This window comes from Meles meles, chromosome 1, assembly GCF_922984935.1.
Source record: "Meles meles chromosome 1, mMelMel3.1 paternal haplotype, whole genome shotgun sequence".
Classification (NCBI taxonomy): Eukaryota; Metazoa; Chordata; class Mammalia; order Carnivora; family Mustelidae; genus Meles; species Meles meles.
In genome coordinates, this window is record NC_060066.1 from 186,141,264 (window position 1) to 186,259,360 (window position 118,097).

Here is a 118,097-nt window from a genome sequence, read left to right on the forward strand (position 1 = left end):
CATCAAGTCTAAGGAGACAAACTGCTTTTCCTGTTTGCATTAGGCGTTAAGATTTCCCCCCAACTCCTAGTCCTCTGGGGAAACACTGAGGGGAAATTTTCCTATGTGATGCGCACATGAGAAAATGGACTTACTTAGACGTGGAGCCGGGGCTCAGGACTCCCTCTCTTGCATTATGCATGAAGACTCTCTTCTTCCAGAAGTGACCTTTCCAGGGGCACCTGGGTGGCTCAGTGGGTTAAACCTCTGCCTTCGGCTCAGGTCATGATCGAGCCCCGCCCGCATCAAGCTCTCTGCTCGCTGGGGAGCCTGCTTTCCCCTCTCCCTCTGCCTGCCTCTCTGCCTACTTGTGATCTTTCTCTCTGTCAAATAAATAAAATCTTAAAAAAAAAAAAAAAAAGAAGAAGAAGTGACCTTTTCCGAGGCATAGATATATCTGTCAAGCTTCCACTCACGAACCTCCTATAATTCTTCATTGCTCATTATCCTCAGCCCACGCTCCTTAGACAGGCACTCAAGGCCTTGGTTGAGACTCCATCCATACTGTTTACCTTAAATTGCCAAAGACGGAAACAGAAAAAAACTGACATTTAAAAAAATTCTCCGCTGGGCCACGCACTTTGCTAAACACTGCAAATACAGGTTTCTTCCACTATCTCAATGTAGAGAGTTCCTAGGAAATCTTTCACAAGCCCAACCAGTATAAAGCGAAAGTAATCTCTGCATTCTGAGAGTTCACATTATGCTCTTTGCTTCTATGAAAGAATTATACGATTAGAGGCTTTTTTTTTTTTAAGCATACTCCTCTGGGCGCCTTGGTGGCTCAGTCAGTTAAGCGTTTGCCTTCAGCTCAAGCCATGATCCCAGGGTCCTGGGATTGAGCCCAGGGAGCCTGCTTCTTCCTCTCCCTCTTCCTCTCCTTGCCTCCCACTCATGTGCTCCCCTCGCTTAAATAAATAAAAATAAAATAAAATTGTTTTTTAAAGATTTTATTTTTATTTATTTGAGAGAAAGACAGAGAGAGAGCACATGAACAGGAGGAGGGGCAGAGGGAGAAGCAGACTCCCCGCTGAGCAGGGAGCCCAATGCAGGGCTGATCCCAGGACCCTGAGATCATGACCTGAGCCCAAGACATCTGCTTAACTGACTGAGTCACCCAGGTGTCCCATAAATAACATCTTTTAAAACAAGAAAAAAGAAAAGCGAAATCCTCCTCAAATTTCTTTCAGTTAGTAAAACCAAATACTAATGTACTTTCAGAAAGTGAGGGTTGCCTCGTAGTAACTTATTTCTCCAATAATGCTGCTAGGCAGGGCATTTTACAGATGAGAAAACTGAGAGGCAGTACCACCTGATTTGGAGTGACACAACTAGCAAACAGAAATTTTGTATTCAGCCTACTTCTCTTTACTCTTGAAAGCTGCTCTTGTCTCTTTAGGCCTGGCCCCCTCCTTCAGATGGATGCAGTGGAAAGTCTAAAATCTTTGGAACAGGGGTGCCTGGGTGGCTCAGTTAGTTTAAATGTCTGCCTTCGGCTCAGGTCATGATCTCAGGGTGCTGGGATGGAGCCCCACATCAGGCTCCCTGCTCACTGGGGAGCCTGCTTCTCCCTCTTCTCCCTGCTCCTGCTCTCTCAATATCTCTGTCTTTCTCTTTCCAGTAAATACATAAAATATCAAAACAACAACAACAACAAAACAAAATCTCCAGAACCTTTTTCTCACTGCACTCAAAACAAGGCCACATTCCTTAGGGTTCTAAGAAGAGGACAGCTTTTCAGTGAAACTCGAGCAGAGGTAATAGAGCCACAGACAAGGGATAAGAAATCAGATTTTTATCTGATTGAATTCTTCTGGTATTGATGCCAGAGTCCTTCCTCTCCCTTCCAGCCCCCTTCTTTCCCCTTCCTTCTCCCCAACTCTCCCTTCTCATCGTCCCTCACCTTTATCTTCTTAACTTCAGCTGGAATTCTAGACATCTGTAAGGCTCAGATCAAATTTCCTTTCTCCAGAAAACCCTCTCAGAGCATCTGACTCAGGAATCTGCCTAATGAAAGTGAGAGCTGTTGCAGTTTCAAACAAAGAGGAGATTTCTGGCTGAAACTTCACTAGACCCAGTCCTGAAAATCCACAAATGGCAGTAAGAGGATTGGGGGGAAAAAACTATAAACTCACAAGGGAAGGGAATGAATGACTGTTTAATGGTCATAGGGTTTACTTTGTGGGTGAAGAAAATGTTCTAGAATTAGTGGTGATGGTTGCACGTACAAAAAAAGAAAGAAATGAATGGGAGAACCTGGACCCTTGCCTCACACCATATACAAAAATTAACTTAAATGGATCAAAGACCTAAATGTAAGAGCTAAACCTACAAAACTCCTGGAAGAAAACAGGAGTAAATCTACATGACCTTGGACTTGGCAGTGGATTCTTAGATATGATGCAAAAAGGCACAGCAACAGAAGAGAAAATAGATTAATTTCATCAAAATAAAAACTTTTTTTTAAGAAACTCTTTTTTTAAAAGATTTTTTAAAATTTATTTGACAGAGAGATAGAGAATACAAGTAGGCAGAGAGGCAGGCAGAGGGAGAGGGGGAAGAAGGCTCCCCGCCGAGCAGAAAGCCCAATGCGGGGCTCAATCCCAGGACCCGAGATCATGACCTGAACTGAAGGCAGAGGCTTAATTCACTGAGCCACCCAGGTGCCCCTCAAATTAAAAACTTTTGTGCTTGGGGCGCCTGGGTGGCTCAGTGGGTTAAAGCCTCTCAGCAGGGAGACTGCTTCCTCCTCTCTCTCTGCTTGCCTCTCTGCCTACCTGTGATCTCTGTCTGTCAAATAAATAAATAAAATCTTTAAAAAAAATAAATAAATAGGGGTGCCTGGGTGGCTCAGTGGTTTAAGGCGCTGCCTTCAGCTCAGGTCATGATCTCAGGGTCCTGGGATCGAGTCCAGCATCGGGCTCTCTGCTCCGCGGGGAGCCTGCTTCCCTCTCACTCTCTCTCTGCCTGCCTCTGCCTACTTGTGATTTCTCTCTGTCAAATAAATAAATAAAATCTTTTAAAAAAATAAATAATAAATAAATTAAAATAAATAAATTAAAAAAAAACTTTTGTGCTTTAAAGAACATTGTGAAGAAAGTGAAAAGACAATTCACAGAATGGAAGCAAATATTTGCAAATCATATATCTGATATGGGTCTGGAATCCAACACTATATAAAGACCTCTTACAACTCAATGACAAAAAAGATCAACAACCTGATTAAAAGTGGGCAAGGGGGAGGGTTGCCTGGGTCGCTCGGTGGGTTAAAGCCTCTGCCTTCAGCTCAGGTCAAGATCTCAGGGTCCTGGGATCCAGCCCTGCATCCCGCTCTCTGCTCAGCAGGGATCCTGATTCCCCCACTCTCTCTCTGCCTGCCTCTCTGCCTACTTGTGATCTCTGTCTGTCAAATACATTAATAAAATCTTTTTTTAATAAAATGGGCAAAGCAGGGAGCCTGGGTGGCTCAGTTGGTTGTTAAGTATCCAGCTCTTGATTTCAGCTCAGGTCATGATCTCAAGGTCATGATCTCAGGGTCATGAGATCAAGCCCCGAGTTGGGGTCTGCACTGGGTGTAGAGCCTGCTAGAAATTCTGTCTCTCCCTCTGCACCCCCCATCCCCTTCTTTCTCTCTCTCTCTTAAAAAAATGGGGAAAGTATCTGAATAGACATTCTCAAAGAAGAGATACTAATGGTGAATAAACACATGAAAAGATATTCAATATTATTCGTTGTTAGAGGAATGCAAGTCAAAACCACAATGAATACCACTTCATACCATATTATTATAGCCATATAGATGGCTATAATAATAACTGAAAAGAATAAGTGTTGGCAAGAATGTGGAAAAATTGTCATCCTTATACATTACCACTGGGAAATGTAAAATGGTGCAGTCTTGGTGGAATAAATACAATCTCTTAAGAAACAGAAATTAGGGGCGCCTGGGTGGCTCAGTGGGTTAAGCCGCTGCCTTCGGCTCAGGTCATGATCTCAGGGTCCTGGGATCGAGTCCCGCATCGGGCTCTCTGCTCCGCAGGGAGCCTGCTTCCCCCTCTCTCTCTCTGCCTGCCTCTCTGTCTACTTGTGATCTCTCTCTGTCAAATAAATTAATAAAAAACAAACAAAAAAACAAAAAAAAACCTTTAAAAAAAAAAAAAAGAAACAGAAATTAAAGGGGTGCCTGGGTGGCTCAGTTGGTTAAGCATCTGCCTTTGGCTCAGATCATGATCCCAGGGTCCTGAAATCCAGTCCTGCACTGGGCTCCCTGCTATGTGGGGAACCTGCCCCTCCCTCTCACTCTGTCTGCCACTCCCCATACTTGTGCTCACTTTCTCTCTCTCTCTGTCAAATAGATAAATAAAATCTTTTTTAAAAAAGAAATTAGGGGCACCTGGGTGGCTCAGTGGGTTAAAGCCTCTGCCTTCGGCTCAGGTCATGATCCCGGGGTCCTGGGATCAAGCCCCGAATCAGGTTCCCTGCTCACCAGGAAGCCTGCTTCCTCCTCTCTTTCTGCCTGCCTCTCTGCCTACTTGTGATCTCTGTCTGTCAAATAAATAAATAAAATCTTAAAAAAAAAATTAAAAATATGTAATGGTCAAAAATTTTTTTAAATCAATAGCAGATTGGAAGTTGAGGAAACCTCCCAAAAAGTCAAATGAAACACACAGATGTAGAAATGAGAGAGAAGATAAGAAAAGGCTAGCAGGAGTTTCAGAAGGAGAGAAGAAAATAATGAAGGGGGAATTTTTCAAAAATATAATTACAGGGGGAAAAATATATATATATATAATTACAGAATGAATTGGTTTCCAGATTAAAAAGTTTGGGGCAAGAAATGCAAAAAGATCCTGCAACGCAATTCTAGATACTAACTGCAGAGTTAGGCCAAACTTCACAGCTTAAGGGCATAGTCCTCCATAAGACTGCCCTCACTTCAGACACCAGCTGCAAGCTCAGGGTTTCCCAGGCCACTAACACTTATAACCGAATGGCTACAAATTCATGAGTTCCCACTACCTCTTCAAGTTTGATAATTCACTAGGACAACTCACAGATCTTAGGGAAATGGGATACTAATGCTTATAGATTTATTATGGCAAAAAGGATACAAATCAGGATCAACAAAAAGAAGAGATACATAGGGCAGGTCTTGGAGGGTCCCAAACATGAAACTTCCAGTTCTTCTTCCTGTGGAGTCAGAATGTATCACCTTCCCAACACATGTATGTGTAAGAACATATGCAGAGCATTATTAACCAGGAAAGTTCACCAGAGCTTTAGTGTCTAGTTTTTACTGGGCTTTCATTAGGTAAACAGAACTAACTAATCATTGTTCATATCAATCTCCAGTCCCCTTTCCCCTTCCAGAGGTCAGACTGATATCACATGACCCAAACCCCAACCCTCTAATTACTTGATTGGCTTTTCTTCCTTCCTTTCTTTCTTTTTTAAGATTTTATTTATTTATTTTACACAGATCAAGAGACAGTAAGAGAGGGAAGCAGGGGGAGCAGGAGAGGGAGAAGTAGGCTCCTTGTTGAGCAGCAAGCCAATGTGGGCCTTGATCCCAGGACCCTGGGATCATGACACGAGCCAAAGGCAGATGCTTAATGACTGAGCCACCCAGGCACCCCGATGGTTGGCTTTTCCTGCTTGCTCAAACCCTATCTTGGGTCCCTTCACCATCTGGCTATCCAGCTTATCTAATTTAACATATCTTAAACAATCTAGAAGCCCACCATGAGTAATCCATTAGCATAAACTATCAAGGCCCTTTATGAATAATAAACAAAGTCCTATTGCTTGGCCAATTCCAGGGATATAGAGGCTACCTCCCAGGGACTGGAGACAAGGACCAATCAAATTCTTTATTATACAACAGACCCAACAATTTTTTCATTTATTAATGAAAAAATTCAGAATGTCAGGGACAAAGAATGTACCCTAAAAGCTTCCAGAAAGAGAAACAGGTCACCTACAAAGATTTCAAATGATATCAACCTTGAGCGCCTGGATGGCTCAGTCGGAAGTGCACCTGACTCTTGATCTTGGGTTTATGAGCTCGAGTCTCACACTGGGTGTGGAAATAACCTAAAAATAAATAAACTTCAAATGATAACGACCTCAAAGGCAACATTGGTTGCTAAGAAACAGGAAAGCAATACCTTTAAATTTTTTAGGGAAAATTATTTCTAATCTGGCATTCTATAACCAACCATACTATCAACCAAAGATGAAAGTATAATAAAGACAATTTCAGAAATGCAAAGTCTCAAAACTTTTACTTCCCAAGGACCTTTCCTCAGGCACTACAGAAAGGTGTGCTCCAACAATGTGAGGAAGTCAATCAAGAAAGTAAAAGCAATGAGTTCCAGAAAACGGGAGCCAATGCAGGAGAGAAACAAAGGGAATTTCCAGAACGATGGTGAAGGGAACTTACTGAATAACAGTTGTGACTAGGCCTAGACTCAATCAAGAAATTCAGATTAGAAGAGGAAGATAAAGATAAAGTGTTCCAAAGGGTCTGTTTCCAAGAAAAAAATGGAACTGATAGATTGATTACTTGCTTGATGGGTTTGACTACATGAAGTGATGTTTGTAGCTCAGGTGGGAATGTGTAGGGTTAAATTCATCATATATAAATAGAAATATACACAAAGGAAAAAAATGAAATAATCTGACTCTGAAAAAAAATTGTGCAAGAAGGAAAATGTAGTCAGAGTACTCCATAGTCATATAGTCAAAATATTTAATGCTTAAAATTAAATATAATTCTGCCTTTGGCTCAGGTCATGGTCTCAGGGTCCTGAGATTGAGCCCCACATCCAGCTCTCTGCTCGGCGGGGAGCCTATTTCCCTCTCTCTCTCTGCCTGCTTCCCTGCCTGCTTGTGATCTCTATCAAATAAATAAATAAATAAATAAATCTTTTTAAAAATTAAATATAATTATATTTATATGTAAATATAATTATATTTATAATAAATATAAATATTTGATATTTAAAAATCTAACTGGGAGAATAAGGGAAGGCCAAATATGTGGGCATGGGAAGGGAAATATAAGAGCTACATCTTCTATTGTAGAATGTCGATAGGAATTTAAAGATTTTATTTATTTATTTGGCAGACAGCGATCGCAAGTAGGCAGAGAGGCAGGCAGAGAGAGAGGAGGAAGCTCCTTGTTGAGCAGAGAGCCCAATGCTAGACTCAGTTCCAGGACCCTGAGATCACGACCTGAGCCGAAGGCAGAGGCTTAACCCACAGAGTCACCCAGGCGCCCTTGACAGGAATTTTAAAATCAGGAAAAATAGATTATATTGGTCAAGATATGGAAGTAAATATTACAGACAAAAAACAGGTAAAAGAGGGGCAGGCACCTGGGTGGCTCAGTGGGTTAAAGCCTCTGCCTTCAGCTCAGGTCCTGATCCCAGGGTCCTGGGATGGAGCCACACATCGGGCTCTCTGCTCAGCAGGGAGCCTGCTTCCCCCTCTCTCTCTGCCTGCCTCCTTGCCTACTTGTGATCTCTGTCTGTCAAATAAATAAATATATTTTAAAAAAAGAAAAAAAACAGCTAAAAGAACAGTTTTCTTTGGGGACTGAGTATCAGGGGTGATGAGGGCAGGGCAGAAGACACCCTTTCTTCTTCTTCTTCTTTTTTTTTTTAAGATTTTATTTATTTCTTTGATAGACAGAGACCACAGAGAGGCAAGCAGAGAGAGAGAGGAGGAGGCAGGCTCCCCGCCCAGCAGAGAGCCCGATGCGGGGCTCAATCTCAGGACCCTGAGACCGTGACCTGAGCTGAAGGCAGAGGCTTTCACCCACTGAGCCACGCAGGCGCCCCTTCTTTTTTTTTTTAACCTTGTCATATACTTGGTTGATGCTTTAAAACCATACACGTGTATTATTTCGATATAAAATTTTTTTTTTAAGAAAAATAAAGAAGGTGAAAAATTGAGTGTTGCTAAGGTAGCATTTGTTATCTTAGGGAATTCATATCACCATCCTGGGTCCAGATATCACCTCAGAAAACAAAGTTGTTAGCCCTAAAAGCGGCAGCATCTCCATGGAGCAGATACACATTAACCAGGCTCATGAGACTGATGTTTTAAATCAGATGCCAATTCATTAATTTCTAAGGGGAAGCAGGGCTTTGAAGCAGGCTAGATCTTCTTGTTCACTGATGAGTGCATTCTCTCCCGATGGGCGGATCTACATAGGAAACAGAGTGATTTTCAGCAGGTGGCTTGGTGATCCAAAGCACAGGTGAGGGGGGCAGTGAAACCACTGGGTGGTTTCAAAGAATGAGGCCTCCATCTCCCTTGTTCTTGGACCAGCATCTTTGTCCCCAGACAGCACTAGGATGGACAGTTTAGTAACTGCCTTGACAACCCTTAAGGCTCTCTGCTTCACTGGCTATCTAGACTCCTCCTAACTGGCCCTTCCTTCTTCTTCTTCTTTTTTTTTTTTTTTTACGATTTTATTTATTTATTTGACAGAGAGAGACACAGCGAGAGAGGGAATACAAAATACAAAGCAGGGGGAGTGGGAGAAGGAGAAGCAGGCTTCCCGCCGAGCAGGGACCCCGATGCAGGGCTCCATCCCAGGACGCTGGGATCATGACCTGAGCTGAAGGCAGAGGCTTAACCCACTGAGCACCCAGGCTCCCCCTGGCCCTTCCTTTTTTTTTTTTTTTCTTTTCTTTTCCTTTCCTTTCTTTTCTTTCTTCCTTTCCTTCTTTCTTTCTCTCTTAAGATTTTATTTATTTATCTGACAGAGAGTGAGACAGTGAGAGAGGGAACACAAGCAAGAGTAGTGGGAGAGGGAGAAGCAGGCTTCCTACCAAGCAGGAAGCCCGATGTGGGGCTCTATCCCAGGACCCTGGGATCATGACTTGAGCTGAAGGCAGCTGTTTAAAGACGGAGTCACCCACATGCCCCATGGTACCGTCTTTCCTTCTTTGTTTCTTTCTTTCTTAAAAGATCATTTATTTATTTATTTGACAGAGAGAGAGAGATCACATGTAGGCAGAGCAGCAGGCAGAAAGAGCAAGAGAAGCAGGCTCCCCACTGAGTACAGAGCAGGATGCGGGGCTTGATCCCAGGACCCTAAGAACATGACCTGAGCCAAAGGCAGAGGCTTAATCCACTGAGCCACCCAGGCACCCCAAGTCACCTTCCTTCTTTAATCGGCTTTAATGCCTTTATTCAGGAGGCACCGGGGTGGCTCAGCCAGTTAAGCATCTGCCTTCAGTTCAGGTCATGATCTTGGGGTCTTGGGATCGAGCCCATATCAGCTCCTTATTGGGCTCCCTGCTCAGTGAGGAGTCTGCTTCTCCCTATGCCTCTGCCCCTCCTCCCCACCCCTGCTTGCTCTCTCTCTCTATCCAATAAATAAATAAAATCTTTAAAAAAATACATTTTTTTCAGGTTACAGTCTAGACTCGGTCTGACAGTTATTTTGTCTGCATCAGCTAGGTTGGCACATCTCTACTTTACAACGTTAGAAACTTATGTCCAACCAAACAGGCAACACATTTACAAAGCACCCGTGATGTGCGAGGCTTTGCTCTAAGCCCTGGAGTTATGAGTGGCCAAGAAGACTGACATTTGTTTCTGCCCTCATTAAGCTTACAGTCTGGTAAGGAAGACAGACATTAAACAAACTGTACAGCTTTTGGTCACTGTGAAGCTGGAAAGGTACAATTCTAACCCAGCCAGGGATGTCAGATCTCATTGTCCTCTTCCTCTTCGACCTTTCCCCCAGAACCCCTCAATAAAATGCTTTGATCCCCTCCCCCCACCAAAAAAAAAAGTGTGCAAAGTGAAGGAGCAGCCCAACTCTCAGAGACAATTTACTTTATCCTAGTTCTTGATGTGGGGGTCCTCATGGATGTCCCCAGATTTCACCTACTACAATCTTACAGCACAATCCTAGTGCTGTCTGCTGAATCATGGGGAAGGGTTGTTGAGTAAGGATTTCATCTGGATAGAGAAAGAACACCCATTTTCCAAGCATAGAATCCCAATATCCTGTGGATTCTATATCCCAAATCCTTCCAATAAGGAAGGATTTTATGCTTAAATTTATCTGGCGGTGGCTTCTGTCATGTAGAACCAAGAATCCTGACTGGTACAGCAACCATCTCAGACATCCATGCACCAGAAAGCAAGTTGCCGAAAGGCAGTTCCAAACCCTCTGCCTTAGGACTGCAACCAAACCTGGAATCTTTCTGACCTGCACTTTCATTCAGTACAAAGCGCGGCACACAGACTGTCGCAATAAAAATCTGGTTGGCTGAGTCACTCACTAAGTCCAGAAGTGTCTGCCAGAAGCTGTTCTAGGTACTGAGGCTACAAAGCTAGTAAGAACTAGTTGCTGCCTTCAAAGATGTCCCACAAAGGGGCTCCTGGGTGGCTCAGTGGGTTAAGCCTCTGCCTTCGGCTCAGGTCATGATCCCACGGTCCTGGGATCGAGCCCCACATCGGGCTCTCTGCTTGGCAGGGAGCCTGCTTCCTCCTCTCTCTCTCTACCTGCCTCTCTGCCTACTTGTGATAACTGTCTGTCAAATAAATAAATAAACAAAATATTAAAAAAAAAAGATGTCCCACAAGCATTTTAGACCCAATATATTCAAAACTGAGGGTGTCATCTTCCCTGCCTTTTCTCCCAACCCATACATCAACTCACACTTTGTGTATGCTCCACCACAATGAACTGCTTGCACTTCTTACTTCCCTCTGCTGGGATGTCAACAGTGAGTACTTTGGTGTTCTTAGACCACAGGAGTGGGAGGAAAAGAGACAGCTGGCAATCTGGCTGCTGATTATAGACAGTGACCAGACCTTGCCTGCCACATAGAACATTCTAGATATATTGGCTGCTAACCCAAATTACTTTACTTGGCCTAAATAGAATGACCATATAGTTTAGCTTTTCTTTTTCCATGAAAGGCATAAAAGATGGATGACATTTCAAAGGGCTTATATGTCCATCATTTTGGCCATAGATGCAACTGCAGGCAATGGTCCCATTTTACAGATAAGCAAACAGAGGCTTCAAGTGACTTGGCCCCACAGCTAGCAAATAGCAAAGTAAAGGCCTGAATGAAGTTTCTCAACTCCAAATCCCCCATTTTCTTTCCTCTAGTACTTTAGCTCCTACAGAGCTGTTTTGTGTGTAGTATGAGGGAAGGGAGATTCAACCCAGACCTAAACCCCGGGAAAAAATTCTCCTTACCACCAGTGCACCAGGGCTAAGTCTGTTTACTTGCCTCTCTTCTTGGCCTGGTACCTTCCCTACTCTATCTTCTTAAAGAAATCCTCACAATACCCTTGTAAGGTAAGTATTACCATACTTTATTTTATAGATGAAACTGAAGCTCAGAAATGTTAAGTTTCACGCTCCAAAGTCTGGAACCTTCCTACCTCTCTTCTCTGAGGTCCAGATCCGGACCACCGCAGTAAAGAACAGGCCAACAGGTGATAAAGAGGTTACCCGGGACCAGCCCCACTTCAGGGCTGAGGGCCGCCAGGTGGCGCGGTGGAGGTGCGCCAGTCCCCCCAACCTACACCCGGCCGCAGAAGCACCTGAAATAAGCCAGCCAAGCGGGCTCGAGGGGCGGGGCAGGGAGTAGCCCTATTCCCTAGCCCAGAGTGGGCAAGGAGTGCGCCTTCAGTTTGCATGCCGGGGACCGCCCAAGCCTAGCTGAAGAGTCACGCCTCCACCAGACGACCCTCAAACTGTGTCAGCTCGCTGCCTGCCGTGCACGACCCAGCGTGCAATTCATTTTGGGGGTCCAGGGAACAGAATAGAGCGGGAGAGAGCAGCCAGGAGGGGTGGGGCGAAGACTCCACTGCCCCCACCTGTCGGGGGCGGGGCGGGGGCGGGGAAGAGGCGGGCCCTGCCCCGTAGGGTCCGCCCCCGGCCCCAGAGCCCCGGGCGCGCGACGAGATATAAGGCAGCCGGAAACAATGCGCCTGCATCTCGCGCTCCCGCGCCGATCCCGGGAGCGTCCGGGCCGTCGTGCGCGAGCGAGGACGGGGGCGCGCGCGAGGGGGGCGCGCTTTTGAGTGCGGGGCGCGCGCTCGGCGGCGCGCATGTGCCTGTGTGCGGGCTGCCGGGCTGCCCCGAGCCGGCGGGGAGCCGGTCCGCTCCAGGTGGCGGGCTGCGGGAGCGAGGTGAGGCTACCGGCGGCCGGGAAGCGGGCTGCAGGCTGCCTTCTGGGCACCACGCGCCCCCACCCGGCCCGGCCGGGCCCTGGGAGCTCCGCTCCGGGCGGCGCTGGCAAAGTTTGCTTTGAACTCGCTCCCCGCAGCCGAGTCCGCGCGTTGTGAGCCGCTTCCCTGGGCGCGCCGACTCAGGGCTGGGCTTCCCGGGACGCGAGGGAAGGGCGCGGGCTGCCAGCCGGGAGGTTGGGGAGGGACGAGAGCCTGGCAGCCGGCTGTGCAGGGGGACCTGGGGACGCCTTCTTCCCCGGCCCGCACCCCATCAGCCAGTCCCCTTCCCTCCCGCAGGGAGCGGACATGGACTTCGACTCGTACCAGCACTATTTCTACGACTATGACTGCGGGGAAGATTTCTACCGCTCCACGGCGCCCAGTGAGGACATCTGGAAGAAATTCGAGCTGGTGCCGTCGCCCCCCACGTCGCCGCCCTGGGGCTTGGGTCCAGGCGCCGGGGACTCAGCCCCTGGAATTGGTCCCCCGGAGCCTTGGCCCGGAGGGGGCGCCGGGGAAGAGGCGGAATCCCGGGGCCATTCGAAAGCTTGGGGCAGGAACTACGCCTCCATCATCCGTCGTGACTGCATGTGGAGCGGCTTCTCCGCCCGGGAACGACTAGAGAGAGCGGTGAGCGACCGGCTTACCGCCGGCGCACCCCGGGGGAACCCGCCCAAGGCGCCCGCCGCCCCAGACTGCGCTCCCAGCCTCGAAGCCGGCAACCCGGCTCCCGCTGCCCCCGGTCCGCTGGGCGAGCCCAAGACCCAGGCCTGCTCGGGGTCCGAGAGCCCAAGCGACTCGGGTAAGGACCGCCCCGGGCCATCCAAGAGGGGGGCACCCCAAGGGTGGCCAAAACTCTGCCGCTGTCTGAGGTCTGGCATTGGGTCTTCGCGAGCCCTTCGGCCACCTCCCCCTTTCTCTGGCTGAAGCTGCCAGTGTAGCCCCCAGCGGTGTCTGTCTGGCACGTGGGTGTGTTAGTAAACAGTTTGAAGAAGTGGCGTGGGAGCCAGCGTCCTTTTGATGATGATTGGAGCCCCAGGGGACAAGGGAGACTGGGTGAAGCTTAGCGTTTAGAGAGGACAATACTAGGATTGGACTGTAGGGGATATCTGCCCTCCGGAGGCTGGAAGGGGTCCCTTAAGGGTCACTTCAGGCTTGAAGTTTTTTGTTGCTGCCACTTTCCCTGGGGAAACTCACACTCCCCTAGAGAGAGAGAGGAAGCTGAGGAGCCTTTTGTGCAAAGCCAAAGCCTTCACTCTTTAAAAAATCTAGTTTCCTGTCTGCTTTACTTTAAAATGCCCATAATGCCCTCCCCTTGCACCATTCCCACCCTCTACCATTTGTGCCCCACACAATCACCCACCAGACAGGCAACAGAGCAATGAACGCTCCCTATTAACAGATGGAAAAACTGAGGCTTAGAAATAGGAAATCACTAGAACTAAGCCCCATCTTCTTTTGCCCAACCCTCCATTCAACCAGGCACTTCCTTGATGTTTCCAGGGTCTTCAGGGTAGCTTATCTGGGAAGGGCTACACCTTGCTTTGTTGATTTGGTTTGAGTTGGAAAGATGTTCCTCTAGCTCCCTCCTAATTTCGCCTGTGACTCTGTGTAGCTGCTTCCTTGCATTCAACAAATGTTCGCTGGCCCCTGCCTGGTACCGAGCTCTGAGCTAGGTGCCAGGATCACAGATACTGGGCTCCAGCCTCCTCCCCCACCCTTGGATGCAAATTTAAACCTCATGAAGGGCAGACTTTGAGCATCCTGTGCCACCAAACTATGCTGTTCTTAGCCTAGCCCCTTAGACCTCTACCCATGAGAGAGACTGGAGAGGGTGCTTCTCTAGGGTGCCAACTGACTAGCATCAGGTAAATCAGGACCGAGAAAACTCTCAGTAGCTTTTAAAGAATAACTTCTACAGAACCGTTTGAGAGGGAACTGGGGAGTGGGTATGGAAGTTGTCGTACACTTGAGGGGAAAAATAAGGATAACAAGAAATTAAAAGTCAATTTTTTTCGGTCCACTGTGTTAAGGTCATTTTTAACCTGCTTGCTTTCAACACCAAGAGCTCGTGTTTGTTTATGGCTGGAATGGGAGTTTTGAGTTCAAGAAACCAATAAAGATGTATCTCTACAAAAGCTGATGAGTGGTAGAGTGGAAAGAGCATTGTCTGGGGAGTTTCAAGATCTTAGTTTGAGATCCAGAATATTACAAAGGTGATATGCGGGCTTGGCTAATCTGGATCTCAGTTTCTCCTTCTGCACACGAGAGGGTTGGACTTGATTGTCCAACTGAGGCCATTTCCTTGTCTGGGTAGAGTTAGACCATCTCTGAAAAGAATGGTGTCTTACATTATTTCTTCCTTAGGCAAGAACCTTACCAGCTATGAGGTTAACACAAATACTAAAGGTTTGGGATGTGGGGAAGCCTCCTGAATCATTTTCTGACTTGCCCTTTAACCTGAACCTGTTTGCAAGCTCCTGGTTCACTCACAGGCCACATGGCCCAGAACAAAATGCAACAGATTGCAAACAATAAGGGGGGGGTGGGGAGAGTGACTGACGGCAAGGCTCAGCCAATAGGGTCTAGGGGCTGGCTAAAACAGCATTCCAAACACAGCTTAGCCAGCCAATCACAGGCCTTGTGGCCAGGAGGGCTGAATGGTCAGGTTTTATTAATGGAGAAATAATGCGATTGTCCACACAATGGAAGCCTTCCTGACAAAGGGGCTCAAGCATCCTGATATTCAAAAGAGGCCGAGAACTGAGCTCTTATGTTGTCAGACTGAAATGCATTAAGGTGGCCTTCTCTGCGGGGGCGGCAAAATGCGTGAAGCAGGAAGGCTTTCCCCTATTTGCACCTCTCGGTGGTTGGGAAGCCAGGGAGACCTTTGAGGCAGGGAATGACGGGGGCATTTCCAAGCGTCTCCAGGTCCCTGGTGTTTTGGCCCCTTGTATTGGGACATTCAGCTGCTGCTCAGTTCCCTGTCCCCCGCAGAGGTCGCTTGGAAATGGTCGCTTGTACCTTTGTGAAGTTCCAGCAGCTTTTGCGGACATGCGATTACAAATCCAACCTTCTTCTGGTCCAGGGAAGGGGGTGGGGCGGACGACCTATAAATGATGGATGACTAGAAACCCATTGAAACCAGGAGCAAAATGCTCCTGAGGGAAACCCGTTCCCTCCCCTCTGTGGGTGAGGAGGGATGGGTTGTAGCCCCCCGCACCCCCCCCCCCCCGCCCTTCTCTGAATCTTCAGCTGAAAAGGATGGCAGAATAGAGAGGTGGGGGAATAATAGGATTTATAACTTGTGAAAAGTAACAATTCCCCAAGTGCAGACTGTGCTGGGCAGGAACAAAGGGCAGCTCTGCCCACAGACCCCTCATTTACAATTCTGATGGGGCATGAAAGAGCCCGACTGGGGGAGATCTTTAGAGCTAAACTTTGTCCCAGGCCGATAGCTCTTTCTCTCCATCCCTTCGGTGGGGGAGGGGAGCGCCTGGGCAGACTGGGGGCTGTTGGCTTGGGTCTGCCTTTTGTTCTTATCTAAGCCTTGCTGTGCAAAAGGAAATTGGAGAATATTTTCCTCCTTGCTTATTTCCCCTTCTTTCCTTCATGCTGCCCTTACCCCCTTACAAAAGAACCAGTTATCTTTCTCCTCACTAAAATCTGTATATATCTAAATGGGGGAAAATGTCAGTCCTTTCCCAAGCCCCAGCCTAGGGGGTGTGTGTGTGTGTGTGTGTGCGCGCGTGTGTTTCTCATGGGGTGTGTTTCTTCTCTGGATCTCTCTTCTTGGACAGAGGGTGAAGAAATTGACGTTGTGACAGTGGAGAAGAGACAGTCCCTGGGTGTACGGAAGCCAGTCACCATCACGGTGCGGGCAGACCCTTTGGACCCCTGCATGAAACACTTCCACATCTCCATCCATCAGCAACAGCACAACTATGCCGCCCGTTTTCCTCCGGAAAGCTGTTCCCAAGTAGGGGCTCAAGAGAGAGGTCCCCAGGAAGAGGCTCTGGAGAGAGATGTCCCAGAGGAAAAGGAAGAAGAGGCAGATGAAGAGATCGTGAGTCCCCCACCTGTAGAAAGCGAGGCTCCCCAGTCCTGCCACCCCAAACCCGTCAGTTCCGACACCGAGGATGTGACCAAGAGGAAGAACCACAACTTTCTGGAGCGCAAACGGCGGAATGACCTCCGTTCTCGGTTCTTGGCCCTGAGGGACCAGGTACCCACCTTGGCCAGCTGCTCCAAGGCCCCCAAAGTGGTGATCCTGAGCAAGGCCTTGGAGTACTTGCAAGCCCTGGTGGGGGCCGAGAAGAGGATGGCCACGGAGAAAAGGCAGCTCCGATGCCGGCAGCAGCAGCTGCAGAAGAGAATTGCGTACCTCAGCGGCTACTAAGTAACCAAAAAGGCCGACTGCTCTGTCTTACAGAGACCTGAGTTTATTTTTTCACCTTCCTTCTCCCCCTTAGTAATTTGCACATTTTGGTGATGGTGGGACAGTCCGAACAGTACCTTCCAGAATGCAGTGCAGCTGGCGCACACACTCCTAAGGGCTCGCATTCTCGGAAACCTTGAAGCCCAGCGCTCCCTCTTCCCCGACTCACAGGAGCGCTGGGTCTTCTCTGGCACCTCGGGCTTCTCAGGCAGGCGGCTGACCGAGGAGACTTGGGGGCTGCCTAGCTCACTAGCTCGGGAGAAAAGCCTGACAGATGCTATGCAACAGGTGGTGGACGTTGTTGGGGGTGGGGGGGCTCCAGCCGGCATGAAATCTCACACTCCGGATGAGCTTTAGGCTGGGAAAGGATGCTCCCGCTGGTGTCTCTGGGGTGATGCTAGGACAGCTGGGCCCGGACGCTCTCCCTGAGGCTCTTCTTTCCAGGAGACACACGAGCTGTCTTGGGTGAAGACAGGCTCACAGACTTGATCAGCATGGACCATTACCTCACTGTCAGACACTTTACAGTAGCTGAGGAGTTGGAAAATTTATATATACTATATACGTATATATATGTGTGTATATACATATATATATATGTAATGATATTAGCCAACACCCCTCCTCCCAGTCTAAATGCTGCGACCTTGAGAACATTTAGAGTTTGGCCTCTAGATTCTTTGTCTCAAAGCCCTCGGGGCCCTTTCCTCTGAGGGAGAAACCATTCTGTCCCCACAAGGGACTTTTTTGTTTCCTTCTGCCTTTGTTATGCAATGGGCTCTACAGCACCCCTTTCCCACAGGTCAGAAATATTTCCCCAAGACGCTGGGAAATGGGTCCTAGCCTGCGGCCTGGGGAAGGCTTGGAGTCCTGGCTGGGAACTGTTACCCACCAAGGTGTTTTCCATCTTGGAATCTTGTCAAGGCAGATGTCAGGCACCTGCGGAGGGGGAACTCTACCACTTCCTCTTTCCCACTTCCCTCTCCTCTCCATGCCCGCCCTGTAAGTCTGAAGTTCTACTAGAACTGTGCAAACTGTCCTTCTAGTGTAACTCCAAGGAGCTTGCTTGCTGGCTCCAGAGCCACCCTCGGGCCCTGTGCCAGCCTGCCATGAGTCAGATCTCTTTCCCAGCGTCTGGGCCTTACTGAAGTTCTTGCTAGGAGAGCTGCTGGGACTCATCCAGTCCTCCAGAAGGTGGACTAGTCTCCTGGTGGGTTTTAAAGGAGCTTCCAGGAGCGCTGCTTAGCCGACCATGGATTTGGCCCCAGGTGAACTTGGTTCGTCCAAGTGGATTCCAGGTGCAGCATCCAGTCTGGAAAGGCATCCAGCCCAACAGGTGTCCTGTGGGCAAACTCAGGAGCCCCTAAGCCTGGCCTGGAAGAAAGATCAGCTCCTCCAGAACCCTGCCCAGGGCAGCAGGTGCCTACTGGCTGTGGTTTTGAAAGCGGGGAGGGGAGGACGGTAGAGCACTCTCTGCGGCTCTGCAAAGCCAGCTGCTACTTCCAAACTTATTATACACAGTGGTCTGTTTCTGAGGTTGCTTCCTGGCCTCAGAGAACCCCAGTGGAAGTTTGGGGGACCTCTCTACTTTCTGGAGTATGGTTTTCGGGAGCCAGCTGACTTCTGGAACTGTGTTTGGAGAACAGGTGGGATAAAGGTTACTGATGTATCACCTGAATAGCTTGTGTTTTATAAGCTGCTGTTGGGTATTAGGCTGGGAGCAGTGGTTTGTTTTGTTTTGTTTTGTTTTTTAATACTGTATTTTTGTATGCCTTTTGCAAAGTGGTGTTAATTGTTTTTGTACAAGAAAAAAAAAAGACAAAACTCTTGGGCAATTCTTCTGTTGCAAGAGTCTGATTTATTTTGAAAGGCAAGTTTACCTGAAATTTTGTATTTAGTTGTGATTCTCAATTGCCTGATTTTAAAATGTTGCCTTGTGGGACTTCCGCTAATAAAAGATTTCTCAAACATATCAGAGTGGGGGCACCTTACGCCAGCCAAGTCCCCCTGAGCCAAGGAAAGGATTTCAGGGTAACCACCAGTGATCCAGAGGTTTGCATTTCTCTAAACCATGTTGCTAACCAGGTCATTCCACTTTGGGTTCCTGAAATGCCATTTCAGACAAGTCTAAACAATGTCGGTTCAGTACTTGGTGTACTTGGTGAACGGGAAATCCTCTTGTGAATTGCAAGGAGTGCTGAATTTGTACTTTGGAAGGTTTGAAATCCCAGTTCCACTACCTGATTTGTTCTGTGCCTTTTAGCGTTACCTCTGTGACCCTTAGTTTCCTTATCTGTAAAATGGGGATAAATACAACAGTGCGGGGGGGTGGGCGGCAGATATTAATGAAGTAGTAGATTTTAAGCCTCTTTCTTTCTTTTTTAAAAAAAATTTAATTTTTTTTATTAACATATAATGTATTATTAGCCCCAGGGGTACAGGTCTGTGAATCGCCAGGTTACTCTTTCTTTCTTTCTTTTAGATTTATTTATTTATGGGGGTGCAGGGCAGAGGGAGAGGGAGAGAGAGACCGAAGGAGATTGCACTGAGCGCTGAGCCTGACTGGGAACTCGATCTCAAGACACAGAGATCATGGCTCTGAGATCACGCATGACCTGTGCCGAAACCAAGATTCGGATGTTTAACCCACGCACCACTCAGGCACCCCTTAACTCCTTTCTAGAGTATAAAGCCTTATATTCTTCAGGGTGGTACCATTCATACCTTTGATGACTTTGCAGGATGTCTTAAAGAGCCTCAAATATTTTGTGATATAATATTTTTTTTCCTTCTCCCTCAATTAATGAAAGAAAATGAAGGCTCCCCTTCCCTCCCATCATTCTCATAACTTGCCACTGATGCAAGAAGGGAGAATTGAATAATCGCCATTCCGGACAGAACACCGCGTATGCCGAAGGACTCTGCTCCCTCTTACATAGGACATCACAACCAGCTACTTGCCGGGGCCAGGGAGAAGGGAGACTGAGGTTCTAAGACTGAAAACAAAACTGCCCAAAGTGACAGGGCTAGTAAGTAATCGAGCTGAGACTGAAATCCTTTTTTTTTTTTTTTTTTAATTTTATTTATTTATTTGACAAAGAGAAAGTGGGAAAGAGAGAAGCAGGCTTCCCGCCGAGCAGGGAGCCTGAAGCAGGGGCTCGATCCTGGTACCCTGGGATCATGACCTGAGCCAAAGGCAGGTGCTCAATGACTGAGCCACCCAGGAGCCCCTGAAACCTGCTTTGCCTATCTCCACAGCCTGAGGTCTTAATCATGGCATTAATAACAACAGCTTGTTTTGTTAGCATGGGGTGTGTGAGGGAGGTAAATATGGAATTCCATCACTTAACTGCTTGTTGGAATTGTCTTTCCTTGGGGCCATTGTGCCTGCCACTTATTGAGAGGAAGTGGAGCAAATGTTCCATGACCAGTCACTGTGCCGCAGTTGTGGCCTGGGTGGGTTAGTCTTGCCCCAGAGAGGCCCCTCCTGGGACTGGGAAAGGCCAACAGTTGCTGTTTGGAAAGGCCATGAGCATCATGGTGGGGGGAGGCCACTTTGCCTCAGCTAATCCTTCCTTACAGCTGGGACCTGGTTGGTATTGACTGCCTGCTCGCCCTCTCTTGTAGGGAGCCTGAGTAGAGCCAAAAAGCTCCTATAAATTCCTCACATTTGCAAAGTGACAAGGTCACATAACAAAATCAGAATCCTGAACCCAGTCTCCCGTCAGATAAACTTTCCACTCCATCCCTGCTGCGTCCAGGTCACCAAACCTAGTTTGTAAGTAGCTGTTTGATTTAAAAAAAAAAAAAAAAAAGGCTTGCATTGCTGGGGTTCTCTCCTTAAAACTCCAGTTCCCTCTTTCAGTTCTAGTCACTCTGCTCCCAGTACACTTACCCTGCTTCTTTGACGCCGTTTATCAAGAGACTACTTTGTAGGACTTCTCTCCCTCTCCTAGCCTTGAAAGAATTCAGGGGCCCTCCGTAAAATCATAGGGACTCCTAGATAACACCAGGGTACTGGTGTTAATTGTTTTACATATCTTTCTTCTCACAATAAGCTAGGGAACAGGGTGGCATCAACCCCATTTCACAGATGAGCAAACTGAAGCTCAGACGCATTGAAATCATTTGCCCAAGCCCACACAGCTAGTGCCAGCCGCCTGTCTCCAAGCTTCAGCTCCTCTGAGTCCAGCTCTGCTGAAAAAGGAGTGGGAATAAAGCCATCTCCTGGGGGGAAGGGAGGGTGTTTCTGGAATGTGAAGTATTTTAAGCTCCTTCCTAGCTCATTTCTACAGACTCCTACCTCTATCTTTGTCTGAAAATAGCCAGGAGTTTATTCCTGGATTTCAGAGAACAATTTCTACAAATTAGGTTTGACTCTGAATAGTACACCTAAGGGACTGGGCACCCAACCCAAGGACACGCACGTGGACAATAAAGGGGCAGCTGAGAAGCCACACTTAGTGTAGAAAAGAAAGGTCACCCTCCCTGTTAGACAATAAAAGGCTAACTAACACATGTGCTAATTCCCGCCCCTGTGGGAAGCTATTTTGGGGGGGACTGAGACAGGTTGAACTATCTTAGATGTGCTGAATTTGCGTAAAGTGCTCCAGCGGGGTTGGGGGGGGTTGGGATATTCCAGAATATTCACTTGAGAAGGGGGAGGGGAGGATGGGGATGGCTTTGTTGCTCTGGAGGGTGATAGGAGGGAACAGAAAGAGGTTCTTTCTGAGGATAAGATAGCCAGTTGGAAGATGATTGATGAGTGGGTGTCTGACTGGGGAGGCCTGGAAGGGAGGTGTCTAAGTGTGTCAGCCGAAGTTCCGTTGGGGGGCGTGAGCATTTCTACTTTAAGCCCGGTGGGCTGCTCTTGTTAATGTCTTTATTTGGAACTGCTGCCAAAGGGATCAACTGTATTAACGTTACCATTCTTTAGGCCAGGAAATGTAAATATGTTCTTAAAGTCTCTAATCAGGTGAGTTATTAAATAATTAGACTCAGTGCCAGGGGCCCAGTAGGTGCCCAGGAAGTGTTGAATTGCCTTTAAGCCTGTAGGAAGCGGTACAGTTCAGTGGTCTCCCACACCCAACAGGTCTTAGTTCCAAATCTGGCTCTGCATTTTCCAGCTGCACTTTTGCCACCACCTTGGGCAAATTATGACCTTCTCAGTGAAACAGGTCTTAATAATAGCATCCACTTCATGGGGCTGCTGTGAGCGGTAGTAAGTGTTCAGGAAATGATTAGTGTTTTTCCAAGCCTTTAGCAAGCCACACCTAGAATGCAGATTAGTCATATTTGAAAAGCGATGGAAGAGACTAGTAAAATAAGGAATCTTCCCAGAAGGAGTACTTAAAGTAACGTGGAGTGCACAGAATGATGCCTCAAGAGTAGCCAGGGTCTAGGGAGCCTAAGCTAGGCACGGGGGGAAAGTGAGGCACAAGACCCAAGCTTCCAGCTAGTCCACGGCATCCCACGACCCACGACAGGCAGCAGCTGTGAGTCTGGGATGCTGTGGCACCTGCGGGCCCTCCCTGTGTCCTTACTGGGCACTGCGGTACCTTCACACTGAGCTGGAGTTAACTGACCCCATTTCTCCAGTTAAACCCTCAAATGTCTGTTTTGTTTGGGCAGTGACTCTCAAACTTGAGCGTACATTAAGGAACCTCCCCTCCCAACCCCCGCTCCCACCTGATGCAGTAGGTCAGAGCCAGGAATATCTATGCCACTGACAAGCAAGTAGGAAGGTGGAATCCTAAAGAACACTGGAATGAAGAGTTGGAGAAAGGTCCTGTGGAGAGTTTAAAAAAAAATTTATATATATATATATATATATATATCCATAGAAGGTGGTGTAGATGGTATAGTATGATGGTTGAGAATGGGGATTTGGAGTTACTACCTGTGTGATGTTGGGCAAATTCCTTAGCCTCTCTGAGCCCTAGAAGTTTCCTTCTTCCCTGAAATGGATATGATATTAATACCTGCCTCACAGGACTGTTGTAAAGATTCAACAGGTAATTCTACATAAAACACTTAGAATAGTGCCTGCCACACAGTAAGAACAGTGGGCTATGAAGCTAGACTCCTTGTGGAAGTTCATGAGCGTGTGAACACGATCATGAGATAAGGCAGTTTACGTCTCAGATGAGGGCTACAGGCCTCAGAAAGGGAAGAAAGCACTTTATTTGGAGTCATCAAGAAAGTTCTTGGTGGAGGTACTGTGACTATAACTAGAACTGGAAATCCCTGCAGCATGTAGCCGAATGAAGAGGAGGAAGGTGTTCTGGGCGGAGGGAATAGTTTGGGGGGAAGAGGGGATGGGGGAGGTAGTATGGAGTCTTGGGGAATGGGGAAGAATCTGGTCTGATGTGCTGGCTGGTGGTCATATTTTTACAAAACAAGAGCTGCACAGGATTTCTGAGAGGACCCTTTTGATTGTCAACTTCCTCAGGGGTTCTTTGAAATAGGGAAGTCAGGGAAAGAAACTGACTGTAGTTTGGGACACCATGAGGTTTGCGGTGATGGGGTCATACAAAATAGAGCACCCAACAGGAAGTTGAGGATGTGGTACGAAAGCTTTAGGAAGGGGTTTGCAAGGAAGGTACAGATTTGAGACTCCTCAGGATATAAAGATGATGAAGGCCCAACCTGCCGAGCCAGGAGAAAGAAAAGGGGCCAAAGGAGACACAGAGGAGAGGGCTTGAAAGAGCTGTGAGATCAGGACTGGACAGGAGCTTTTTATGGCTTTTTCCCGTTTGTACTCCCCCCACTCTGATCTTACAGCCTTTGGGGCTTCACTGTGGGTGTGCAGGCCCTGTTAGACAGCTGAGAAGACCAGAACTGAGTCCCCTCTGAGGACATTCTGGTGGGCTCTGGAGAAAACCCTGTAACTCTTTAGGTATAACAGAAACCCTACAACATGGTGAGCTCCACTCTCGTGAGCAGAACCTCGCTTGTTTTGAGCAATTCTGAGCTCCCAAATTTGAATCGACAATTCGCCAGTGGAAACAGCAACCAATGAAAAGTATTGTGATGACTCACAGGCACTCAGCTGGGTTGTATCTTGTCCCCCACCAAACTCGTGTCTATCCAGAACCCATGAATGTGACCTTGTTTGGAAACAGGGTGTCTGCAGATGTAATCAAGTTCAGATGATGTCATAGTGGATTAAGGTGGGCTCTAATTCAATGACTGGCATCCTAGGGAGGGAGAAATGTGGAAGAAAAACACACAGAGGAGAGGGCCATATGAAGACAGAGGCAAGATTGGAGTCATGCTGCCACAAACCAAGGAATGCCAGCAACCACTGGAAGCTAGAAGAGGCAAAGAAGGGTTCTTCCCTAGAGGGAGGCTCTGCCAACCCCTTGATTTTGGGCTTCTGGGGTCGAGAACTGTGAGAAAATAAATTTCTGTTGTTTTAAGCCACACAGTTTGTGGCAATGTGTGATAACAGCCCTAAGAGAACAATACAGGCACCAAGGTTCATCATAAAATAATCCCACAAGATATATATTTTATTTGGGGTACCTAATTAGTATGGGGATCAGGCTGAAAAGGCACCTAGGGTTGTATAAAAAGCTACTGTTTGTCTTCAACTCAACGAAAACAGATGCTTCAGACCTCCCAAGGCACATTTCTCCTTCTGTCCTACCACAGCATCCTCTCGATTTCCATGTTGAACATTTGAGCTTTCTGGATGCTTCACTTTGAATCGCCTTTCCACTCCAATGGCTTCACTTTTAGCCTCCTCTCTATGCTTCTTCTTTTTTCTAAAAAATTTTAAGTAAACTATTTAAAATATATAGAGGACAAGAATTAATATAATGAACACTAGCGAGTCAGATATCCCCTCTACCTCTATGCATTTCCCCCTCTTTTTTTGCCATGTTCCCATGCCATCCCACCCCATGTAGTGCTCTCAATTTTCTTTTTATTTTTTTTTAAAGATTTTATTTATTTATTTGACAGAGAGAGACACAGCAAGAGAAGGGAGCAGGGAGAGTAGGAGAGAGAGAGAAGGAGGCTTCCCACTGAGCAGGGAGCCCAAGGCGGGGTGGGGGGGGGGGTGGTGGATCCCAGGATCCTGGGATCAGAACCTGAGCCGAAGGCAGATGCTTAATGACTGAGCCACACAGGCAGCACTGCTCTCAATTTTCTTTCTTTCTTTTCTTTTCTTTTTTAGATTTTATCTATTTATTTGTCAGACAGAGATCCCAAGTAGGCAGAGAGGCAGTCAGAGAGAGAGAGGAGGAAGCAGGCTCCCTGCTGAGCAGAGTGCCCCGATGCAGGGCTGGATCCCAGGACCCTGAGATCATGACCTGAGCTGAAGGCAGAGGCGTTAACCCACTGAGCCACCTAGGTACCCCTGCTCTCAGTTTTCTAAAGACAGTAAGACGGGTGCAGAGGTTGTCCAACCTGACTTCTCTACAACACGCACACACTAGAGATAATAATTAGGTAGCTGGCTGTGGACTATCAGAAGGGGAGGCAAAGAATTATTACCCTCCAAGTAATTTGAATGTCCCTAGTTCCTTATTCTTAAATTTTAGATATGCTCTGGACTGAAGCCATCCTAGCATTTTTACCTTTTTTTTTTTTTTAAGATTTTTTTTTTTTAAATTTATTTGACAGAGAGAGAGAGATCACAAGTGGCAGAGAGAGAGAGGAGGAAGCAGGTTCCCTGCTGAGCAGAGAGCCCGATGTGGGGCTCCATCCCAGGACCTGAGATCATGACCTGAGCCGAAGGCAGAGACTTAACCCACTGAGCCACCCAGGTGCCCCGCATTTTTACCTTTCAACTAGAATCTCTTTACCCCAGATAATCTGTAAGCAGTAGAGTATGGGAGATGGGCTTCTCATCCTCCACCTCTAGATATACAATGTACCTTAAGTGAGAGACTCCCTTTCCTCTTCAGTTATCTTTCAGAATATATTGAGCTACTTCCCATCAGGCCTCAGAGAATGGGGAGAGGGATCAGGTCTAATACTTGGGCATAACTACAAATAGCTTTCTTTTCTCTTTCTCTCTCTCTCTCTGTTTTTTTTTTTTTTTTTGTAATGACTTATTCAATTTTTTTTTAAAGATTTTATTTATTTATTTGACATACAGAGATCACAAATAGGCAGAGAGGCAGACAGAGAGAGAAGGAAACAGTCCCCCAGGACCCTGGGATCATGACCTGAGCTGAAGGCAGAGGCTTTAGCCCACTGAGCCACCCAGGCACCCCATGTAATGACTTATTTTAGAGAGAAAGGGAGGGAGGGGTAGAGGGAAAGGGAGGGAGAGAATCTCCAACAGACTCCCTGCTGAGCAAGGAGCCTGACATGGGGCTTGATCCCACAACCCTGAGATCATGACCTGAGTGGAAATCAAGAGCCAGTCACTCAACTGACTGAGCCACCCAGGTGCCCCCAAATAACTTTCTTGGCTTCCTTTGTCACCTTTTGTTTCCTTATTACCATGCAAATCTTCCTATAAGAGGATGTTATGTTTTAAAATAAATTCTTATTAATTCTTGGTCATAGACTTCAATTCCCAATTTTCCCTTGAACTTAAACATACCAACGAGGGTTTCAAGTTACAGATTATCTTGAAGGAACTATTCTTAGTATAATTTAGAGTTCAGAACATCATAGGGAGACAAACAGAGGTACAAAGGAAATAGCCTAAAGGTATTTAAAAAATATGTTCCTATTCTCTTGGGGTAGGACTGGTAGAATTAAAGCAAATGGAAATGGTATGTTGTTTTTCTCACCTCTCCTGATTTGTTTTGGACCACAGGCTCCATTCCGATTTAGGAGTCTTTCCTGCTCAGCATTTCAGTGATAATTCTCCCCATGGTCTATAGGATCCCTGTTCTCTTTGTTTCTATAGCAACAGTCCCGTGTTGCTTGGCTAGAAGCAATTTGCTGCTGCTGTGGTGAAGCCCCATTTTTTCATTCCTTTTTCCCCAGTTGCCTTGGTAACCAGCTTCTCCCTCTTTGGGTCTCTCAGTGGTAAATTCCACTCCCCTCTTTTTTTCTCTCTCTAGTAACAGTCACCTGGTCATGACTTGGACGGTGCTTTACCATCTGTGAGTGAGCACACTCTGTCATGGTCAGATTGTCATCACGAAATTAGCCTCCCTTTTGCTTTATTTGCATCATTTCTCCTGCCTGCCATCTTTCTAGTGGTTGTCATGGTAACCGTACCCTCTGAAAGTCTCCAGGCAAAGTCTCTACAGTTAACAACCATCATGTGAGAGTGTCTGCCAATACACGGCCACACATCTCGATTTTAAAACCAGCCCCAGGCGGGTACCACAAATTGGAGAGAACAGGCTTTTGATCAAAGCAGACTGGATTGAGAAAAGGAGGGACAGGGTACCCTAGGTTCTGATGTTCTCCAAACAATACATGTGGCTACAGGGTTTAGGCTGGGTCTGCAAGAGTGACCATTATGCCAGCAGTGATCCAAGCAATGGAGAAATATATTGACACTTATTCCAGGCAGGCCTATCATATGTTCTAAACTTGCAGGGGGTAATTCCTCTGGCCCAAGGGATCCGGGTGATATGAACTGAGAGCTAGGCAGAGACAAGTGATCTCAGGCAGAAAAAAAATTAACCCTTAAATTGGCTAACAAGGGGCTAGTAGAATGTATATTTAGGTAATTTACATGGTCTGAAAATTTCTCTGGCCTTAGGTTGCTGCTCTTACCTCTTTAGTGAGGCAGATAGGGTGTTACCATTATAATAATACAAAGTGTTCAACAAATGGTGCATTCTGTGCTAGGGTATTGTAGCAGGTACTTTTCAGATATAACTTCAATTTATCCTTATGACAGTCCTGAGAGGTATTTCATGATAAAACTGAGGCTAAAAGGTAAAGTTAATTGTGTGAGGTCACACAGCTGCTGATAAGTAGCAAAACTGGGATTTGAACTGTGGTCTATGATTTCAAAGCTTGCTCTTTCTTTCTTAGATTTTATTTTATTTATTTGAGATAGAGAGAGAACATGAGTAGGGGAAGAGGGGCAGAGGGAGAGGAAGAGGGAGAAGCAGACTCCCCACTGAGCAGTGAGCCTATTGTGGGGTTCAATCCCAGGACCCTGGAATCATGACCTGAGCCGAAGGCAGATGTTTAATTGACTGAACCACCCAGGTGTCCCAGGTTGTAGGGTTTCCTGAATTTTGGTCCTCTGGTCTCCACTTTAATTTGAGGGTTACTACTCCTCTACCCTTTCTTCCTTCCTTATTTTTCCTCTTCATATTTTGTGGGTTGTTTACTTGCTGTTCTTAACCCATTTCTTGCATTCTTTACACCAAAAAGGAGAAAACTTTTGTCCCGCCTTCTGATTGTGTCTGGCTTTGCGTTTTGGGATAAAAATGTTAGAGCAGCCGCCCTTACCTGAGAACTGGGCAGATCTGATCCTGGAGAACACCACACATCTAGCTCACTGGCTCCAGCAGTAGAGAGGCAAACCATTCTCCTTTCTGTTTAACAATTATTGGGTATCTTTCTGTATCAGACACTGTGCTAGGCACTGGAGATACAGCAATGACCTAGGTAGAATCTGTTCCTTGCCTTTATGGAGCTAACAGCCTGGAATGGAAATCAGACAACACACAAGAAATCAGTATATGTTTTTATATTGTAATTAGTGGTATGAAGAAAAGAACTAGGCGCCGTGAAAGAAAAAATAACAGGGATAGACTTGAGATAGGACTGCCATTCCTCATTTAAGAGAGGAGATAGTTTTAAAAAAATCAATCTTTTTAATAAATTGATTATCAGTTATTAAAAAAAAAAAACAAAAAGGAGAGAGGGGATTGTCGAGCCTCTGATACCAGCAAGCTGATGGAAGGCATGTCGGAAGCTTCTTTAGCTTGGAAACTGTGGTCTCGCCCCACCCACCCCTCCTCCCATTCTCCTCGCGGAAGCCTAGGTATGCGCAGGCGCACTGACGGTTGCCATGGGGACAGCTGCTCCCGCGCAATCGCAGATATCTTCAAGATGGCGGCGGCGGCGGCTGCACGAGCAGTTTCTGTGGGCGCCGGGCTACGGGGTCTGCCACGGACACTGCCTCTTGTAGTGATTCTCGGGGCCACGGGCACCGGGAAATCCACCCTGGCGTTGCAGCTAGGCCAGCGGCTCAGTGGCGAAATCGTTAGCGCTGACTCCATGCAGGTAAGAGTGCGGTTGGCCCCGGGCCTGCGAAACCCAGAGGCCGCCTGCGGGCCTCTGGTCGAGTGGATGCCCTGTCGCATGGTGATAGTGGGTGAATCCCGAGGCTTGTAGGGCGGAGTGAAGGCAACCCATAATTACTAGATGCCTACCATGTACCAGTCATAGTGTCAGGTGATTGAGTCAGTTTCCTCATCTCATTTGCTTCTCACGACGTTGCTGTTGATAGATGCTATCTCCATTGACGCTTGGGGAATTCATCTAGGGAGATGAAACGGCTTTCTCCATGTCACATAGCGAATAAGGGAAGGAGATGGCATTTGAATCTACAGGGTTGACAGGCGTCCAATAAATACCTGTTGAATTAAAATGGTTACAGCGCTTTTGCTATTTAGAGTACTCAGCGACAGCGGTATAAATCGGTTACTGTCTATGAGTAACTCCTGAGGGAATGGAACAGGGTGGATATTCAGGAGACCTGCATTCTAGTTCCGAATCTGACATCGACCACGTGAGCTTAATGTATCTGTAAAGTGGAAAAAATGGCACCTACCTCCCAGGGCTGTAGTGCTTAATAAGTGAGAGCGTGAGTTTTAGAATTGAGAGCAGGGTCCTGAAAAGGCTGGGGCCAGGCACCTGGTAAATGTTTAAGTTGAGATTTTTAACTCCCTACTGGCTGATGGGAGCCAGACTTTACCCCAAATCCCAGCCCTGTCTTTTCTAAGATATGTGACTTCAGCCTGACCTCTTTGTGCCTTTGTTTCTTTTGTAAAATAGGAAGAATACCAATAACACAACATAATTGTGATGATTAATGTGATAAAGTGCATAAAGCATTTAATACAAGATACGGTGCATGGTACTAGAAATATAAGTGCTATTTTCTGCAAGGCCCTTTGGAAAGAAAATCCCCTTCCTCAGGGAGTTTTAGTCCAGCTAAACATGAAACAGAGCAATTAGAAAGTGTTTGAACTGTGATATTAATGACGCTTTGCAAGGTGGATGGGGTAGGGAGGAGAGAAACTACAAATGTTAGATTTTATACTAAACCATATAGTTTCTGAGAAGGGAGAAATCCATGAGGACTGATATAGTTAGTCATGTAAAGCTCTCTGAAAAGGTACTCGAAAGGTAAAGTTTAGATAGATAAGAAGAAAAGGCATGTCAAAGGAAGGAACATGAATGAAGATTTAGGTGAATATGTAGGACAGTGAATGTAGAACAGTGTGTATGTAGGACAGTGAAAGGAGGATGTTCATTAGGTATTGTAGATATTGTGGATGGAATGGAGAATGAGTAACATGGTGAAGGCAGTGTGTAAGAAGCATTCATTTGTGAACAGTATGCACAATTAATTGGATTTGGGGGTGGGTGTTAGGAATGCGGGGGAAGGGAGAGGTGTACCTTTTTTTTTTTTAATTTTTTATTTATTTGACAGACAGAGATCACAAGTAGGCAGAGAGAAAGGGGGAAGCAGGCTCCCCGCCGAGCAGAGAGCCTGACGCAGGGCTCGATTCCAGGACCCCGAGATCATGACCCAAGCCGAAGGCAGAGGCTTTAACCCACTGAGCCACCCAGGTGCCCTGTAACTTTTTTTTTTTAAAGATATATTTATTTGAGAGAGAGAGAGTGTGTACTTGAGCAAGCTGGGGGAGAGGGAGAAAATCTTAAAGCAGGTTCCTCTCTGAGTGTGGAGCCTACCATGGGACTCGATCCCAGGACCCTGAGATCATGTGACCTGAGATGAAATCAAGAGTTGGACACTTAACTTACTGAGCCACTCAGGTGCCCCAAGATGTAATGTTTTTTGAAGGTATTATCATGTTACAGTGAGCTGGTCACTAATTGCTGAAAGAAGAATGAAGGACATAATAGACTGAGGATTCAGGTTTGTATGCCTGGGAGAGTCTGGTGAGCCTTGGAATCAGGAAGATTTGGCAGGGCACAGTGGGAGTAGCAACAGGACCTCCAAGGGGAAAGTCTACTGGGTGGGTGGAGAGTGTGCAGCAGGTGTGACTCCACTTCAAGACTCTTGTACTTACTGCCTCTGCCTGGTGGCACTTATTCCTCTATTTAACCATGTGGCTTGCTTTCTCTCTTTATTCATGTCTTTACTAAGATGTCCTCTTATTGAGGGCTTCTCTGATCATCCCATTTAAAATAACACATAACCGGGGAGCCTGGGTGGCCCAGGCATTGGGCATTTGCCTTCGGCTCAGGTCATGATCCCAGCATTCTGGGATTGAGCCCCATGTTGGGCTCCCTGCTCCATGGGAAGCCTGCTTCTCACTCTCCCACTTCCCCTGCTTGTATTCCATCTCTCACTGTCTCTCTCTCTCTGTGTGTCAAATAAATAAATAAAATCTTTAAAAATAAAAAATAAAATAACACACCACCAATCCCTGTTCCCTATCTTTCTCATATAGCAAACAGTCCTTGTCAAGGGGAATGTTCCCAGTAAATCATCTTAATTTTACATCTTTTTTTTTTTTTTTTCTTTTTTTTAGATTTTACTTATTTATTTGAGAGAGAGCACACAAGCATGAACGTTGGGGAGGGGCAGAAGGAGAGGGCAAAGCAGACTCCCCGTGAAGCAGGAGGCCTGACATGGGGCTCCATCCCAGGACTCTGGGATCATGACCTGAGCCAAAGGCAGATGCTTAACTGACTGAGACACCCAGGTGCCCCAATTTTACATCTATTTTTAAGTAAGTTTGTGTTCTGGCCATGAGTGCCGTATATAGCGCCGTAATAGCTGTTACCCGTATCTCAGGAGTGTTTCTTTTCTCATAACTGTGTATATTAAGGTTGAGGTTGCCAGAGGTGTTGTTTGGTGTAAAATAGGTCATGTCAATGTCCCTTGGATAGTGCTGATGATATGGTAGACCTTTAATATTTGATGAAATATTTTAAAGAATATTTTATTTATTTATTTGACAGAGAGAAAGACAGCGAGTGAAGGAACACAAGCAGGGGGAGTGGGAGAGGGAGAAGCAGGCTTTCCGTTGAGCAGGGAGGCTGGTGGGGACTGGATCCCAAGACCCTGGGAGCATGACCCAAGCCGAAGGCAGATACCTAACGACTGAGCCACCCAGGTGCCCCAGATGAAATATTTGTTGGCTTGCCTTATGAAAATAGCACATCTTGATCCATTCAGATTTTTTTCCTGTGGTTATGTAAGTAACTGAAATATAAGACTTAAATTTCTTTCATCCTAGGGGTGCCATGAGGATTAATTAATGTATGAAAACACTTTGAAGATTATCCAGCTTTCTGAACTAGCTATAGGTTGTGTTTAGTTTTGATTATATCATGGATATTTGTAACATTTCCTCTTGGTCCGTATTGGAAAACTTTGAACTTTGATTTTACTTTTCAGTCTAAATAATGATAAAAAGTATCACAGCCCCATTTACGTGGCCATACGCAATTCTTCATTTCTACCTTTGCTTACATGCCCCTTTACCTGTTTCACTTGTTTTTTATCCAGAGAAGGGAGATGACACTTTTTAGTGACTTGAGGTTGACTCAGAATTTTTCGTAAGCATGTGAACAAAATGATGTTTAAAGAAAGAATTGAAGTATAGTGGACACACGTTACATTTTCAGTTTCAGGTGTACAAAGTGATATTCTTAAAAAAAAATATGACATTGTTAGTGTTGGATTACAAGCTCCTTGAAAGAATATTTTCAGTTGCGAATAAATACACAGGCAGAATGATAATAATAACTTAACTTTGTATAGCAGATTTGTTTATAAAATACTTACAGATGCTTTATATTCTCACAATAACCTTGTAAGGTAGGTACTATCATTTCACAGGTAAGGAAACAGGCTTTGCAATAAGGTCTTACAGTAAGTAGCAAACCTGGAGTTGAACATCGTTGTTTACTTTCCTTGCCCACTGCCTTGTCCACAGAAAACCATCCCCTGTAGATGAGGCAGGAGCAGTGGTGCTCAGTCATTAGAGAGTTCTTTCTTTTTTTTTTCCCCGTAAATATTTTATTTATTTGACACAGAGAGAGAGAGAGAGAGACAGTGAGAGAGGGAACACAAGCAGGGGGAGTGGGAGAGGGGGAAGCAGGCCCCCAGCCAGGCAAGGAGCCTGATGGGAGGCTCGATCCCAGGATGCTGGCATCATGACTTGAGCCGAAGGCAGATGCTTAACGACTGAGCCACCCAGGCGCCCTGAGAGTATTTCTTAACTTGTGTGCCACTCTTCTTTCCCAGGAGTGTGCTACATTTTGATCAGGATTGAAAAATGTATTTTAGGGTTCATATTGTGAGTTGTAGTGTGAATTCATGGTGATGTGTGTCTGGTGGAGTGTTTGGAGCTTACTGGTGGCCATGTAATGGGCGGCTTAAGGGGATAAAACTTGCTGCAACTAAGAGATATAATTTAATGTCAGTAATTTAATGATACCTGGAGAGAATGTTTACTGAAACCAAAGAGAAACTTGGCCTTGTGGAGAGCCTAGATGGAGCAGTAAACTTTGTTATATAGCCGCACAGACCAAAAAGTAACCAAATGGAAAGTGTGATAATTAAGAATGTTCTTTCAAGGTTCTAAGTTGATTTTTTAAAAAACAAATATTTGCATTTTAATCCTTTTGGAATGATGTCTAAAATTTTGTATTTATAAGTGTAATAGTAATTCAAAAAGAATTGCAAGACAGTGTCTTTTTTTTTTTTTTTTTTAGATTTTATTTATTTATTTGACAGAGAGGAGAGAGAGAGAGACACTGAGAGAGGGAACACAAGCAGGGGGAGTGGGAAAGGGAGAAGCCGGCTTTCTGCTGAGCAGGGAGCCCAACACAGGGCTCTATCCCAGGACCCTGGGATCAGGACCTGAGCCGAAGGCAGATGCTTAACGACTGAGCCACCCAGGCGCCCCAAAACACTGTCTTAAAATTTAAATTGTCTTGCACCTCATACTTACTTTGTTATCCCTTTGTTCTACCTTAACTGTAGGGAGATCCCTTTGTCCTACCTCAACTGTAGGGCCATCCCTGTTGGGACAGTTCTCTTCCAGGGAAAGCGATTATTTTTGTAAACATTGAATAAGTAAGTGCTTTAAGTATTGAGGTAGCTTCTTTGAGGGAAGATGACAGTGGAGTGTTAAGGGTAGTATATCTAGGATGATAATGTCGTTATGGAGCCTAATGGTGACTTGCCTCTGTAGCCATGTAGCATACGAAGGTCCTGCCTGGCTTTTTGCTTCCCATTCTTATGCACTTAATTTGTTGAGTGGGACATCAGAAACACTCTGAGGAATTACTTGCTTAGGGACTACTGCTGGACTCTGCTTTGGATTTCTGCATGGCAGGTGTGACAAAAGTGAGAAACAACATTTGTGCTTAATTTCCTGAGTTTTCCAAACCCCAATTTCACAAATTATAGAAACTAAATATTGTTAATCAGTGGTAAGAGTCTGCTTTTAAGGAGGGACAGACAGGTAATGCAATCCCTGTTTTCCAGGATGGAAAAACTGAGGCCCAGAAGATTAAAGAGCATGCTAGATATCTCGCTGCAAGACACTGGTACACCTGGGAATTGGATCTAGGTCTTCTGACTCCGGTGTAGTGTCTGATATATTGCAGGAAGATGATACTGAAGGTCTTCTTTTCAGTCTGAGTCTTTTTCTTGGCATGTAAATTCAAGGTACAATGCATTGCCTTCAGTCACTGGATGAAACATTGTACTGAGAAACATGAAGGCACTTGCCAAAAGATGTACAATGACTGCCTGGAAATACAGACTGCCAACTATATGCCAAGAGAAAAATAAACAAAGTGTTCTATTTGGGTTTATAGAGAGGAAGTATCTCTAATGCCTTAGTTCTTCAAGTCCTGTGGAGAAGCAGTAGTCATACATAGGAGCACAGTTCCCTTTGTGTTTGTCTAAACCTATAAGAGGAGAGCAAATAATTTTTGGCAATCTGACTAGTGAGCAGGCTGTGTGTCATCTAATAGACGCGGAGTTCTGCGTTCTTTTTGTCTGCTTTGGGACATAATTTAGGAGCAGGTTTTTTTTTTTTTTTTTGTTTTTTTTTTTTAAAAACCAAAGGACTGTTTGTCTGATAGTGCTCAAAGGAGATCTGGGATGCATGGGGGAGGGATATGAAAGGAGAGATGGGAGGGTGGATCACAGTGGCTTAGTAGGACATGAAATAAAAGTCACAAAAACCTGTTACCCAGGAGAGATGGGAGCTATCTGGAGGCTGTTTGCAGAGAAAGAGGGGGAAGCAGTCTCCGTGCTGAGCAGAGAGCCTGATGTGGGGTTTGATCCCAGGACCCTGAGATCATGACCTGAGCTGAAGGCAGAAGGCAGAGGCTTAACCCACTGAGCCACCCAGGTGGCCCTCTTTATGTGTTAATGTAACTGTACATCAGTGGTCTCAATCTGGGGTCACTCCCCCCACCCCAGGGCACATTTGCAATTTCTGGAAACATTTTTGGTTGTAACAACTGGGGAGGTGGGTTCCTGACAACTAATGGGTAGAGATCAGGAGTGCTGCTAAAGATCCTACGATGCATAAAACAGCTCCTCACAGCAAAGAAGTATTTGGCTCAAAATATCAATATATTGTACTGAAGTTAAGAAACTCCGTTCTACATTATTATTGTTGTTTGTTAAATTTTGAAGTAATTATAGATTTACATAAGAGATTCAAAGATATCAGAGAGTTCTTGTATACCCTTTACCTAACTTCTCCTAAAATTAGCATCATATATCATCTTGTACATCTGCCAAAATTAAGAAATTGACATAGATGTAGTACTTTCAACTGTAGACTTTATTTGGGTTTCACCAGTTTTTCTACTAATATCTTTCTTCTGTTTTTGGGATCCCATCTAGGGTCCCACGTTGCCTTTGGTCATCGTGTCTTCTTTTTGGCTCCTCCAGTCTGTAGCAGTTTTTCAGGTGTTTCCAGTCTCTGACTTCTTTTTATTTTATTTTATTTTATTTTATTTTATTTTATTTTATTTATTTATTTGACAGACAGAGATCACAAGTAGGCAGAGAGGCAGGCAGAGAGAGGAAGGAAAGCAGGCTCCCCACTGAGCAGAGAGCCCGATGTGGGGCTCGATCCCAGGACCCTGGGATCATCACCTGAGCCGAAGGCAGTGGCTTAACCCACTGAGCCACCCAGGTGCCCCTCAGTCTCTGACTTCTGAAGGGTACTACTGGTCAGCTCTTCTGTAGACTGTTTCTCAATTTGGGTTTGTCTGATGGTTTCTCATGATTACACTAGCATTACAGATTTTGGGAAAGCATACTGCGGAGGTGAAGTACCCTTCTCATTACATCATATCAGGGCATGATGGCAATGTGACTTATTTTTGGTGATGTTAACCTTGATCATTTAGTTTGGGATGTGTCTGCCAGATTTCGCCACTGTGAAGTCCCTTTCTGTACTCTGTTAGAAATGAGTTGCTGGGACGCCGGGGTGGCTCACTTGTTAAGTTCTGCCTTCAGCTCAGGTCATGATCCCAGGACAGCCTTGCATTGGGCTCCTTGCTCAGCGGGAAGCCTGCTTCTCCCTCTCCCACTCCCCCTGCTTCTGCCTCTTTTGCTGTGTCTCTGTCAAAAAAATAAATAAAATCTTCAAAAAAAAAAGAAAGAAAGAAATGAGGTGCTAAGTTTAGCCCACACTGCAGGGGAGATGATTTAAGCTAGGAAACATATATATGTGCACTGTTCCATGTGTACACAAATCTCTATGTCCGTATCTGCGTATATATGAAAATAAACATGGGTTTATACCAATATCTCTGACTCTACTGTGTCACCACAAGGTTCATTCCAGTGTTTCTTTCCTTGCCCATTTGTGACTTCTTTCTCAGAGAGTAAGAAATTTGGTTCTCATTGTCTATAATGTATTTACCAATTTGTGGAACCTGTATAGTAGTTGCAGTAGTTACTTAGGTGAGAAACAAACTTCCCAATTAGGTATGTTTGTGTGTAGTTCTTTTTGCTCATTTTAGCCTTATAGTATCCAGTCGTAACAACGTTTTACACAGTTACTTAGGTAAGCTCCTTTTCTCCCTTCCACTGCCCTTCAGTAAAGTCATGCTGTACATTTGTTTTTTTTTTTTTTTTTTAATTTGTTTATTTGACAGACAGAGATCACAGATAGGCAGAGAGGCAGCCAGAGAGAGAGGAAGGGAAGCAGGCTCCCTGCTGAGCAGAGAGCCCGAAGCGGGGCTCGATCCCAAGACCTTGGGATCATGACCTGAGCCGAAGGCAGAGGCTTTAACCCACTGAGCCACCCAGGCGCCCCCATGCTGTACATTTGTAATACAGGTAGATTCATTTGTTGCAGTCTGTATTCTATCCTGGGATCCCCAAACATTCTGGTTATTTTTTTAAAGAATTGCCTACAGTAAAGTGCATTCTTTGTTGAGTACAGTTTTTTTTTTTTTAAGATTTTATTTATTTGACAGAGACACAGTGAGAGAGGGAACACAAGCTGGGGGAGTGGGAGAGAGAGAAGCAGGCTTCCTGCCAAACAGAGAGCCAGATGCCTGGCTTGATCCCAGGATCCTGGGATCATGACCTGAGCTGAAGGCAGATGCTTAACGACTGAGCTACCCAGGCGCCCCAGTTTTATGGGTTTTGATAAATACAGTCAGGTACCCACTTTTACAGTACCATATTGAACAGTTCCATCACTCTAAAAATTGCCTTGCGTGGCCTCTGTAGTCAGCTCTTCTACCTATCTCGACTTTCAACCACCACTGATTTGTTTTCTATCCCCATGCTTTTGCCTTTTCCAGAATGTAGTATACATGGAGTCATACAATATGCAGCCCTTTGGGGTCCAACTTTTTCACTTAGCAGAGTATATTTTATTATTTATTTTTATTTATTATTTTTAAATCTTTCATTTCTTTATCATAGAGAGCCAAGCAGTGGGAGCCACAGGCAGAAGGAAAGGGAGAAGCAGGCTCTCTGCTGAGCAAGGAGCCTGATGCAGGACTCTATCCCAGGACCCTGGGATCATGACCTGAGCCAAAGGAAGATGCCCAGCCGAAAGCCACCCAGGCGCAAAGTACATTTTTAAATTCTCCCATGTTGTTGCATGAGTCCATTATGCTTTATTGCTGAGTGTCATTCCATTGTACAGATGTGCCTACCCTAGTATGTCCATTCACCTATGAGAGGACATCAAGTTTTTAGCACTTCCTTTGTGATGTTAGAGACATCTGCTGATGGTTTAACTTTAAAAACCAAAGTTTTGGGGCACCTGGGTGGCTCAGTGGTTAAAGCCTCTGCCTTTGGCTCAGGTCATGATCTCAGGGTCCTGGGATTGAGCCCCAAATAGCCTGTTTACCCCTCTCTCTCTGCCTGCCTCTCTGCCTACTTGTAATCTTTGTCTGTCAAATAAATAAATAAAATCTTAAAAAAAAAATAAAATAAAAACTAAAGTTTTTTCTAGAATGGCTATGCCATTTTGCTTTCTGACCGGCAATGAATGAGAATTTCTGTTCTTCTGTATTCTCTCCAGGATATATATATATATTTTTTTTTTAATTTTAGCAGTTCTAATAGGTGTGTACTGGTATCTCTTGGTGGTCAGTTTACATTTCCCTAAAGGCTAATGATGTTGAACATCTTTTCATATGCTTATTTGCCATCTGTGTATCTTTGAAGTATTTGTCAGATCTTTTGAGGGTGTGTTTGTCTTACTGACTTTTAAGAGTTCTTTGTATATCCTGGGTACAAATCCTTTATCAGATATGTTATTTGCAAATATTTTCTCCTGCTTTGTGGCTTATTTTTTCATTTTCTTCGGTGTCTTTCACTGAACAAAAGTTTTAAATTTTCAAAAAGTCCAATTTATCTTGTTTCTTTTTAAATGGATTGTGTCTTTGATTTCCTATCCTAAAATTGCCAAACCCAAGGTCATGCAGATTTTCTCACCATTTTTTTTTTAAGATTTTATTTATTTATTTGACAGACAGAGATTACAAGTAGGCAGAGAGGCAGGTAGGGTGGAGAATGGGCAGAAGCAGGCTTCCTGCTGAGCAGAGAGCCGGATGTGGGACTGGATCCCAGGAACCTGGGATCATGACCTGAGCAGAAGGCAGCGGCTTAACCGACTGAGCCATCCAGGTGCCCTTCACCATTTTTTTTTTTAAGTTTTGTTTAAAAAAGAAAAGTTCTGTGGTTTTGTATTTTACAGTTAGGTCTATGAGCTATTTTGAATAAACTTTTGTATAAGGTATGAGATATTATGAATGTGCCAGTGCTGTTTTTGAAAGGCTGTCCTTTCTCCATTAAATTGCCTTTGTACTTTTGTCAAAAGTCAGTTTATATTTGTGCAGGTCTATTGCTGGGCTGCATTCTTTCCCATTGATCTGTGTGTCTATTTTTTTTTTTTTTTTTTTTGCCAGTATTGCTTTGTCTTGATTACTGTGGCTTTATATTAAATCTTGAAATTGGATAGTGTAAGCTCTTCAACTTTCTACTTATCTGTTTTTAATCTCTGTGTGGTCTATTTTATAGGTGTATTGTAATTAGGTTTCTACTGAAGGAGATTTAGAGGGTTGTTTTTTGCTATAATAAATGATGCTGAGATGAACATCTTCACACATACATCTTTTTGGACTATGTGATTCTCTCTTCAGGATATATTCCTAGAATAGGAATACTGGATGAGAAGATGTACGCATTACCTTTTTTCCCCCTTCTTCCAATTTTCTAAGATTATTAGAGGTTACTTACATTATTTTTCTTATTGAGGTGAAATTCACATAACATGAAATTCACATAACATCAGCCATTTTAAAGTGAATGATTCACTGGCATCTGGCTGGCTTAATCAGTAGAACATGTGACTCTTGATCTCAGGGTTACAAGTTTGAACACCACGTTGGATGTAGAGATTACTTAAAAATAGAATGAGTCAGTGTCATTTAGTATATCACAGTGGTGTACAACCACCACCTCTTTTCTAGTTCCAAAATATTTCCACCACCCCAAAAGAAAACCCCATACCCATTAAGCATCTATTCTGCATTTCCCTAAGCAGTTACTCCCCCATTTTTCCTTCCCCCCAAGTCCCTGGCAACCACCAGTGTGCTTTCTGTCTTTAGAGATTTTATCTATTCTGGATATTTCATATAAATGGGATCATATAATCTGTTGTGTCTGGCTTCTCTCACTTACACTTATCCCATGTGTTGGTACTTTATTCCTTTTTATGGTTGAATAATTTTCCATTGTATGTATAGATCACAATTTGTCCCATCTGTTGATGGGCAGTAGTACCTTAGGCTGTTAAGAATAGTGCTGCTGTGAACATGTACACACTCGTTTTCACTTATTTTGAGTATATATTGTAGGAGTAGAATTTCTGGGTCATACGGTAATTCTATGTCTGACTTTTTGAGGAATTGCCAAACTGTTTTTACGCAATGGCTATACGATTTTACATTCCTATCAGCAATGTATAAGGGTACCAGTTTCTCTACCTCTTCTCCAATGTTACCCTCCCCCTTTATTTTTAATATAGCTATCCTACTGGGTATAAAAGTGGTATTGCTTTGTAGTTTTGATTTACAATTTCCTAGGGGCCATTTGTATATCTTCTTTGGAGAAATACCTATTTAGGTCTATGCTCATTTTTTTAAATTTTATTTTATTTTATTTTTTTTTAAATTTATTTATTTGACAGAGAGAGAGATCACAAGTAGACAGCGAGGCAGGCAGAGAGAGAGAGAGGGAAGCAGGCTCATTGCCGAGCAGAGAGCCCGACGCGGGACTCGATCCCAGGACCCTGAGATCATGACCTGAGCCGAAGGCAGCGGCTTAACCCACTGAGCCACCCAGGCGCCCCTCATTTTTATTTTTTTAAAACATTTTAAAGATTTTATTTATTTGAGAGAGAGCATGGGTGTGGGTGCACACACACGCACAAGCAGGGGAGGGGGGCAGATAGCCAAGCAGACTCCCTGCTGATGGGGGATCCCAGGACCCTGAGATAAACCAACTGAGCCACCCAGGCCCGGTCCTGTGCTCATTTTTATTTTATTTTACTTTATTTTTTAATATTTTATTTATTTATTTGATAGAGAGATCACAAGTAGACAGAGAGGTAGGCAGAGAGAGAGGGGGAAGCAGTCTCCCCGCTGAGCAGAGAGCCCGATGCGGGGCTCGATCCCAGGACCCTGAGATCATGACCTGAGTCGAAGGCAGAGGTTTTAACCCACTGAGTGATCCAGGCGCCCCCCTATGCTCATTTTAAAATTGGGTTGGTTGTCTTTTTTTTTTTTTTTTTTTTTTTAATTTTATTTATTTATTTGACAGAGAGATCACAAGTAGACAGAGAGGTAGGCAGAGAGAGAGGGAAGCAGACTCCCTGCTGAGCAGAGAGCCCGATGCGGGACTCGATCCCAGGACCCCGAGATCATGACCTGAGCCGAAGGCAGCGGCTTAACCCACTGAGCCACCCAGGCGCCCCTTAGGTTAATTTTCTTTTCAAGCGTGCATTGGCCATTTGTGTTTTTCTTTTTTGAATGTCTTGCTCATACCTGTGTGTGTCCATGTCTATATAGTGGTTTTCATTTTTGTGTTTATTGATTTGTAAGAGGCTTTGTGTAATGTAAGTTTTAATCTTTTGTGCAGACTCATGTGTTGGAAGTATTTTTTCAATTGGTCATATTTGTCTTTTGTATGATTTTTTTGACCATAAATGCTTTGTTTTGTTCTTTTTTAAAGGATTTTATTTATTTATTTATTTATCAGAGGGAGGTGGGGGAAGCAAAAGCAGGGGGAGAGGCAGACATTAGGGAGGAAGCGGGCTCCCAGCTGGGCAAGGACCCCCATGCAGAACTCTATCCCAGCGCCTTGGGGTCATGACCTGAGCTGAAGGCAGATGCTTTACCAACGGAGCCACCCAGATGTCTTGTCATAAATGTTTTAAATCTGTATATTCTTGTACACTTTTTTAGAAGTACAAGTTGGTTTTAACATTCTTTTAGAAAGAGAATGTTATAGGGGTGCCTGGCCGGCTCAGTTGGTAGAGAGTGTGACTTTTGATCTTGACGTTGTGAATTCAAGCCCCATGTTGGGCATAGAGCTTGTTTTTAAAAAGTGAGGGTGTTGTAGTAGATTTATAATTTATTGAACCGTTGGAACTTACAGATGTGGTTAAAAAGTATTATTGAGGGGTGCCTGGGTGGCTCAGTTGGTTAAGCGGCTGCCTTCGGCTCAGGTCATGATCCTAGCGTCCTGGGATCGAGTCCCATATTGGGCTCCAGTCCCATATTGGGCTCCTTGCTTGGCAGGGAGCCTGCTTCTCCCTCTGCCTCTGCCTGCCTCTCTGCCTACTTGTGATCTTTCTCTCTCTCTGACAAATAAATAAATAAAATCTTAAAAAAAAAAAAAAAGTATTATTGATGTTCTAGTGTGAATGAAGGTATATCCGAGACGTCCTTGCCTTCACTGTGCCTGTTGCTCTTCCCTTGCAGTCCCCTACACATGATGTAGCAGAGGAAATAAGGGATTCTACATTGTCCGGGCTGGTACTCTTGGTTCCTACCAACCTATCCAGTCAGTTTCCTGCTCTCCTTTTTTGGTTTACATCTTGCTAGTGCCTTGCACAATTCTTATAGCAGCGGTTCTCGCTCTTAGGTGCACATTGCAGTCACCTGGAGAGCACTAAAAAACATTGGTTCCCAGGCTTATAGTATTCAGTAAATGCCCACTGATAAGAATTAGATGATTTGCTTAACTCTTCAGATGCGGATATTCTTTCCTAATTTACAGCTTTACTCTGCGGTCTTCATTTAGCCTCTTTAGCCTGAGAGGCAGTTTTACTTACTGGGGAAACTGGGTTTTAGGCCTGCCGAGCTTTGCCCCTAACTGACTCCATAACCTGGGACAAGATACTGCCCTCCCTGGGCTTTAGTTTCCTCTTTGGCTATATTAGGGAGGCGAACTGATTAGATTAGATCAGGGATGGGCAGCCTTTTTCTGTTAAGGTCCAGATAGTAAACATTTTAGGCTTTGTGGGTCATACATTGTCTGTCACAGTGTCTAAGGCTCCTTTTAGCTCTGGCGTTTTGTGATTTCCTTCTTTCAAACTCTAGCCAGAGGTCTCACTTAGAAGAACCAAGGAAAATCTTGTTTAACCACCACCAGTTAAATACAGATAGTATCAAGTGCTTATATAGTGCTTAACACTTGCCTGCCACCATTTTACATATTTTGCCTGTATTAACTCTCATATTCAGAATAATGCAGTGAGGAGTGTAGGTGCTATTATTATCCTCATTTTATAGATTAGGAAACCTGAGGCAAAGGAAAATTAGAAACTTAAATAATCTGCAACATGAAGTTGAGTAGTAGAGCCAGGATTTGAACCTAGGCATTCTGGCTCGATTTTGCTCTACTACCTCTCTTTAACTTAGACCTAGACCTCCAGATAATATATGCTCTATCATAGGATCTTGAAAGAAAATATCACTGAAACCCTCAAAAATGGGCCAGTCTTGAGGCTATAAGAAAGTGACCACAGAGAGGAACTTTATTCATTTTATTTTCTCAAAAGACCCCTTTTGTTTCTGTCCCAGCATTGTCTTTGTGCATATTTTTAGCTTTCTATCACATTTACTCTTTAGAACTGTGAAGGGGTTCAGTGTATGAAAGCAGGCTTCTCCTCAGTTTCTGGAATTTAATTTCACCTTAGTAAGAATTCATTACTTCAAGCAAACAAACAGACCAGAGTCAAATGGGGATAAAAATTCTACCAGTAAGAGGCAGCAGAAACAGCCTGTGTTATAGGCAGAGCCTCAAGGCTTTAATTGTCTCTGCTCCCAGTCAGTTATATGCCCAGGGAAGCTTTCTGAACCTCCATATTCTCAAGTATAAAATTTCAAGTGATTGGACTGGGTCCATGGTCTCTGAGTTTCCTTATATCCATTCTTTGCCAGGGTTTGCAGGTAGACCTCCAAGCACCACAGCAGAGGCTCTCCGTTGCAGAGTTTCTCATGCTTTAACTTAAAAGTACATGCCAATTTTGCATTCTTTGCCCTGATCTATGTTTATTTAGATGTAAAAATGTTTCAGGTTCTTTTTACCATTTAGTTAGATTGGTGCTCTTGAAGAATACATAGTAAGTATACTATGCATGCACCTCTCACTTTGAGAAGCATGACCTTCTATTAAGATTCTAGTCCCCGGGGCGCCTGGGTGGCTCAGTGGGTTAAGCCGCTGCCTTCGGCTCAGGTCATGATCTCAGGGTCCTGGGATCGAGTTCCGCGTCGGGCTCTCTGCTCGGCGGAGAGCCTGCTTCCCTTCCTCTCTCTCTGCCTGCCTCTCTTGTGATTTCTCTCTGTCAAATAAATAAAATCTTTAAAAAAAAAAAAAAAAAGATTCTAGTCCCCTTTCCCTTTTTTTTTTTTTTTGTTTAGGTTTTATTTTTAAGTAATCTCTATGCCATTCATGGGGCTTGAACTTACAACCCTGAGTTCAAGAGTTGCATGCTTCACCAACTGAGCCAGCCAGGCACAACCCCCCAATCCCTTTTCTCTTAAATGCGGATAACAATTGGAAGAGTAAAAGTCATGATCTGGACTATAATTTCCAAACCACTCCTCTCACCAGGCTGACTGAACACATTAGGTACAGGTTCTCCTGCTTTCTGAGCATCTTAATCTGCCTGATTTAGTCAGCATGTCTGCAGTTGAACTTCCGCCATTCCATCATTTTAGGAACTAGTATGGACAAAAGTTGAAGGATTGGAAATGTGGAGAGAGATTGGGATACAGAGATATTAAGATCACTTCAAGGTTTTTGGTTTGATTATCTCATGGTTACTCAAATACGCCTGAGAAGATAAGGAGTTCAGTTTTGGACATAGCAGTTTTACAGGTGTCTGGAGTGCTGCTGCTGCTGCTGCGGATGATAGCTAACATTTATTGACTGCTTCCTATAGGGCAGGCCCTAGTCCATATTCTTCGCATGTATTAATTATTTAATTTTCATCATAACCCTTTGAGGTTAGGTTTAAAATTAGCCTCACTTTATAAATAAAGTCTGAGGCACAGAGAAGTTCATTAACTTGCCCAAGGTTACATAGCTAATAAATAGTGGAGTCAGGACTTAAATCCAGGCAACATGGCTCCAGAGTCTTTACTGTTAACAACTTTACTATATTAAATGCCTCTCAATGATGATGAAAATGTCCACTAGACAGTTGAAAATACAGGTCTGGCATCAAGAGAGAACTAGATTGTAAATATGGATTTTGGGAGTTAGCACAAAAATGGTTATAGAAACCATGATTGTCCGACAGTTCAGAGTATAGAAATGGCAGGCAGACACCATAGGGTTGGACATTTCTCGTTATTGTTACCATGACAGATATTGCTAATACATCAGTGATTGGCTTTAGTAGGGAAACTGAGGAAGGGCCACTGAGATAGGGAGAAAAACTGGAGAGATTGCTGCCATTGAAACTTCAAAGGAGAATGATTTATGAGAGAGTCGAGTGGTATCAGATTGTTGGTTTTTCCTTTTAACGTGTTTTGAGGGGCGCCTGGGTGGCTCAGTGGATTAAGCCACTGCCTTCGGCTCGGGTCATGATCTCAGGGTCCTGGGATCGAGCCCCGCATCGGGCTCTCTGCTCCGCAGGGAGCCTGCTTCCTCCTCTCTCTCTGCCTGCCTCTCTGCCTACTTGTGATCTCTCTCTCTCTGTCAAATAAATAAAATCTTTAAAAAAAAAAAATAAACGTGTTTTGAAAGCTTAGTAGAAGAGTGTTAATATTTGACAGTTGGGGTTCATTAGTGATCTCAGAGAGTGAGATATCCATGGAGCAGTGGGGAGCAGCTAACAGAGAAGATAGGTAATTGTATTGATTCATAATCTGATTATGGTTTTCAAAGCAGATGTAATCTATAGAGGCAAGGAAGTGATTGAAGAACTTCAGGATCTAATTTGGATTGGGAAGGAAATGAAGTCAAAAGGGGGAAGGAAAGAAAAACAAACGGGGGGGGTGGGTGGGCAGCTTTTCCTCATGCTTGTAGACAGCAGCGTTTGGCACTGTAGCCAACCTGCACTCAGACACAGCTGCATGATCTGCCCAGTGCTCAGGATTTTGCTGATTAACAAACCCAGTAGGACCACCCTACAGCATGACAACCATAAAGGGATGGAGCCTTACATGAGTGATCTTTAGTTGTAGGCTTAAAGATTTGGGGGAGTTTCTCCAAGGTAGAATTTTTTTGGATCAGTGTTTCTCAGCCTCAGGACTGTTGACATTCTTTGGCTGGATAATTTTTTGTTGTGTGTGTGTCTGGTGGGAGGTGTTCCTTGCATTATAGGATGTTTAGCATCATCCCTGACCTCTGCCCACTAGATACTGGCCACACCTCCACCCCTGCAGTTGTGACAGCCAAAAATGTTTCTTGACTTTGCCAAATGTCCCCTGGTGGACAACTTACTTCTGCTTGATAACACACACAGCTCTAGATTCTGCAGGTTTTCCTCTAGGTTTCTGTTGTAAATTTCTCTCACTTTGATTAGTGCCTCTGGGCACTTTAGCTCCTTGATTTGGCGAGTCCAGGTTATTTCAGTTTTGTGGCCTTTTTCCAGAACATTTTTCATTCTGGAAATAAACTCTCAATAGAGGTGAGACAGAAGCATATTTCCTTCTGTACCAGTTAAATACCTAGAACATTAAATGGTTAGTGGTTATGAGATTTAAAGAAGATGATTACAGTCAAACTTTATTATCTCTCAAACTTTTATATCATTTATCTCTTTATAGTAGTTATTTTTATTCCATGTTTCTTGCTAGCCTGGACTCCTAGAGACAGGGACCCTTTTTTAATCTTCTTTGAATGCTTAACATTCAAATTCAAAACATTGCAGAATATCTGGCACATAATAGGCTACACTCTCAGTAAATGTTTGCTGAAATAAGTCAGTCATGTTGATAACTGGCTAAGTAGGTGAAACCTGTAATTTTTCAGAGTATTTCAGTTATCAGACCTTACAAAGAGGTCAGAGTTCCCTTAGTATTGACAAAAATCTGATTTGTGCAGAGAGAAGCATTTTATCCAGTCATTTCTGTGTGCACAGATCACAGGTGTCCTCTGGGAGAATAGGAAATGGAACAGAGTGACATGCTGGCTTTAGAAGATAAACAGATCCTTTAAGCTCTTCCTAGCACCCAGGGCTGGCTGGCTAATAGGTGGAGTCACACTGAAACTATAATTGAAGCTGGAAAATATAAGGCAATCAGCTACAAACCTGGTAGGGTAATGTTTTCTGACCGGGTAATAAGATAAGTCCAGTTGTGGGATTTACGATGTAAATATCTGTATGGACCAAATGTGACATTTACAAAATTGATTGGTTTCTGCATTTGTTTAGATATTTATCCTTAGTGCAAATGTGTAGAATGTGTTATGTTTTTGCTTTTTGTCTGGGTGGTATGATTTTAATTGATAAATAATGTATGTCATAAAATGCATAATTCATGGGGCTCCTGGCAAGCTCAGTTGGTGGAGTGTGCAGCTCTTGTTCTTGGGGATATAGGTTCAAGCCCCATGTTGGGTGTAGAGATTACTTAAAAATAAAAGCTAAGGGGCGCCTGGGTGGCTCAGTGGGTTAAAGCCTCTGCCTTCGGCTCAGGTCATGATCCCAGGGTTCTGGGATCGAGCCCCGCATCGGGCTCTCTGCTCTGCGGACAGCCTGCTTTCTCCTCTCTCTCTCTGCCTGCCTCTCTGCCTACTTGTGATTTCTGTCTGTCAAATAAATAAATAAAATCTTAAAAAAAAAAAAAGCTAAAATAGTGAATAATTCTTAATTGTACAGTTCAGTAAGTTATCCAAAAAGTGAAAATACCTGTGTAATCAAAACTCAGTTCAAGAAATAGAACATTACCAGTCCTATCAATAATTTTAAAAGTTATGATGTGATCCAGCAATTCCATTTCTGGGTATATACTAAAAAGAATTGAAAAATTCAGGGGGTGCCTTGGTGGCTCAATCCATTGAGTGTGTCTGCCTTTGGCTCAGGTCATGATCCCAGCAACCTGGAATCGAGTTTCGAATTGGGCTCCCTGCTCAGGCAGGTAGTCTGCTTGAGTTAGAGCATCTAACTCCTTTTTTTTTTTCCTCTCCCTTTCCTGCTCCCCCTGCTCATGCACTCTTTGTCTCTCTCAAATGAACAAATAAAACCTCTTAAAAATTTTAAAAAGAAAAAATCGAAAAATTAACAAATTTTTGAAAATTTCATTTCAATGCTAATATTCACTGGTTTCTTATTGTACCAAAAAATCTGTCTTCCAAGTCTTTTGTTATGGTAAACTATATGTGGTAAAATATACATGACATAAAATTTACTATTTTACCATACATTATGCACATTTACATTGTTCTCCAACCATCATCATCCTCCATCTCCAGAATTTTTTTGGTCTTCCCAAAGTGAAATTCTGTACCTGTTTTATACTTCCCCATTCTTCTCTGCCCCAGCCCCTGGCAACCACCATTCTACTTTCTGCCTTAGAATTTAACTACTTTAGTGATGTCATATAAGTAGAATCCTACAATATTTGTCTTTTTGTTTCTGGGTTATTTCACTTAGTATGATGTCTTCAAAGTTCTTCCATGTTATAGTATGTATCAGAATTTCCTTCCTTTTTAAGGCTGAATAATTTTCCATTATATGTATACAGCACATTTTGTTTATTACATTTTGTTTATACAGCACATTCATGATGAACATGGATTGCTTCCACCTTTGGCTTCTGTGAATAATGCTGCTATGAACATGGGTGCATAAATACCTGTTCAGCTCCCTGCTTTCAGTTCTTTTGGGTTTGTACCCAGAAGTGGAGTACTGTATCATATAGTAATTCTATTTTATTTGTGTATATATAAATTATTTATTTATGAGAGACAGAGAGAGAGAGAGGAAGAGGGAGAAGCAGGCTCCCCGTGGAGCAGGGAGCCTGATGTGGGACTCAATCCCAGGACCCCAGGACCATGACCTGAGCTGAAGGCAGACGCTTCAACTGACTGAGCCACCCAGGTGCCCCTATTTTTTATATTTTTATGGGGCTTGAACTCACAACTTTGAGATCAAGAGTCACATGCTCTACAGACTGAGTCAGCCAGGCACCCCACTATTTTTTATGTTTTGATGAATCATTGTACTGTTTTCCATCCATAGCTGCATCATTTTATATTCCCACCAGCAAAGCACAGGGGTTCTAATGTCTCTATATCTGCACCAACATTTATTATTTTCTGTTTTTTTGACAGTAGCCATCTTAGTGGGTGTGAAGTGCACCCAAATTTTTAAAAGAAACTTTTGCTAGGGAAAATTTCCAGAATGGTAGTCGAACTGCTGTGTGTCTCACCTCACTTCAGTAGTTAGGAACACTTGGCCAATCTTATTTCAGTTAGTTTGCTCTTCCTACCCCATTATTGGAACATGGGTCCCAGTCTTCATATACTTTTTTCCCCCTATTGTGAAAAGCAGAAAATAAACATAAATTTTTTAAAGATTTATTTATTTGAGAGAAAGAGAGAATGTGAGAGCAAGGGGAGGGGCAGAGGGAGAGGGAGAGAGAATCCTCAAGCAGACTCCCCACTGAGCACAGAGCCCAACATGAGGCTTGATCCCAGGATCCTGAGATCATGACCTGAGCCAAAATCAAGAGTCAGTTGCTCGACTGACTGAGCCACCCAGGTGCCCCTAATCACCATAAAATTTTAATGTTATGAATGTTACTGCAAATTTTACTTGCACTGTTGTTCTGCCTTTCATTCAGTGATCATAATTCTTTTTTTTTTTTTTTTTCCTAAAGTAATCTCTACACCCAACATGGGGCTTGAACTCACCATCCCAAAAGAGTCAGATGCTCGTCAGTCAGAGAAAGACAATCATCATACGGTTTCACTCATATATGGAATATAAGAAATAGTGCAGAGGACCACAGGAGAAGGGACGGAAAACTGAATGGGAAGAAATTAGACAGGGAGACAAACCATGAGAGACTGTTGACTCTGGGAAATTGAGGGTTATAGAAGGGGATGTGGGTGGGGGGAATAGGGTAACTGGGTGATTAGCATTAAGGAGGGAACATGATGTGATGAGCACTGAGTGTTATATGCAACTAATGTATCAGTGAACACTACATCAAAAACTAATGATGTACTATGTGTTGGCTAAATGAATGGGAGAAAAAAAAAGGAGTTAGATGCTCTACCGATTGAGCCAGCCAGTGAGCATAATTCCTGTGTCATTATTAACAAATTTCTTTGCAGCATCATTCTTGCTCTCATGCAATGCAGATATAGATGTCCTTTACATATGCCTTTCATCTACCCTTGCCTTCTTGCTTGTTAAAAATTTATTCATGGGGGACGCCTGGGTGGCTCAGTCGTTCAGCATCTGCCTTTGGCTCAGATCATGATCCCAGGATCCTGGGATCGAATTCGCATCAGGCTCCTTGTTCAGTGTGGAGCCTGCTTCTCCTTCTGCCTGCGCTGCCTGCTGCTCCCCCTGTTAGTGCTCTCTCTCTCTCTGACAAATAAATAAATAAAATCTTCTGAAAAATTTATTCATGGGTAAAATGAAAAAATACACAGTAGCTGTGATCACAATTTGCAGTCATTTGTAAGCCCAACTATAACAGCACATAGTAACTATTGAAAGAAGTCATATTAGAATGGAAGACTGAAACAACATTATTATAGACATAACCTTGGATTGGTTCTAATTTCTTTAAAAAAATATTTTCATTCATGTGTACCTCAGTATAGTGTATACCTCAAAGTTAAGGACTCCTTTTTTTTTTTTTTTAAAGATTTTTATTTATTTATTTATTTGACAGACAGAGATCACAAGTAGGCAGAGAGGCGGGCAGAGAGATAGAGGAAGGGAAGCAGGCTCTCCACTGAGCAGAGAGCCCGATGCGGGGCTCGATCCCAGGACGGTGGGATCATGACCTGAGCTGAAGGCAGAGGCTTTAACCCACTGAGCCACCCAGGTGCCCCACTTTTTTTTTTTTTTTTAAAACATAACTATAAAACCATATGATACCTAAAAATAAACAATCCTTTTATCATCAGTTATCCACTTAGTATCACCCGTATCTTTATGCCCAGTTTCTTTTAATTCAGTGGTACGGGAAATGAAAAGTTGACAAATCACTCAAAGAGGACAATTTACACTGGTAACCAGGATGTAGTACTTTTGTGTGTATTACAGTTTTTGTTAACTCTGTGAGCAAGACGTCTAGTTTTAATACTCCTTTATTCTTTAAACCATTAATTACTTTTCCATCTTTCTGATATTTGTTGGTATTTGTATATACCATAAACAGTACAGTAGGCCACTTCCTTTAACAAATGCCTTGTTCTGGGCTTACCTTCTGTTTGATTTATGTTGATGTGCTTATTTAAACTTAGCATTTTTAGGAGTTCTAGGACATACACATAAAGGCAGGACTCAGGATGAAATTTTATCTACAAATTTATATATCTGATAGGATTTACTGGTAGAGATATTTACATTTTGGCTTTTTGGAGGTGGGGAATGGTAACTGGGCATTTTCAACTATGCCTTTTCCTTTTTTTTAAAATTTTAAGATTTTACATATTTATTTGAGAGAGAGATTGAAAGAACGAGTGGGATCAGGGGCAGAGACAGAAGCAGACTCCCTATGGAGCAGGGAGCCTGACATGGTATTCCATCCCGGGACCCTGGGATTGTGACCTGAGCTGAAGGCAGACACTTAACCAACTGAGCCACATAGGCACCCATAACACACAATTATTAACTCCTTTCCTTCCTTTAGTTTTCTTAATTTGTGCGGAAGACTGCAATGTACAGTATATGCTATAGCACTTTATAATGTCAGGAGGACATCTTGTTCAAGATACACAAAAAAGAACACCCTGTGATTTAAGACTCCATCAGTTTTCGGGTGTAAGAATGCAAGTCTGTTAAGTGCAGATTAAATGAGTTAAAGGCAGAGCTGGTTCTTTCCTTATGGCTCTTTATATTTCTTCTGTGCACTATTTTACTAATTAACAATTTTCTTTTACTTGAAGATAGCTTATATTCTTGTTGGGTAAATAACCTTGGTCATTAAGAGCATAGAAGCTTCAGAGTGATAATGACATTAAAGTTATTTCCCATTCTCCTTGCGTTGTGATAGTAGTAGTGGTTGTAATACAGGTAGTTCCGTAATGATCCTGTATAGTGTATGCAGTGTGGTAGGCAAAAACTAAGTGCTTTGTACGTATTAACTCACTTAATCCACACAACAACCCCATGAGATAGATACTGTTATCCTCATTTACTGATGAGGGATGGAGGTAGAGAGAGGTTAGTAACTGACTACTCCACAAGTACAAAGAACTGGGAAGCGGCAGAGCTAGGAATTGATCTGAGGCAGCCTGGCGCCAGCGTCCTTCCTCCTAACCATTATACTGTACTGTACTTAATCGACACTCATGTAAGTAAAGGGAAATGTGAGATAAAAAATGCTTTTAACATCTTTGTGGGCTCTATGGAACTTATTATTTGTTCATTTAGTGCTCCCTGTAGAATCAGTGATTACAGAGAGAACATTTAATCTCAAAGCATTCATCCCTATTTCCAAACTAGTATTTTCAGATCTGTTCTCCATCTGAGACCTTGCATTTAGAAGAAGTACATTTGAACTTTTTAGTTGAATTGGCAGATCAAGAGCTTACAGACAGGATATTGCCTTTGAGTATTTAGACTGCATGTGCTGACCCCCTGAAGCAGTAATTTGGTTAGATCACAATGTTTCCATTAGAGTACAGCAGTATTAGGGGTTCTGACTTCAAAGTGTGTATATGTGTGTGTGTTATATGTATCTTTGTAAATAGGCCACTTCTCTACAAATGGAGCCAAGATTCTAAAAAATCTCTCAGAGACATTTAAATCCAAGAAATACCTAAGCATTTGAAGTAGAACTATGAGCAATGCAAAATGTTACCTTTCTGGAGACTTGTGATAAGTAAAATAAATAAAACAATCTGCCCATTTTTTAACCTAAAGAACCTCCAGTTAATCTTGCAGAATTAGTTCTCAGTTGAGCATTGATTTACATACACCTTTTATCTTGAAGTCTAAGCTAATAGCTACTATTTGATAAGAAAGTCAATGTTTTGTTTTCTTCTGCTTCCTTTGTCTTAGGTTTTTGTGGGTCTGCTGTGCTCTGAACACAGAGGCTTAGAACACATCTATCCTGTGGCTTTGGGTCAGTCACGTGTTTGACTGGAGGGCAAGTGTGCCTTTTAAGGAGGCAGGTGACTTTCTCATGCTTATTTTCTTTCCCCTAGGTTTATGAAGGCCTAGACATCATCACCAACAAGGTTTCTGCCCAAGAGCAGAGAATGTGCCGGCACCACATGATCAGCTTTGTGGATCCTCTCGTGACAAATTACACAGTTGTGGATTTCAGAAACAAGGCAACTGCTCTGATATCCTTAGGAAAGACAGCAACTAGGTTTGGTGGGTGCAAGGCAGTCCAAGCGAAGAAAGAAGTTTTCATTTCAGTGACAGTTTCTTCTAAGCCAAGACTTAAGAAGAACCAGTAGGCAGCACCCCCATCAGAACTATATGGATCAAAAGATACAGTACTCTTACTTCTCAGAGTGTTGTCAGACTGCAGCACCAGCCATCCCTTGGGCGCTTATTAGAAATGCTGAATTTGGGCCTCACTCCAGAACTAGTGAATCAGAATCTGCATTTCACAAGAGTCCCAGGTGATTTATATGCATATTAAAATTTGAGAAGCTGTTTTAGTGGAGAGAACACTGATTTAGGGACTAGAAAATCTGTGTTCTAGTCCCAGAACTGCCTCTTTGGACCAAGTGAATTTTACTGGGTAGAGCATTTACCCAACTCATCTTCAGTTTCCTACCCTTTAAATGGGGATACAAAATCAGTTTACAAATACAGTGGAGTTATAGTTAGAATTTAATAGGGATTATTGGGTAGGGGAGGACTGCAAAAAGAAAATTTTTTTTTCTGTGATCAGTGATCTTTGATTGATTGATTGATTAATTAAGTAGATTGTATGCCCAGCATGGAGCCCAACACAGGGTTTAAACTCACAACCCTGAAATTAAGCTGAGCTGAGATCGAGTTAGACGCTTAACCAGCTGAGCCACCCAGGTGCCCCTTGTTATTTTTTTTTTTTAAATTTAATTCCAGTATAGTTAACATATAGTGTTCTATTAGTTTCAACACCAGTATATTTTGAAAAAAGAATAATATAAGGAGGGGACTGTCCTTATGTTTTAATTGTCCAGGGTTCCAGATGGGGTAGCTGGCTGGCTCAGTTGGTAGAGTATGCAGCCCTCAATCACCAGTTTGTGAGCTCAAGCCCCACGTTGGGTATAGGGATTGCTTTAAAAATTTTGGACTGCCAGATATTAAGACATGAGGAAAATTCATAATAATTATAATAGTATGGAAATTATGCTGGGCAAATTTATGACACAGAAAACTCAGGTACAAATGAAAATGTTTATATATATTTATCTTATGATCAAGGTGGCATTTAAAACAATAGAGAAATAATATAGTAGTTAATATTCCTAGGACAGCTAATCTTTTTAGAAAAAATAAAATCGGGGCGCCTGGTGGCTCAGTGGTTTAAGCCTCTGCCTTCGGCTCAGGTCATGATCTCGGGGTCCTGGGATCGAGCCCCGCGTCGGGCTCTCTGCTCAGTGGGGAGCCTGTTTCTCCCTTGCTCTCTGCCTGCCTCTCTGCCTGCTTGTGACCTCTCTCTCTGTCAAATAAATAAATAAAATATTAAAAAAAAAAAAGAAAAAAATCATGACCTCATTATGTATGACATAAATTGAAGATGGATTTCAGAGTTAAATATATGTATTTTTAAAACATTAAAACAAATGGGATAATAATTGAGTAGTTATGTGATTTTAGAGTAGGGAAGGACTCTGTAGATACACAGTTTCTAAAAAAGTTATTTTTAAAATTTTTATTTACTTATTTATTTGTTAGAGAGACACAGCGAGAGAGGGAACACAAGTAGGGGGAGTGGGAGAGGGAGAAGCAGGCTTCCCACTGAGCAGGGAGCCCAGTGCAGGGCTCCATCCCAGGACCCTGTGACCACGACCCCAGCTGAAGGTAGACGCCTAACGACTGAGCCACCCAGGCGGCCCTCTAAAAAAGTTACTTTAATGGATTTTTTTAACTCAGTTTTTTCCTTTATTTTACTGCGTTAAATACACACAAAATTTACCACTTAACCATTTTTTAAGTGTACAGTTCACTTGTATTGAATACATTCACATTGTCGTGCAACCGTCACCGCCGTCCATCTCCATAACCTTCTGGGTTTTGTTTTTTTTTTTTTTTTTTTTTTTAAAGATTTTATTTATTTGACAGAGACCCAGTGAGAGAGGGAACACAATCAGGGGGAGTAGAGAGGGAGGAGCAGGCTTCCTACTGAGCAGAGAGCCCGACATGGGGCTCAATCCCAGGACCGTGGGACCATGACCCAAGACGAAGGCAGATGTTTAATGACTGAACCACCCAGGTGCCCCTGTTTTTTTTGTTGTTGTTGTTGTTTTGTAAGATTTATTTATTTGAGAGAGAGAGAGCATGAGTGGGAGGGTCAGAGGAAGAGGTAGAGAGAATCCCAAACAGACTCCCTGTCCTATATGGGGCTTGATCCCAGGACCCTGAGATCATGACCTAAGCCAAAGCCAAGAGTCATGGATGTTCAACTGACTGTACACCTAGGCACCCCCTGCCTTTTTTTTTTTTTTTAAAGATTTTATTTATTTATTTGACAGAGAGAGAGATCACAAGTAGGCAGAGAGGCAGGCAGAGAGAGAGGAGGAAGCAGGCTCCCTGCAGAGCAGAGAGCCCAATGCGGGGCTCGATCCCAGGACCCTGAGATCATGACCCAAGCCGAAGGCAGCGGCTTAATCCACTGAGCCACCCAGGCGCCCCACCCCCTGCCTTTTTTAAACAAAAGTAGCTAGCTTCCATTATATTCAAATTAAGAATTTGTGTCAGCAGGAATATATATCAACCAGAACTAGGTATCTACTCTAGAGTAACCTTGCCATGCATGTGAGATAGGTGATAGATCTCATTCATAGCAGCATTGCTTTTAATGGCAAAAACAAACACCTGAATTCTTACTTACAGAAGAATGTATAAAATTTGCTTTGTTCATATAAGTACTTTTTCAGCAGGAAAAATGAATAAATTGTACCCACATGCAGCAGTCAATGTGGAAGAATCTCAGAAACAATAAAATGAGAAATTATAGACATTCATACTGTACACATTCATACCATTTATCATAAAAGTTAAAATGCAAGCAAAACAGGGGTGCCTGGGTGGCTTAGTCCGTTGAACCTCTGCCTTCAGCTCAGGTCATGATTCCAGGGTCTTGGGATCAAGCCCCTGGCTGACTGCTCATTGGGGAACCTGCTTCTCCCTCTCCCTCCGCTGCTCCCCCTGCCTGTGCGTGCACATGCTTGTTCGCGTGCGCGCTCTCTCTCTCTCTGTCAAATAAATAAATAAATAAATATACAAACAAAATCTTAAAAAAAAATAAAAAAAGCAAGCAAAACTAACCAATATATTTTTGAGGGAGTTATATACACATAAGGAGTAATGTAAAGAAAGGCAAGGGAATGATAAAACCAGACAATTCAGGATAGCAAATCTCAGGTTTCCCCACAGAGAGGGGAAGTAGGGAGTTGGGATGGGAGTGAATACATAGAAGCTTCAAAAGAATTGGTAATACTCCTTTTTTACATTGGGCTCATGAGTATATGTTTATTATTAAGCTTCATAATTTACATATATTCTTTTATTTGTATTGAATATTTTATAATTTAAAAAAAATGAGCCCACTATAAACAAAATTAAAAAACACTACAGGCCAGAGGAAAAAAAGTTTGTAACATAGGAAAGGCAAATGGTTAATATCCTTAAGATACAAAGAACTCGGGGCGCCTGGGTGGCTCAGTGGGTTAAGCTGCTGCCTTTGGCTCAGGTCATGATCTCAGGATCCTGGTGTCGAGTCCCGCATCAGGCTCTCTGTTCGGCGGGCAACCTGCTTCCCTCTCACTCTCTCTGCCTGCCTCTTTGCCTACTTGTGATCTCTCTCTATCACATAAATAAATAAAATCTTAAAAAAAAAAAAGATATAAAGAACTCATATGAATCAATATGAAAAATACTTAAAGGGCCTGAGTAGTAATTCACAAAGGAAGAAATATAAGTGATGGTAAACATGAAAAAGGGTTTTTAGCCTTGCTGTTAAGGCCATGCAAATCAAAATAATGAGATCATATTTTTTTGCCTATCAAATAGGCAGAGATTAAAATGCAGATAATTCTTGCCTTACCTGCTTTACGAGACAGTTGTATCAGATGAGATAATATATATGAAAGCCCTTAGCAAATTAAAACATACCACTAAATGTATGTTGTTGCTTTAAGACAATTTAGTTGTTCAAAAAGAGCTGATAGAAAAAGGTGTTTTCAGAGGGCAGTAAGGGATGACACATCCCTTACAGAATTGGAGATTTCTGAGTTTAGGTAAGAACCTAAAATCAGAATGTCAGAACTGAAAGTACCTTAAGAAGTATCCAGTTAACCTTGATTTGACAGGCTAAGTAAGGTATTAGATACAGAGGCCTGGAGAGAAACGTTTTGCTCAGGATCACAGTTGTTTCATGGATTAGGCAAACAAGTTAAACCTTTTCCCACCAAATATCTCCTATCCCATCTCCTTCCCTCTTTTCCACTCTCTCTTTGGCATCTCACCATTTTCCCCTTCCCTTTTTACTTCCCTTGCTCCCTTTCCCTTTGTTAATCATAGTATATATTTGAATTTATGTTACATTTACTGTAATTGTATGCTTCCTGTACTTAAGAGGAGGAATATAGTATTTCTCTTTTTAAAAAACAAATTGAGAGGGGTGCCTGGGTGCCTCAGTCACTTAAGTGTCTGCCTTTGTCTTAGGTCATGGTCCCAGAATCCAGGGATGGAGCCCTGCATTGGGCTCTCTGCTCACTGAGGAGTCTGCTTCTCCCTCTGCCCCTCACCAGGCTCTCTCTTGCTCTCTCCCTCTGTCTCTCTCAAATAAATAAATAAAATCTTAAAAAAAACCCAACAACAACAAATAGAGAAAGAATGTTTCTTCTTTAAGATCCTTGATTGGTAACAGCTTTCTTCTCATCCTACCCCAACCTCTTGGGGTTCATGGGCTTCTGGTAGAAAAGAGGTCATCTATCTCTGTGCCCACAGACAGGCTGGCAAGGGAAGAAATGCATAAATGAGTCTTTGTCTAGGTTGAAAGTCTCTTTTTATCAATTATCCTCAGAAGCAAAGCCCTTCATAAAGCAGATAATTATCTGTTCAACAGGGATTCTAAAGAGAAGAATTCAAAATAGCCGGGATATAAAAACAATAGTGGCTCAAGTTAATTCAGTGCTTAGTCAATTGAAAGCAAATATTTCAGGCATCGTGGTAGGGGATTTATATGCCTTGTCACATTTAATGCTCCTTAGAATTCAGGAGAATTTTACAGGTGAGAAAACTGAAGCTCAGGCTGGATAACTTGTCAGAGAGTTGGATCTGGTAATTGAGATCTATTTGTCCTTGGAACCTGTGCTTCTCAGTTTATCTGGTGGAGTCTCAAGTGGGGCTGAAATGTGCAGTACTATCACATAATGGTGGGGACTGAGTCAGTCAGTTCTGACTGAGAACCATGGCATAGAGAAACCAACTTGTATTTTATCTCAGAAGGCAGTCCCACAATGGACGTCACTGGTGGCTTCCTGAGCAGCTGACACTTGGTTCTCTGAGCGCCCTTGGGCTTGTACTCATTAAACTGATTTGGAATACCAAGCAAGCTTTGAATTTTAGCAGCAAGGCCTAGAAATTTCTAGAACTGGAAGGAATTACCATCATGCATCTGTATATGGTTTGTGCAAGTCCCTCTAGAGCAAGTAGGAAATGCTTCTGAGAACTCATGGGAAACAGTGAAGATGGATATCAGTTCATCTTGGTTTCCACCCTTTCTCCTCTGTTCTCCAGACGAATAAATGAATGTGGTTTCTTGCTAATACCTCCTTCCCAAGTGAGTCAGGATGCTCTTCTTGATATTAAATATTGTGATGTCTTTCTTAACATTCACATTGAAGATATATTTGCCCGAGACAAAATTCCTATTGTCGTGGGAGGAACCAATTATTACATTGAATCTCTGCTCTGGAAAGTTCTTGTCAATACTAAGGTATGTTTAGTTCACTTGTAAGTCACTGAGGAAATGGGTTCCTCTTTCTTGCCAGCTAATTTTAGTGGGAGGAAGATTGACTCTTGTCTATTTCTTAAACTCAGCAACTGTAACTTTCTTACTTAATATTCCGAAGCAAATGCCACCTCCATATGTGAAGTGTGCTCCTCCAGGGTGGCCTGAGGGCAGGGGCCATGTGTGGGAAAAAAGCTCCTCTGTGAATTAATTAGCATCTTCATGTAAGTTAACAGTACATCAGTCTGACTCAGCATTTCTTGGCTTTAACAATCTGTACATCAGTGAGTTGTCTAACACTAATCCTTCTGACGGAGATGCTATTGCATAGGGTGAGACTTTGCCAACTGTAATGTGTGGGCAGTCCTGGTCCACCCTGGCCACTTGCTGAGAAGACTAGACTCCTGAATATGTTAATACAGATGTGTTAGCCCTGTTTGTGTTTGTACTTCTGACAAGGAAGCAGGTACCTGAGTACTTCCCTGAGCAGGAAGTCTTCCTTTGTGTGCTGTGGCCTTACCACACTACCACAGTATATTGGAATTTTCTACAGTCTGTCTTTCACTCACTCTATGGCAGGACCTTCTGGTTTCTCTCTGTTCTGTATTCCGAACTCCTAGCAAAGTGCCTGACATATACACTGTTGCAGTACTTGTTGAACTGTTGAATTAAATTTACTTCTGAACCTTCTCTTAATAGCCCCAGGAGATGGGCACCGAGAAAGTGACTGACCGGAAAGAGCTTGAAAAGGAGGATGGCCACGTCCTCCACAAACGCCTAAGCCAAGTGGACCCAGAAATGGCTGCCAAGCTGCATCCCCATGACAAGCGCAAAGTGGCCAGGTAAGAGAGCCTGGGCCCACTGAGCCTGAGTCCCTCTGGAGTTGGGCAGTCAGTTCTTCAGTGCACCTGGGTAATGAGAGGAGTTTGGTAATAGCAGTTAATGGAGACTGGTATGTTCCCAGCTCACAGGTTGCAAGGCCCTGAGGTACTGCCTTGGTCCAACTCCCTTAATAAATAATTGCACCCAACTTTGTTGTTAATTTAAAATGTATAATACAATGGAGTCTTCCCTAGGGCCTAGGTAATTGTGCTTCATTTTCTATTTGATCTTTGCTTGTATAACAGTTTTCATATAACTTTTTTCTGGCATGCAGTTGGTTTACATTGTGATTTGAGTTTCATAATTGATGGCGCAATGCTGAGTTCTGCCCCAGCAGCTTTCCCAGTGGGAGGTAGATTTTATAAGCTGTCTCATAGACCAGCTCACCTTCACATGTGGAGGCTTTCTTGAAGGGAAAAGCGAGGTGGTGAATGAACTCATAAGGTCATGTTTTCTTAGGTTTGTTTTGAAATTGCAGCCTCGTGTGGTAAGTTTATTCTTCTGCAGTGTTGGGAGTGAAACCGTAGCTAATGAAGTGGGGTAGAGGATCTGATGAAGGGTGGTTGATTACACAGATTAAATACTAGAGTACCATCTGGTATTGATAGGGATTATGAAGTAGTCCACTCAAATGAATAATCTAGATGAGTGTTTCTTAACCCTTTTTCACTATCTCCCATATACACCCAGAGCCTTTTTAGAAAATTTTGTGCTAATTCTACCTCCCTGCCTCCCTGTCCTCCATGGAATGTAGTACTAAAGAATAATATTTCTTTGGGTATGGTTGCCCCTTGGAGTGTCACACACTATTGTACTGTCTAGGTATTTTTGCCCGCTTCAGAGCAGTGTCACCTCAGGTGATAATGCACATTCGAGATAAATGAAATTTATACTTCCAGTGTCCAAACATTTTATTTTAAAAAATATTTTAATAGAGATCAAAAATTTTTGGAGAACAAGAACATTAATGATTTTTTTTTAATGTTTTATGATGTAATTCTAGAGTTTGGTCTTTATTACCCTCTCTTTTTATTTATTTATTTTTTAAAAAAGATTTTATTTATTTATCAGAGCAAGAGAGAGCACAAGCAGGAGAGGCAGCGGCAGAGCAGACAGAGGGAGAGGAAAAGCAGGCTCCCCACTGCCCTCCCCACTGAGCAGGGAGCCTCATGTGGGCCTCAATCCCAGGACCTTGGGATTATGCCCTGATCGTGGTGCTTAACTGACTGAGCCACCCAGGCTCCCCATCGTCTCTTTTTACTAATGAGTTTTATCTTATCACCTCTCTTATAAACTAGTAATGTGCCAAGAATTGGGTCTTAGAGTCAGTAGCCTCTGAAGAAGCGTTCTAGAGTCCCTTCTTTGGAGAGGACTGGAAGACTTTGTTCATCTTTCTTTTCTTTTCCCTTTTTTTTTTTAAGGTTTTTATTTATTCATTTGAGAGAGAAAGAGCACAAGCAAGGGGTGGGGGTGGACGGGCTGAGGGAGAAGCAGACTGCCACAGAACAGGGAGCCCAATCCAGGGCTCGATCCTAGGACCCCAGGATCACAACCTGAGCTAAAGGCCAGCGCTCAACTGCCTGAGCCAACCAGGTGTCCCTCATTTTTCTTTTATTTTGAGACTGTTTCCTAACCTCCAGATAATGAGATTATCTGTTACCACGATTTTTCCTCATAGGTCCTCTTTGAGTGACCAGTGGTATGGAAAGAGAAGGGTCTCTACTCTTGTGTTAGTAGTTTCAGGAAGTAGAATTGGGTCGGGAGGGAAAGATCACTTTCAAGCTGAATTAATAAGTTGCAGTCACCCAGAGTGGTGGCGTGTAGATTTGAGAGTTGTGTTACCTAAGGCTGCATAACTAATAGAGGCAGACAGAGTGGAGGTGGCTGAAGAGTAAGTATGTGAGTTCTTTCTTCAGTGGTCTTTGTGCTAGTAGAGGACCAAATCAGAAGTGTTCTTCGTTAATTCTAGACCTATGTAAAAAAAGTTGATGAGCTGGATATACGACATACTTCTGTACTGTGGGAAAGGTGTTCTAGCGAGACTGGACTTGCTGACTTGTAACAGTCTCCCAAATAAGCTCTTTTACTGCTTACCTGATGGTGAGTGAGTCCCATTCTGTTTGTGTGGAAGAAGCCTGCTGTTTTTGAACCTGAGTTTAGAAAAGTTAATGTATGTTTAGAAGAATAGTATTATTCTTACTTGACCTAAAGTTTTCTTTGGGACTGTTTTCCGAGTAGCTGTAGGATTGGAATAACCACAGACCTTCATGGCTTCAGGAGCTTATACAGTGAAAATGAGAAAGAGGTGTTCTGTAATAAATAGCCTCTCTCCTTGTTTCATTTGAGAATCAGTATTTTCTAATGGTTTTTATGGGTGTGTTCCCTTCCCCCACCCCTTTAAATGACTTAGGAGCTTGCAAGTGTTTGAAGAAACGGGAATCTCTCATAGTGAATTTCTTCATCGTCAACATGCAGAGGAAGGTGGTGGTCCCCTTGGAGGCCCTCTGAAGTTCCCTAACCTTTGCATTCTCTGGCTTCATGCTGACCAGACAGGTAAAAGCCCTTTGATGCCTTAGAGTCCATCTGAAATAGAGCTTATTTTATATATATATATATATATATATATATATATATATATATATATATATATAATGCCCAGAACCATGAGTGGGTCTTAATAAGCACTAAACAAGTGTTCGCTCTTAATTCTATAATTACCATGATTCATTAACTTATTAAGGCACAGTGCCTTTCCCTTAGCTATCTGTCTGGAAAGGGAAGTAGGTGCCCCTGGCACTAGGATAAGATACCAAGGATGGGATAAGAGGAGATGGGTGGGATGGGTAAGAGACTGCCATCCAGGGAAGGTCTGAAGAGAAAGAGAAGGAAGGCTTTGAGGAAGGAGGTCTGATCCCTGGTTGGCTGGGTGGAAGCTGCATCACTGATGATTCTAGAAGCAGCAGAAGCTGCAAACCTGAAAAATGGGTATGATGGTTAGCCTGATTATGGTTTTGTGGTTTTTTTGTTTTTTTTTTTTTTTTTGGTAAAGGATGATAATGCCTTGTCATAGTATTAACTTCTCCATCCAGCTAACATTCAGTAAGCATTCGATGAAGTGCTGGTATGCTGCAATAGTTACTTGGATTTCAGAGATAAATGTGAGACTGTGCCTGGTTTTTAGGAGCTCCCAGTCTAGTGGTGCAGCAAACAAAGATAGCTACTACATTGTGCTAAATGCTGGGTTAGAAAGTACCGTGAGGCCACAGAGAAGGGATATCCATTTTTAAGGGTAACCTGTGGGCTGGTCTGTATGTGAATAGGCAGCATATTGTAGCGATTAAGAACACGGTCTATGAGCCAAACTGCCTGGATTCAGATTCCTGCTCCACCGTCTTCTAGCTGTGTGAGTTTCAAGGCAAGTTAGTTAACATTCCTGTGCCCCAATTTTCTCTTCTGTAAAGTGGAATTAATGATACTATTAACAATAATAGTACATATATGTATTGAGGATTAGATGAATTACAACATACAAAGTGGTCAGATACGCATACATGTGATGAGTCCTTGATAAACAGACTTTTTAGGAATATAGAATAAGAGGTTACTGTTATTGCAGGCTAAGAAGTATAGAGCGTGGTTGAAATGGTGAAAATTTGTTAAATTGATGTCATGTGCAAGTTCATCGTAAGTAGTTTTTTAAATGAAATTTTTGTGAATAAGAACATGTATTGCAGTTCAGCATAAAATAATGGAATCTGATTCATAATAAAGCTGACAACCGCCTTTGGTCATAATAAAGTTTGACCATAACATCCGAATGATTATGACCCCTGACTCTGCTCCTTTGTCTGGCTCAGTAGTTCAAGATGTACCTAGGATGGCTTTGGATTAAAGTTCTTTGTTCTATCTGTGGTGTCATCTGAAAGTTCTTAAATGTAAAAGAACACGAAGCTAGAGTAACAAATATTATGGAAAAAAGGAAGAAGGATAACCAAGGGGTCTCTCAGCCACCTCTAAAGTAAACAATGAATATACATTCCATAATAAAATATTTGTCCTTCCTAATAGCTGTTAACTGTATGTTTTCTGTTTATATAATAAGACCTGTGGTTCGTTTTGGCTGTTTTTATTGAAGTGCGATCTTAAATATGACATATATAATATGAATTATTCTATAATCTTTGGACTCTGAACCTTTCTTCCATTTGAACAAATGTATTTCTTGTGGCAGCCTGTCCATTCATCATGTAAGTGTCTAGTGGGCCACCTACAACAGGCTTCCTGGTTGATGGGCTAATGTGATTGAAGTTCTAGATGAGCGCTTGGATAAGAGGGTGGATGACATGCTTGCTGCTGGGCTCTTGGATGAACTAAGAGATTTTCACAGACGCTATAATCAGAAGAAAGTTGAAGAAAATAGGTGAGGATTTGGCCATTTCTTTGACCCACTCTCCCTCCCTTGCTTTCGGTCAGAAGACCATAAATGTAATACTGGCTTTGGATCTACTTGTATATTAGCCTTTGTCCTTGGCATTGGCAAGGCTTGTTGGAAGGCAGTCTGGTGTACTTGTTACAGTTGCATTTTTCTAATCTGTCAGATATTCCTAGGAATAAATTTTCAAGAGAACTAACCAGGGAGCTGGTGGGGGGTGGTGGAAGAAGGAGTCTAGAGAAGCTGTAACTGTTGAGGATCTCAGTTTCTCATCTTTGAGATGAAATGGCTCAGCTAGATCTTCTCTAAGCCCTCTCAGATGCAGTGGCTCATCTGCTGATGCTCTCCTGTTCCCAGCCAGGACTATCAGCATGGTATCTTCCAATCCATTGGCTTCAAGGAATTTCACGAGTACCTGGTCACTGAGGGAAAATGCACACCAGAGACTAGTAACCAGCTCCTAAAGAAAGGTGTGAATTCTTCCATCTAACCTAGTCTTGGACATCTTTGGGTGGCAGAGTGCGCCGCTGGTATGGTCTGAGAAGGAGCTGAGGCCAGAAGAGTCCCAAATGGCCTTCAACTCAGAATTGAGATTTTTGTCTACCAAGTGTACTCCAGTGTGCTGCTATGGTTGATTTTCTCTTCTGCTGGGCTGGGAGGGCTTGCCTTTTGGCTGGGTCAGAACTTAGAGGTTCTTAGATATCTACCTTGTCTTTCAGGTATTGAGTCTCTGAAACAAGTGACTAAGAGATATGCCCGGAAGCAAAACCGATGGGTTAAAAACCGTTTTTTGAGCAGTAAGTCTCGTGTTTTTCCTTATCCCTTGGGTCCATTTCCAGTAGAATTTAGATCCTTTGCTCACCCAGAAAAGGAACTTTAGTTTCTGGACCTGTCCTAAGCTTTGGGGACCTGATCTGGGAGAGGGTCTACTGCATCAAAGACTGTGCAGGATACTTCTTCATAATGTATCAGAAAACAAATGAAACCTTTCCAGTGAGGAGTTGAACATCCGGGTGGTAGCTACAGACAGGTAAGAGCATACTAGCAACACCTCCATAGAGTTGGTGCTCAAGGGTGACTTCAGCTTCAGATTTTGTACAGGAAGTGCAGTCAGAGTTCTTTAGGGAGGCTTTCCTAATTCACGTGGTTCTCGGGCATCTGGCTGGCTCAGTTGGAAGAGCATGTGACTCTTGATCTCAGGGGTCGTGAGTTTGGGTCCCATGCTGGGTGTAGAGATTACATAAAAAAAAAAGAAAGAAAGAAAGAGTAAAGAGAGAAAGAAAGAAAATGGTTCTTAGACCAGATGAGCAGTTGTAAAAGTCAAACCTACACCCGTGCTCCCAGCGTTGCCTTCACTTTCCTGTACGTGGTGCTTCCAGAGTGCTGCAGCTTTGCCTTCAATTGAACAGCACTTTTAAGGAACAGGGAAGGGAATTCTCCTTCATTTGACCTTGTTCTGTGTCTTTGACACTAAATTTCATGCTATACATATATTACTGAGCCTGTGAGGTAGGTGTTATTCTTTTTTTTTTTTTTTTTGTAGATAAGGCAAAGGAGGCTTTAGGAAGTTAAATATATTGCCAAAAATCTGCCAGCTGAATAAGCAGTATTGATTACAGGCCTGACACCCCCCCCCACACACACACATTGTACTTTTTAGTACTCTTCTTGTTTCCTGTAGCCATAACTTTAGCTAGACAGCATTGGTATTGGGCCTCAGATAAGAAATTGTGGTTATGAGCTAAAAAGAGATTACCTTAAAAGAGATTAAGTGAAACACCAACTTTATCTTATGGACACTTCTTTTTTTTTTTTTTTTTTTAAGATTTTATTTATTTATCTGACAGACAGAGATCACAAGTAGGCAGAGAGGCAGGCAGAGGGAGAGGAAGGGAAGCAGGCTCCCCGCTGAGCAGAGAATCTCATGCGGAGCTCGATCCCAGGACCCTGGGATCATGACCTGAGCCGAAGGCAGAGGCTTTAACCCACTGAGGCACCCAGGCGCCCATGGACACTTCTTTTTTTTTTTTTTTTTTTTCCCAAAAGTGGGTAGAAACTAGAAGGGAGTTAATTCTTTTTTTTTAAAGGTTTTATTTATTTATTTGACAGAAAGAGAGAAATCACAAGTAGGCAGAGAGGCAGGCAGAGAGAGAGGGGGAAGCAGGCTCCCTGCTGAGCAGAGAACCCAATGTGGGGCTTGATCCCAGGACTCCGAGATCATGACCTGAGCTGAAGGCAGAGGATTAACCCACTGAGCCACCCAGGACCCCCCCCCATGGACACTTCTTAAATATGCTTCTGAATCATCTCCTGTTTGCCTTTTGCTGTTAGATTTCTGCTTTCAGTTATAGGTAAGGACAGCTGAGGCCTCCCCTCTGCTCTTTAGGGTCTCTGAACAGAAACATCTCAATCCATGTTGTTGACCACCGATAGGTGAAGTTCTCTCTCCCACACTCACTCTCGACCAAGCCTCTCTGGGGTAGTTCTGGCACCAAGGGGCTCTTTATACTTCCTTCTACTTACCCTGCTTTCTCTGCATGTCCTGTCAGATAGGAGAATTCTTGGCTTCAGCTAATACCGAAATCGAATTGCATCAACTGAAATTCACTACTACAGATTTCTAGTGCAGCTTCTCTTCTCCCCAGGGCTAACAATTAGTCTGTAACAAAAGATGTTTTTTGTAATGATTTGAGACTTCCCCCTCTGGTAAAGCCACAATAACTCCCCCATCTCTGAGTCAGGAGGGATTGATGGCACAGTGCATCATCTGCCCCATTCCTCATTCATGTGTATGCCGGCTCAGTCCTGGTGCTAGAGTGAAAGGCACAGCTGCCTTGTAAACCAGGAGCTGTGTGTGATTGGCCAGGGCTAGTCTGCTGAGACATGGCTTTGGCAAGAAGCCAGAGGGACTTCCCCGCCCCAACTTGGCCTTGGACCCAAGCCAGAAATAGCAGCTGGGAGCCGAGAACTTGTTGAAAGGTGCTTAGACAGGGCACAGAAACCCAACAAAGGACTCAGAGGGGAAAGGAAAATATAGAGTGGCCTGGAAACAGGTGCAGAGCTTAGCCAAGGCCAGGTGTGCTGTGGATGCTGCCTGCACCCTCCCAGTCTCACCTTTCCGTGTGGTGGCAGGTGCAGCGCAGTCCATTTTATGAAGAATCTTACTTGTGGTTGGCACAATCAAAAGGCCAGCACCTGCCAGCTGTTGGCATCCGAAGGACTTTGATGTTTTTGTCCATGTGGAGATGCTCTTTGCCTTTAGACAACTGACTTGACCTAGCTATGGAAGGCAGTTTAGTGTGTCCATAGACAGGGGAAGCTTCCAGCAGAGACTAAACAGTGTTGGCTCCAATGGACAGAATGCCTGTAGCTTTACTCTAGGCTATCCCTAGTCATCTCTCAATTCAAAAGTATTTACCAAAGGGTGTTTCTTGAATACTCTTCTAGATCTGTTTCCTGAAAGAAGGGGCTCAACTACTTCAGGCAAGGCTTCTTTCTAGTTCTCAGATTTAGTGGCTCATTGATAGATATTCTTCTGTCTCAGTCCCTGAATATCCTTATGGTATCAACAAGTTTCATGAATGCCATACTGCTGAAGGGATATATACAAACCTGAGACTAGTGTCTGTTCCTAAAGAAAGCTGTGAACTCTCTCGCCACAGGAGGAACATCACTGTAAGATGATAGGCAACTTAGAACAGGCATTTACTTCAAACTGTTAGTTTATTTACTCCTTTGATTTGCTATCTTCATATTGTAGCCCACATGGTTGTCACTAGAGCTGTTACTCTGTTCTGTTTTTCTGCTTGATCTGGAAGATCCTATCTCTAGAAGTCTCTGGATTATTCAGGTAGACTTGTTGGCTACAGATCAGTAAACCTTCTAGGTCATTCTTTGATTATATATAGTCGTTTGGTTCGTGTTTCTGGCTAGAATGAATGGCATGATTAGAATGTTTATTCCTTTCGCCCCTTATATTTCCTTTGAGGATTTTGGAGTCCTGGGAGCAGAATTGAGGGGGTCTTTGAGGCTGACTTCTCATAATTTCTCTTTGTTATCATTAGGACCTGGTCCCAGTGTCCCCCCAGTATATGGCTTAGAAGTATCTGATGTCTTGAAGTGGGAAGAGTCTGTTCTTGAACCTGCTCTTGAAATCGTGCGAAGTTTCATCCAGGTGATTATTAATCACAGTACTGCGTATTGTCTGGCTTTCAGAGACCTTTCCTTAGCTGGCACCCTTGTTGGCAGGAAACCAAGCTTTCTTTTCCATGGCATAGAGCAGAAGAGCTGGCTGCTTTTAGATCCCTGGAGGCTGTGTTTCTACTTTCACATTTAGAAAGTTGCTAAAATCTGTCTATAGTCCACCTGTTCTGTGGGATGAGAAAAAGGAATCTTGGGAAAATCCCACTTCCCTTAATATCAGAGAATGAGATCCAAATCTCTTTGAGTCGATTGCTTCTCTCCCACCCTGCCACCCCCCCCCTCCCTTGTTCTTTCAGGGCCACAAGCCTGCAGCTGCTCCAGTAAAGATGCCATGCAATGAAATGGAGAACAAGAGAAGTTACCACATGTGTGACCTCTGTGATCGAATCATCATTGGGGACCGTGAATGGGCAGGTGAGTCTGGGAAGGGCACAGAGAACTGTAAGGGTGACTCACAGTGACCTTGTGAAATTTAAGGTCTTTGATGGGTTGAATGCCAGAGTCTACTTATTTGTAAAGGGATGGCCAGATTCCTCTAAGAGCCCCTAAGTACTCAAATTTCATAGAGACTTTCCCATTTTGGAGAGTTGTCTTTGTATTCTGAATTTCAAAGGAAGATCATATATGCTCCATCTTCAGCTAGAGTAGATATTTTATTTATTTTTTAAGATTTTATTTATTTATTTGATAGAAAAGAGAGAGCACAAGCACAAGCAGGGGGAGCAGCAGGCAGAGGGAGAGGGAGAAGCAGGCTCCGCACTGAGTAAGGACCACTCCCCCCAATGTGGGGCTCAGTCCCAGGACCCTGGGACCATGACCTGAGGGCAGACGCTTAACTAAGCTGAGCCACCGAGGGGCCCCTAGAGTAGATATTTAATACTGAGAGATCTGCAGTTAACTTTCCAGAGCTCCTTTGACTTTCCTGATCCTACCTTCTAGGAGTTTCTTGGCCTTTCATGTTTAGAACTCAGTGTGGATGAGGTGAGATTGTAAGGGAAACCAGCCAACTCATCCAAGAGACCAAGAAAGCAGAAAGAGCTGGGGAGGGGGGGGGTTCAGTTATTCCTCCTGAGTACAGTCTTTGAAAATGGGGTCTCTTTGGTAATTTTTAAGGTAATATATTGAAATGGTGGTGTTTGCTAAAGCTGTGATGGAAAGTGTTAAGCTGTGAAAGCAGGGGCACCTGGGTGGCTCAGTAGGTTAAGTGTCCGACTCTTGGTTTCAGCTCAGGACATGAACTGTGCTCAGCGGGTAGTCTGCTTTGGGGATTTTCTCCTGCTGCTGCTACTCTGTCCCCACCCCCTTCCCCATGCATACATACACACTCTCTCTTTCAAATAAATAAACCTTAAAAAAAATCTTAAAAAAAAAAAAAAGATGCTATGAAAGTCAGACTTGTATAAAGGAAGTGGCCAAAGGGTGGTGTCTTCTTTAAAGGTACTCCTGACTAAGCAGCATGGGCCCTGACCTTAGGCTCTTTTTCACTATAGTAGAGCCTGGATTCACCTCTGCCACAGAGTCACACTGAACTCCCCTGTCGGGTTCTTGCAGTCCTCTAGTCAAAGCCCAGAAAGGGCCAGGGCCTCCCAAGTCTTGAGTTTACATTCTGTTTGGAAATTTTTTTAAGGCTCACTCCTTTTGAGCACAGTAGGGCTTGTAGGGACCCAGTGGCTAGAATCCTGTTCAGAGCACTGCCTTGCATGAGATTCTCCTAGAAATAGAGTTTTCTCCCCATACCAACCAGTAGAATGATTAGTTTTGTTAACTGGTAATGCTGGCAAAATGAACTCCATTGTCAGAGATTGGGGATGGCGTGATTTGCCCAAGCAGCAGAAGAAGCCTCGATTGTCGTTGGTTTATAATGATGAAAGGGGAAGAGAAAGAGAGTGTCTGATTGTTTTTTTTCTAAAGGAAACTTAGTGGTTCAGTTTGTCGAATGTCCTTCAGGGATAGCCTTAAAGAAACAACATTTGTGAGCCTTTGTGAGCTTAGCTTGTGTGAGCCCTTCTATAGTGCCATCTGTCAAGTCCTTGCTCCCATCTCCTGCTGCCATGGAGAGCCAGGCCAGAAGCCCTTTCTTGCCTTAGGCTCTAGCTGGAGAATAAAGCTGACTTTTTTCCCCCAAGTAAACTTTTCTTTGACTTCTAACCTCTTCCTTACTTGTTTTTTGCTTTGAAACTTTAAAATGATGTTTTTAATAGATATCAGAGATAATTTCATCTGGTTGTCTATGCCGCTAGAGGCTTCCAAAGAAAATTTCCTTGAAAAAGAAAAAAAGAGAAGCTAGTATGAGGATGGGAACAGTTTTCATGGTAAGAGGTCAGAAATTGGTATCAGGCAACAGTGACCTTTCAGTTTTACTGCTTCTGTGGGCTCTCAAAAAGGGATCGGCAGAGAAGAATGCTTCCTGTTACCTCTCTGGAGCATTGTGTCCTTGGAGAATGGGAACCTTGTGGATTAGTCATTCAGATGGCTTGTCTAACCCAGGCAGAGGGAATCAGATCAGCGGGGGTAACCTGTGTGAGCAGGAAAGAAGTGCAGGGACAGCTCAGGTGTGATGTGGGATAGAGCATGTGTTCTGCAATATAGACAAGGATTTGGATTTGTAACTTTTTAGCTGAGTGAGTTGAAAGGTAATCTATCTGTAACAAGAAACCACCTTCTGGAAAATTGAGTCTAGAGCCCTGATTCTGGAAAGTTTGGTCTCTTTTTGGACTATAGGTGAGCCGAAAAACTTACCTGCCGTGTGTCCTTGGACAAAATCTAAGTCTTTGGTGAAATCCAGTTTCCTCCTGTATAAAATGAGCTGAATAATACTGTTCTGCAAGATGGCTGTGAGGATTAGTGATGTAAAGCACCCAGCAGGATACACTGACTGCATGGTAGCTTGCTGGCCATGTAACTTCGCCTTCTCTTAAAAATGCTACGCAGCTCTACCAGTGTGTGTTGATCCTGTTATTATTAAAGAAAAGGATTATATAGTTAGTTATGTATGCTTCTAGGATTGATTCTAGAAACTTCTAATGAGTTGTTTTTGTTTTGTTTTGTCTTAGCGCATGTAAAATCCAAATCCCACTTGCACCAACTGAGGAAGAGAAGAAGATTGGACTTGGATGCTCTTGCTACCATTGAGAGTCACAGTATATCTCCAGGCTGTGACAAAGAGCCCGAAGTGAAAGGGTCCCCAGGGAAGAATGAGAAAGTGCTAAAATCTGGTGTTTAAAGAGAAATGTCCAGTAGCCTTTGCACAGGTAGGGACCTAGTTCAGGAGGGAGGGTTATGTCTGTGTCCCTGTCTGGACTGAGGAGTACTACGCAGAAAGTCCCCACCATTTTCTTTCTGCAGTGGGGTAGTTTCAGTGTTCTTCGTCCTGGAAACAGCAGGACTTGTTAGCTCCCTGTTTGGCTGATGTGCCTGGTAATGATGATTTTGGGGAAGGAATTTTTCTTTCAACCTAAAAGGTTCTGTTTTTGAAAGAGGCACAGATTGCACTTTTTAATACTTGAGGATCTTTTTGGTAATGAAAACCTGAATTTCCTATATCCCTTAAAAAAGAAGTTTTATGTCCCTGACTGTGGCTAAAAATAGCTCATTTCCACTTTTATAAAGATGACTGAAGTATTGTGAGCCACAAATCAGGAGTTTGGATTTGGGTGAATGGCAGGAAAGGCCCAGCTCCAGTGAGATGATTAAGTGAACTCAGCCAGTTGTTGGATTCCACTGAGGAGAGAAGGAGGTGGTCGTGATATGGCTTGAAAACTAAAGACTCTGACATTTGTTGATCTCCTCCTGTGTGATAATTACTATCACTGCTATCTTTTTATTGAGTTAAGAGTCTATATTTTTATGAAAAGTTAAATAAAGAAAAAGTTTCTAGGAGTCTCTTTAGTCCTTAAATATATATATATATATATATATTCCATGTCTCTGTAACCAACATACATCATAGCATTGGGGCACCAGGGGGCTCAGTTGGTTAAGCATCCTAAGGGCGCCTGGGTGGCTCAGTCGTTGGGCGTCTGCCTTCGGCTCGGGTCATGATCCCAGGATCCTGGGATCGAGCCCCACATCATGACTCCCTGCTCAGCAGGAAGCCTGCTTCTCCCTCTTGCACTCCCCCTGCTTGTGTTCCCTCTCTTGCTGCGTCTCTCTCTCTGTCAAATAAAGAAAATCTTAAAAAAAAAAGGGCAAAAAAAAAGCAACCTATTCTTGATCTCCGCTCAGGTCTTGATCTTCACGTCCTACGTTGGGCTCCACACTGGGCTTAGATCCTATGTAAAAAACAAAACAAAACAAAAACATGATAGCCTTTTCTCAAACTTGACATTCGTCTTATGATCGTACTGTCTAGTCTTTTTTTTTTTTTAAAGATTTAAAGATTTTATTTATTTATTTGACAGAGAGACAGCGTGAGAGGGAACACAAGCAGGGGGAGTGGGAGAGGGAGAAGCAGGCTTCCCACTAAATAGAAAGCCTGATGCGGGGCTCAATCCCAGCACCCTGGATTGAGTCGAAGGCAAATGCTTAACGACTGAGCCACCCAGGCGCCCCTGTCTAGTCATTATTTAGCAAATGTTTATTGAGCACTTACTTTATTCCTGGAAGACATAGAGGGTTATTGGAGATGTGTGATTTCCAGCAGTGTTGAGTATATGTATGTATTTAGCATAAAATTAAGCATTTTTGTGTTTACAGTTCAGCAGCATTAATTATGTTCATAATGCTATGCAACTATCACCTCAATTCCAAAATTTTTCATCACCCCAAACAAGGTGTATCCATTAAGCCATAACCTCATTCAAGTAATACTTGATTTATTCAGAATCTACTAGATGAGAGGCTAGAGGGAAAATGGAGATAAAATGAGATGTTGTTCTTGTTTTCAGGGAGCTTTGTTCATACTGTACCAACAGCCAGTCTAGGGAAGAGAATATCTAAAGCCATAAGAGGTGTGTATATACTTTGTGTATTATACTTTGGAGGGGAGGGACGAGGGGAAGAGGATCATGGAAGAAGGAGCATTTCTGCTGGACCTTAAAAAGCAGTTCTTGGGGGGCGCCTGGGTGGCTCAGTGGGCTAAAGCCTCTGCTTTCGGCTCAGGTCATGATCCCAGGGTCCTGGGATCGAGCCCCACATCGGGCTCTCTGCTCCTCAGAGAGCCTGCTTCCTCCTCTCTCTCCCTGCCTGCCTCTCTTGCCTACTTGTAACCTCTGTCTGTCAAATAAATAAATAAAATCTTAAAAAAAAAAAAAAAAAAGCAGTTCTTGGTTAGCTGTGTGTAGGAGGAGAGGGTAAAGAACGATCAATCCTGGCTGACCTTTTTTAAAACAGTGCTGAATTCCATAGCCTTACCTTTTTTTTCTTTTTCCTTCTGACATTTTTTAAAAGTCATTTTTTTTTCACTAAATTTGCTTACATAGTTCAAATTCAAAATGATATCAAAAGACATTCATCGAGGGACCCCTAGGTGGCTCTCCGCTCTATCTCTGAAATAAATAAAATCTTTATTAAAAAAAAAAAAAAGTTTTGTATTTGAAAGCACAAGCAGGGAGTGGCGGGGGGGACGGGGCAGAGGGAAATGCAGATTCCCCACCGAGCATGGAGCCTGACGTGGGGCTCCATGCCAGGACCCTGAGAGGATCTTGACCTGGGAGGAAGGCAGACGCCCAACCAACTGACCCACCTGGGTGCCTCTAAATAAAATCTTTAAAAAAAAAAAAAAAGACATTTCTTTGAGAAATGTCACTCCCGTCTCTGTCTCCTTCTCCCCAAGTGGATACTTACTAGTTTTTTATCTCTCTCAAGAGTATTTATTTATTTAAAGGATTTTATTTATTTATTTGACAGAGAAGCAAGCTCCCCGCTGAGCAGGGACCCTGATGCGGGGCTCAGTCCCAGGACCCTGGGATCATGACCTGAGCCAAAGGCAGATGCTTAACGACTGAGCCACCCAGGGGGCCCTCAAGAGGTTTTTTTTTTTTTTTTTAATTTGACAGGGAGAGAGATCACAAGTAGGCAGAGAAGCAGGCAGAGAGAGAGGAGGAAGCAGGCTCTCTGCTCCCTGCGGAGCAGAGAGCCCGATGCGGGGCTTGATCCCAGGACTCTGGGATCATGACCTGAGCCGAAGGCAGCCGCTTAATCCACTGAGCCACCCAGGCGCCCCCCTCAAGAGTTTTTTAATGCAAAAATGAACAAATAGAAATATGTACCCCCACCACCACCTCTTACCCAAAAGATAGCCTTTAGCACATACTCTGCATCTGTCACCTCCCCTGTAAGCAGCATCTGGGTGTGCATGGATTTCTCCTGCCACCTCTGTCAGGTCTCTTGTGTTGGGCCTTAACCATTTACGCTAGATTCCCCAGTTAACTCCAGCAGCGTTCACTTACATCATACACTGAACTTCATTCAGATGCTAGGGATTAGACCCAAACCAGTCTCTGACAAATTCTTAAGCTATGGCCAGCCCATTCGTTCAGCCAGCAGATACCTCAGAACTTACCATATCCTTGGTGCTTTGCCAGACTCAGAGGCTACAGTGGTGATCCAGAAAGTCCACACTGATTAAATAATTATCGAATTATAGCTGTAATAAGGCTGCAAAGAAATCACACTTGCTGTAAGAGCAAATAATTCAAAGCCCTGCGCCCCACCCCCTTGGTGTGTGGGAGTGTGTGCATGCGTTGGGGGAAGGCACATGACACAACAGGGCACAGCATGATGCTAGCTCGGGGTTTGGAGCCAGGTCTGCAGATACGGTACGGCGTGACCAGGAAAGCTGAGGTTCTCAACATGACTTCAGTGGCTTCTCCTCCTTCCGCACTCTGTGGGTGGGATATCCTGGACCCCTTGAATTTTATTGAGCTTTATTCATTTTTAATGACTTTGAATTTCAAGAATACATTTTTCTAAGCCAAAGGAGAAATTATCTTTGTATCCACCCCATGTTGTTCTTTACATGGAACATAATATAGTTTTCCCAGTCAGTTTTACATTAACTACTTCTGGACCTAACAGAGCAGAGGTCACATCTTCCCACTGGAAGTGGGGACGGATACTTAACTATGAGTCAAATAGGACCGAGCGCGTTATATACTGTCTCTTCTCACATAGTCCTGGGAGGGAGAGGCTGTTTCTCTCCCCAGTAACCAGCAGGCAGAGGGACTGGGCCCAGGAGCACAGCACGGAGCAGCCGGCCCGGGCTGAGGCACTGTTAAGCCGCCTGTAATTTTAGGAGGAGCCTTCGTCTCTGAAATGCTCTTCACTTAAGTCACTAAATGTATTTTAAAGCTTTAAAAAAAGTTTCAGTGGAGAAGCAGGAAAAACTAGTTTTAATAATCCCTCCTCCAAAAGCTTTTAATCCTTTCACCTGAAATACCTGGAGCAGCAGCTTCTCATTGAATCACTGCTATCTCTGTGGCAATTGGAAATCAGGAATTTCCTGAAAGAAAGAAATCCAAATGCCCTATATTTATGAAGTACCTACGAAATTTAAGGCACTGTAGTTGCGCCCTCTGTTCTTAGAAACTAAATTCAACAAGATTAATTCCTTCACCATCAGCAGGGAGTGTAGGGAAGAGGAACACTCATTAGAAATCAGCTTGGTGCCCCAGTCTGAGGCCCTGCATTGAGGTAGATTTCCCCTTCTCTGCCAGCTGTCTTCTGAATGATCTTGCTGTTGAGTGTAAGGAAGGAAAGTAGTTCTTCCTAGTGATTGTCATAAATAAAAGGATGAAAGGATCCTCAGCACCTTCTTGTGCAGATGGGAAAGCAAGTCCCGAACATGGATGTTCCATAGCCCTGGAGCAGGTTGTGGCAAAGCCAGGACAAAGCTCCACTTCCCTCTGTTACTGTTACTAAATATCTCATTCCAGATCTCATTTGAGAGCTGGAAAGGACCAGGGAGACCAGCTCTGGGCTATCTGTTCAGCCTGGATGGAGGGTGAGGAGTGCCATTTTGTACCATCTGGCCTCAGCTAATCCCTAGACAAGCCAATCCCTTTGATCCAGGTGCTCAGAGTCTCCAGTCCACAGCAGTGCTCTCTAAATGGCTTTGGCAATTGATTCCAGCACTCAGCAAGCTATCTGGTCCACCTACCTTTGTTAGTAAAAATTTTTTTTGCCCCAGTTTTATTGAGATAAGGTCAAAAAAGAAGGTAAAAATCTTAACTAGGCTCTACACTAATGATAGTTAAGGCAATGCTGTTCTTTGTTGTTTTTTTTTTTTTTAAAGATTTTATTTATTTATTTGACAGCGAGAGAGAGAGATCACAAGTAGGCAGAAAGGCAGGCAGAGAGAAAGAGAGAGGGAAGCAGGCTCCCTGCTGAGCAGAGAGCAGAGAGCCCGATGTGGGACTCGATCCCAGGACCCTGAGATTATGACCTGAGCCGAAGGCAGCGGTTTAACCCACTGAGCCATCCAGGCACCCAAGGCAATGCTGTTTTTAAGTGGGTAGGAAGTACTTCAACTCTGAATATCAGAGAGCTGGATTCTTAGTCTTTAAAATATTTTGCTTGATTTTTAGGGCCAAGCAGGAAAACAGTTCATCTATAGGCCAGGTACGTGGTTTGATCCTTTGTAACCCTCAGTAACTGTATTCTTAGCCTCAGTTCCTACAGAGAGGTTTTTCTGCTTAAAACATGACATTAAAAATACCACCAACAAAAAAACACTAGAAGGCAAGCTTTTATGAATATAGTAACCTGTCTGTGTATCCCCAACATGTGGAGAATCAAGTATTTGTTGAAGTAATTACATAAAAGCCTAAAAGTTAAGTAGGTCTCTACATAAATGATCTGTTTTAATCATTAAATAACCTTAACCAGGATGAAGAAGATCTTGAGATAGCAGCCAGAGGAAGGAATTTCAGTATTTATCACATGCTTGGGCAGTTAGGGCTATTTTCTAAAAAGATGGCTAACGGGTCACTTGTAAAGCTATTCTGAATACGCACAAAGGAAGCTGCATGGTTGTATTAGTTAGGATAAAAGGCCAAGCTGCTATAACAAAGAAGCTCAACAATACAGTGGCTTAAGGAACAAAGAAGTTTGTTTCTTTTTCACACAACTCTTGGGTGGGGGGGTTAACTTTTCTGAAGTGAGCGGTCCAGGTCAGTGGGGCAGCTGTGCTCCAAGCAGTCATTCAGGGACATGGACAGGTTCCTTATATCATGTTGCTTCTCCAGCCTCTGGGTGGGCATTGTCATTTTATCATCTGCATGAGTGAAGCGAGGTCATCACTGGTGGGAAGAGGAAATGGGAAGAGAAAACAGCACCGAGGAGACACCGGAAGCCTTAAGGCCTGGACTCTGCAGTAGCACACATACCTTGCACTTTCCTTTGGCAAGAACTTAGTCATGGCTGTCCGCACCTACCTGCAGAGGAGGCTGAGAAATGCAGCCAAGCCATGTGCCAAGAAAAAATGGGAGAACAGATTTTGGTGGGCAACTTGCAGTCTCCACTAAATGCTTGTATCCCGGAAAGAGCCCCGGACTCCAGGCTGGTGTAACTAATTAGCTTTGCTATCTTGCTAGGGGCAGATCTATTTCCCCATCTGTGAAATCAGTGAGCTGTATGAGCTGACTGCTGAAATACTTCAGAAAGTAAAGCTGGACAAAATCTTGGCCGGTGAGATTTTTAAAAATGGGTTTGAAAAGTGTCCTAAGGAACGAGAGACTGCAGGAGCCACAGGGCCAAATGGCGAATGCTTTCAAGATGGTGGAGAGGAGTGAGAGGTATTTTGATGGCGTTGCGGAGTAACTGAACTACGGGCTGCAACTACCTACCTGCGGACTCCTGTTTATGTGGGGGGAAAAGAAAGGAAACCAAAACTGCTATTTGATAGGAACACTTTATTATCCAGTATGCTGTCTCTGTGACCTTGGGAAAATTGCTCAAGCAGCCTGAGTTTACTTATATATAAAATGGAGTTATTGCCTCCATTCCAGAGGACATCCTAAGGATTAAATGAGGTCCTTTTGAAAACATCATAGTTGTTGCCATTTACTGGCAATGCAGTGCTCAGTAAATGGTGGGTATAAATTGGATTTATTTGCTTCGTGTGGAAAAATCGTTAATATCCTGAAGTGTTGGTTTATGGTGTCATGTCAGTTCCCAGAAGTTACCAGGTCAAGCTCTAAGTTAAAACTGATTAGGTTGGTTATCCACAACGCTCATGGCCTAAAATGGTGCCTCACGTATTGTCTACCATTTACTAGATGTTGTTACTGTTTTCTTTTTTAATTAAAAAAAATTTTTTTTGGGTGCCTGGGTGGCTCAGTGGGTTAAGCCTCTGCCTTTGGCTCAGGTCGTGATCCCAGGGTCCCAGGATCGAGCCCCTCATCGGACTCTCTGCTCAGCAGGGAGCCTGCTTCCCCCTTTCTCTCTGCCTGCCTCTCTGCCTACTTCTGATCTCTGTCAAATAAATAAATAAAATCTTTAAAAAAAAAAAAAAATACCCAATTGTGGAGCTTGAACTCACGACCCTGACATCAAGAGTCATATCTCCAGTGGATGAACCAGCCAGGGCCCTTGTTGTTTTTTTAACACATATGATTTCTTCATGGCTTAGCTCATTTGCTTAAACTGTTTTATCTGGAATTCTTTCTGCTACTTTTTACCTAGTGAACTCCTATATATCTTTGAAGGCCCAAATCTGATGTCCTCTCCTTAGACAAAGCTTCCTTAGACAAAGTGTCTCCTTCCTATGTGTTCCCATAGTAGTTTTTTGTTTTTGTTTTTAAGTAATCTCTGGCCACTGTGGGGCTTGATCTCAAGACCCCGAGATCAGGTCCATCCAGGTGCCCCTCCACAGCAGTTTATAAGTAACATTAGGAAGTACTTACATAGCAGTATGTGCCAGACAGGTTTTATACGTAAAGTTACATATAATAACTCATTTAATCCTCACAACAGCTCTGTGAGGTAATATCATCATCGTTGTTATTAGTCCTATTTTTCAGCTGAGGAAACTAGAAGAGTTAAGTCATTTCCCTGCACGCAAGCTGGGGTTTGAAACTAGGCGGGTGGCTCCAAAGTCTGTGTTCTCACCCACCATATTCTTTTGCCTCATTATTCTGCTAAAGTGCATATCACCTATAGCTATCTCTGGCTCCAATTGGAGAGGAAATTCTGTCAAGATGTCAGTCCTATTTTGAGACATATGTAGGACATACATTGGGCACCCAACAGATACTGAGGCTAGTTCCTGCAAGGCATGCCGCTGTGTCTAAACATAAACGTGGCTGCTTCTCTTTGAGTGCTTGCTGTGTGTCAGGCAGGCCTTGTGTGTTAAGCACATGCATACCTTTTAATGATTCCTTTAAACAAACGGACAAGGTAATTTATTATCCCCACCTTATAAATAGGCGTATATATTCAGAGTGCTTACTGGTGACTGGCGCATAGTTGACACACAGATATTTTCTGAGTACTAGAAAGAAAGCTCTGTGAGGGCAGGGGGGTTTGTCCATTGTTAACTGCTTTATCCCTGGCACCTGCTAGAGGCCTGTGGCTTGCAAGGCACTCACTAAATATTTGTTGAGCTAGGATATGAAGCCAGGTTGGGCTGACTCCAAACCCATGCTCTAACCGTTACGCTGCTTCATTAAGGACATTCCTTTAGGGCTTTTTTTTTTTTTTCCTTAAAGATTTTATTTATTTATTTGACAGACAGAGATCACAAGTAGGCAGAGAGGCAGGCAGAGAGAGAGGGGGAAGCAGGCTCCCTGCTGAGCAGAGAGCCTGATGGGGGCTCGATCCCAGGACCCTGAGATCAGGACCTGAGCCGAAAGCAGAGGCTTTAACCCACTGAGCCACCCAGGTGCCCCTAGGGCTTTTTCAATGTACAAATTATTTATATCCCAACTACTTGTAAGAAGGAATCAAGAAAAGAAAAAGCAAAAAAGATTCCCAAAGAACTAACCCTTTTACTAAGATGTTTATTTTAGTTAAGACTCATGGTTAACAGTGAAATAAGCCAAACTCTGGGTTTGGCTGAGCCTGAGTGGCTCCATTGGCTAAGTGTCCAACTCTTGATCTCAGCTCAGGTCTTGTTTTCAGGGTTATGAGATCGAGCCCCACACTGGGGCACCCAGCATGGAGCCTACTTTAAAAAAAAAATGAAATAAGCCAGACTCTAACTGAAGCAAAAAGGTGAGCTTATGATAGGGTTACTTCGGTGTCTCATCAGATTCCAGGACGGAAAAGCCCCAGGCACAACCAGTACTACTTAATCTGATGCTGTTGGAGACGCGGCTCTCTCCTCTCATTGCAAACAGGCTTTTTCTACATGATGCAGAGCAGGCTGCCAGTAGCACCTAAGCTTTACCACTTAGAGCTCTTACAGCAGAGAGACTGTGCTGATTCTTTAAAGTTCTGAAGTGCCAGGATATCTTACAGCCATTAGGATGGCTCCTATCAAAAACCAGGAAATAACAGACGTTGAGGATGTGGAGAAACTGAAACCCTTGTGCAATGTTGGTGGGAATGCAAAATGGTACAGCAGCTACAGAAAACAGTACGGTGGTTCCTCCAGGAATCAAAAATAGAATTGCCGAATGACCCAGCAGTTCCACTTCTGGGTGTGTACCCAAAAGAACTGAAAGCAGAGTCTTGAAGAGATTTTTGTACACCCGTGTTCATTGTAGCATTATTCACAGTAGACAAAAAATGGAAATAACCCTCAAGTGTCCATGGCCAGGTAAATGGATAAGCAAAATGTGGTATATACATACAATGGAATATTATTCAGTCTTAAGAAGGCAGGAAGTTTCTGACAGTGGTCCAACATGGATGAACCTTGAGGATATTATGCTGAATAAAATAATCCAGGCACAAAAAGGACAAATAGTGTATGATTCCACCTATATGAGGGATCTAAAGTAGTCAGATTCATAGAGGTAGAAAGTTGAATGGTGCTTGCCAAGGCCTGGAGAGCAGAGGGAATGGGGCGTTGTTTCATGGGTATAGAGTTTTAAGTTTGCAAGACGAAAAAGTTTTGGAGATTGGTTGTGCAACAGTGTGAAATGCTCAATACTACTGAACTATACTACTTGAAAATGGTGTAAGATCATAGATTTTAGGGGCGCCTTGGTGACTCAGTCAGTTAAATGTCCGATTCTTGGTTTCAGCTCAGGTCATGATCTCTGGGTCTTGGGGTCAAGCCCTGCGTTGGGCTCCACACTGAGCGGGTAGTCTGCCTCTGCCGCTTGCCCTACTCTCTCTCTCTCTCTCAAATAAAGTCTTTAAGAAAATAATAGATTATACTTTATGTATATTTTGCCACTGTTTGAAAAAAGAGTCCCAGGGGTGCCTGGGTGGCTCAGTTGGTTAAGCATCTGCCTTTGGCTCGGGTCATGATCCCAGAGTCCTGGGATCAAGCCCTGCATCGGGCTCCCTGCTCATCGGAGAGCCTGCTTCTCCCTCTCCCTCTGCTTGCCACTCTGCCTACTTGTGCTCTCTATCTCTCTGTCAGATAAATAAATAAAATCTTTAAAAAAAAAAAAAAGAGTCCCAGGAAAGGGGTTCATTAGCCTTAATTGGGTCTGGTGCTTATCCTGAGGCTCATCAATCAGCCAGGCTAGGGATGGAATTTTGAAAGAATAGGGCAGTTCCCATGGAAACCAAATAGACAGAATGGAGGTGGAGTGACACCCAGAAGTAGAGTGTGTGAGTGGGGAGGGGAGGGCAATTGGACAGACGAACAGTGGGTGTCCACTGCTGAGTTCCTGCCTTCTAGTCAACAACACCCTTGCCTTTCTAGCAGCAAGGGTCATTTGTGCTACCTTCACCTCGGTAGCACTTGCCATCATATTCATCATCAGACAGGTCATAGTCACTCCTTACATATTTACAGCTTGTACTTTTTTTTTTTTTTAGATTTTATTTATTTATTTGACAGACAGAGATCACAAGCAGGCAGAAAGAGAGAGAGGAGGAAACAGGCTTCCCTCTGAGCAGAGAGCCCCATGTGGGGCTCGATCCCAGGACCCTGGGATCATGACCCAAGCCGAAGGCAGAGGCTTTAACCCACTGAGCCACCCAGGCGCCCGCAGCTTAGTACATTTTTAACAAAGTTCCATATCTCCTTAGTCCTTGCCAGAAATCTTTCAAATAGGTTCTGCAGGTGAGGAAACAGACTCCTACTAGAGTGACTTAATGTAGAGTTGGGGTCAGTTCTGTTGTAAGGGACTAAAAGCCAATTTGAATTAATTTAGATAGAAAGATCTGTTGGTTCATGGGATCCAAGGACACCTTGAACAGCCTATCCCCGCTGAAGAGCAGGTAAGATACAGTTGGGCAGCGGGCACAGCTGCCTTCAGGGGCTACACACAACCAGCACTGTCTCTGTTCCCTCCCTCTTCTCTGCCTGATGACTTTGCTTTTTTCTCCATGCAAACAAGTTTTCCTCAGAGGGTTACTGGAAGGTTCCACACTTCACATCTTACAGCTTTGATCCCCTGCAAAGAAGTACACCTGACTTGCAAGCTTAAAAATCCCAAGGAAAGAGGAAGGACTCCAAGTAGAGCTGAATGCTGTTCTTCCCCCGGGATGAAGCAGGAAAGCCGGTCACCTAAGAATATGGCCACTCCCTGTAGAAATATATGACTAGTGGGGCACCTGGCTGGCTCGGTTGGTAAAGTGCACGGCTCTTGATCTCAGGGTTGTAAGTTTGAGCCCCATGTTGGGTATAGGGATTACTTAAAATCTTAAAAAAAAAAAAAAAAAAAGAACTATATGATTAGAAGGAATGGGGCTGTGGAAAGAAACGTTTTTAAGAAAAGGGTCTATGTAGGATTGATACTGATAAACCAAACAATAGAGTGTCCCCCACAGAGACCTAGGCAAGCAAGTGACACCCAGGTCTGAATATAGTCAGTGGCCCACGCTGACCACTGAGTACTTCCCACACAAAAGGAAGGCCCTGTCTATGCAAGGCCCCAGGACAATGCATTCTTGGGTGTGAGGCTGGATCAGCCTCTGAGTCACCAGACGTGGGCTGATGAGCCACCTGAAGCGAGACTTAAAACTATTTAGGGGTGCCTGGGTGGCTCAGTCATTAGGCTTCTGCCTTCCATTCAGGTGATGATCCCAGGGTCCTGGGATCGAGCCCCACATCAGGCTCCATGCTCGGCAGGAAGCCTGTGTCTCCCTCTCCCACTCCCTCTGCTTGTGTTCCCTCTCTCACTCTCTCTGTCAAAATAAAATCTTTTAAAAAACACACCATTTACGCCTCTGCCTTCTGTCTGAGCTTCCTTGTTAATATCAGGGGATTGAGGGATAAAGACCTTTATCTAACTCATTTTTTTAAAAATATTTTATTTATTTGACAGAGAGAAATCACAAGCAGGCAGAGCCGAAGGCAGAGGCTTTAACCCACTGAGCCACCCAGGTGCCCCTCTAACTCATTTTTGTGGATTGAGAAATGCCTCCTAGATGTGCATAATGGGGTAGAGTACATGAAAACCAGTGGTTTCTTTTTTTTTTTTAAACATTTATTTATTTGACAGACAGAGTTCACAAGTAGGGAGAGAGGCAGGCAGAGAGAGAGGAGCAAGCAGGCTCCCCCCTGAGCAGAGAGCCCGATGCGGGACTCGATCCCAGGACCCTGAGATCATGACCTGAGCTGAAGGCAGAGGCTTAACCCACTGAGCCACCCAGGTTTCCCAAACCAGTGGTTTCTTGACAGCGGATGGAAGGACCAGCCCACCCTCTCCAAACTTCCTCAGAATCTTCACATGCTTTTAGAAACTATCTTTTTGATACTGATGCCCATGGCTTTCCATTGTTTTAAATGTCAGCATGTAAAGGGTGCACAGAATTCAGCAGTCATCTGGTCTCTTCCCCTATGGAGCACACTTTGAAAATCACTGATCTACATTAGCCATTTTATTTTGCAGATGGAGAAATTTAGGCCCAGAAAGGTTAAGTGGGTTACCCACAAGAACACCAAGAGTAGCAGAGCTGACTGGCACCCTGGTCTCCTAGCTCACGAGTGGAACTCTTGCCACTGTATCATGCTGCTTCTAGCTATTTTGAAAGAGAAATTCTTCAGGTGCACAATACTTTCTTCAGGTGCAGGGACTGGACTAGCACGAAGGCAAGTAGAGGACTTCAGGAGCCTAATCTAATAAACAGATAAGAGCGTTATAATTAGGAACTTCTGTTTGTTAATTTATTCAACAGACTTAATGAGTGCTTACTACACACCATTCCAGGTGCTAGAGATGTATCAGTGAACAAGACAACTGCTGTCTTCAGAGAGTTCGAGTCCATGCTGTTTCAGGGGATGTGATAAATACCGTTAATAGAGATGTTCAGGAAACACTCATGATTGTGCCTGACCTGGTTCAGAGGCATCTGGGAAGGCTTTCAGAGGAAATAGCGTCTAAGAAAACACCAGAAAAAACAATTGGAGTGGGCTAGGTAGGGGAGTGTTGGGGAAATAAAAAGCTGGAGAATTCTGTAGGAACCAGGTCGTAGAAGACACTGTAAGTCTTCAACCCCAGGATAACAATATCACATATGTTTACTGGAGAGATGACTGATGCAATTTGGAGAATGAATTGGCTGGAGACAGCCAAGAGATGGGGAATGGTAAAGTAGAGCATTCTAGAGTCCTAGGATTCACAGGACTTGATGGTTGATTGAATATATGCGGTGAAGGAGAGGGAAGGGGTCGGAAAGAAGGCTTTCTCACCCAAGCAGTTGATTGATGGTGATTCCTTTGGTCAAGATGGAGAGCACCAGAGGAAGAGGGATTGGGCCCAGGGCAGAGGATGAGTTCACTTTGGGATTTGAGGTGGAAGTGTCTGGGGAGAAGCTTAATGGAAAGTTGTGAGGAACTGGATATTCAGGTTGAGCCCAGTGAGCATTCTGGGCAGGAGATAGAGATCTCGAAGTCAACAGGTTTGGTTGTATTTGAGGATGAGGTCACTGGGTGTGTAGTGAGAAGAGAGAGCTCTAGAACAGAGCTTGCGGAACAGCAACAATTAGGGAAGGGGAGCTTGTATCAGAAATGGAAGCATAGTGAGAGAGCAGGGAGAAACCAGGAGTCTGGGGTCATGGAGGCTGAGTAGAAAGAACTCTTGAGAGGGGAGTAGTCAGCAGGGAAGAATGTGTAGAAAAGCCATGTGCAATAAGGAATAAGCATTCAGTGACTTTTGGTCATGAGAACATCATGGTAACCTTGGTAAGAGAAGGCTCAGCCGATGGTTAGAACATGGAAGCCACATCTCCGTGGTTTGAGGAGTGGATGGGAGGAGAGTGGCGTTAGTGAGGGCGGTCCACTCCTTAAGTAATGAATGGAAGGGGAAGGGGTGGCTAGAGGTTTAGGTTTGAAGGAAGTTGTTTTCTTTTATTGCTCAGAAACTTCTGCATGCTTAGGATCTCAGGATCATGTGGTCGAACCCCAAACTGGGTGTAGAGATTACTTAAAAAAAAAAAAAAAAGACCATAAGTAAGTAAGTAAAAAATAAATAAGTAAAATAGATTTGGGGGAATGTCTGTACCAATACAACAAAGCTCCTTCTTGATGCTCTCTGCAGCTGGAGGTCTGGTGACCCACTTGGCTGGTTCTTCTGGGATTTTCCTGGTGTTATCACTGAAAGCCCCATGTCCCAGGAAATCCCTCACTCTGGGCAAACCAGGATGCTCCATGAGGATAAATAAGAAATATTCAGTGGTTGTTGAGAGCATGATCTATAATTTCTCTGAAGATTTAGAGGAGCTACCTACCTTAGAAAAAGACCTATTGCAAGGAACAGAAGAAAAGGTAGGAAGGGAGACAGTACCTGAATGATATTCCAGTTGGTTTCAAAAAGAAAAGTATACCATGAACTTGGAAACAGCGGTCCTGCAAATGGAATAATCTGAGATTAGGAAGGAGGACAAGGAGGTTATAACTGTGGCTTTTGAGTTAAAAACTGCGTGGAAGCAGTGGATGCCAGCTTGAGCACAGTAGGTCTACTGAATACAGGAAATGGGCTTCAGATGATCTCTCAGAACACAGACGAAACTGATGAAGTTAGGAAAATAAAAGATGAGACCCAGAAGGCAGAACAATGAAAGATGAATTTTAAGAATTCAAATGAATCTGGGGGCGCCTGGGTGGCTCAGTGGGTTAAGGCCTCTGCCTTCGGCTCAGGTCATGATCCCAGGGTCCTGGGTTCGAGCCCCAACATCGGGCTCTCTGCTCAGCAGGGACCCTGCTTCCTCCTCTCTCTCTGCCTGCCTCTGCCTACTTGTGATCTCTGCCTGTCAAATAAATAAATAAAATCTTAAAAAAAAAAAAAGAAAAGAAAAGAAAAAAAAAGAATTCAAATGAATCTAAAAATTTATTTAAAAATTAAAAATTTAAAAATAAAATAAATATTTCAAAAATAAAAATTTAAAAGAATTTTAAATGATGAATGGACTAATGATTAATAATGAGTAAAAGCAGGGGCACCTGGGTGGCTCAGTGGGTTAAAGCCTCTGTCTTTGGCTTGGGTCATGATCTCAGGGTCCTGGGATCGAGCCCTGCATGGGGCTTTCTGCTCAGCAGGGAGCCTGCTTCCCCCTCTCTCTCTGCCTACCTCTCTGCCTTCTTGTGATCTCTCTCTGTTCAATGAATAAATAAAATCTTTAAAAAAAATAATGAGTAAAAGCAGTGAAAATGCATTGAGTGCTTATTCTGTGACAAGCACTTTATAAGCCCTTCACATGTGTGAACACACTGCTCAACACCGGGGGGCACTGTCATCCTCCCCATTTTGCATACAGGGAGACTTATGCACGGGGAGGTTCAACCACTTGCACAAGTTTACAGCAGTGGGAAGCGAGGGAGCTGGTGAACCCAGGCAGCCCAGCTTCAAAGCCGTCACTCTGAAGCCCTGAGCCACAGGCCTGCAAGGCCAAACATTGCAACCAAGTGATTCAGGGTTGATTGATTGGTTGGTTGGTTGGTTTGTTGGTTGGTTGGTTGGTTGGTTGGTTGGTTGGTTGGTTGGTTTTTGGTATCTCCTGAAAGCTGGCTAAGTTCTGCTGCTGGGAAATTATCAAAGACCAAGACAGAGTAGATCCCTACTCAAATAGAGCTTGCATTCGAAGAAACTAACAAATAATTAAGAGATTGTCTATAAGTGTTAAGTCCTATAAAGAAAAAGCTGATAAACAAGGTAGAGTCACTAATTATGTGTGTTGAGGTAGGCCTTACTACTTTAGGAGTGATGACCAGGAAAAACCCTCTGAAGATATGACATCACCTGCGTCCAGAATGATGTGGAGTCAGCCGTGGAGCAAGAGGGAATAGCAAGTGCAAAGATCCTGGTGGGATTGCATTTGGCATATTCGAAGACTAACAAGAAGGCCATTGTACCGGTAGCAGAGTGAATGAGTGGGACATATGTAAAAGAGAAATAGCTAGGGGCTACAGGTGGGTCATAGTAAGGATTTGGCATTTTATTCTAATTGCAGGTGAAGGAATTGAAGAGGGTTTTTTGTTGTTGTGTTTTAGGGTTTGGGTTTTGTTTTATTTTGTCTGCTTTTAGCGAGGGAAGAATATAGCCTGATGTGCGTGTTAAAGGATTAGTCTGGCTGCTCTGCGGAGAATAGATGGTAAGGTGATAACGATGTGGAATGAGGAAGCAGGAAAAAGTTTAACCAATGTTCTAGCTGGAAGCAGGGCGGAGAGCTCAGAATTTTTGGTACCTTAATGGTTAATGCTAGCTGTCTCTCTGCCCTGGGGCATCCCCTCCCCAGTTTTTCTAATCACATTAGAAAAAATGGTGGAAAAAAAGATCAGAGACCCCAACACCCTTAGTGGTAGCAATAGCCCCGTGGAGGACCCCCAGGATGGGCCAATCAAACACCTGAGAATTTCAAACTGCAACTCCGTCTTTGCTGGGTACCCTTGAACACAGAAATGTAATGTTTGGGCACGTACACAAAATAAATATTTGTTGTATGAATGGGTGCATGGCCAAAAAGATCTGCAGAGAAGGAGAAAGGATGCAGGTGTATGAGGGGAGATAATTTCCTGCTGACTCCCTGGTTCCCAGGTTGGCTCCTGGTTTCTCATCTACCCCAGGCCTAGGGTGCTTCCTTGGGTTCCTGGAGACCTTGTTTCCTCAATAAAACGGAGGTTTTATTTTTGCCTCCGTGGATTTCTTTTATGTGCAACTCAAGGATCCCTGGTCCAGGGTGAGCACGTCGTTAAAGCTCCTGTCCTTCACGGTGGCCTTGGTCAGATTTGTGGCTAGCGCGTGCCCCCCGGGTCTCACCGCCTCACCCGCTCAGGGCTTGGTTGCCTCTTTCTGTTTTTTTCTAGTTTTATGGGCTTGTAATATTATCTGAAAGTAATTGAATTTGCTTTTATTTTATTCACTGGTAAGACTCAGCATTTTCCTCAGATAACTCCATATTCGTATAGGTTGCATATTAAGGCCTTTCTGACTGGACGCCAGTGTTACCTTTAATGTAGCTGCTTAGTTAGTCAGATGCTCAGTGTGTATCTGGGTGTTTTTTTGGTCTGGACTACCTAGTTTCCCTGTTCTTTCTATAGTCTGTGGAGGATAAAATACAAATTCATCCATTCACCAAGCAGCCTCTGAATTCCCACTACCTAGGTGTGTCCGGAAGATGAGTCTCTCAGGGTCCCCCCGCACCCCCAGCCCTCCTTTGCCCACCCTCTAGAAGGTGGTTTCCCTGGCCTCCTCTCTCTTAGGACACAGGCCCTCCCTGAATGATTTCATCTGCTCTCAGGCCTTAGCTCACACCCGTTCTGCAGGACGAGCAGGCTTTTCTTTTTCTTTTTTTTTGACTGATATGTGATTTCTGCCCCCATGCACTTTGTATTTGGTATTTGAATGTTTAGTTTGACCCATGGCAAACTCCACTGAGATATTTCTGTCACTGTCGGAAACACGTTGGTGCTGCCCACAGGTATACCTCGAGTAAAACTAGCCACTAAACTGCATCTTCGAATGGACAGTGGATAGGGGTCCCCCCAGGAACCAGCAGAGCTCTCCTAGAAGCAACTCAGCAGAGTGGCCCTGCTTGGACCTTTGCCCCGTGGCTGCCCTGCAAGGCCCTGGTGGCATGAGGACACACAGGTCACCTCCTTGGAAGAGTCCATTTGGCCTGTCCCATCTCGAGTCCAGCTGCCACCCAGTCCAAACTGGGGTGTGAAGAGGATATGCGGACAGGTGTGGCAGTGCTCCACAACTGCATTTAGGAGACTTTCTTCTTTTTTATTTGTCGGAAAGAGCGAGAGAGAGGGCAGCACTGCTATGGCAGGCTGAGGGAGAAGCAGGTTCCCCGTTGAGCAAGGAGCGCAATGCAGGGCTCATCCCAGGACCCTGGGATCATGACAAAGGCAGACACTTAATGGACCGAGCCACCCAGGCGTCTCTAGGAGTGACTTTCAACCCCATGGCACAGGGTATGAGCTGGAAAGGGAAACCCAGGTCTGTGGCTGCTAGGGTCTCCCTGAAAGTGCCAGACCAGTGCACACAGATGGCTGTCAGCTCTGTCCGAGGCTCCGGACCTTCCTCCTGGACGTCTCCCCAGGGCATCCCATGAACACTTTAAACATACATTCCAGACTGAACATGCCACCCTTCTTCCACTCTTCCCCAAACTGCCCTTTCCTTGCTAGTCTCCATTCTGACTGTAATGCTCTCGCCACCAGCCCCATTACCCGAGCCAGGTTCCTGGCTGTCATCCTCCACCCTTTCGTGACCCTTCCTGTTCTTCTTTTGGAACCGTAGGGCAAGGCAACAGGCCCCCAGCGACCACTGAACTCAATGCAAACAGGCTCACGAAGTGACCCACCTCTAAATAGCCATAGGGGGGAGCAGCTCGGGTCATGATCTCAGGGTCCTGGGATTGAGCCCCGCACTGAGCTCTCTGCTTGGCAGGGAGCCTGCTTCTCCCTCTCTCTCTGCCTGCCTCTCTGACTACTTGTGATCCTGCTTTCGCTCAAATGAATAAAATCTATAAATAAATAAATGAATAAATAAATAAATAACCATAGGCCCTCGCTGACCAGTTACAACTGGGCTCAGTTCTTAAGATCACCAAAAAGGGAAAAATTCCATTTGTCCCCATATTCCCTCACTCTGCCTTACAACTGTGGCCCCTCCCCACTGCCTCCTGGCACACAGTCTCTCCTCTGCTGGCCTGCCACTGCTTCCTTGCACTGTATTCAATAAACTTCTCTTTTGTTCTGCGTTGGGTGAATTCCATCACCATCTGCGCCATCAACCTCCACCCGATCAGGGCACCCCACATTTGGTGGCCCCCCCATCCAGTCGGGACACCCCACAGTAACTACCTGGTCACCAGGTTTTATCATCTGTATTTCCTACTGCTGATAAATAACTACAAACTTATTGGCTTAAAGCAACACAGATTTATTATCCTGACAGTTTGAAATGAGTTTTGTGAGGCTAATATCCAGGTGTCAGCAGGGCTGTTTCCTTCTGGAACTTCTAAAGGAAAAGTCTCTTCCTTGTCTCAGCCTCTAGAGGCCACCCACATTCCTTGGCTTAGAGCTGCACCACCTCGGTCTCTGCCTTCCTGTCACATTGCCTTCTTTCCAAACCTCTGATCTCTCTCCTTCTCTAATAGGGACCCTTGAGATCTACATAGGGCCCATTCAGATAACCAAGATAATCCCAGTAAGGTGATATTCACAGGTTCCCGGCATCAGGATGTGGATGCCTTACATGCACCACCCAACCACGCACAATTCCTAGAACCCATGTGTTCCAACTGTCACTCTTCAGAGCACTTGTCTCTCATCTAGGTTGTTAAAACTACCAGTCGATGGGCTACTGATACAGATTGTGTAGTGGGTTCTCTGCTTCTGGTCCTGCCCCCCTCCAATCCATTATGCTTCCTTTTTTTTTTTTTTTAAGACATTTATTTATTTATTTATTTATTTATTTATTTGAGAGAGAGTGCGCGCATGACCAGGGCGTGGGGCATAGGGAGAGGGACAAGTAGACTCTGCGCTGAGTGGGGAAACTGATGTGGAGCTCAATCTCATGACCCTGAGATCATGACCTGAATCGAAATCAAGAGTTAGATGCTCAACTGACTGAACCACCCAAGTGCCCCTAAAATAAAATCTTACAAAAAAAAAAAAAAAAAAAGTACTTAAGAGAACAGTGCTTGGTACACGGTTACAGTTTCCTCCATCATTCCATGTTCTCAGTCCTATTGATACTGTCTGGAAGGCTCTCCTCATGACCCTGTTTCCCTGGAAATTCTTACCCATCCCTTTAAGGCTCCCCTCAGTGTCACCTGGGCGCAGGCCTTCCTGCTGTCTCCTCCCACCACATGCTGGCACTCTGGGACTCTGCGACCTGAACCAGAGGCCCTATCAGGTATTTACAGTCATTTCATGACGTGTGCGAGAGGGAACATCCTGAAATACTAATATTTGTGTTTTTCTTTTCCACACTTCCTCGTATGTGACCCTCCCAGTCAGTCAGAGGCATTCATATCGCCTTCAAGAATTAGTCCTTATAACAGAAAGGCAAGGAGAAAGGAAAAGATTATGTTTAGGTTTTCAGCTTCCAAAGTATGCTTCGATGTGGACACCCACATGAACGGTTTTGAAAGCCGAGCTGTGGGCTTGATGGAGAGGAGAGATTTTGAGAACCTAGAGAAGTGGGCAGCACTGAACAGCGTGCGCTTCGGTCGTGGACAAAACAAACCAAATGCCTGGCCCATCCCACTCATGGGAACGCTGGGTGGGGGTCACCCAGGCAGTGAATGGGGACAGGAGTTGAACTTGGAGATCAGAGAGGAGCAGAGTCAGCACCAACCTGACTGTCCAGCGGCAGAGCTGGGTGGCATGGTGGCAGCCAGGCCCACATGGTACTGGTCCGTGGCCCCTGTTTGTGGCCCCCCGTGTCAGTGCTGTGGTCCCCTGTGCTAGGGGCCACAGTCACCTTTCTGCTCTCTTGTCAGCTGCCTGCTGCTGCCCTTGAGTCACTCAGCAGAAATGGGCCCCACCCATGCCATTCCTCATGTGAGCCATTTCCTGTGGACCCCACTTTTCCTAACAGCTTAGGAATCTTGTAAGCCTCATAGAACAAAAAAGCAGAATCTCCTTCTCTCTGTCTTTGTCTGTTTTTAGTAAGCTCTATACCCAGCGTTGAGCTTGAACTCACAACCCCAAGATCGAGAGTTGCATGCTCTACTGACTGAGTCAGCCAGGCACCCAGGAGGGTAGGGTCTTGACATTAAGTATCCCAGAGCCCAAACTTGGGAGGAGCTGGACAATGAGGTTGACATGTTTCATGTGACTCTGTGCCTCTGGAGTATAGACCAAACCTCCCAGAGGGCAGCAAGCATTGCTGGATTCCTCTCTCTGTCCCTAACACATGGCTGGTGCTGGCAGATTTTTTTTTATAGATTTTATTTGGGGTACCTGGGTGGCTCAGTCAGTTAAGCGTCTGCCTTTGACTCAGGTCATGATCTCAGGGTCCCAGGATAGAGCCCTGCATCAGGCTCCCTGCTCAGCGGTGAGTCTGCTTTTCCCTCTCCGTGATCTCTCTTACTTACCCTCTTTCATAAATAAACAAATAAATAAATAAAATCCTTATTTATTTGTTCGAGAGAGAGCGTGTGCTTGGGAGAGCATGAGTGGGGGCAGGGGGAGAAGAAGGCTCTCTGCTGAGCAGGGGAGCCTGACATGGGGCTTGATCCCAGGACCAGAGATCATGACCTGAGTGGAAGGCAGACACTTAACTGACTGAGCCACCCAGGTGCCCCTTGGTAGATATTTATTACATTGAAAGAATGAATGAAAATCACTGTCTAGTGAGGGAGAGAGAGACATAAACAAATAAATATAATACAACCTAAGTTCTGTGATAAAGGACTGCAGAAAGCACTGAATGAACAGAAGAGGGAAAGGGTCCAGAGGCATAGGGGATTTTCTGAGGCCACAGCAGGACTGGTGCACAAGTCTTGTGACCTTTACTCCAGAGCACTGTTGGAGTGGAGAGATGCTCGGAGGATCTCTGCCCATGGGACCCCGGGTGGCTCAGTTGGTTAAGCATCTGCCTTTGGCTCAGGTCGTGATCCCAGGATTCTGGGATTGAGTCCTGCATTGGTCTCCTTGCTCAGCGGGGAGCCTGCTTCTCCTGATTCCTGCCCCTCCCCCTGCTTGTGCTCCCTCCCTCTCTCTCTCTGACAAATAAATACATAAAATCTTAAAAAAAAAAAAAAGGTAATGTCTGCCCAACCCATGTTGCTGTCTCTGGGCACTAGATTCCCCACAGGACTGAGTCCCCGGCAGTGCCCTTGGCCATAGCTGATGGGCTCTTGGTACATGACCCAAATAGATCAATGGGTTCTCCCTCCCATGATTTTGCTGTTGGGATCCAGAGATGCCAGTCCATTTCTGCTGCGCCCCTACCAGGAGACTGAGAGCTGGCCATATTTGGCCATGTGTTTGGAGAAGCGGACAAAGGTGAGGCTCAGAGACAGACCCAGCTTTCTGGCAGCCCAAGGACTTGTAAGATCCTGGTTCTTGTTGCTTTTGAGGCCTGATTGTCCCCTACCCTTTGGCTCCATGTGACACCTCTGAGGACTTGTAGTAAATTCTTCTCTTGCTTAAGCTTGCCCGAGTGGTTTCCGTTCCGTGCAGCCAAGCATCTTGACTAACTTTATCCCCACTGATGTCACACCACCATCACAGCAAATACCTGTGCGGTGCATACAATGCCCCGGACTCTATTCTGAGAGCTTTACGTGTAAGAACTTGTTAAATCCTCATAACATTCCTATGAGATTGGTACGACGATCACCCTTAGTTTTTAGATGAAGAAACAGGCGCAGAGAGGCTCCATGACTTGCCATGATGGTACAGCTGGTGGGATTCAAATCCAGACCAAGCCTATATCCAACATGGCAGTTTTTACCATATTTTGTCGAGCAGAAGTTTGCATTTTTATATTTTTAACCTGTTGTCTTAGAAGAATGTAGTTCTACATGCCAAACACTGGAGAAGCCATGGATGAATCCCTTTTCCTGAAATGAGGCTGGGTGGGCTGGGAGGCTGGCCCCTTGGTCTGCCCCACCGGTCCTGCCTTTCGCTTGCCGGGCCTGGCAGGGGAAGCGCGGGAAGGAGCCGCCGAGCCAGGCACAGGGCTTGGCGGCAAAGCTGCTTGTGGGGCGGGAGGCCAGAGCCGCGCCCTGGCACCTGGCAGGTGGCCCAGCCTCACCGTTGAGAAAATACCTGCAACAAAGGAGTCCTCCCGCCACGACTGGCCGCCTCTCTCTGCTACCGCAGCTCCTCGCTGAGGAATCTAACCTCCAGGCCAGGGCGGGTCGGGTCCTTACATGGCCTCAGGAGGCTGCAGAGGGGCCTCAGGGCCCAGCCTGGAACACCTGCCTGGCTGCCCCTGAGTTGGGGGGGGGGGGTGTCCCAGAGGCTTCCAGGCTGATTTCCACCCAGGGGCTGGCTGGGCTCCCTGAACTTCCCCTTCGGGCTGCCCTTCCTCATGGCGTCCAGGGCCGGTGGTGGCTGCAGAGTGCTGGGCCTTGAATCCCCCCGCCAGGAGGCCTGTCTCGCAGCAGTGGCTTGTCAGGTGCAGAGTGGATGGATGTGTGTCTCTGCTGAACCAGGGACCCGGAAGGGAATTGGGGCATTATCAACAGCAGGCATCTTGGGGTGTGGATCTGGACTGGAGGCCTGGGAGAATGAAAAGTGAAGACTGAGACCCCAAGGGTCGTGGTGTGGTTTTCCTTGGACACCTGTTTTTGGGGGTTGTTTTTGTTTTTGTTTTTAAATGTAATCTCTACACCCACATTGGCCTTGAACTCACAGCCCCGAGACTGAGAGTCACGTGTTCCACCAACTGAGCGAGGCTGGCGCCCTCTACTCTGGGCACACCTCTTGAGTGAAGCACTAGCAGCTCCTCAGAGGTGAGGGCTGGCCTCCCAAAGGGGTGGTCAGCCGATAACCAGTTCCTTCTCCTTCCTTCTCCCCTTCTCGTGAGCAAGACCAGAGGTGCATGGATCTGGACAAGAGACTGCATCCCTTCAGCTCTTCTGTTCAAAAAGGGATGGACCTGAGAGCCGCAGGCCCAGCTCGCAGCCCCAGGCCAGCCTTAAGCCTCCCCCTGAAATCATAATCTGTAGTGACTGCTGTGGTCAAGGCCCCTTCCAGCCTGTGTGGTGCCCTAAGGTGATTCAGAAAAAGACTGCAGGCGGACACCACCCTGTTCCAGGGTCCCCAGCCGTGCTAAGTGGAACTGGATGTCAGCCCGCACTTGCTCTGCCTCTCCATGAGCGGGTGCAGACCCAACCCATAATGTCATTTGCAGGGGCAGAGCCAGTTAAGATTACGCCCCAAACCATGACCCTGGACCCCTGATTCCCAGGCCAAATCCTATCCCCGTGGTCGGGATCTTTCCTGGGCTGGGCAAAAAGACACCATTCCAGAGGTGGCTTCTCTTCACCGGCTCAAACCCGCTTCAGACAACGGGACAGGAACTCAGGAGGGGGTCCTTAGAAGCAGCTCCAATAATCACTAGAGGGAGGCATCTTTCCAGCAGACCCTCTGGCCTTGGGGCAGCCCCTGGATGAAGAGGCTGTGGGTATAACCTTGAGGCTATTCTGAGGACAGCAAGTTGCTGTCTAGCCCATGCTCTGACCCCATGTGTGGTTCTGTGTGGAAGGGAAACAAGTCCTGGGTGGGCAGAGGTGGCAGGTAGCTGCACCCTCCAGCTGGCTTTCTGTCCCCTGGGCCCACACGCAGTGCCCAGACCCAGGGAGCCTGAAGGCTCTGGGCGCAGGGCATGGCACCCTGTGCCCAGCTCAGGACCAGGCTCACAGAGCACCCTACACACTCAGGTGAATGAATGAGTCTTAGTCCAAAGAAAGAGGGCCTCCTGAGGCAAGTGTGGGCACCAGGGCCTGGAGTCTCAAAAGCCCCAGCTCTGGACCCTTGATGCCCTACTTCCTCTTCTGCAGAATGGGCATCAGAGACACCTGCTTCCTTTGGCTGCCAGGCAACATGCTATTGATAATGAAATAGGAACAAAAGTCAGAGAGCCACCACTTCTTGAGAACTTGCTCTGGGTTAAGTGCTTTGCATAAACCCTCACAGTAGGCCTGCGAGGGAGGTGCTCTCCCCACGTTACAAGAACTTGGGAATGACTTCATGATTTGAGCCTTGCTCAGGAAAGGGCAGCTAGCTGTATCCTTTCTGTGTGCAGCCACAGGCAGCTGGGGTCAGAGCCCTGGCCACTGTGCGGAATCCGGGCCCAGCCTGTCTCCCCCCAGGTGCTCAGGGTCACCTGAGTTTGGGTAGGGGTCCAAGCTGCTGGGAGGCAGGGGTCTTGGGCTCTGGCGCTACTTCTGCTCCTGATTGACTCTGTCCCCCCCACTCCCACTTCCCTAGATGGGTCCCTATCCTTCCCTGGCCTCAGTTTATTCCAGTTGTAAAGTGAGAAAAGAGGGGTCAGATCCCTTGATCACCCAGGGCTCTGACCACAAAGGCAGGCAAGTTCAGGAAAACAGGGAGCCTCTGTCTGAATTCCTGGCTTCTCTCTGCCCCCTGGTGGACACCAGCAGCCTAGCACCCAGGGGGAAAAAACTTGCTTTGTGACCTCTTCCAAGGAGCCCAGCCCTGGGAGCCCCAGTCCCCACCTGTTCAATAATAAGAGTACCTACCTCTTCGGACTGGTGTGAGGATGCAAAGAGATAATACATGAGAACTGCATGGACAGAGGCGAGGGCTGGCAGGACTACTGAGGGAGCAGTGGACCAGGGTCCTTGAGCCTGTATGGAAAGCGGGGGAAGCCGATGACTGGGAGGGACTCAGCAGTCTTCCAGGCCACCCAGGGAAACTGAGATCAGGGTCAAGGGAAATAAATTTCTTAGTGTTATACTGAGCATTCAGTACTTCAACACATTTAAAAAATATTTTATTTATTTGAGAGAGAGCACAAGCGAGAGAGAGAGCAGGAGAGAGAGAGAGCAATAAAGAGAGAGAGCACAAGCAGGGGGAGGCAGAGGGGCAGAGAGAAGCAGACATCCTCCCTGAGCGGGAGCCCACTGTGGGGCCTGATCGCAGGATCCCAGGATCATGACCTGAGCTGATGGTGGATGCTTCACCGACTGAGCCCCCCAGGCACCCCAACACATTTTGATTCTATTCAAAGTTTTGGCGAAGTAATATATTTGCAACATCCAAGAAACCATATATGAAATGATAAGTATTCAATTTTAATCATTTCTTATGTATCCTTTTCATGTGATTAAATATAACCAAATGTAAATACGCATTCCTACTCATTCACACTCCCTTTTTACTCAAAGGAGGGCACACAGTGCTTACATCTCACCTGTTTGTTTTTTTTTTTTTTTAAGATTTTATTTATTTGACAGAGAGAGATCACAAATAGGCAGAGAGGCAGGACGGAGAGAGAGGGGGAAGCAGGCTCCCTGTGGAGCAGAGAGCTCGATGCAGGGCTCGATCCCAGGACTCTGAGATCATGACCTGCGCCGAAGGCAGAGGCTTTAACCCACTGAGTCACCCAGGCGCCCCCGTTTTCATTCTTATTAATAAGTAGGACTAATGGAGTGCTTTGATATTTGAAAATTAAAGATTTATAGTAAAATATTAGAAATAAACAGAGATGCTAAAATTTGGTGTTCTTAAGGTTTCTTTTAACTACCTTAAACATGACTTTTCTTTTCCTGGGAGGAAGAAAAAAGAAAAGATAAAAATAATTATCAGTCACAGCCTGGAATATCCTTTTATTACTGTGTGAAAATCAGAAGACAGTAGAATATTTACTAGCGTGCGAGAAGCAGTATGGGGGCACCTGGGTGACTCAGTCGTTTAAGCGTCTGCCTTTGGCTCAGGTCAGGATCCCAGGGTCCTGGGGTCAAGTCCTACATCGAGCTCCTTGCTCAGTGGGGAGCCTGCTTCTTCCTTGGCCTGCCGCTCCCCTTGACTGTCCTCTCTCTCTCTCCGACGAATAAATAAATAAAATATTTTTAAATAGGCTGCTTTCTTCTTTAAAAAAAAAAAAAGAAACGAATCAGCACAAAATAAGACAAATAATTTGTATTTCTAGAATAAAAAACAAATTTATAGTCTTGTACTTCAGGTTATGATGAACTAGGTAATTTTCATCATATTTCCAAGGACAACTAGAAAAGCTGAACAAAATCGCTTAAAAATCCTACTTGACAGCTGTGACAGTTTTTAAATGTGTCCTTTTAGTCCTCAGTACTCCTCTTTTCTCTTTTTTTTTTTAAAGATTTTATTTATTTATTTGACAGAGAGAGAGAGAGACAGATCACAGGTAGGCAGGGAGGCAGGGAGGCAGACAGAGAGAGGAGGAAGCAGGCTCTCCGAGGAGCAGAGAGCCAGACGTGGGGCTTGATCCCAGGACCCTGGGATCATGACCCGAGCCGAAGGCAGAGGCTTTAACGCACTGAGCCACCCAGGCGCCCCAGTACTCCTCTTTTCAAGAGATAGAGCCCAATTCCCCTTGCCTTGCTTGTGAATTGGACCTCATGACTTGTTTCTGATGAGTAGAATAAAGTGGAAGTGACATTAAGCAGCTGGATCATTAAAGAGATTGTGGTTTCCTCCTTGCTCTCTCCTGGATTACTCAGTCTGGGAGAGGCCAACTACCAGGTCACAAGGACACCCAAGCCTCCATATGGAGAGGTCTACAAGGTGAAGATGCTGAGGCCTCCTGCCAGGAAGCAGCACTATCTTGCCAGGGGCGAGTGCGCCATCTTGGAAGTGGGTCCTCCAGCCCCAGTCAAGCTTTCAGATGAACACAGTCCCAGCTGACTACTTTACCGCAACCTTGTGAAGCCAGAACCAGCAAAGCCACTCCTGGATCCTGACTCTCAGAAACTATGTAAGATAATAAATGCTTCTACTTTGCGGAGGCTACATTTAGTATTGAATGTAGTATATAATTTGTTATTAGAATATAATTTGTTATTCAGCAATGGATAACTCACATAAAGGTAGTGGAGTGCTCACAAGTTAGTGAAGAATTACCAACTGGACCAGGACCCTTGGGAGCTTAAAGGCTCAGGGAGGTGAGCCTTATGTTTCGGGCTGAGAGAGGGCAGCCGGGACACTCAGTAGCACTCCCACAAACTAGCAGGGCCAGTGGAATAGGATTTGGAGTTGAGAACCAGTAAGGAGAGTACCTTAGTGAACTCCCCCGGTTTTGAGTTAGAACCCTGAGAGGCTAAATTCTAGGAATAAGTGAAGGCAAACGGGGAGCAGATAGATCTTTACAAAGAATGCACCGCAGCTCTGTACCATCACAGTCCCTGACATTGTATTAAGGTGACCTCAGGTTGCAGGTCCCTCAGGTGCTGGGCAGAAGCAAAGTAGGTCCTCTCTGGACTCACCTTCTGGAGGAAGATAACACGCAGCCTGACATTGTTCCCGCAAAGAACTTTGCAAATATAATGCCCAGCACATACATGCAACAAGCACGTGAACAGTTAACATGAACCAAACAAGTACAACTTTTGTTTTGTTTTGTTTTTAAAGACTTTATTTATTTATTTGACAGAGAGAGAGAGAAAGTGACAGCAGGAACACAAGCAGTGGGAGTGGGAAAGCGAAAGGCAGGCTTCCCTGCTGAGCAGGGAGCCCGATTTGGGGCTCGATCCCAGGACTCTGGGATCATGACCTGAGCTGAAAGCAGACGCTTAACTGACTGAGCCACCCAGGCACCCTTCAAACAAGTACAATTAACAGACAAGAAAAATAAACCCTCAGAGGCTTTAGATATTGAGATTACAGACACAGACCTTTAAATAACTTCCTACATTAAAAAAGACAAAAGGCGGGGCTCCTGGGTGGTACAGCCGGTTAAGCAATGGACTCTTGGTTTCAGCTCCGTCGTGATCTTGGGGTCCTGGGCTCGAGCCTGTGTAGGGCTCCATGCTGAGTGTGGAGTCAGCTTGGGACACTCTCTCTCCCTCTGCCCGACCCCATGCATGCTTTCTCTTCCAAATAAATAAATAACTCTTAAAAAAAAAAAAAGGCAAGCTTGAGTTTCAGCAGAGAACGCAAAACTATAAAAGGAACCCGAGGGAGTCACCTGTGTGGCTCAGTTAGTTGAGTGACCAACTCTTGGTTTCAGCCTGGATCGTGGTCTTGGGGTCAGGCTTTGAGCTCAGGGTGGAGTCGCTTGGGATTCTTTCTCCCTCTCTCTCTCTGCCCCTCCTCCTGCTCACACACGTGTGCTCGCTCGCTCTCTCACCCTCTCTATATAAGTAAATAAAATCTTAAAAAAAGGCCAAAAGGAAAGTGGTATGGGTTGAGTTGTGTCCTCCAAAAGGATATGTTGAAGTCCTAACCCCCGTGCACCTCAGAATGGGGGCTTATTTGGCAATAGGGTCATTGTAGTTAGAATTAGTTAAGTTCAGATGAGGTCATACTGGAGTAGCATGGGCCCCTCGTCCAGTACGACTGGCATCCTTACACAAGATGATGTGAAGACACAGCAGAAGAGAAGGCCGTGTGATGCCCGAGGCAGAGATCACAGTGACATATCTACAAGCCAAGATATACCAAGGATTGCTGGCAGCAACCAGAAGCCTCCAGAGCCTTGAGTGGGTACCTTTCTGTCATTTTAAGCCACCCAGTTTGTGATACCCTGTTCCTGCAGCCCTAAGAAATGAATCCAGAGAGCATAGAGTTGAAAGATACAATAACTAGAAGCAAAAACTCAGTAGATGAGAATGAGTGAGCCAGAAGACAAGTCAGAGAAAAGTACCCAGAATGAAGCATGGAGAGATACACGGATGGAGAACACTCAAGAAGGAGTAAAGGACTATCAGGGAAGAACTCTAACCTCATAGAGGACAGCAGGACAGCAGGTAGTCAGCCTGCCACAAGTCCATATCTGCTCCTTTGCCTCCAAGTCCCGGGGGGGGGGGGGTGACACGATGGAAATGGCGCATGAAATGCATTGTGCCCCAGCCCCAGCTGAGGAACCCAGAGCCAAAGGCCTAGCGCTTTATTTGTTATTTTTATTTAAGTAGGCTCCATGCCTCATGTGGAGCCCAGTTCAGGGCTTGAACTCACGACCCTGAGATCAAGACCCGAGCTGAGATCAAGACTTGGTCGCTTAACTGACTGAGCCACCCAGGTGGCCCAAGGGCCTAGCACTTTTGCAGCAAGCAGCAAACCAACACCCCTCTCCCCCTGTCACCCCCCCCCCCCCGAGAGTGAACAGGTCCCTGCAGTCCCCTGTGGTCTCCTCGACCTGCCCAGTCACCTTTGTGATAAGCTACTGCTCAGTATCAGGTAGTTTAGTTTAGCTCAAGAAGGACATAGGGGCTCTCAGGGCTGGCCCGTGGCGGCCTGCCTTTCCAACAATCCACTCTGCACCCTACGTGTTCGTAAGTGGATTCGAATCTTTTCATGACTACACCATCCTATCAGAAACTCAGATTGGACATGCTGACCGGGCCCAGGAACAAATCCATTCTGTTTGCCTCATATGACATTTGATTAGACTATTATGAATAGAATCCCAATCAGCAGCACGAGGCAGCATTGACCTCATGCGTGCACCTCAGGATCTCTGACTCAGCCAAATGAATGAGTCCCAGGGGGACACCAGTAGGAATTATTTCAGATGAACTTTTAGCTTCTTTTCTGGCGGTGTGTTTGGACTGCTTTGCTTGAACTGTGCCCTTAGCCCAAACAGAACAGGAGGGTTGACAACCATACATGCTCTCCCTGTTCATTCAGGATGCAGTGTCAAGACAGACCCTGACCTATTCCAGCCACACGAGAGAGTTTAGAGTGACCTGCTCATCTGGGACTTGTGCCATGACCTTGGCTGTGTAGCTAAAGCAAAGGGTAGGTTTCTGATCATTGTGTCTGGAGCATGGTCTCTGTCGGGAGGCACCAAGACTCATACAGCTATGCGGAACCAGGAGACAGTGTCTGCTCCAGGAAGGACTACCCTCTTTACCTGGGGACCTGACAAGGGAGACATGACCCAAGGGGCAGTGTAGTCAATAATTACAGAAGATGATGGGTAAGCCAGAAAGCAACCCCTATCTCTAATGGAAATTCCATGGCCTGCCCTTCCCCCCTCCAAACCTGTGTCCCATGGGGTGACATAGTGGACCAATTTGGAAGCTATACAGGCAGTGGGCCGCACGCACCACAGCTGATCCTCTATGACTCGCTGCAGTAACTGCTCAGTGTCAGGGAATAATGAACCTTGAAGTGTGACATCCTCGGCAAGGACTTGCAGGTGCTAAGGGCCCATGGCAGACTGCCTTTCCAGCCGAGAGAGGTTCTGCAAGAAGTTCTCACCTACACGAGCTTGTATTCCCAGGGTGGAGAGCAGGAATGGGGCAGAAGCCATATTTTGGAGAGAATGGTCAATAGTTTAAAACCATCAAGACACAGTTAAACCTCAAGCTACAAACTCTGTGTTACTTTGCTGCCATAGCAGTAGGACCACAGACTGGGGGCAGGGGCGCTTAAACAACAGCACATACTTTCTCACCGCTCTGGATACTGGAAGTCCAAGACCAAGGTGCCGGCAGGTTTGGTTCCCCCCCCGCACCCCACCCCTGAGGCCTTTCTCCATGGCCCACAGTGCTACCTTCTGGCTGTGCCTCATGTGGGCTTTTCTGTCTACGTGTGAGCATCCCGGGTAGCCCTCCTCTTATAAGCTTGTCCAGTCATATTGGATGAGAGCCCCAGCCCAATCACCTCATTTGACTTTAATCACCTCCTTATAGGCCCTGTCTTCAAATAGAGTCACATTGGGGGTTTAGACTTTTTTTTTTTAAAGATTTTATTTATTTATTTGACAGACAGAGATCACAAGTAGGCAGAGAGGCAGGCAGCCAGAGAGAGGAGGAAGCAGGCTCCCTGCTGAGCAGAGAGCCCAATGCAGGTCTCCATCCCAGGACCCTGGGATCACAACCCGAGCGAGTGGAAGGCAGAGGCCTTAACCCACTGAGCCACCCAGGTGCCCCGGGGGTTTAGACTTTAACATAAGAATCCAAACACTATAAAAAGAAATCAGTGGAGTATCTGGGTGGCTCAGTCGGTTCATTGGCTGGACTTCTGATTTCAGCTCCCAGTGATCTCCACTCGGTGATCTCAGGGTCTTAGGATTGAGCCCCCCCCCACCCCGCTCCCGTGGGGCTCCATGCTCAGTGTGGGGTCAGCTTGGGATTCTCGCTCTCCCTCTCCCCTGTTCTCTCTCTCCAAAATAAATAAATACATCTTAAAAAAAAAAGAAAAGAAAAGCTCCCGAGGCACCTGGCTGGCTCAGTTGGAAGAGCATGTAACTCTTGATCTCAGGGTTCTGAGTTCGAGTCCCACATTGGGTGTAGAGATTACTTAAAAATAAAATCTTTAGGGGCATCTTAAGTGATGGCCTTTGGCTCAGGCATGACCCTGGAGTCCCAGGATGGAGTCCCAGGTCATCAGTCTCCCTGCTCAGCAGGGAGTCTATTTCTCCCTCTGATCCTCCCCCCTCTCATGCTTTCATAGTAAAAAAAATTCAATTTACCAGAAAGATTAAAAAATTCTAAATTTATATTCTCTGATAACATAACCTCAAAGTATAGCAGAAATTGGCAGAATGTGAATAAAAAAATAGACAAATTTAAAATTACAGTGGAAAATTTTGACATACTTCTCAATAATGGATAGAATAAAGCCGACAAAAAATAAGAAAAAATGTTCCTTTTTTTTTAAAAAGATTTTATTTATTTATCTGAAAGAGCGAGTAAGAGAGAGCATGAGAGGGTAGCAGAGGGTGAAGCAGACTCCCTGCAGAGCTGGGAGCCTGATGCGGGACTCGATCTCGGGACTCCAGGATCATGACCTGAGTTGAAGGCAGTTGCTTAACTGACTGAGCCACCAGGTGCCTGAAAAAATGTTCCTTTGAGAGTACAAGTCACACTAGGATTATCATTGAATGGACACGGCATTGGAAGAGTTTAATGTCAAATCGTGGCTCAGACAAGGTTATCATTTAGCTAGTGATGATTGTGCAAAGGATATGCCAAAAGTTTCTAAAAACCAACATAACATACGATTTGGAAATCATTAGAATAATTTGGTGAGTGGATTAGCACCCGTAATTTGCATCACTTGTTAGACGGTCATATAAGTATAATTTAGATAAATTAGAGAATAAAAGGAAACATTTAAAAGCTATTACATAATTATAAAATTTTTGATATGCATACACATACACATACCTGTACTTTTTAAAAAAGATTTTATTTATTTATTTGACAGAGAGAAATCACAACTAGGCAGAGAGGCAGGCAGAGAGAGAGGAGGAAGCAGGCTCCCTGCTGAGCAGAGAGCCCCATGCAGGTCTCGATCCCAGGACCCTGGGATCATGATCCGAGCCAAAAGCAGAGGCTTTAATCCACTGAGCCATCCAGGCGCCCCTACCTATATATTTTAATGATCATATCCACCTACATAATTTGAATATCACCTTTGTACATATGTCATTTCCTAGTACAGAGATACAACTATACAATAAACTCTCAGAAGAGGGATTGCTGGGTCAGAGTGTAAATGCATTTGAAATTTTGGCTGATGTTGTTAAATGCCCTCCATAGGGCCTATACTATGTTTGCACTCCCATCAGGAAGTTATGAGTGCCTGTTTCCTCACAGCCTCACCATCAGTTTGTGTTGTCAAACTTTTTAATTTCTGGGCACCTGGGTGACTCAGGTCATGATCCCAGGGTTCTGGGATCAAGTCCAAAGTTGGGTTCCCTGCTCAGCGGGGAGCCTGCTTCTCGCTCTCCGCCTATCCCTCCTCCCTGCTTGTGGTCTCTCTCTCTGTAAAATAAATAAATAAAATCTTTAAAAAAGACCCTTTTAACTGTTTGCTCTTTTGAGAGGTGAGAAATATCAGCTCTGTGTAATTTAAATTTGTACTTTTATTATAATAGTGAAATTGGTATATATATATTTTCTAAGATTTTATTTATTTATTTGATAGACAGAGATCACAAGTAGGCAGAGGGGCAGGCAGAGAGAGAGAGAGGGAAGAAGGCTCCCTACCTAGCAGAGAGCCTGATGCGGAGCTCGGTCCCAGGACCCCAGGATCACGACCTGAGCCGAAGGCAGAGGCTTTAATGCACTGAGCCACCCAGACGCCCCGAAATTGGTATATTTCAATATATGTCGTCATTGTTTTCATCTTTTGTTTTTTGAACTATATATATTTTTTAAATATTTTTATTTATTTGACAGAGAGAAATCACAACTAGGCAGAGAGGCAGGCAGAGAGAGAGGAGGAAGCAGGCTCCCTGCGGAGCGGAGAGCCTGATGCAGGGCTGGATCCCAGGACCCTGAGATCATGACCTGAGCCGAAGGCAGAGGCTTTAACCCACTGAGCCACCCAGGTGCCCCTTGAACTATATATTGATGAGGACCCTGTGAAGCCATATTTTGTTTGTTTGCTTTTACTCTTCAGAGCCATGGGCAGGTATAGAAGGGTTATTTGTTGGGAACAAATATATGCAGACTTGCATTTTATTTTATTTTATTTATTTTAATTTATTTTTAAGTAGTCTCTACACCCAACATAGGGCTTGAACTTACAACCTTGAGATCAAGAGTCCACGCTCCACCGCTCCACTGACTGAGCAAATGCCACAAATTTGCATTTTAAAGATTTTATTTATTTATTTGACAGACAGAGATCACAAGTAGGCAGAGAGGCAGGCAGAGAGAGAGGAGGGGAAGCAGGCTCCTTGCTGATCCAGGACCCTGGGATCATGACCTGAGCCAAGATAGAGGCTTTAACTGACCCACCCAGGTGTCCCAGATTTGCATTTTAAAACAAGCATTTCTGCAACTACCTCCTGATTTTTCTCCCTCCACAGTTTCACTTCTCTCCAGTGAATAGTGTGAAGTTCCTGTGAGGCCTGCAGGGGTGGAATTCAGAGCACAGGAGTGTCCTTGGGCAGGAGGGGAGGGAGGGAAGGTCAGGCAGCTGCGCAATAGCTTCGGTTTTCTCCGTCAGGGAGAACATTAGGTCATCTGCTGAGAGGAAGGGGGTAGAAGGGAAGATAGAAGTCTGAGAACAGTGTATCTAAACAACCAAACCCAGAAGTATTTAGCAGCATTGATGTTGGTGACTGTGAATTTATGGTGTCACTTATGCCCTGTGGTTTATGCTCTTCAGCGATGCTTGCCACCTGGATGCAGGCATGAAAAAGATGGATAGTTGGGCTCATCTAGAGTTTGGGGTTTTGATAGGGGTAATGGAAGACAGTGGAGTTCAGGGTGTTTGCAAGGAAGTGGTCAAAATAATGGAACATGACATTGACATTGGTGGAAGTCCAAAATGAAGGCAGATAAGAGTTGGTGGATAGGGAGAAGTTGGATGGTTCAGTGGATTGGAGGTCTTGAGGAGATCCAAGAAGAGGAGGGGCTTGACTGGTGGAGCAAGCAGGTTGGAAAGGCATGCGTTGTAGGGCTATACAATCCTGGGCTTTGATGGGGTACACAAGGTTGTCCCAGACATCAGGGGTGCCATCAAGTACAGAAGGAGGTCACTGGGGAGGAGGAGACTAAGGAACAAGAAGCCGGGGGAATGGAGTCATGGCCGATGGCGGTGTGCCTTTCTCTGCAGGCAGGAACTTCTCAGAGGACCTTGGCAACACTTGTGTGGGGGAGTGCATAGAGGAACAAGATCTCACATTGTGTTCAGGTTAGAATCTTTTACAAAAACCCCTGGTTTCAAGCCATTACCAGGGAACACAGATGGAGTGTTTACAAAAATAGAGCATGTATTTTAAGGTCATAATGGAAGTCTCAAAAAATTCTGAAGGATTAATGTCATATAGTCTCTGTTTCTCAACCATGATTCAGTGAAATTACAAATTGTAATAGGTTTATATGTCTGGGAACTATTGTATTGACAACTTTCGGTAGAAAAGGAAATCATAAGGAAATCTGAGAAGTATTTAGCTTTGAATAATAATGACAAAAACCATATGGCAGAGTTTGTGAGACACAGCTAAAGCATCACTTAGAGGCAAATTTATATCTTAAATACATTTATTAAGAACCAGTACACATATAAAAATAACCCCCAAGAGATATGAAAACATACATCCACACAAACTCTCGTAAGCAAATGTTCACAGCAACAACTCTTTAAATAGCTTCCAAATGGAAGCAATACAAATGCTCATCAACTGGTAAATGGGTAAACAAAACGTGGCTGTGCCCATACAAGGGAATATTATTCGGCAATAAAAAAACAACAACAAAGTACTACTACGTGCTACAACATAGATGAATCTCGAAAACATTAAGTTAGAGAAAGAACCAGGCACAAAATACTTGGCATTGTATGATTGTATTTTTGTGACGTGTCCAGAAAAGGCCAGTCTATAAAGAAAGAGAGTAGGTGGTTGGTTGCCTAGGGCTGGGAGTGGAATTAGGGATAAACTGCCAATGGGTATGACCTTTCTTACTTTTGGTGGTGATGGAAACATTCTAAAATTATATTGTGGTGGTTGTGCAACTCTGTAACTATACTAAAGATCATTCAATTGTACACTTAAAACAGGTGAATTTCATGGTGTGGAAATTATACCTCAACCAAATGTTAAAAGTAAACAAAGCAAGCATTCAATTTAAGATGGTGAAAAAAGAGCAATGAAGCGAACCTCAATAAACAGGAATGGAGGGGGCTGGCTGGCTCCTTTGGAGAAGCATGCAATTCTTGATCTCTGGGTGGTGAGTTCGAGCCCCATGTTGGGTGTAGAGATTACTTAAATCAATAAACATAAAAAAAAAAACCAGGAAGGAAGGAAACAATAATAAATCAGAAACCAAGGAAGGAAAACAAAAGAAGAAAAAATAAATTTGGTATTTGGAAAAAATTAATAAAATACATAAGTAAAAAATATAAAAATATGTTTAAAATTAATAAAATACATAAGTAAAAAATATAAAAATATATAAACATACATAATAAAGTATATGTGGTATGATACCCAGAGGCGGATTAATTATCACAGTGAACTCATTTACAACTTAAGTAAACAACTTCAGTTTCCAATAACAAGTCTTATAATCTTGTAGTCATTGCGTTCATCAATGGATGAACTTGCCATCTTAATGGTAGGGTCTGGCTTCTGTTGATTGACTAGGCTGTACTCACCTCTGTCCAAGCACTTGTCCTGTATTATCTCTTTGCATCCTCACACCAGTCTGAAGAGGTAGGTACTCTTTTTTTTTTTTTTTTAAGATTTTATTTATTTATTTGACACAGAGAGCTCACAAGTAGGCAGAGAAGCAGGCAGAGAGAGAGGGGGAAGCAGGCTCCACGCTGAACAGAGCCCGATGCGGGGCTTGATCCCAAGACCCTGGGATCATGACCTGAGCAGAAGGCAGAGACTTAACCCACTGAGCCACCCAGGCGCCCCGAGGTAGGTACTCTTATTATCCCCATTGAACAGATGGGGATTGGAGCTCCCAGGGCTGGACTCCTTGGAAGAGGTCACAAAGCAAGTTTTTCCCCTGGGTGCTAGGCTACTGGTGTCCACTAGGGGGCAGAGAGAAGCCAGGAATTCAGACAGAGGCTCCCTGTTTTCCTGAACTTTGCCTGCCTTTGTGGTCAGAGCCCTGGGTGATCAAGGGACCTGACCCCTCTTTCTCACTTTACAACTAGGATCAACTGAGGCCAGGGAAGGATAGGGACCCATCTGGGGAAGTGGGAGTGGTGTGACAGAGTCGATCAGGAACAGAAGTAGCGCCAGAGCCCAAGACCCCTGCCTCCCAGCAACTTGGACCCCTGCCCAGACTCAGGTGACCCTGAGCACCTGGAGGGAGATAGGCTGGGCCCGGATTCTGGACAGTGGCTGGGTTCCTGACCCCAACTGGGAACTCCACAGGTGCTCATGGCTGCACACAGAAAGGATACAGCTGCCCTTTCCTGAATAAGACTCATCATCACGGAGTCATTCCCGAGTTCCTTGTAACATGGGAAGAGCAGCTCCCTCACAGGACTATTGTGAGAATTCACAACAGTGCTTAACCCAGAGCAAGTTCTCAAGAAGTAGTGGCTCTCTGACTGTTGTTGTTCCTATTTCATTATCAACAGCACATTGCCGGGCAACCAAGGGAAGCAGGTGTCTCTGATGTTTGTTCTGCAGAAGAGGAAGTGAGGCCCTGAGGGTCCGCAGCGGGGGCTCCTGGGACTCCATGATCCCGTCTTGCACATGAGAAGTCAGAGGTTGAGAGAGGTTAAGGGTCACACGGCTGGTGTGGAGCTCTGATAGGATCGTCTGTCTGTATGATTCCAGAGCCTGAGTTCTAAACTGCTACCTTGCCCTCAACCACTACCCCCTACTGTGGGAGCCTATGATCAGTACCAGCTTCCGTCCTTAGCGCATTCTGGGGACCCAGTCCTTGGACAGTAAGGAGCCAGACGGACTCTATACCTGTTCCCTGCATTCTGCTTGCTCCATTCTAGAGTGTGGCGTGGGTAAAAATGTCTAGATATTACTTTTGGTCACTTTTTAAATTGTGGTAAAATATATATAGCATTAAAATAACGATTTTAATGATTTTTAGGCGTACAGTTCCGTGACATTAAGCACATTCACACTGTTGTGCAACCGTCACCACTGTCCATCTCCTGAACTTTCTCATCAACCCAAAATGAAACTCTGTGCCTGGGGCACCTGGGTGGCTCACTGGGTTAAGCCTCTGCCTTCAGCTCAGGTCATGATTCCAGGGTCCTGGGATCGAGCCCCACATCGGGCTCTCTGCTCAGCAGGGAGCCTGCTCCACCCCCCACCCCCAACCCCGGCCACCGCCTGCCTCTCTGTCTACTTGTGATCTCTCTCTCTCTGTCAAATAAATAAATAAAATCTTTAAAAAAAAAAAACCACCTCTGTGCCTCTTCACCACCACCACCCCCCAATCCCTCACAACCACCCTTTGACTTTCTGTCTCTGAATTTAACTACACTAGGTATGTCAGTTAAGTGGAGTCAGACAATCTCCGTCCTTTTGCATCTGGCTTTTTTCATTTCGCATAAATGTCCTGGAGGTTCATCCATGTAGCCTGTGTCAGAGTTTCCTTCCTTTTTAAAGCTGAATAATATTCCATTGCAAGTATATTCCACATTGTGTTTATCATTCATCTGTTGATGGACATTTGGCTTGTTTCCATCTTTGGGCTCTGGTGAGTAATGCCGCTGTGAATGCCGGCTCACAAATATCTATTCAACTCCCCGCCTTCTGTTCTTCGGGGTGTATGTCCAGTCGTGGAACAGCTGGATGTTACGGTAATTCTGTGTTTAACTCTTGGAGGAAATGCCGTACTAGGCCACAGCTGCTCACCATTTCCATTCCCGCTGACAGCACACTCAGGCTCCAATTTCTCCACATCCTCACCAACACTGGTGATTTTCGGTTTTGTTTTGTAGTAAGTATCTTTGGGCTCTGCTTTTGTTTTTTTATAATAAACATCCTAATGGAGGTAAAGTATCTCATTGTGGCTTTGATTTCCTAGTGATTAGGAATATTGAACACTTTTTTTTTTTTAAGATTTTATTTATTTGACAGACAGAGATCACAAGTAGGCAGAGAGGCAGGCAGAGAGAAAGGAAAGGAAGCAGGCTCCCTTCAGAGCAGAGAGCCCGATGTAGGGCTCAATCCCAGGACCCTGAGATCATGACCTGAGCCGAAGGCAGAGGCTTTAACCCACTGAGCCACCCAGGCGCCCCATATTGAACACTTTTTTAAAGACCTATTTTATTTTATTTTTTAAAAGATTTTATTTATTTATTTAACACAGAGAGAGAGATCACAAGTAGGCAGAGAGGCAGGCAGAGAAGGGGAAGCAGGCTCTCCGCCGAGCAGAGAGCTCCATACAGGGCTTGATCTCAGGACCCTGAGATTATGACCTGAGCTGAAGGCAGAGGCTTTAACCCACTGAGCCACCCAGGCGCCCCTTATTTTTTAAAGTAAGCTCTACACCTAGCATGGGGCTTGAACTGACCACCCCGTGATTAAGAGTTGTGCACTCCACTGACTGAGCCAGCCAGGACATCTTTTCTTGTGCTTATTGGCCATCTCTACATCTTTGGATAAATATTTAAGTCCTTTGGCCATTTCTAAATTGGTTGTCTGTTTTATTGTTGTTGAGACGTAAGAGTTCTTTATATATTCTGGATATTGTTGGATATATGATTTGCAAATATTTCCCCACATTCTATACATTGTCTTTTTGCTCTATTGATAGTGTGCTTTGGTGCACAAGTTTTAAATTTTGATAAAGTTCCAAAGTCCAATTGATCTATTTTTTCTTTGGTTGCCTGTGCTTTGGATATCATCTTGATGACTTTTTCCTTTGTTTTTTTTTTAAGATCTTATTTATTTATTTGATAGAGAGCACAAGCTGGGGAGTGGCAGGCAGAGGCAGAGGGAGAAGCAGGCTCCCCACAGAGCAGGAAACCCCACGCAGGACTGCACGCCAGGACCCCGCCATCATGACCCAAGCCGAAGGCAGTCGCTTAACCAACTGAGCCACCCAGATGCCCAACTTTTTGCTTATTTCAAACCAGTCCAGTATGGAGGGCCCTCTCTCTCTAGAGTTCAAGGAGTATTCCTTTTCCATTCAGCAGTCAGAACTGTGAGCCAGCCAAAGAGACAGGATCTCTAAAAACGGTGAGGGTTGTGTGCTTTTCTCAGGCAGCACAAGTTGGAGGAGGACCTGCTGTTTTTGGGTCAGTTCATGGACGCTTTGCAGGCCTTGGTCAACTGGCTGTACAAGATGGAGCCGCAGTTGGCTGAGGACCAGCCCGGGCACGGGGACCTCGACCTCATCATGAACCTCATGGATGCCCATAAGGTGAGGGATGGGAGCTGTGCTGCAGGGTGGGGCACAGCCACTGGGTCCCCGGCCTCTGCAGGCCTTCTGCTCACGCTCCCCACCCAGGGGAGAAAGGAAGTCAAAATGAGCCTTTGTCTCCACTCGTCGGAGAGACCACTCCTCGCTCTGTGTCCTTAAACTATTGCTGGGATTCCGTGTCAGTCACAGAGAATTTACCCAGATTGCTTCGATTCAGATTTGGCAATGTGTAAATTTCACCTTGAAAGGTTCCCCCACCGCACCCCACCCATCCCCAGTCCTTTCATCCACTGGGTCGCATCCTTCATTTGGGTCACAAATGGCGTAAATTTCAGGTGGAAATTTCAAACATATCCATTTCCAGTGACTCCCAAAAGACATGTGAGAACTTTGTAACCACTTTGAACCACCCACATCAGTATCTGGGGTAGCCTGAGCCTATCATCGTGAGATGCATCATATCCTCCTATTTTGGCAGGATGGATTCGGATGAAGGGGCACTTTTATTACTGTCTCTGTTAATATCCTTTATCTTTTTTTTTTTTTTTTAAGATTTTTTTCTTTAAGTAATCTCTACACCCATCATGGGGCTGAAACACACAACCCCCAGATCCAGAGTCACCAGCACACGTGACTGAGCTAGCCAGGTGCCCCAATAGTCTTTCTCTTGAGACTAGTTCTTCTGATATTAATAAGCCACTGCAGCCTTCTCTTTTATTTACATAACAGAGTGTTTTTCCATCCATTTACTTTCAACCTGTATTGTTTTTTTTTTTTTTTTTTTTTTTTTTTTTTGGACAGACAGAGATCACAAGTAGGCAGAGAGGCAGGCAGAGAGAGAGGAGGAAGCAGGCTCCCCGCCAAGCAGAGAGCCCGACTTGGGGCTCAATCCCAGGACCCTGGGATCACGACCCGAGCTAAAGGCAGAGGCTTCAACCCACTGAGCCACCCAGAGGCCCCTCATCCTATATTGTTATATTTACAGTGCATCTCCTAGAGACGGCTTGTCCTTTGCTCTTTTGCTTTTTTTTTTTTCTCCCTTAAGGCATCTGACAATCTTTGACTTATAATTGGACCCTTTAGCCCATTAATAGGAGGTGACCTGACCCACTGGCTGGAGATTCCCCAGGAAGACAGGAACTGTGTCATTACGGTTTGTTTGTTTGTTCTTGGCAGGTGAGCACACCTTGGGAACACAATGAGCTGGCTTTTCCCAGCCTCCGAGATGCAGCCAACCAGAAGTGGCACACTCCGGGCCCCTTAGAGGTCATTTAGTGAGGCAGGATAGTGCACTTAGCCCCTGGCAGCCTCTGGGTCTGACACAGTCATGACATAGGAGCTCTGGGCAGGATCCTGTGATAGGATTAAACAGTTCCTCAGATCACAAAATGCAAAGGTTAAATTTGTTGGTAGAACATTGGATAATCTCCATTCCTGTAATATCTTTCTTATGGAAAACAGTTCTGATCTTTATTTTTTTTTTTTTTTGAAGATTTTATTTATTTGTCAGGGAGAGAGTACACAAGGAGGCTGAGTGGAGGGCAGAGGCAGAGAGAGAAGCAGGCTGCCTGCTGAGCAAGGAGCCTGATGTGGGACTTGATCCCAGGACCCTGAGATCGTGACCCGAGCCGAAGGCAACAGCTTAACCCACTGAGCCACTCAGGCATTCTCCCCCCACCTTTTTTTTAAAGATTTTATTTATTTGGCAGAGCACAGGTGCAGGTTAACAGAAATGTTTGCAACAGGACAGGTGAAGGGACTATAGGCAGCCCAATGTGACTGCAGCAAAGTGTACCCATTGTTGGCTAGGTAAGACTGTAAAGAGGGAACAGCAGCAGGGACCCAGCAATATAGGACAGATCACCAGTGCTGGGCACTTGATCACATGATCACATCATGCCCCTCTGGTCCCTAGGATGTGGCCTTCAAACCCTCAGCTCCCAAACATGGCCAAGTGCATTTGGAAGACAATGCATTAAAGCTAAGTAGTTTCTTCCCTACAGGACTTCCCAGCGCTTACTGCAGGTTACAGGAGGGCTCCCCTGGGGGAAGGGAGAAATGTAGTGTGCAGCCTTTACCAAAGTCCTTTCTGTAGGAACCCCTTCACAAACCTCAGTTTGGATAATCCTGCTGTAAGAAGCGAAAGACCATGGGAGGATTTGGAGCCATTTACAGGTATCAGATTTTCATTTAGAAATTCATTCTGAGGGGGCGCGCTTAGGTGGCTCAGTTGTTAAGTGTCTACCTTCGGCTCAGGTCGTGATCCCGGGGTTCTGGGATCGAGCCCTGCATCAGGCTCTTTGCTCCATGGGGAACCTGCTTTTCCCTCTCCCACTCCTCATGCTTGTGTTCCCTCTCTCACTGTGTTTCTGTCAAATAAGTAAAGTCTTAAAAAAAAAAAAGAAATTCATTCTGGGGAATGAAGAGTGCGGGAGGGATAGGAAATGAGAAACAAGGAGACCAGTCAAAAGGAAGCCTGTTACAGCCATGCAGAGTAGAGAAGACACTCCATGAACCCCACAGGAGGAGGGCATGGAAAGGCTCTGGGGATTCAAGAAGCATGGGAAGGTAGAATCAATGGATTGAACTGCCTTTGGAGGGAGGGACACACATCGACTCCCAGGTTTCTGGCTTTGACCATGTCTGATCACTTGTTGGGTGTTAACTCCTGGTGTTCAGGAGAGGGTCTGTGCAGGGGATATATTTGGAGTCAGACATGACTGTGTGACGGCAATGAAGTCTCAGGTGGGTGAGCTTATCAACACCAGGTTCAAAGTCCAAGAGCGAGAACAAGACTGTGGACGAAGCAGGGGAACATTAGTGTTTAGAAATGGGCAGGAAAGAGTAATGGAGGAAGGAAAGAAACAGGAGAGCAGGTGTCCTGGGAGCCAAGGGAGGAGAGTGCTTCAAGAAGAGAGCACTTAGTAACCCCTCCCACATGCAAATTACAACAGCCGAGAGCTGTATTTCCTCATCACATCAGCAGAAATGTATTGATTCACGTGTTTAACAATAATACATGGTATTGGCAAGGGTGAAAGAAAAAGGGCACCACCCTCATATGATTTGGGTAAAAGACAATATGTAGCAAAAACTTTATAAACCAAGTATGCCCTTTGATTCAAATATTCCATCTCTAGAAGCTTACCCTAAGGAAATCATCATGGAGGGTGATGAACAAGATTGTGTGTAACAGCATTGCATGTAATATTAAAAAAGAAATGTATTATTCAATAACATAGGACTGGTTAAATACATTAGGATAGTCAGATGATTTTAAAAAAATCATGAAACCGGTAAAATACTACATGTGAAATAAATAATGGCATAGTGAAATATTGCAATAAAGTATGAAATCAATAAAGCATGATTCTGTGGGATTTTTTGTACTAAAAATATACAGATGTATATAAGAAGAAGACATACCACATATTAAGTAGTATTTCTCTCGGAAGTATGGGTTTGGGTGATTTTTGTTCTTCGTTTCACCTCTATATTTTCAAAAGATTCCACAATAAGCAAGGTATTTTTTTAGTACTTTGAATAGTGTAATAATAATATTTTAATAATAACAACAGCTACCATTTACTGACTGCTTGCCATAGGCCAGTCACTGTGCTAAGTGCTCTATCTACCTATCTAACCCTACCATCCTGACCCTATTCACAGATAAGCAACAGCCTGAGAGGTTCAGAAACTGCCCCAGGTCACAGTGCACCAGGCGGCTAGGGAAAGCCTTTGTTTGACACTACTTTCTCCAAGACCTTCCCCACCTCACTTCCCTTCCAGTTCCTGAGTTAGAGGATTCCATTCACATCCCCGTCCCCAAGTCCCAGCTCCTTGTCCTCTGTGCTTCCAGGTGCTTTGCCAGCCCTCAGGTAGGAGCACGGCCTTGGTTCTGCCTTCTGTAAAGACTGTTCACCTGACTATTCACCCCTGTTGGGGGCCTGGGTCACTCGGGGGCAGGGACTGGTCAGCTTCATCTCCAGCTCAGGGCAGAGGACTGAGCGGCCCATGGTGTTTGCTGTTGAACTGAGTTGTGGGGTGCCATCCTTTGGAATAGCTAAAACCTGATGTTTAGGTTTACAGGAATGCGAGGCCCATTGTTGGAAGAACGCAGCTATCTCTGCTCACCCTAAGTTGAGCTAAATGATTTCTGCTCTGAAGAATCAGACCCACACTGAGCTGGCTTATAGTCTAGATGGAAGCCCAGTGTCGCACGAGAGGCTCCAGATGATGTGGTGCGGACTCCAAGTGAAGTACAGAGGGGCTGCCCAGAGAAGGACAGTGAAGAGGACAGGAGATTCAGAGGCCATGAACAAGCCTGACATAGGGATGCCCCCTTGACTCTGCATGCAGTCACCAAGCCCTGGGGATGCAGCCTCCCCAACTGTTTTCTCCTCCTCCCTCCCCCCATCACCAAAAATGATCATGGTCATGTCCACACACCTTCATTACTGTACCTGCCTCCAGCTGTGGGCCCTGACTCTAACCTTCGTTCCTCTGATCCATGGTCGCCCCTGCAGTAGACTCTGTCTTAGGCACGTTCAGTGGCTGAGCTGCAACATCGGTTTTTTTTTTTTTTTCCTTTCCCTTTTTAACATATAATGTATTATTTGTTTCAGGGGTACAGGTCTGTGATACATCAGTCTTACACAATTCACAGCTCTCACCACAACACATACCCTCCTCCATGTCCATCACCCAGCCACCCCGCTCTCCAGCAACCTTCAGTTTGTTTCCTGAGATTGAGACTCTCTCATGGTTTGTCTCCCTCTCTGATTTTGTCTTGTTTCATTTTTCCCTCCCTTCCCTTATGATCCTCTGTCTTGTTTCTCAAATTCCTCCATGTCCATCACCCAGCCACCCCGCTCTCCAGCAACCTTCAGTTTGTTTCCTGAGATTGAGACTCTCTCATGGTTTGTCTCCCTCTCTGATTTTGTCTTGTTTCATTTTTCCCTCCCTTCCCTTATGATCCTCTGTCTTGTTTCTCAAATTCCTCATATCAGTGAGATCATATGATACTTGTCTTTCTCTCATTGACTTATTTTGCATACAAGCTGCAACATCCTTAAGAGGCTTATAAGCAGTGTGGAAATTCGCCCATCGGATAAAAGGCAGACTAAGCATGGGCTTAAGGCACCAACAAATGATTGTTTGCTTAATTAATTAATTTATGTACAGTAGGCTCCATATGCAATGTGGAGCTTGAACTCACAACTCCAGATCAAGAGTCCCACACTCTGCGGACAGAGCCAGCCAGGCATCCCAGTTCTGATACTTCCTAAAAGTCTGAAGAGATCAAGGGAAATTCTTAATTTTGGTGGACTTCTTAATTTATTTTGAAGTTTAATATTGAATCCACACTGGGGCCCCATAACCATCTATTGTCCAGTGCCCTCATCTAGTCTCCCTGGAAGGCCCTTTGGGTCCATCCTTTCCCAGCCCCTTAGCCTCAGCCTCACCTGGGCCATTTTGCCCCCCATGCTTTCCAGG

General features: G+C 44.7%; 2 protein-coding genes and 1 long non-coding RNA gene across 7 annotated transcripts; 2 read left to right on the forward strand and 1 right to left on the reverse strand.

The window, feature by feature from the left end:
- Positions 1-12,012: 12,012 nt before the first annotated feature.
- On the forward strand, positions 12,013-18,837 carry MYCL (MYCL proto-oncogene, bHLH transcription factor). The gene is made up of 3 exons (XM_045979442.1): positions 12,013-12,219; positions 12,556-13,060; positions 16,059-18,837. The coding sequence occupies exons 1-3, from the start codon at positions 12,139-12,141 to the stop codon at positions 16,655-16,657; spliced, it is 1,185 nt and encodes a 394-aa protein (XP_045835398.1). The 5' UTR covers positions 12,013-12,138; the 3' UTR covers positions 16,658-18,837.
- A 5,381-nt stretch (positions 18,838-24,218) lies between these two features.
- Positions 24,219-28,581, reverse strand: LOC123954008. Of its 2 annotated transcripts, none has more exons than XR_006821020.1 (3): positions 28,525-28,581; positions 28,085-28,279; positions 24,219-24,465 (listed from the first exon to the last, which is right to left on the reverse strand). It is a non-coding gene; the product is annotated as an uncharacterized LOC123954008 (long non-coding RNA). The 2 variants fall into 2 exon arrangements; XR_006821022.1 differs by having other exon boundaries at positions 24,219-24,484.
- A 109-nt stretch (positions 28,582-28,690) lies between these two features.
- On the forward strand, positions 28,691-78,874 carry TRIT1 (tRNA isopentenyltransferase 1). 4 transcript variants are annotated; one of them, XM_046024553.1, is made up of 12 exons: positions 28,691-28,864; positions 53,211-53,351; positions 59,072-59,170; positions 59,885-60,027; positions 62,478-62,620; positions 64,376-64,487; positions 64,857-64,969; positions 65,219-65,296; positions 68,564-68,673; positions 68,999-69,116; positions 71,756-71,953; positions 77,888-78,874. In XM_046024553.1, the coding sequence occupies exons 1-11, from the start codon at positions 28,691-28,693 to the stop codon at positions 71,923-71,925; spliced, it is 1,401 nt and encodes a 466-aa protein (XP_045880509.1). In that variant the 3' UTR covers positions 71,926-71,953; positions 77,888-78,874. The 4 variants fall into 4 exon arrangements, with proteins under 4 accessions (XP_045880509.1, XP_045880498.1, XP_045880489.1 ...); XM_046024542.1 differs by lacking the exon at positions 77,888-78,874 and adding an exon at positions 73,589-74,130; XM_046024533.1 differs by lacking the exon at positions 77,888-78,874 and having other exon boundaries at positions 71,756-72,596.
- Positions 78,875-118,097: the final 39,223 nt, after the last annotated feature.

Bases quoted from the DNA above. Each gene is read 5' to 3' on its own strand.
- MYCL (XM_045979442.1), top strand. From the start codon at position 12,139: ATGTGCCTGTGTGCGGGCTGCCGGGCTGCCCCGAGCCGGCGGGGAGCC. The intron at 12,220-12,555 runs GTGAGGCTACCG...TCCCTCCCGCAG, and splicing joins TGGCGGGCTGCGGGAGCGAG to GGAGCGGACATGGACTTCGA. The intron at 13,061-16,058 runs GTAAGGACCGCC...CTTCTTGGACAG, and splicing joins CGAGAGCCCAAGCGACTCGG to AGGGTGAAGAAATTGACGTT.
- TRIT1 (XM_046024553.1), top strand. From the start codon at position 28,691: ATGGCGGCGGCGGCGGCTGCACGAGCAGTTTCTGTGGGCGCCGGGCTA. The intron at 53,352-59,071 runs ATATCCTTAGGA...CTTAACATTCAC, and splicing joins GAAACAAGGCAACTGCTCTG to ATTGAAGATATATTTGCCCG. The intron at 60,028-62,477 runs GTAAGAGAGCCT...TAAATGACTTAG, and splicing joins GACAAGCGCAAAGTGGCCAG to GAGCTTGCAAGTGTTTGAAG.